Source organism: Rattus rattus, chromosome 8 (assembly GCF_011064425.1).
Source record: "Rattus rattus isolate New Zealand chromosome 8, Rrattus_CSIRO_v1, whole genome shotgun sequence".
NCBI lineage: Eukaryota > Metazoa > Chordata > Mammalia > Rodentia > Muridae > Rattus > Rattus rattus.
The window spans coordinates 28,114,808-28,258,986 of NC_046161.1; the positions used below are offsets into that span (position 1 = coordinate 28,114,808).

The 144,179-nt window shown below is 46.6% G+C and overlaps 1 protein-coding gene and 1 long non-coding RNA gene across 3 annotated transcripts; both read right to left on the reverse strand.

The window, feature by feature from the left end:
- Positions 1-2,130: 2,130 nt before the first annotated feature.
- Positions 2,131-120,856, reverse strand: Fli1 (Fli-1 proto-oncogene, ETS transcription factor). Of its 2 annotated transcripts, none has more exons than XM_032910840.1 (9): positions 120,575-120,856; positions 56,695-56,906; positions 45,563-45,717; positions 40,959-41,162; positions 32,312-32,377; positions 9,986-10,051; positions 8,119-8,178; positions 5,797-5,844; positions 2,131-4,184 (listed from the first exon to the last, which is right to left on the reverse strand). In XM_032910840.1, the coding sequence occupies exons 1-9, from the start codon at positions 120,590-120,592 to the stop codon at positions 3,655-3,657; spliced, it is 1,359 nt and encodes a 452-aa protein (XP_032766731.1). In that variant the 5' UTR covers positions 120,593-120,856; the 3' UTR covers positions 2,131-3,654. The 2 variants fall into 2 exon arrangements, with proteins under 2 accessions (XP_032766731.1, XP_032766732.1); XM_032910841.1 differs by lacking the exon at positions 120,575-120,856 and adding an exon at positions 90,895-90,968.
- Positions 100,702-101,860, reverse strand: LOC116907715. The gene is made up of 2 exons (XR_004388838.1): positions 100,827-101,860; positions 100,702-100,791 (listed from the first exon to the last, which is right to left on the reverse strand). It is a non-coding gene; the product is annotated as an uncharacterized LOC116907715 (long non-coding RNA).
- Positions 120,857-144,179: the final 23,323 nt, after the last annotated feature.

The following is a 144,179-nucleotide window of genomic DNA, read 5'->3' on the forward strand; positions in this document are numbered from 1 at the left end:
TGGTTGTTAGAATGCGTGATTAGGTACAATGCCAATAAAAGAGCCTATATGTGTTCAGGAAAGATGCAATTATTCATTTATTTATATGTATGTGTATGTGGGTGGGTGTGTCTGTGTGTGTTTGTGTGTGTCTGTGTGTGTGAGTCTGTGTAAGCATATGTTGTGTGTGTGTGTCTGTGTAAGCATATGTTGTGTGTGTGTGTAAGCATATGTTGTGTATGTGTGTGTCTGTGTGTGTATGTGTTTGTGTATGTCTGTGTAAGCATATGTTGTGTGTGTGTATCTGTGTAAGCTTATGTTGTGTGTGTGTGTAAGCATATGTTGTGTGTGTCTGTGTGTGTGTAAGCCTATGTTGTGTGTGTGTCTGTGTGTGTAAGCATATGTTGTGTGTGTGTAAGCATATGTTGTGTGTGTGTCTCTGTGTGTGTGTGTGTGTGTAAGCATATGTTGTGTGTGTGTATCTGTGTAAGCATATGTTGTGTGTGTGTGTGTAAGCATGTGTTGTGTGTGTGTCTGTGTGTGTGTGTAAGCATATGTTGTGTGTGTGTTTCTGTGTAGGCTTATGTTGTGTGTGTGTGTAAGCATATGTTGTGTGTGTGTGTGTAAGCATATGTTGTGTGTGTGTCTCTGTGTGTGTGTGTAAGCATATGTTGTGTGTGTGTCTGTGTGTGTGTGTGTAAGCATATGTTGTGTGTGTGTGTGTGTAAGCATATGTTGTGTATGTGTCTGCGTGTGTGTGTGTGTGTGTGTGTGTGTGTAAGCATATGTTGTGTGTGTGCAGGTATCTGAAGAGGCCAGAAGAGATCATCAGGTCCTCGGAAGATTAAATTATGGGCAGTTGTGAGTCACCCCAAGTAAATTCTGGGAATCCAACCTGGGTCGTCTGTAAAAGCAGCAATCGCACTTTACCTCAACAGCTCTCTCTTTACCCCACACTTTAAAACACTTTCTGAATACTTCCAGTCATGATTGGAGAAGTCTACATATTTATACCTGGATACATTTTGCCTCTGCAAGGTACAAATCAACATATACATACATGTATCAAGAATGTGTGCTTAATGTATTTTACAATGTAGGGCGCACGTTTTAAAAGTTGGAGATCAGTGTTCAGAACTCTTCTCATCTTCTTCGGGTAGACCTACCTAGTCCAGAAGTTAATCTGTGTGAAGCCCAAAGGCTGCAAACATCTCTAAGGGGTTTCTAGAGTTCTACGAGAGTCCCTGCAACAACACTGGTTGTTTCTAGTTTTAGTCATCTTTCTTGTAAAAAAAAAAAATGAGGAACAAGATCCTTAACTCTGAAGCCATCAGAAGCAAGCTTCTCTATTGGGCTGAAAAATCCAGCCAGAGAGTCTACATAAAGCCATAGTGTGGGGCTGAAAGGAAGCTAGACTCTTGCTCTCCGCTGCAGCAGCAGGTGACCTTCTCAGGGAGAAGAGTCAGGTCTACCCAGCCAGGCCCTGGAGAGGGCTGCTGCTGCAGTTTGCTGGATACAGTTTACCTATGGTGTGCCTCTCACTTACAAAGAGACATCTTTATGGCTTAGAGAAGCTTCAAAACATCCTGGTTAACAACCGTGTGAAACTCACTAATATTGTGCCTTGCACTGTGCCGCAGCATGTGCATTTGGGAGAAATAAGGGGGGAATTAAGAGAAATAAGGAAGGAATTCTTTGTATAAGAAGTGAGCAAGAGATTTTTCCCCCTCAGGGCCAGTGAGATGCCTCAGTGGATATGTGTATGGTATTATAAGCCTGATGACTGAGTTTGATCCCTGGGACCTATAAAAAAGTCAGACATGAAAGAATTCACCTGTAATCCCATTGGTGAGAGGGGAGATGGAGTTAGGAAAGCTGTTGGGAAGCTTGTGGGTCAGCAGGCCTGAAGTCCATAGGGTGGGAGAAATATCGAGAGATTCTGCCTCAAAAACTAAGGTGGAAGGAGAGAACTAATCTATAAATTTGCCTTCTGACCTTTAAATGTGTGCCGTGGCATATGTTCTTACACACACACACACACACACACACACACACACACACACACACACACACACATCCCAGTAATAACGCAACGACAACTTCCCTCTGGAAAAGCCTTTGATCTGGCAGTAAGAAAACAATGTCATCAAGTTCTGAAAGAAGAAGAAAAGGAAGAAGGCACAATTTATTCAGGTCAAATTATTTTACAACTCAGTCTGCATCGGACAGTTGTCAGCTTAACCCTTAATATCGTTTAAAAAGTCACGATTACCTGCAAAATTATATATATTCTCACGTCTAAAAATATATTGCTATATAGAGCAGGAGAGCTCCTCGCGCGCACGAGGAGACGTCTGTCTGTCCTTATCAGGTTATTGCAGCTCTGTTATTTACAAACATTTCTGACGCATTGTAGATCTAAAGGGATCTTTTCTCTCGTTTGGGCATGCGCGTTAAAATAACTGTATCACGGCTTTTCTTCCTAAGAACTTGGTGACTTTTCACTCCGTTTTCTTTTCATCAATAGTCACATTATGCTTATTTAAAAAAAAAGAGAGAGAGAGACCAGCTATAAAAACGTACAAATTGCCCAAATGTACAGATTGACAAAAGATGTACAAATTATACTTTAAAAAAATAACAATGATTGATTTGATAGTAAAACTGCATTTGTGACCGAGGTCAACTCGTTTATTCACTCTTTAACTTTTTAATTATTTATCTTTTTAATACTGTGAGATATAGGAAAAATAACTCTGCATAATTTATACAGTTAAGTTGCCTTCTGATTGGTTGACCTTGGTCTGGTGGTCTGACAAGCGCACAGCGCTTGCGAATCTGTCTGAGTTTAGAAATCCCCCTGACTTTTCAAAGTCCTGGGACTCACTGTCGCTAAAACACAAAAACAAAAACAAAAAGTTACTTAGTCCACTGTCCTTCAGGAGTGTCTGTGTTTGTGTTAAACTTTCTTGGTTCATATTCTGACTATTTCTGGAGAGAACAGTCAGCCAAGCGCATATGGCCCATTGGGAGGAATTTTGTAATAGTCATGTCTTCTTAAATATACACATACACACACATCTTTTAAATTCCAGTTGGGCAGGGACTTCACCAGCCTCCCAGCCGGTGTTCCAGTTGCCATCCGCTGAATTAAGTCCTCCTAAGAAAAGATTATAAACATCCTACCTTGATTTTTACTAAAGCCTCAAACCAGACCAACCCTGGTCAAGTCCATGCATGATTCATTATCCTAAAAGGATGAGACCCGTGTGCTGATAAGAAACTGCTTTGGTCATAAAAGAAGAATACAGAAAATGCATACTCCATTCTCGGAATCATGGTATAACCGGTTCCAGTAACCTAAATATTTAACTCATTCAATGATAGGAGGTTGAGAATCCAAATTGGTGGACTGGCCCATGGAAGGATCTTTTTTTTTTTTCTTTCTTTCTTTTTCTTTCTTTTTTCTTTTGTAGGTAGAGGAAGCAAAAGTTCTTTTTTTTTAAAAAAACATACACATAATCATTTTTAGAAGAACAAGTACAAAGGTTCTATCCAAAGGAAAGAACATCCAGTTTTCTTATCTCTTCAAAGCTACAGCATCTTTTAGAGTCCAGAATATCCAGTAGAAGTGAGGGCTGGAACTTCAGCCAGAAGGCCAACTGGTGTTAAGTTCTAGTAGTAGCTGCCTAAGTGTGAAGGCACGTGGGTGTTAGGATGGCGGGGTACACTGGGGTTCGGGTAGATCCCTGCAGTGGGGGAGGTCCAGTATTGTGACGCTGCTCCAAAGAAGCTGGAGGAGGTGACAGGCATGGAGGATGGGTGGGGCTGGACAAAGTTCACCTTTTGTTGATGGGCATGGTAGGAAGGCATGTAGGAGATGTCAGAAGGATACTTGTACATTGATGTCTCTGTTGGATGTGGCTGCAGGGCTTGGGCAATGCCATGGAAGTCAAACTTGTAGGCATACCTTTTGCCATGCACTTTGGTCATAATGTTTTTATCATAGTAGTATCGGAGGGCCCGGCTCAGCTTATCGTAATTCATGTTGGGCTTGCTCTTCCGCTCTCCCCAGCGCCTGGCCACCTCATCAGGGTCCGTCATTTTGAATTCCCCGTTGGTCCCCTCCCAAGTAATGCAGCTGGCATTGGCGCTGTCAGACAGTAGTTCCAGGAGAAACTGCCACAGTTGGATCTGCCCACTTCCTGCAGTCAGGGAGGAAACAGGAGGAAGTAGTCTCAGTCCTGATTCTTAAACATGACAATTATTGTCCTTTCTCCCGAAACAAAACAAAGCAACAACAACAACAACAAAAAGCCCAAAACAACAAAGCCTTTACTGGCTGGGCATGGTGGCGCACACCTTCAATTCTAGAACTTGGGGAAGCACAGACAAATGGATCTCTCTGAGTTGGAGGCTAGCCTTGGTCTAGGAGTCCAAGACAGTCAGGGTTCTGTTACACAGAGTAAACTTGTCTGGAAATAAAACACCGAAAACAAAACAAAGCCCAAACAAAAACAACAAACAAACAAACAAACAAACAAACAAAAAGAAACTATTTTCTCTTATGCCAGAATCTCATGGAGACAACCCTTCTTTACGCTTTCCTTTAGAAAACAGAAATGGGCATATAATGTTGTACATGTTTACAGGGCATAGGGTGATATTTTGACACGTGCACTTAGTGACTGACGATCACAGAGGGATAAGTCACACGCCCATCACTTCAAATGCTTGCTCATCAAAGGCTGGTTCGCTCATCTAGCTAGTTTGAAAGGTACACTACATGCTGCTCATCCTACTGCTGCCACCGAGATGAGCATATTAAGTGAGGTTAGATCTTAAGATTGACTGTCCCCAAGGCTGGTTGGTAATGTATGTTGGCTTTGTCCCAACAAGATGTCATGATCTTAGGGAAGCCAATTCTCCACACCCTTTTAAGATTTTTGACCCTCCTCGTCTACATAGACTTTTCTACCTAGACCTGAGTCACTATCTAATCTCTGCTTAGTACTGAAATCCCTCAAGCTATTAAACATTGGCCTTAAAGAGTGCCAAGCACCCCAGAACCTCTTGGGGGTGGCTGTGGGGAGTGGCAGAGAGGACCTCACGGAGTTCGGGTTCACTGTTCTCTGGCAGTTTCCTAGGGCATGGCTCTCAGTATTCAGTCAACCCAGAAGACTGTGGGCAGAGGTGAGGGTAACAGGAGGGATGCTGGACAGCTCGTCTGAGCTAGAGCGGTCTGGCTAAAGAGGAGGCCCAGTCAGCTTGTGTACCCTGAAGTTCTCCAGGTACCGCAGGTATGTGGGCCTGGCTTTCGTTGCCTTGAGCTCCCAATCTCCACAGTTTGGGTTTAGAAGAGCACATCTGAGAGTTATTTTTTAACAGCGAATCCTTAACGCCTTGTCAAGTTCGCTTTGTGTGCAAGTCTTTAGGGACATACTTTTTTTTTTTTCAAAGACTGTATAACTACAGCACTCACATCAAAACCACACTACTTGGGGACATTTGTCCATGAGCCCTAGATGAGGAACAAGTGAGAATATCTTCCCTCACAGGGAACTTCTATCTGAGTCATTTGCCACGAACATGAACGTCTCTATGCAGAGATGTTTGTTCTCCAGAAACATCTTCTAGCAGTGGACACTGCTACTCATTAATAGGCCCTGCCTCTTGTGTGTGCACAATTGAGTATTTGACTAAGGAAACACATGCAGCCTCCAGACAGGTATCTGTCCTTAGGAGTAAAGTTTCTGTCCTCTAACAGACATAGCGAACGTTCTGGAAAGAAAGGCTTGCGAGTTAAAGTTAACTCACCAGGGTTTGCTAGGCGGCTGCTGGTGGGCCCCAGGATCTGATAAGGATCTAAAAGAAGAAGAAGAAAAAAAAGAAGCTTGCTTCATTCCTCATCAAAAAACTTGACAGCAGCATCAAGATGAAGGAAACCTCAACGGTTCCTACTTTTATCTCAGGGCCGTAGGAAAGCTTGATCCAAGACCTTGATCACAGTTACAGCCCAATCAACATGGGAGAGCGACAGAATCATTTCTTCACATTTGGTTCCTAAACTTTTAGATTATGCTGTCACTGCCCACCCCCCCCCCAACCGAATCACCCACATGTTTGAAAAGCATCTGGCTAAATTCAACCAGGCAGTGAAGGAGGCTTATTAAACTGTCTTAAAGAAGGTTCCGCAGTGATTACTAGACATTAATAGCTCTTTCTAATGCTGAAGACATTACACATGTCTGAGTTTTCTGATGGACTATAAAAAACCACCAGGTAGCCTGGGTTCTCATCCCAGCTATGCCATGAACTAAATCATGGTTTGGACAACCTCTGGGTATTTGTTTTCTCAGCCCCGAAGAGTGTGTTGGGCTGCTGGCCCTTTTACCAAAACTCTCTGTGATTCTAGGCTTGAAAATGTCAACACTAACCAGGATTTATATTTCAGCTATGAAATCACTACTTTCTAAAAGCACTGCCTCTTTTTCAATTATAATAGTAATTATTATCAAATTAAAAAGAATTAATTTGAACAGTTCTTGAAGCCTTCTGGTCTCTCTCTCTCTCTCTCTCTCTCTCTCTCTCTCTCTCTCTCTCTTTTTACTAAATTTTAATATTTATTTTAATGAAACTGAAATTGTTGGGGCAGGTATTAAATTTTGTTGTTGTTGTTGGAACTCCTTTAAAATTTGCTCGACCCAACTCAGTTCTCACTTGAATTTCACCCTTTCATGCAATTTCTCTTTCTATATTTTTGAGTGGAAATGGAGAACCATGTTCGCCCACCCCAAAGCAAATAGCTTGTTCAGATCTTAATTCAGGGTCTTAATTAAGACAGTGGAGCTGAGTAGAATGGCTGTCTTCAGCTCTGTGTAGGGTCCTTCTGCGGGACCTTTCCCCAGAAGACAAGTGGCCAGAGGGGTAGCTGAACAGAGGACTCTGACTCAGAAAAGCATTATGTCAAGGTAGGTTGTCAACTTCCTGTTTGTTGGAAGCATGCAAGCAGGAGCAGAGGTGGAACCGGGAGTTGGGGGCAGGGCCTGGCTGGAGTTGGGCAGGGACAAGGGCAGCCCATCATAGGAGGTCATGCCACGGAGGGTATTATAGTCTGCAGTCCCTAAGTCATTTCTTTATTAAGGCTCTACAGGTCCATAGCTTCAAAAGAAGAGCACTTGTCTTAACTTAGTATTCGCTAGACAAGGGCATTCCTGTGTGGTTTAGGAGTGTAAAATGCCTGGAGAAGAAGTGGGGACTCTGCTTGTCTTTCAGCAAATCCTTTCACCCATCTGAGTCTCTGCTTTCTTCTCCTATGAAATAAGGTATTGCACTGTTTCAGTTGTAAGTGCCTTTTAATGGATCCCCCCCACCCCCTGGTTCCAGGACTTGCTGCTTATTTCTCAGATAATCTCTCTGAAAGAAGAGACGATGTGTGAACTAGAGTTGCCTCTTGGTGTGTTTGTTCTAAGGTCTGTCAAGGATGTTAAATTTGTGGCTTCTCACTATTCAAAGACGCTACATGGACTGACCCTGGGCTCCAACCTCACAGGTAGCAATGAATATCCTAGTAAGAGCACCAATGGAAGGGGAAGCCCTTGGTCCTGCCAAGACTGAACCCCCAGTGAACGTGATTGTTGGGGGGGAGGGCGGTAATGGGGGGAGGATGGGGAGGGGAAGCCCATATAGAAGGGGAGGGGAAGGGATTAGGGGGATGTTGGCCCGGAAACTGGGAAGGGGAGTAACAATTGAAATGTAAATAAGAAATACTCAAGTTAATAAAGATGGGGAAAAAAATTGTGTCTTCTCAAGTCCTTTACATAAAATAGGGTATTTATAGATAATCTATGCCTATCAATCCATATTCCTTAAATCATCCCTAGATTACCAACAAGATACAGATGCTATGCCAATAGCTGTACTGTATTGTCGAAGGAACAGTGAGGACGAGAAACCAAGTCTGTCCACATTCAGTGCAGATGGAGATTCTCTCCTGAGCATTACTGGTCTGTGGTTGGTTAAATTCCCAGGCATAAAAGCCACAGATATGGACGGCCAACTGTACAGTTCCGGTCTACCACTGACTAACTCCACAGCTGTATAGCACACAAGGGAGAGGCTACAGACTGAGTCACATACCTGGCTGGGGCCGTTGCTCAGTGTTCTTGCCCATGCTCTGTGCTCCTCCAAGGGGAGGACCTGTGGAGAAATAAAGGAAAGGTGGTAATCAGGTTTTCTTCAGTGACAGGAAAATGTCCCTGTCACATAACTCCCTGGAAGGAGAGTATGTGTACGCACTTTCACGGACTCATGGACACTTTTTATTCATGAATACTTGTCATACCGATATGTTGGCACTGATCTCCAGGCAGGAGAGTTAGCAGTGAAGTTACATTTTAACAGAAGGGACAACACTGAATAATGTCTGCTGATATGGGGTTGTACCATTCCTTTGAAATGAAGGACCTTGAGCTTCGAGATGGCTCCATGGCTAAGACTGTTTGCTGTATGAGGACATGGGCTGAGATCCTAAGCACCCATGTGTAAAAGCTTGATGTGGCTGTGCACATTTGTGACATGACATGTCCTGGGACTGGGGAGGTATTGGCACAGACAAGAAGATTGCTGAGGCTTGCTGGACAGCAAGGCTAGCTGACAAACGGTGAACTCCAGGGTTTAGTAAGAGACTTTGTCTCTAAGGGACCAGATGGAGAGTGATAAAGCAGGATACCCAATGTTTTACTTTGGTCTCTGTGTATATGCCTGGGTACATGTCTATACTGTATCCCCACACAAATAGATAAGGGAAGAAATAGGATCTTTACAAAGGTCTCTCCTAAGGAAGTGACATTTGAGCAAAGACCACCTGTTGTATGTCACTGTGTTTTGTGAGAGCCCCCTTCAAGGTTTCTCAAATTTGCCTCTCTGGCTTCTTCAATTTTGAATGCATGCTGCTTTTTGTGTGATCTGTGGCTGGGTGTGACGAACACTCACGCTTCTGTCTTCAAACTGACCCCTTGTATTGTTCAGCACTCAATGCCTTCTTACAACTAAAGCTCTGGGGTCTGTCTTCATAGTGTCATTCACCATCCCTTTCTTATCTTTGGTCCACCATCCATCCTAAACTCCAGAAACCTGGGTTCCTCACAACCAGACGTACCACCCCGACTACTTCTCCAGGCTTGCCTGTCTTCCCCTGCTCCCTAGACCAAAACATGGCCTGTTTGTGTAGCGCTAACTCAAATGGTAGCACAGATACTCCGTCACACAGCCCGGATGAAGAGAGTCATGTGTATCTGTGATTTCTGTCTCTTGCCTAAATAGCTGGTCCTTGCCTGGCTCATCTTTGTGAGACTCACAGAGCTATGTGCTGCGTGCGGAGTGAACAAATAGGAACACAACCTCATTATTAACATAATCTCCCTTACTCCCCCTCCTTTCCCTGCAGTTTACTTCTTGGAGACAGAAAGGTGGACATGCTGGTTGAAGAGTGCCTCGCTCTCCTTCATTGCCCCTTAATTAAAGATGGGTGGATTTCAACAAGTCGTCAACTGATCAACTGATCATTGTAAGGCAAATTAATGTCTGTGACGCATAACAATTCATGGGTTATCTTTCGTGTCAGTCTCTCTAACTGGGGCTAGGGAAACTGGCATGACTAAGCCTTGTCACATGGAGAATATATGACCTAGAAATTCATCGTCCTGGCTGAAATAACCAAATCTACATCGGTCACTTTTCTTTTATAAATCAACTTGTCCCAAGAAACCTTCAGACTTTATGACTTCTAAAACCAAGTGCACATAATATAGCAAAATAAATAAATAAATACAAATAAACCTCAAAAGTCTGAGCAGCCCCTGCAAATTCACATTGATATCTAGTCAGACACCATGAAGAACAATGCTTGCTCTTAGTGTGTGTCTTAGGACCCTGCACCCACTTCCCAACTTCCGGCTCTCAGGAAACATTTTATTCCCCCAAAAGTCTTTTCCTATTTGCTTACTTTTGTTGATGCCGGAGTTCATATTGTTGCTCCATCCCCCTCTCCTGACAGAGTCATAAGAAGGGTCTACGAGAAAGAACAAAGGACACATCAGCTTTGTCTGTTCTGCAGGAAGGTTATATGACACTGCTCTCTTGGTGATCAGAGGAAGTTAAATTTATTTCAGCAGTAACTTGCTAAGCACCACTAAATTCCTGAAGCATAGTCTTCCCTGAGGAACCTTAACTCTAATGTCTTATTTGTCTAATCTGGGAGCTGGAGCAGTAGGAAGAATCCTGAACTTGAAGTTGGAGGGCTGACTCAAACTCTATCCCTGTGGTTATTTGTTGTGAGATGTGGGATGACTCACAGACCTTCCCTGATCCTTGTGGAAGTGAAATTATATGTGAATTATCTACCTTCTGGGAGTTATGCTAATGGTCAAGTGAGAACACTTGTGAGCTACCTTATAAGATTTTCTAAAAATTTAAATTACCATAATTCAAGGGAAAAAAAAAACCTCTTCAACAATGCAAGGATGTTGGGCAGGGCTGAAGCTCTAAGGGGTAGTATCTGGATGAAGGTCCATCTCAAAGTCCAGGCCCATGACATTCCTGCAAAGCCAACTCCAGCCTCGCATACCTCATGACCCTGGTGCTATGGAATGACATTTATAAGTTTGACCACACTGTGGGCTGACCAAGGCTCTCAGACATTTCTGTAGGCAGGAAAGGGGTGGTGTCTGATAACTACACACAGAGAGGAAAGGCTAGAAATGTGTTGAGGACCAGGCCTGATCAGGGAATGAATCGACAGAGAGCTTTCAGCTAGGAGAGGCCGGCACTATGTGGACCCTGAATTTTTTTTTCCTTTGGTTCTTTTTTTCGGAGCTGGGGACCGAACCCAGGGCCTTGCGCTTCCTAGGCAAGCGCTCTACTACTGAGCTAAATCCCCAACCCTGGACCCTGAACTTTGACTCAGCTTTTCTGTTCCACAACCATGTTCAGAAACTACTTAAGTAACTGCCTGGAAACACTCATTTCCTTTCTCATTGTGAGAAACCCATTGAGACATGGCACAGGCCTACCAGAAGAGCTAAGGATACAGAATTATGACTTTCAAAGTCTTTCCCTGAACAACAAAGGAACCATAAAAACCATCTGAACAAATGGAACATAAACCTCATCAAACAACTGTCTGAGAGAGTAAAACACAAACCGTCCCCTTTGGCCCGCCGTGAACCTCTCAAACAAATTAGAATAAGGAAGGGCTGGGAAGATGGGTGGATGGATGGACGGATGGACAGATGGACAGATGGATGGATGGATGGATGGATGGACGGATGCTTCTGATTGCCTGGCTTTACTATCACTGGCTAAGACAAACCAAAAGACAGGAAGTGCCCTTGTGGAAAAATCCACGTGCACATGCACATTCCTCATGGGTCTGGAAAAGTTAGTTCAGTTTTTAAAATTATAGTGTTCAGCAATTGGCACAAAAAGCAAAACAGAGCATGGGGGAGGGGGAGGGGTCAGGCTGGAGAGGGAGGCAGGGAACAGGACAAGGAGACATAACTCAACTCCTCTAAGTTGCATGTTTTTATTTTTGACCTATTATTTTCTTTATTCATGAAAACAGATTTTTCTTGTTAAAAAATAAATGAATGAATGGTAAGTCAACTAACTTGGTGCTGAGCTTGGAATGAGGTAGGTAGCTTTATGAACACGTTCTGAGAGGGCCTGTGGTGTTCCACGGGGTACAGTCAGCTTTAGAATAAGACTCAAGCAACGGAGAGCAAGCTAAGTTTTGGAACATGATGTTCAGTCCGTCTCCTGTCAATTATTTGAAATCAACATTCTGAACAGTGTTGTGTGCATGTCCTGGAGAAGTCAGTTATATAAAACAAAGTCCCTGAATTTAGACATTGTGAAGTCTGTAAGATCACCAGGTATTGTGACCATGTGCGAAAGACATGGTTGAGGTGTCAGTGACGATTGGAGATGAAGGAGGGGAAGGTAAGTAGCTTTGGGTACCTTAGTGGGTGGTGCTGTGGTCATGGCTGATATATGGGGATGTAGAGGGAGAGAAGAAAAGGACAAGAAAGGAAGGGCTGAGTGGCCATTCAGGACCTTGTGAGAACTAAGCTAGCATCTTAAGGGCCTTCATTATTCAAACAATAGGGCCAAGGGAGGTTCCCAATGTAGTGACTCCAGGAAAACAGAGAGCAAAGACTCAGGCAGTCCAGGTGCTGTGTGGAAAGCACAGGGACCTAAGGAGCGGAGGTCATTTTGTAAGGACAGAACAGAAGGGGATAAACTGGAAAGTAATAAATGTTAAGTGTCTTAGGATTATTACTGCTGCTGTGAAACACCAGGATCAAAACAACTTGGGGGAAGAAAGGGTTTGTTTCTGCTTCTACTTCTAGGTAACAGGTCCATCACTGAAGGAAGTCAGGACAGGAACTAGAACAGGAAACCTGGAGGCAGGAGCTGATGCAAAGACAATGAAGGAGTGCTGCTTACTGGCTGGCTTGCCATGGCTTGCACAGCCTGCTTTCCCGTAGAACAACAGGACCATCAATCTAGGGATGGCACCACCTACAATGGGAGTGACCCATCCTCCATGGATCACTAGTTAAGATAAAGCCTTACAGCTTTCTCAACTGAGGTTTCCTCTTTTCAGATGACTCTAGCTTATGTCAAGTTGGCATAAAACTAGCCAGGAGAGTAAGTCAAAAGGACGGGAAGCCACTAAGCTCCAGGAGTTGGTGTGCACCATCTGAAGTCTAGAGCACTTGTAAAATCTGCCTTAAAGTTTTCAAGCTACACTCGCCTCAGAAAGCTCTTATCCTTGGTGAAATCTGGTCCATAACTCCTCAGGACAACCAACTTTATAGCTCACTCAGGGCGTGGCTATGGTTACTGTCAACTTCTTGTCTCCTTTTCTTCTATTATTTTGTTCTAGCTCTCAGGGAAGAGCAGGTTTATGACAGTTTCAGAATGTAGGAATTAGTTCCCTAGGCAGTCACCGGATTCTTTGGTAACTCTAGGCGAGCAATCATGTTTTGAAGTTCAAGCTTGGGGTAGAGCCTGTCAGCCCTTCTTTTCTAACATTTTACTTTCAGTCTAAGATTCAGTAGAGCTCAGGGATCAGGGCTGCTGACTTCGCAGGGAGATGCTCCCACAAGCCTATTTTGTGGTGAAGCCTGGGGATTCCAACTCTACCATTCCATCCTAACACAGGTGGAGACAGACGTGATATAGACAGAGAAGCTGCTCCGCAAACCAGCCTTGCAGCACTGTCATTCTGAAGTTCCCTGGGCAATAAATGGCCATGCCATCAGCCGGCATCTTCAGCCGATGTGTGGTCCTGTTAGTGTAATCAGACATGAAGAACACAGACTCCTCTCCCATCAGCCCCTCTATCTGTGCAGAAGTCCTTTCCCTGGCCCCTCAATCTGCAAAGCAGTGCCAGGCCCCATTTACAATACAAGTTAGTGAATGCACCGCAAAGGAGCTGTGGTGCAGGGGACGTCTCCTTCCTGCGAGGCTGAAATTAAAAACCGGTGTTTTGAGGTTGAGGCAGGAAGATGAGAAAGCCCAAGTTCAAGAGCATCTAGCTGCCTTGGATGCTCAAAGCACTGGAGACCTTTGGAGCTGAAGTGAAACGGTCAAGTCAACACTTAGCACAAGGACCAGTGTGACTCAGGTTTTAGGAGGAAAATTATCATCAGGGTTGAGAACCCTGTGCTGTTGTCTCTCATCCGAAAAACACCTGGAGCAGAACCGTGTTGGCCAGTTTGTTTGTATTCCACACATGGATGCCAGGTCCTCAAGCAGGGAGCTGTTATGGTTTGGAGCCTGTGGTAACAACACTGAGAACAGTGCCCCGCACATGGTAAACATGCAGTAAGTACATGTGAACGAATGAATGGGATCAGTCGTGTCTCCTTCTTGTTAAATGCACGCAGTCCCTGTTGCTGTCCGCTAGCAGAAAAGAATCCAAGACTCTCTTCTTGAACTGGGACTGTAGCTAGTTATGATGATAGGGATGACAGACTATGTCAACACTGACTGGCAGCAAGCCACCTATTGTCCCTTCAGGGAGGTCAGGAGCTGGATACCACTCATTTATGTGCCTGGATCAACAGGGGACAGCACATAGGATGGTGGTCCCATAATACTGTGTCATTTTTGGGTGGTCATCAGCATCTTAGTTTGTGAAAGTACATTCTGATATTTATATGGGGGCAAATATAAGCAGAATGGCATTTATCAGAACTGGTTCCATTGGCCATAAGGCAACGTGATCACTAAAATGAGGGACTCTGTTTTCTCCTATTAAATGCCCCCCCCAAATGAAAGCCTGACAATGAGGTTGGCTCTAGTACCAGACACACTGACAGACATATCTGTAAGCAACACGGAAACGCGGGAGAAAAGGGAGCAAGCCTGCTGCACAAATTCCTACAGCCACTCTTGGCTCCAGAACCAGAAGCTGCCTGGCTACGGTCAATGCCAACTACTGCAGAGTTCTCCCGAGGGCTGTGGTGGCTCCAAGCAGCCAAGTGCACACATACAGACGCCCCCACATGTGGTACATGGAGTCCGCATCCTGACAGCTACATCTGGCTTCAGAGAAGAAAAGTTTGAGGTGGCCAAAGACTTGGTGTCGAAAATGTCACGGTCAAGGCCAGCCCCCGAGGTGATGCTCTTAGACCTTCTCTGTGGTGGCAGATGGCTTTATCAGCAGAAAATTATGCCCTAATTCTGACAAACTCTCTTTCTGCTTCAGGGAAGGCTGACACCCCCTGGCTTTAAGGGGTAGTAAGATGACAAATCCTATTGTGATTCCTTTGCTGAGCAGCCACTAGTGGGCTTTGCCCACGGTTTCTGGTTTCAGGCAGTCCTGAGGTCAGTTTTCGCCAAAGCAAAGAGACCTGGGCCTCATGCCGGGGATTCTGGGCTTTGCCAGCCATTGTGGATAATTCTGCTTCCCATCTACGGCGCCCTGAACAGTTTCTCCATTATGCAATGCTCAGTGTGGCTGAATGCGACACTAAATGGTCTCTTAGATTCCAAGACAGCCTCCTAGGGTAGAGTAATATGAGCTCTTCGCCCTGTTGGAAGGGGAAGGCTGGCTGTGACCATGGCATAGTCACACCAGTGTTAAACTGCTCCTGGAAATATGGCCTTCGTCTCTGGAAATACCTTGTTTTCTACTGATGCCTCCAGTCGACTGTCCAAGACCCAGGTGCATCAGCCTAGACACAGCTCTCTCCTGTCATGACCTCATCGGCAGCCATCAGCAACACACAGAAGCCTCTCTTTCAGACCCTCACTACACCGGGCCCTGCTCTCGATTCTTGGTGGAAAAAGATGCACTTTCTTGAAACTTCTCATGGAATTTCTGGTTTTCGCTGTGCAGGCCAGCAGCGTCTGTGCCGTTTATGCTGGCAAAACCTGGGCCTGCTTGCCAATCTCAGTGAAACCAATAAGTAAGGCATCGTCTTGGTTTGGGGACAGTTAGATGTCCCAGGGCCTGTGCCTATATGATCCTCTCAGTGAATTCTCTATCTGAGGTCTCGTGTGCCTAGTGGGTTCTATCTCTGTAAAGGTATGGACTTTTCTGAGTACCAACCTGACTGGGATTCTCTGATTTGGACTCTCCTTTGGGCTGAGCACCTCCTGCAAAAGCTGACTATGCTTTCTAAGGCCCCAGTTCATAACTCTGGAACAGCCCCTCCTCTCTGTTACACTCCTGTTCACATCAGTCCTGACCTGCTCTTATGTGACCTACTTACTGGCCTGGGTCCTACTTTAAATCCAGGGCGAAAGCAACTTACCTGGAAAATGAGCAGTCTAAATAGAGTTTAGGACTCTGTCCTGGGAGGTGCCCCCCCTTTTTTCTTTGCTAGGGCCTAATTGGGATTTCAGTGGCTGTACAAGACCCTGGGATCTAATCCCAGCTCTGTTCCTATTCATCTGAGTCCCTTGCTCAGGTTACTTTATCTTTTTGAACTTCAACTCTGCTTCTCTACAAAGCAGGATAATAAATTGTATAGACCTGCTGTGGGGATCAACTGTACTTTCCATAAATGGGAACTTCGTACATGGCCTGTAGATGTCTGTCCCACCTTGCCCCTACCTCTACAATAAAAGGAGGCCGTAAAGCTCATTCAGGAAGGCCTTGGGAAGGAAGAGAAGCCCAAGGGTCCCAAGGGATCACCTCTAACCTGGTGCCCTGGAACGGTTATCCCAAGATGTGAATTTATCCCAAAGAAAGCAGTGGACCATCCTGAACCCTGGTTTTAAACATGATCTCAGAAGATGGAGATGGGCAGTGGCTGGGACCTTTTGCTTCTCCCATGACTGTGGACTACTCAGGTTCCTGTTTAGTCGGTCCTGAGGCTCAGGATGAATCCCCCACCTCATTTGATCCATTCACTGAAGCTCGTCCAACCTCCTCTCCAGTGGTATTTTTGTTCCACAGAGCTACAGAGGATCCTGGCATCCCTCAAGACTGCGGGAAGAGGAAGTTGAAAAGGGAATCCTTTGCTCTAGCTTGGAACTCCAAGAAGCAAGAGAAAACATCCTGGCTCAAGTTTCCTTTTCTCAAGGATCTTGTCCTGGAATTCAAACAGCACCTCAGCCTCAGGACCAGCCCCAACTGCACGGAGCACAATGGAGGTAGTGTTTAAGACGTTCTCCGTGCAGGGGGAAAAAAGAAGATTCATGAGGAAAATGCTGGAAAGAAGCAGGCAGCTCCAAAATACAAAAAGTCTGACAAAGTAAGAGGCACGGATTCTGGGCACAGTCTTGCCACCTTCCTGCAAGGCATCCTGCCCAGCCTGGGTTCTTCTTTCACTCCGTCTGCCTTGTGGGCTCTCTCTGTCCAAATGGCACAGATGTCTAAATAGACTGTTTATTTTGATAAGGCCTCAAAGTGGGGCTTTGAGTCGTATGTGGAAGAGGAATTCAGATTGACTAGCTGACTTGGGTATTTGCCGAAATTCCCCTCCACACGGGGCTATAGTAGGCACGACTCAGTCACATACTTCTTTGGTCAGATGGATGTCAGGTTTAAGAGGATTCTGTCTAAGAGAAAAATGGAAAACAACCACTCATTTAGGCAATGAAGAGTTGTTTATGATTGCCCTCTGGCCCTGCACACAGAATCCACGCTGCCTACATGATGTCTTCCTTTTCCATGGGCAATTGGATCCTGCATCACACTTCAACCTTTGCACACTTCCTTCCAAGTCCTTCGGATCATGAGTCACCACTTGTTTCGTGTTTACTGTCCTTGTCTGCTCAACCATCCAGTGTCAAGTATGGTACCTCCCTAGCTAGATGAGTCTCTCTGTAGCAGAGGCACCGGGCCTTAGTCATATCTGACCCTTCCCCAAACTGGTTCTTGGGCCAGCCCAGTACCAGCTTATTGGGCTTAGTGGACATATCCTACCACACATTATTGATTCAACAAAGTTTTATTGAATGCCTGCCCTGTTGCCAGACCCAGGTATGTGCCTAGAATACATCTCTGGCAATGCAAACACCCTTCTTCTGTGGAGCTTAATTCAAAACAAATAGTAAACTGTGCAGTAGCTTAGAAGGGGCTGCTGAATGTGATGGAGCATAGCAAGCCTGGAGAGGGAGCAGGCAGGGCTGGGTAGGAAGGCCTCACTGAAAACGTAGAGTTTGAGCAATGATTTGAACTGTCCAATAAGATTAAAATGGAGCTCTTGTGAGCTCTTCATAATTCCCCTCTGAAAAGTACTTGGATTGTCCTATCCTGATAGTGACGTCTGTCGGGACAACCAGTTCCATTTTGTTAGCTCACATTTGGTGGGAGTGGGTTGATGTTGGAGGATAGTGACATTTAAAAGCGCTACAACATCTCCTTGACTGTTTGCTGATTTCCACTTAGTCGGGCTGATTTTCCCATCCGTGACTTAAGACGACTATTCTAATGAAGAAACATCAAATACCAACAGTTTCTGAGACTGGCCCTTTGACAGAGAGCTAAAAAGCTCAAGTGGGTTCCACAGAAGGACACGTCTTTGGAGTCATCACAGGAGAAGTGGACAGGTGAGGTCAAACTAAAGGAGTCTACACTGTTTAGATCCGGTTGGCAGGTAAGCGGGTAGCGGAATCTTATAGACAAGTATTCGAGAAAAATGGCCCTAGTTTTGGTACCAGAATCCATTCCCACTCCATCACAGAGTGGATGGCAGGCTCTGTGTCAGCCTTCAAGGGATCCCAGACATGATCTAAACCAGACATGCAAATGAGCACGAGACTCAAGGTTCAAAGCTGGAAGACAGCATCTGCGGCCACGTAAGAATTTTATTAGAAATTGGAACTATGACTCAGACTATCAAAACCGACTTTCTTTAACCTGATCATAGGCTATGGTGCAGTATGGGTGAGTAACTGTGCAAACCAAAGCTCTCAGGCTCAAAGATTTTTCAAAATTATATCCTGAGCAGCTCTTGTCTCTTTGGAATAACTGAGTCTTACCAAGTACCGGACTGTTTTGGGGTGTCATTTAAAGCTTTAAAGGTATTTGGTATCATTGTTTCCAAACAGTAAAGCCATTCATTGCAAAGGAAAGGATTCAGGATCTCCTTCATTCCAACTCTGCCTCCAGCTTCCCAACTCATCAGTTATGTACTGTGTGAACCTTGGTGAGCGACTTCCCCTCTCTGATCTCCATTTAGGTAAAGGGGAACAATTGACTGTTTGTAAACTTCAGACTGTGTAAGAGCAAAGAGTATATTTAATCCTCACAAGGGTCTTTGGAGAATAGATAAGATCTTGTATGTACAAACGTTTCACACACTCCGAAGTCTCCTACAGAATTGTACTTAATCTTTTCCAGTCAGGATTGAAGTGTGCATGAGTGTGTGAGTGTGTGTGTGTGTGTGTGTGTGTGTGTGTGTGTGTATGTGTGCATGTATGTGTGTGTGTGTGTGTTTGCTTGTGCACTCATCTTGGTATGTACATGTGGAATCCAGAGGTGGGATCTCAGTATCTTCCTCCTATTGCTCTCTACATTATTATTAGTATTCACGGAACCTGAAACCCACTGTTTTGGCCAGTGACTGGCTAGCCACTGAACCCCTAGGTTCAAGCGGTCTCTATTCCCAGGCTGGAATTATGCCCAGTTCTCTAAATTCGTTACTGTATGGGTACTGCAGACCTGAATTGAACCTCACCTTTGTGCAGCATTTTTATCCAATGAGCCGTTTCCTAAAATTCCTCTTTTATTCATAAGAGATAAGAAACCAATTTTTTCTTGTGCTAACTAAGCTAATTTCTTCTGGATCTTTCTTTAGTGGAGCAAGGCGGAGTAAATATTTAACTCCATATTTTCCCCCCAGGGAATCCATCAACTGTCAAGGTTATTTACTGAAAATCTTCGGGGTGGGGGAAAAGGATACTGGACAAAACTCACAATTAAAGATGACAAGGTAATCTGCAATTAGGTCCAGAAATAGCTCCTGGGTGCAGGGCTTAGGGAGAAGACACCGTTTGTAGGAGTGAGGTAAACACATGCTGAGCAGGTATGATTGATTTGGGATTTGACATATAAGTAATTATCCTACGTAATGTTATTATTCTCTCCTTGGCTTCTGCCTGACATGAATTCCGATGTACCAAAGAGACAGAAGTAGCTTCTCAGCCTTCACTTGCGAGACCCGCTGATTCCTGAAAGAGGGGTGAGCCCTCACACCCCTATTCCAGCCTCAAGTTTTGTTCCTTAAAAAAAAAAAACTTCCATGAGGATCCTTTGGGAGAAATGAGTTCTTTGTGACCTTAAATAGAGGCTTCTTCAGAGAGAGGAGGTTGTTGTATCTATAAAATATTTACATATTAAAATAATAAATGGTGCTGCTTACTGCACATCCTTTTAACTAGAAGATGCACTTCTGCCAAGTTCTCCAAGAAAAGTTTCTATGTCTGTGTTTCTATTTGCTTCCTCTTCAAATAGAGCTTCCATGTCTCCTATCTCTCTCCTTTCCTTCAAATAGAGAAAAAGACAGATCTATACCTTTCTTTATGAGGATGATAGGTTGGTAGGTAGATAGGTACATAGACAGACAGACAGACAGACAGATAGATAGATAGACAGACAGATATTAGATAGATAAAAGCTCAGGGGAAAATAAGCTTTTTCATAAGCATAGCCTTTCCTTTGCATGGGAGGGTAAATGGTTTCAGAGCCTCTATCATGCACCATGACCCACAATGCTCAAATTCTAATGGTGCAGTGCTAAATAGAAGCCATGGTCCTCCTCTCAAAAAGGACCAGGCATTGCTGGATCAATTACGCTATGTCACACCTTGGGTATCGCTTCCATGCATACATACTGCTGTGTTAAGTAAGGCGCACTAACTCATTGCACTGTTGGAGGAGCATCTAAGATCACTTGAAATACCTAATAAAATGTAAATGGTTGCTATCCTGTGTTATTTAGAAAATGACAGGGAGCTCGCTTGTCCGATAGGATGCACTTTTCTCCATCAACGGTTGGTTGAAAATGCTGATGTGGAAGCCCTAGATGGGAAAGGCCAGTTAATGCCCCCCAAAAAACCCTCCTGTCCCAGAGTATCTAAATCAGTACTTAGGGTAAAACACATGTCTCTGGACTACTCTGTGTTGAGGTAGCCACCAGCGGGAATCAACAGCACTTGTAGACAACCCCCTTTTTGTCTCGTTAACTTGAAACCCTTCTCCTTCAAGCAGCCAACAGGACCACTTTCAGTTTCCGTCACAAATCAGAGTACACGGCGAGGGCGTTTAAGGACCAAGGTGAATCTCATTCTGAGTTTTAGCTTCACTGTGTGGAGCGAGACAAATCTGTAAGGCAAAGAGCAGCTTGGTGGAGGTGGCAGGACTGATACAGGAGCAGCAAGGCTAGAGATGAATAAGGAAGGCCAAGCCTACTTAGCAAGTGTGAATTGCCACCAAGAAATTTGTGATATGGTCAGAGCTTCAGCCACAGAACACCACAGTCAGGGGCCCCTGCCTACTGGTGTGGAAGGAGGAGGAGGAAGATGAGTCAGGTCGGGAAGGTCCCCAGGATGTCGTTACCCACAAGTACACAGCCTTGTACCTTTGGCCCTCTACCTTCACATGCTTTCAGGAATCCTGTTCCTTTATGAAAATGCACCAGGGCACATGCCTTCTCCATTAGCATCATTGGCATCGCAGGACACATACATGGGTACCTACTGCTGCCTTCATTTCTCCTGGAAGCCTCTAAGAACAGCAGCTCTGATATGCATAAAAGCAAAGACAGGCACAAGAAAGGCATGTCCATCTAAATGAGAACCTCCGAGTATCCAGGAATGGTCTGAGAGGAGTGGTGTCTCCTGGCCCAGAGACCTGAGGCAAGCTCTGTGGTGACAGAAAGGATGCTGGTGTAAACCAAGACGCTAAGGTTGTCATTAAGTGTGGGACCAAAGTATGGGCTCTTAAGGTGAAGGTGGAGCCATACTGTAGAAGCAATGGAAGCTGTCAATTCTAAGGACCCACCAGTCAGTGCTCCAAACCGGGCAAACTCCTTTATGGAGGGAGCTTAGATGAGGTAGCATCCTGGAAGGCCATGTTGATGCTCATCTCATCGAAGGGGAACATGACAACCTGATTTCTCACACCAGTGTCGGACTCTCACTCTTGTTTTTCAGATTAAGTTGATTGCAACACTTGGTAATGGTTTTCCTCAGTATAATATGTCTTTTACTGAAGCCCATTGTTTTTCATTTCTCTTGAGTGTTCAATTAAGCTCCAAAGGCATGTATCATTGTGTAAACTATAAAAAATATCTACAGAAAAATTGGTGAAACAAACTAATATGCCTCTGGAAATACAGGTAAAATTGAGAATTTTTGGACCATTGTAGGAATCAATGCAGTTATGTTTTTTTTTTTAACAGTTAGACAACACCAGCTTCCTGAAAGAAATGGGTCTTTTGGCATGCTGTGATGGTTAATAATGCCACTTGACAAGATGAAGGAGACAAACTTCTGGCCATGCCGGTGAAGAACTACCCTGATTAGATTACTTGAGATGGAAGTGGGCAACACCATTCCCTAGGCTTGGATCCTGTACTGGATTAAAAAGAGAAAGCCAGTGGAACAGAGCAGTCACTATTCTCTGTTTCCTAACTGGGGATGCAACATGACCAATTGCCTTAAACTTCTACCTCCAGGACTTCCCACCATAAGGAATCTTAAAATGTGAGCTTAGAGAAAAATCTTTCTTCCCCATGTTGCTTTTGTCAAGGCATTTCCCACCCTCAGCACCAGTAGTAATTAAGACATAGTTGGACAGAAATACAAAAGGAGATTTCAGAGTCTGTCTTCTACACTGGCTGGGAAGAAGACTGTGAGAACAGATTCTGCCCTGCTTCAAACCAGTGTGGTGATTTGGGCTTCTCATTATACAATGGGAATAATGATAGTACTAAACTAATAAGGTTTTGTGGCACAGAAAAATTCTTGCATGTCTAGGTATTTAATAAATATGTTATACAGGAAAAAAGATGGAAACAGGAAAGTTGAAGTGAAGAAGAAGAAGAAGAAGAAGAAGGAGGAGGAGGAGGAGGAGGAGGAGGAGGGAGAGGAGGAGGAAAAGGAGGAGGGAGGAGGAGGAGGAGAAGGAGGGGAGGAAGAGGAGGGGAGGAAGAGGAGGAGAAGAAGGAGGAGGAAAAAAAAGAAAGGAGGAGGAGGAAGAGGAAGGAGGAGAAGAGGAGGAGGAGAAGGAAGAGGAGGAGGAGGAGGAGGAGGAGGAGAACAACAACAACAACAACAGCAACAACCTTTTTTCCCCCAGAAGATCGCTTTTTCCTTGGTTCCCCTCTTCATGGCCACAGACTGAGAGGCCATGATTGAAGGGGAGTTTGGTTGATAAAATAGCATGTAGCACTTGGGCTACCAAGTCCTCAAGGATAGACTACCAGTCCCTAAGCATAGACATCTACACGTCGAGTCATTTTTCTTTGTTATTTTGGGATGAGACCCTTTACAGCTTCAGGGTGGATCACATCAAGTGGAACTGAGGGTGAGAGGAGAGGAGAGGAGAGAGTATACCCTGCAAATCCCACCAGAGGAAAAAGTCAGTTTCCTACTAGAAACGTCTTGGAGGGCTGGCTTACAATGACCTTTGGGGAGTGGGTTAAGGGCTACTTTTCATCTGCCCATCCAATGGTTTCTATCTCCAGTATGCTTTAGTCATTTGAGAGAGAAAAATGTCCTCTGGAATCTGTTCAATACTAAACGATACTAAATTGGAGAAACAGTGGGTACAAATAAAACACCACATAAAAGGGGCAGAGGAGACTAGAACCAGGTGAAGCCATGGGACAGAGATCTCTGAAGGGATGGTGGATCCCTGGGTATGGGCAGGGTAAGTATGGGGAGGCAGTCCAAACCTTGACATACTACATAGAGTTCCATTCACACTGGACGGCAGACCCAAGTGAGCAAATGTGTCCTAGTAGCAGAGCCGCGACAGCTCTGCCATGCACAGTTGTCCAGAAGATGCTGGGATAGAAACCTACATGGACTCTACAGCGTTGCATCAGATTTCAAGTATGAACACACCGGAAGGGGGGTGATTGCTGCATAGTCCCTCACAAGGCAATGTCAAATATCCAAAGGACCCAGCATGGTCTTGTTTCCAGGCCTGCGAAGTTCCTTTGAACCCTGAGGAGTCACCTCTCACAATGCCACTCTGTTCCTTGCAACCTACAGCTCAAGGTTGATGTGAGTCTGGATTCGAGAGGGATAGTGAGCTCGTGCTTATGCTGAGGACAGTGGTCAGTGAAGCAAGTGTGTGTGTGTGTGTGTGTGTGTGTGTGTGTGTGAGAGAGAGAGAGAGTGTGTATGAGTATGCATGAGTGTGTTTGTGTGTAAGTGTGTGTGTGTGAGTATGTATGAGTGTGTGTATGTGTAAGTGTGTGTGTGAGTATGTATGAGTGTGTGTATGTGTAAGTGTGTGTGTGAGTGTGTGTATGTGTGTGTGCATGTGTGTGTGTGTGTTTTCAAAGAAATCCTAATAAGAATACTGTGTACATACAGAACTCCAGGACAAAAGACCTCCTCCCCGTCTCCTCTCCCCCAACCCCCCAGAATGCACCTACTTCTCACCAGGTCGGGGAATAAGACTTCAAATCTTTTGCTCATTAGCCTGGAACAAATTTACACTTGTCTTAGTGAACATGCTAACTGTTTCCAGTAATTTTGAGAGACCGTGTGCTCGCTCGTCATTGTATGGCCACACGTGTGCAATAACAGAGCATGTAGCACACCCGTGGCAGGGAATAACAGTTCTTTTACTTAGAGAAAGGAAGGATAATGGTTACTTAGAAAGTGTCCCAGACAAGCTGTCAAATTGAATTCAGAAAGTTGGAGTCTGACTCCAGGGCCGGGCTGGCTGGCTGAACTCCCCTGAGATTGGGGTTTCCTGCCTGCCAGGGTTTAGAGACAACGATTCTTTGTTTCTAGTCTCTCAATCTCTCTCTCTCTCTCTCTCTCTCTCTCTCTCTCTCTCTGTCTCTTTTTCAAAAATAAGTACATAAAAACGAAAATTTTAAAAATCTAACACATCCTTGAAAGAGGGTCAGATAGGAAATAGATAACACATTAACTCTGGAATTAAAAACAAAAACTTTAGAAACAAAAACAAACTGGAGAGAGAGAAAGCCACTGCTTATCTATAATCACAAATCTTGCCTCTGGACCACAGAAATCGCTGAGAAACACACAACTGCACACTCTCATCCACACACCAGCACACACACAAAAGGAAACAAACAGACACAGACATAGGCAGACATACACAGAAAGACAGACAGATGCAGTCAGACAGACACACACAGAGCTCATTTCTATTCTGGTTTCTATACTCACCTAATCTTCCCCCCACCATAAACTCACAATGTGAATGTTGGGCCTCCCAAAAGCACATCACCCTCAGGCGCTCTACACGGATGAGGAGCGAAGACTTTCCACTCCACAGGCTGCTCTCCCATTCATACAAAATGTATCCATGTCTTTACCGTGACAGAAAAATTCCAAGCTATGTAAAAGAGCAAAGGCCAATGAAGCCCTCCCCGGGGCTCATTACTCTGCTGAACAATTAAAAGCCACGGCCAATCTCATTTCAACTCCACCCCCCAGAACCCTCGGCCTTAGTGTTCTGAGGCAGACTCCTGGCTCCTGCTTCTGGCACGGTATCTGAGCTTCTGATCTCACCATGAAGCACCTAAGCACATTGTCTCCACGGCTGAAGGCCTATGGGTAGGCTCCCTCCCTCGCACGTCACCCATTGTAACTGTGCTCACTTGTACATGGATTCATGTTTTTCAAAATACAACCCAGAACACGCATGGCCCCGTGTGATGGTACCTATACACACCCCCCTTCATTTCTACCCCACATCTAGCTTGTCCGGAGGACCCTCCCCATTTCACCATAACCTCTCAGATGGTATCATTCAGAACGCCGATGGAGAGGGTGTGTGCAGGGGGCTGCAGGAAGGCTTTCTGAGACGATGCTGTTCATCTGTGGGTGTGATTGGCACCCACTGGCTATCCCACTTTCAGGACTCACTTCTTTGGCTGGGCCCACACATTTTATGGCCTCTGAAAAAAATTTTTTTTTGTATAAAAGGTATCCAGTAGATATTTCCAGCCTTTGCTCTTCTTAACTTTCAGTCCCTTCCTTCCCCTTGAGATCATGACTAATGACTTTGCATTTATGAATGTGATTTCACGGCATTTCTTGACATTTCCCTGCACGGGTCTCTCCCTAGGAAGTCTTTGAGCAGCTTGGCTTCTCAGCGATAGTGGAGCATCCTGCACAGGGCTGCACTATCCCATCCGTTAGAGCACAACATCTTCACATTCTTAGCCTCTGGCAACCCTCAAACCTATTGGAATATTTCCCCAACAATAATGTTAATTACTATTATAATTTTGGTCATAAATCATAATAATGTACTCTTGTGAATATAATTTATCAAGCATTTTTGGCGGGTCAGACATCGTGCTGATTTACTAGGGCACAGCAATTATCCTCATTTTATACATGACGAAATGGAGTTCTGTGGCTTAATTGGAAATGTCTCCCACAGGCTTGAGTTTTGGATGCTCGCTGCCCAGTGGGTGGTACAATTTCATAGAACCTTCAGGAGACAGAGACGGCTCGGAGGAGGTGGATCACTAGGGTAGGCTCGTGACGAAGGCTATAGCTTAACCCTTGAATCTTGGTTCACCACCATGGGCTTGCCCACTACCAAATGTTCTCATCTCTGTCACTTCCTCCCTCTAGCACACTTTCTCCACCACGATGCGCCGAAGTCTCTCTGAAACCGCAGAGTATCTATCTTTCCCTGTCGACTTGTTTCTGTCAGGTATTGTGACAGCCACACAAATAATATACCGAGATAGGAAAAGCAAACCCTTGCCCCAAATCACACTGTCGCTTATAGGATGGAAGTTGAAAACATTTATTAGTGAATTTTTAATATATCGAGATTAAAATGTGGGAAGCACCCCAGCTTCCCCCAGGGGAGCCAAGCAAACCTATGCTGGGTAGAGTCTTACTCTGTCCCCAAATACAGGTAGCATCTAAGGAACACTGGGAGCTCCTGGCCTCATTTTCCTTCGCTGAAGAATGGGGACAAGAAGGTAGCAGACTTGCGATCTCATAGCGATGGCGGGCGGATAATGGATAATGGATGTAAAAATGTTTGGTCAGTAATAGATGCTACAAAAGAAGGGTTGCTATTCATGCTTGGCCCCTGTCCTTGGAATCCTTCAGAGGAGAGGCTCTCTTGAGCGCCATCCATAAATGCCAGTTGGGCACTCAGCAGATGTGACACTGTGGTGATTTAGTCCCTCTCTTTTCAATCCTTGGCGAGTAAGGAGACAGACTTTTATCCATCAGTCAAGGTAACTGTAGTGATGGATGGAGCTTCTGCAGGCCATCCGCCCTTGGCAGCTGGGGCAGTGGTTTTCAGTTTTCACATTCGGCCTCAAGCCTCAAAGGCTCTATAGGTGAGGGCTAGAAGCTCAGAGCTCCACCAGGCCTTGGCAGCTATGAGGGCCAGAAGTTAGTAAACAAGGCGCTCAATATCCTCGGCCTTTTGGAGAGCTAGAGGTATTTAGACAGATGCAGGATGAGGGCTAAGGGAGCGAGGCCCCAGGCGTGTGAGGTGCTCTGAAGATAGCTGTTTACTCTTGCCTGATGTGGGGCCAATGGGCACGTTGCAGAGGGCCCTGTGGCAGGAGCTGACCAGAAAACCCAACAGAAGCTGGGACCTTGGATCCACAACCCAGGATCTGCGATTGCACTCTGGATTGCAGGGTGTAGGACAGGGTAGAAGAGAGTAGGGTTAACCTGGGATCTAGAATGCTAGAGTGGAAAAGCCACTTAGCCTCTCGGGCTGGGCTTCAGGGCTCTCCCATAAACACCAGTTAGCCACAGCTGATCTTTGCTTAGAGAGCCAAATGAAGGCATGAAAGCAGGCGTTTCTAAAATGTGAGATGCTAAACTCATGCCTAGTTGTTAGTAACAGTAATAATGACATCATCGACAATGAGAGTCCTTCCACCCACCGATGCTTGCAATCAATATATCCACAGGTCTTTGTCTGGATGACCTGGGGGCAGGCAAGATCAGAAGGGGCCAGAAAGATCTGGAGCAGCCCTGAGATATGTTGGTTACTTTCCTTCAGAAGTATGAAGCAGTTCTTGTCAAAGTAGAACTTAAGAAAAAAAGTTCCTAAGACCCTATAGGTACCCAGTAGAGATTTAGAATCAAACCATACTGTTTTGGGTTTTAGCATCAATATTCGTTGTTATTTATGCATTTAAAATTCTTTAATAATGTTTACCATTTTAACTACTTTCACGTGTATAACTTAGTGGCATTCTGCACACTTGAACACAGTGCAATTGGCACCAGCTTCTGTCTTCTGCATTCTCTCTACCTCCCATCAACACAAAGTACTTCTCTCTGCCTGCAGCCTCTGGCAGCCTGCGCCCACTTCTATCCAGTGAGCTCCAGGGCTCCAGGTTGCTCTCTCTCCAGAGAGAGGAGTCATAGAGGACTTGTCCTTGGACGTCATTGTTTTACAAAGTGTACAAGGGTCTCTCTGTGCAGTTAAGGCCAACGGCTATGGCCCTGTAGAGGCTGTGTATGAATTTGTTTCTGGAAAGGGAACAGAGCTATAACTGGAGGCAGTGGTGAAAAACTACAGTGACAGAGAAAAATGTTGCGAAAATTCAAAGTTCTGCACCAAATGACACGTAGGGAAAGATAGCTAGAGGGAAAAGACTGTGTGTTTGAGGAGGAACCTTGGCAGTAAGGGCCATTAAATCATACGTATTTTAAAATATTTCAAATGTAGAGTGCCCGTAAATACTTTGAGAACTCAGAGTGAAGTTACTAAGCACATAGGCAACGTGGAACAACGAAGTCAAAGACACCCGCGTATCCATCACTTCACAAACGTAATAACTGAAGCTGGGTGTACTAAGCATGAAAATCCAGATCTGGACCCTTGGCAGCCATTAAAAGCCATATGCCGGCTACAGTGTGGCTCTCTAATCCCAAAGCTGAGAAGGTAGAGGTAGGAGGAATTCTGGAGCTCACTGGACAGTCAGCATAGCTGAATGGATGAGTTTCAGGCTCAGGGGAGAGCAACCTAGGGGAACATCTGACGTCACCGTATAGTCTCCACATGCATGTGCACAGATATGTGTGCACATCCACCAGCACACATGCACACACCCTCAACTATGTGCACACATATATAATCATTGTGTTGGTAATATTCAAACTCTTCCCACGAGCTGTATAGAAATATTGAATCAACTGCTGTCAATCACAGTATTCCTACTCTGCCTTAGAAGTTGTTCCAACTGCACCTGGTCCCCACCAACCCCTCATTCTCAGCAACCTTTCCACTCATACCCTTCCCAGACTCTGGGAATCTCTCTGATGACAGTGGCTGTAGTGAAAGGGGAACTTTCCTTACTATACTCTGAGGGGCTACAAACCATTCAGGGGTCACTTTCATGTTGTCCCACCTCTCTGTACAGAATGGAAAACATAACAGCCGATTCACATAATGGTGCAAAGCTCCAAAGCGAAGTATGTACCCATGTCCGATGCACTCCAAAATCCTATTATTGACAGCTAGGCTACTATGGGAGTGGTTGACAGTAACTGCTGTCTTGGTTAAGTACATTAAATTGGACAACTAACGGGCTGGAGAGACGGCTCAGTGGTTAAGAGCACTGACTGCTCTTCCCAAGGTCCTGAGTTCTATTCCCAGGAACCACATGGTGGCTCACAACCATCTGTAATGGGGTCTGATGCCCTCTTCTGGTGTGTCTGAAGACAGCTACAGTGTGCTCACATACATTTAAAAAAGTTTTGTTTTTTTTTTTAAATTGACAACTAAAGGTAGAAAATATTCAACGGTTCCAACTGGGTTCAGCTGAGACTCGCCACACATTTAAAGATCTGTAGAAATTGAGTTTTGAAATGCCATCTTATGCTCTACATACAAATAACCCTTAGATAGCTTCAGTCAGTTTTCAAGGAGGTAGGCAGGCTACAAAGGACGGTCATGCCATTCTGAACTCAAACAGCACTCTAGTTGATAAGTACCACGAAGATACACATTAGTAGACTTCAACTCCTCAGCTTCTTCCATTTGCGCCTGATGCCAGCCAGCACCTGCCCTTTGCAGAGCAGGGAGCAAAAGCACCCGTGGGCACACACCCAGCTCTGATTTGAGTACTGTGTTTGCCTCTTATTCAAACAGAGACATAGTCAAGGTGGCATTGATGTCGTCTATTTCTTTTTCCATTTAATATTAAAAGAAAATAAAGATAGCTATTAGGGAAGAAGAGAGGCAGAGAGGTGGGAAGAGGGTGAAAAGGGGGAGGAGTCTGTTAGCTTTGTGTTGCTAATGTACTTTTATTTTGTGGCAGGCTGGCTCCTTCAGCCAGACTACCTCAAAACGGGGAAGGCGGTCGCTTAAGTGGAGAGCTTTACTGGGAACAAAAGATGCACCTGCAAAAAAACCGGCTTAATCGTCTCTAGAGGCCAGGGCCGAGGCTGGGAGATAAATGCTCATCGCCACCTGATTGGGGGCAGCCGGTGCGTTTGCCTGGATGCTACAGTCAATTCATTTCAGAAGAGGGTTGCTACCCAGTAGGAGCTGGAGCAGCCTGAATGAGGCGGCAGCGAGACAAATGCACTCTCAACACAAAAGGGCCAGCGGAGGAGGGGCTCAGCCTGGCAGGTAGAGCAGAGGGCCAGGGCTGAGCTGGGCTCCTCAGCTGGAAGGAGTGGGTTAGCGACACATTTCAATGTCCGCAGGCCAGTTTCTCAACCTAAACCAGTATTTAAACCATAGCCCGTTAGTTCTGTCTCTCCAGAGTCTCTTTGGTTTATTCGGATGATACCAGCATGCTGTATGCTAAATCCTAATTCAGTAGTTCAAAACTTGCCTTTCCTTCCTGTTCTTCGTGTCCATCCTTCCTTCTTTCCTTTCTCTCCCTTCCTTCCTCACCCCTTTCTCCCTCTGTTTGGGGGCTCCTTTATCAGCCATCTCCTCAGAAGTGGATTGCTTTAACGTCAGTACTTGACCCTCCCTGGAAGAACCCTGCACCTGTCATGAGTCAGAGGACAGGGACCGGGCCCTGGCAAAGCCAGGGCCTGGACCTCAGTGCATTCATCATGAAAATATTCTCTGCTACAGACATGCCTAACACGATGGGACTGGAGATCATCAGACTGTAGAATGAGGATGCAGAGCTTCAATTCTCACACACACACAGTCATGCATCTGATTTGGGGAGATCAGAGGCCAAAGCAAGACTAGGTTGGGTGATTGTGTGTATGTATGTGTATATGTGTGTATGCAAATGTGTGTATGTGTATGTGTGCGTGTGTATATGAGTGTGTGTATGTGTGTATTTGTGTGTATGTGTGTGCTTGTGTGTGCATGTATGTATGTGTATGTGTTTGCTTATGTATGTGTGTGTGTATGTTTGTATATGTGAGTGTGTGTATGTGTGTATCTGTGTGTATATGTATGTGCTTGTATGTGTATGTATGTATGTGTATATGTGTGAGTGTGTATGCGAGTGTGTGCATGTGTGTATGTGTGTATATTTGTGTGTGCTTGTGTGTGTATATGTATGTATGTGTATGTGAGTGTGTGTATGTTGAATATATGTGTGTAGGTGTGTATGTATGTGTGTATGTATGTGTATGTGTGTATGTGTGTGTATGTGTGTATGCGAGTGTGTCTATGCGTGTATTTGTATGTGTATGCGTGTGCTTGTGTGTGTATGTGTGTATGTATGCATGTGTATGTGAGTGTATATGTGTATGTATGTGTGTATATGTGAGTGTGTATATGAGGGTGTGTTTGTGTGTGTGTTTGCATATGTATTGTGTGTTTGTGCGTGTATGTATGTGTATGTGTGTGTGCATGAGTGTGTGTATGTGTGTGTGTGTTTGCATATGTACCTGTGTGTTTACGTGTGTATGTATGTGTGTGTGTGTATGTGTGTGTGTTTGCATATGTACCTGTGTGTTTACGTGTGTATGTATATATGTGTGTGTATGTGTGTATATGCGAGTGTGTGTGCTGTTGGATCACACCCAGGGCCTTATACATACTGAGCAAGCACTCCACCAGCAAGCTTGAGCTTCAGCCCCTGCCAATGAAGATGCTGAGAAGTGTCGCTGCGGTGCTCACTAAAACCATTTTTTGAGACAATTTTCTTTCTTGCTGATCAAAACCAAATGATTTCAAATGAATTGTTTGACTAAACCAACCCAAACTAGACCAGGCCAACCTATCCTAGACCAAATCCTCAGACCACCACTTTAAACATGAATTGACAATGCTAATTTTTTCAGAAGACAATCCCCCAAACACAACTTTATGAGGTAGGCACACATTTTGTTATCCTCACGGGGAGAGCCCCCAAGTGTCAGCTTGGAAAGTTAGCCGATTCATTGTTCTCTAAGGGCAGTCCCCTTTCTTTGGGTGGGGGTGACTTTAATTTATATCCTTGTGATGCTTTTATGAGATGTTTCAAAGCCTCCCTTGTAGTTTTGAGACTAGTGGCAGAAAAAAGAAAAACATGTTTTTAGAAAAAAAATTGTTTTCATCTTGGGTGCTAGAAAAATAGTTTCCTCAGTAAGGAATTGGTGTGCAGATATGGCACCTCCCGCCTGCCTGAGGTGTGTGGACCTGTGAAAGTGGAGGGAACCTGGGCACATGAGGGGACAGACTCACCTTCCTTGACATTCAGTCGTGAGGACTGGTCTGTGTGGGAGGGTGTATTATAGGCCAGCAGTGAACCTGAAATGAGAGTAAAAACATAGAAACATCAGGCTTCTTCCGTCTAGATCTAGAATGTTCTCCAAAGGCCCGTGAGTTAAATCCAGGGTTCCCAGTACGTTAGAGTTAAGAAGTAGGGGGAACTTTAGAAATGGGGCCAGAGCAGGAGGCTGCTGATCCTAGAGTGGGCCATGGATTGTGGAAATGTCTCAGTATCAGGCTCCAGAGAAGCTACTTGGAGTGGACGACTGTTTTTCTGTTGCGATTGCATGTAAAACACATGTTCCTTTCTTTCCCCAAACTAGATTTGTCCTTTTGTTTAGACGGATCCCGAGAGTTTGTTTTGTAAATTGGAGGCATTTTTAGGATTCTTCTCATGATTCTCCTGGGGACATTTTTAAAAGCCTTCAAAAACTAGGGTTGGGATCTGCTCTTACAAAGGACACCATGAGCGTAACACATGTGTCTGAGGCTATGAAGCCTTTCTAAGCACAACTCTTCTCCCTGGGGCATGTGGCCAAGGGAACTGACTGAAGGCCAGGCTGGGAATGGCTTGTCAGTCATGCCTTTGTGTAGCCTCCAGTCAAGGAGGGGCTGGGAAGTAGAGTGGTGCCCCTCTTAGTAACGGACGCTCTGGTTGAGTATCCAGAGAAAACATGGGTCTTAGCAGGGCAGTCAAAGACACCTCCTGGGACATAAGGCTTTTGGCTTAGGTACCTATCTTTTCTAGCTCCCAGTAGTTACTAGATGACCAGGAGGTGACGAGTACCATTTAGGGACTGCTATATGCCAAAGTGCAGAGTATGTAGATTACATTTTCTAAGGGACACAGCCACCCAAACGCAACACGACAAATTCACTTTATTCTAAGCTATCAGACTTCAAAGTAACAAGTTCATTTGGGTATAGCTCCTGTGTTTACATGTACCTCCTCTACACTGGGCCAAAAGTAACCTCTATAGAACGTGGCTTCAATAAAACCAAGCTCGGACGGTGCGCTGCACAGACCCTGGCTTGTTTGAAATGTTCGGCAGAGGCTAGCACTTATCACGACTGCTTTCAGTTACACAGAATGGAAACCCTTTACACAGAGCTTGCGGGCACTGGCCTTGCTGGCTTGGAATTTCAGCTAGGAACGGGTCCTGCTGCAATGAGAAATAATCCTCCGTGACTGGACAGAGCCTCAGAAATGGAATCAAACGTTCCAAGAGAATACCCCAAACCTCTCAGGGGTAAGAGCAAGAATGTCTGTGCCTCAGTCCCAGGCATTTTCTCCCTCGGGCAGAACCTTGCTGCTAGAGCAAATAAAGAAAAATAATGGTCTCCAAGCAGCAAACCACTCCAGCCATTAATACAAAGTTAGACAGAGACGGAGCTCAGATAAACCACATTTATTAAATTTCCCCCCATGGTCAGAGTTCCTCTCTGGGCACACGTGAAGCCACAGGAAACTCCCAGAATGCCAAGAGAAAGGGTCGCTTGACCTCCCCAAAGCCTGCATGAAATACATATTTCATGGTAACCTAGGGGAGAGATTTTTGCCCCAAGACTGTCTTAGTTCAAGTTTCACAGGGGAGGGGCAACCTACATGGGCGTGGGGCTTGTTTCTCCCCAGAGGGACAAGTTTTCTTTTCAGTGCTTTTTATTTTACCAGGTCCTCAGGCTACTGAGGGTGCTCCTTGTGTAGTTTTTTTTTTTTTTAAACTTAAGCTAACTTGTCCTGTTATAGGGAAGTCCTTCCTGGAGTCTGATCTCCCCCTGGAGGTTTTGAGTTTCTTCTTCATGTTCTGAGGATCTGACCTAAGCAGTTCTATTGCTGCTGAGTCCTGAGGAGTTTCCTGACAGCGAGAGCCATAATTAGTGGCTAGATAGGGCAGCACTCTTGAACCATATTTGTGCTTATACACCACACACACACACACACACACACACACACACACACACACATACACACTACTATGTGTGCTCCTATACACACAGGAGTAGGTGCCCTTGCTCAGGACCTGTCTACCTTGTTTTTTTGTTTTTTGTTTTTCTGTTTTGGTTTTTTTTTTTTTTTTTTTGGTACAGAGTCTCTCTCTGGGACCTGAGTCAGCTGATAGGTGAGACTGGCTGGCCAGCAAGCTATACTTCTGCCATGCTAGGACAACTGAGACAAGTGTAAGCTACCACAACTGGATTTTTCACATGGGTTCTGGGGATCAAATTCAGGTCTTGTGCTAGTGAGCTTTCTTGACTAAGCCATCTCCCCATACTCCTAGACACTATCTCTCTTCCTTAGTCCTTGGAGGAGCCACCCAAAGTCATGCATATGCTATCCTCTTCCCACAGCTGAGATCAATCGACCTTTAAAGTCAAGGCTTACAATCACACAGCCAGGGGCCAGAACCAAGAGACAAGATCAAACTGACTGACTGCTTTATAAGGCCTGTCCTCAGTTCAGAAGCAGAAGCATCCTTTAGGTTAAATCAATACAGGCAAGATGGGTAAGAATGTGTGTATGTTTGCCAGCAATCCAGAGACTAAGGCAAGTTCCAACAGCCTGAGATTCATAGCGAGGTTGTCTCAGAAGTTATAAACAAACAAACAAATAGTAGGAGGGTATTAAAGGCAGAAGGGAAGAAGGAAGGAAGGAAGGGAGAGAGGGAGGGAGGGAGGGAGGGGCAGGGGAGGAGGAACAGAAATGGTGGTGGAAGGCAAGGGCAGGTGTCACGGGCACTAGCTGTACATTGTGATTTTTATAACTCCCTGTGTGTTATACCCTCATTTAAAGTGTTGTCTACTCAATTATGAGTGTGTGTGTGACGGGATACATTCGTGCGCACATATATGTGTCTGTTGATTTAAGACACATTTTTGCTCTAAAATGTAACTGCTGGCAGTGACCTGGTCTTCCAAGATAAGATCGTGAGGATAAGATTACTTTGTTTTCTCTTTTCTTTTACTCTTTTCTTTCTTTTTTTCTCCTTCTTTTCCTCCTCCTCTCCTTTTTTCTTTATTGAGAGAAATTCTCAGGTATCCCAGGCTAGCTTAACAGTCATTGCACAGCCCAGAATAATCATAAACGCCTGATACTCATGCTTCCCCCTCCCAAGTGCTAGCGATCACAGCACACAGCAGTTTCTAGGGCGTCCAGGGTCAAATCCAGAGTGTCCTGCCTACTAGGCAAGAGCTCTACCAGCTGAGTTACATCCTCAGCCCAGCAAGGTCCTTTTCCGTTTTGAGTCCGTCCTAAGCTCTGTTTCTGGATCTGAAAGGAGTTAGAAAGGGGAAGGTAGGGTGGGGCCTTGCAGATGGGAAGCCCCAAGCTTTCTTCAGCTCTGCAGTCTCTAACTTGCTTTTCAGATGGGACACCTGGAGCAGTGTAGACAAGTGCCAGAGCCTTTGTCTCCAGCTCCCTTCACGTTACCATAGAACCCAGCAGCATCTACTCCAACCCAGCCCCAGCCAGCCGGTCAACTCCTAGCTCATTTTCTCTGTGCTACAGACAGCCCTAGCCCTGAATGCACACTGGGGAGGGAAGTAAGGCTCTATGCACTAAACAACAGGCCAGCTAAACTACTGAGTCTGAGGCCACTGGGCACTTTATCTTAGTGGAACCCTGCGCTCCTTTCCTGGCCAGACCCAGATGGAAAGTTTAACACTTCCTCAGCTCCATGACTGGGCCATCACCTTTGCCCGGCCCTCTGAGGTTGCAGGTGGGAATACCACAGAATGCAAAATGTGTTTTCCATTAAGTTTAAATTAAAAATGGGAATGAAGATGGATATCTTTTCTGTGGTGTCCCTGTCATTGGATGTATTTCATCCTCTGGGGCTGCCACTGTCTGAAAGCGGGGGTCCTTAGTATGTTTCCCAGGACAGGCCCAGGTGGACATTCCACCCACTTCCTTTGAAAACGAGGAGGAATAACAACAAAACCTCCTTCTTCTGCTTCAGACCATTGAGCCCAGGAGCTTTGGGGCTCCCAGACAACCCCAAACTCCCCCCAGTGGCCCTGTGGCTGAACTGTCAGTTGGAGACAGACAGTCCTGCCTCATTGGTCTTGGCCTGAGAAGGGACTGATCCCACTTGCCACATTCTCAGCTGCCAACAGTGTCCCTGTCCAGTGGGTGTGTCTGGAAGATCCTGGCAGAGCGGCCAATCACACCAGAGTTTGGGGAAGAGAGGAGGTCAGGGCGAGTGAGAGGTTGGGTTTGGTTTGATTGGCTTCATTCCTAGAGGTTGCAGAGGAGTTTTGGAAAGCCTGCATCTGATGGCCCAATGTGAATGGGGAGCTTTGTGGGGACATTGGTTTGGCCCTCAAGTTGGAGGCCGGAGATGAGATTAGCCCTGGAGATGAGAAGGGAGACAAAGGGGGTGTGGTCTGCCTGTGTCAGCATCTTAATTCAGGCACATTCAAGCATCCAGCATGACAGTTGGCAGGTCCTCTGCAGCAGTGATCTTAGCTCAGACAGAAAGCTTCAGTGGCCCACGTATCAGAGGTGAGGACAGGTGCCTCGTACATGCCAGGTACTCTTGGATGGACTCCTGAAGCTGGCCAGCCTCAGTTGCTTTGGTCATGAAACAGGGATCATAGAGTTTTGTCCCTGGTGTCCACAAGGGGGTGTTCTGTCTGTAGGAAGTGACACCTGGGCATCTGCCTGAGCCTTGTTCCCTCAGACATTTCAGCTGGACTCCAATAACTGGAGTCAGTCTCCTCTGTCTTCCTCCTAATGCTACACAGGTATCCCATCGGAAACAGCTGAAAGGCCCAGATGTGAAGAGCTAGTGCCTCTAGGCAAGACTCATCAATCAGGACATTGTTATTCCTCCCTTATCATTGACCAACCATTCCTCTTTAACTTATGATTAAGCATTGAAAACTTAAAGTATAGCTTTCTTCTCAGACAACAAGAATAGTCAACTGTCTCTTGTGAAAGTAAATTTGATGCCAGAATTGATTCCTACAAGGAATCTTTTTTTTTAAAAATAACAACTCAGAAACAAGAGATTAGAGATGCACCATAAATTTTTTTCATTGTGTGTGTGTGTGTGTGTGTGTGTGTGTGTGTGTGTGTGTGTAGGTACTTGTGTGCTTTAGAGTATATGTGGAAGTCAGAGGCCATCTCATGGGAGCTGGTTTTGTCCTTCCATCATATGGGTCCCAAGGATTGAACTATGACTGTCAGGCTTAGCAGGAAGTATCTTCTCCCACTGAGCTATCTTGCTGGCCCAGTTTTGACTTCCAATAATCCATGCTTTGGCTGTAGTCCCCAGTCTTCCTGTACTGACCACCCTTTACTCTACTCTGGGTTCTACATCTGTGTTGAGAGTCTCCGCTCTTTTCCCTCTACCTCTTGTCCAAAGGGGAAACATTTGGCCCCGGCTGCTCCCCAATAAAAGCCCAATACGATGACGCTGAGAATTTGCACTTGTTCCTCTAGCCCCAACCCAAGACCTGGTCTCTCTCTTAAACATGCAACAGCCTATGCAATTCAGTCTGAAAAAAAAATCACAGAAGGCTTGAATGCATGGCAGTCAGCAGGAAAAAGTTCTCAGCCACCACAGAGCTGACAATGTCTGACATGTGGCCACCTATAGGGTTTATACAGTCAATAACCCAATAACCAGGGTCCTAGAGGCCAGAATCCCAAAGGAGAAACCATAATTAAAAAAAAAAACAAATCGGAAAAATTTTCATGAAGACTATTTTTAAATCCAGGTGCCTCAGAAGGTTATTACAATCTCTGTTACATTTAAAGAAAATTTTAATTTAACACAGACATTGTAGTTTTTGTTCTGGCCCACGGACATAGCCTTCCACTCAACTTTGTGTCATGAGCACATCTTATGTGTAAGGGAAGTGCTGATGCTGAGGTCCTATTCTCCAATTGGTTCTTGATCTGTCAGTAAAGAAAGCCAGGGGCCAATTCCTGGACAGAAGTACAGGCAGGACTTCCAGGTCCCTGGAGGAAAAGGGAGATGCAAAGGAGAGGGGGAGTTTCTGCCATGCGTTGGATGGAGAAGACTCTAGCAGCCATGTGAGATCTCAGGAGGAACTGGGGCTTATGGCCACTACTACAGCCTGGTGGCCAGCGGTGTTTGGCAGGGGCTAGAGGGACTAGCCACTGAAGTTTAGAGCAGGTGGGAGGTATCGAGCTAAGAGTAAAGACAATGGCACGTTTTCTAGGTGGGAGATAGCAGCACCCAGCAATTGTGACAAGAAGGCAAGTAGAAATTGAACAACTTTCTCTCTCTCTCTCTCTCTCTCTCTCTCTCTCTCTCTCTCTCTCTCTCTCTCTGTGTGTGTGTGTGTGTGTGTGTAAGTGTGTGTATGATTTATCTGCAGTTTCAAGGGAAGCTGGGTGGGGCTAGTAGCCCAGTCACTTCCCAGAACAAAGGCAGGTAGAGCAAAGCTACACATAACACTTATGCTTTACCACAGTAACCATTTTGGTGGCAGGAAAGCACTCCTTATGTAGAACTCCAACTGTCACCACCACTCTCTAGATGTGGAAATGCATCCTGCTCTTTCAAAGGCTTTCTGAACATACACTTGCTCTACCTCTACTCAACGCTGGAAATTCCTTCATACAATCCCCCTTCTGGAAACTTCATGTTGTATGACGTTTTCCACAGTGTTTACATGTATTCTTAGAGGGGAGACTCCATGGTTTTTCTTGATATCCTCCAAACACCAAACTCTGCTTGCTAATCCCTCTATAGCAGCTCACACCTTCACCGAGTGCCTGTTATTTGCCCTTGTCCACTAGCAGGCCTGCCAAGGCCTGATGGGAAACACTGACGAGTTAACAGTATTCCTAGAACCTCTGAGCAGCAGATATATGCCTTATGTCAGTGCTTGTGGGTCAGATTCTTTGGTGATAGAAGGAAGAAATGGAGACTGGGGCTGTTTATGGGTTGGTCAGAAATCCAGGCCTGGACGTCACATGGTCTGAATGGGCTTCCTTTTTTATGAAGTCTAAATGTCCATGAATATGTTCCTCACAAAGCATTTACCATGAAAAACCAATATGATTGGATATTTTGTGTAGAGCTCACTGGGGCTTCTGACATTTCTTTTTCCTTGGGTTCACTCAACCTCCTGCATAGACATTGCTGGAGGAGCTTTGAAGTCAGGCTTGGCTGTGCTATGCTCCTGGCCTCTGCTTCCCACACTCATACTCTAGACCTACTGCCTCTCCTGCCCTGTGTAGGTCATGGCAGAACTCGGTTCAAAGATCCTTTTGTTCTTTCCTTCCACAAGCACTGAAAGGCTGAGAAATACAGATCATTATTCAACGCTAAGCATCTGAAAGTCAGGGAAGACTAGGTAGAAAGCGGCCCCCTCTTAGAGTGTTATTTCTTAGACTGACCTCATGGTGCAGCAACTCAGACATGAGGTCATTGCAATGGAGCTAATGTATCCTCTCCCAGCATGACCAACTGCCTTAGAGAGGTGGCAAGATAGCCAGCCCAGAGGTACCCGTGCAAACTGCCAAATTCATTTGTTTTTAACTTTTAATTTTCTAGCCAATGCGAGTAGAGTGTTACCTTGCTCTCTACGGAATTCCGTTACACTGAGACCATGTATTTTACTGATAGCAACTGAATGTGCAATGGAGATCCTCTATGAGGTGAACCAGCTCAGAGCCTATGAACCCACAAAAGGGAGCCCCACAGTGTTGTCCCAGGTCTCAGAATTCAAAGGGACCTTAAAACCATCAAATCTTCTCAAACTTAACTCTTAGGATACCTCTGGCAAGCTAGGCCATTCATAGAGGACAGTGCATCCTGTTCTGCCCTGCCCACCCTTGACACGGCTAGCTATAGGAATACCCTCATGCACAACGAGCCCACGCCTGCCTTTCTGTGGCTTCATTTCATCTTTGCAGACCTTTCAGTGCTTGGGGATAGCACCCGACATGGATTTCTGATGGAGATTTAAGGCCGAGCCACTAGCAGGCCAACAGGTATTCCCTTCCATAGCTATCAAAACTCACATGGGGCTGGGGGGTGGTGTTTGGTACTAGGGAGCCTCCCATTGGGTAGCTCTTTCTTCCTAAGCTTTTCCTCCCTGGAGTTCTGTCTGAGAAAGCTTTCCGTGCCTTTTAACAAACCCATGCCATCCGCTACTCTCCTTATTCCGAGGCAGTGGGGAAAAGCAGCCCTGTAGGGCAGGGTTGAGCATCAGAATGAATCCAGCATAGGAGGAGCAATATGTCAGCTGCCACAGTCTTAGATCCCATATCTATGTTCAGAGCTTCCTGTAAGAACTTTACAATTTTCCTTTGGAATCCTCCAATGAGAGCTTCTAGCAATTTTGGGTAGCGGAAGCTTCTGGAAAAGAGATCGTCCCAGAGTCTACTTAGTATCTGGTATCATCCTCCCCAGATCTCTGTGAGTTTTCCGTTTTTGATTTGCTTCCTTTGACACCCCTGGATCTGGGCTTTCTGTTGCAGGTTTTGTAGGAACCCATGTGACCTCAACATGGTTCCCGTCCTAAGGAAACTGTTCCTTGGTTTAGGTCTCCTGTGACTGGTATTAGGGTATGGCTCTTGGGGGCCTGGCAGGACCTGCCCCCAAGCCCTGGGTGGGGTGGGGGGGATAATGGTACTTACTTTCCCTGAGGTAACTGAGGTGCGACAACAGCACTTCTGTGTTGTAGAGGGAGGTGGCTCGGAGGAAGTCCTCCTTGCTCATTTTACACAGTTCCTTGCCATCCATGTTCTGGAAGAAGGAAGTGTCAATCTCCATCAAGCCATATTCCTTTATGGCCCACTCTAGCCACTGTCGAACGTGCTCCTGTGTCCACAGTGTGGGGTCTGAGGGGAGAGATGAGAACTGTTAGCATGTGCGCCTGCCCGGCAGTCTAGGCTCCCCTTCACCCTCCTTCTCTATCTCTTCCCATGTCTGCCCTCCCCTCACAGCCCCCTCTTTCTTTTTCCTTTTTCTTGTTTGCTATCTCCCCTTTCTTCCTTTTCCTCCCTTTCCCTCTTCTTTTTCTCTCTTTCTCCCCATTCATGGTATCTTTAAATCCCCATCTTTCCCTCATATCTTTCTCTTCCCCTCCCCTCTCTTTTCTCCCTACCTTCTCTTTCTTCCCTTCCAGATGGTCCCCTCAGAACACTCCATCTGGTCCCATGGCTTCTGGCACTGCCTGAACAACTTAGAGCTGAGAAAGGTTCTAGCTGCCTCAACCCATACCCTGACGGGACGGTATTTAAGGTTTTTGGAGGGCAGTTGAAAGCTTGGCCCAAGAAACGGTGGCACCAAAATGAAAACAATCCCACAGCCCCAGCGACCAATGTCTCTGGGAAGGGGAGCCACTTGTATCTTAAGACGAGCAATGAATGCAGGAGGGCATACTTATCCCCTAGATGCTGCAGGAGGGAAATGTACACAAACATGCTTTTCCTGTGATCTGGGCAGCTGGAAAACCCAATGGCGTTAGTGTTTGACATAAACCCAATCTGTGTTTCCGCCTTTCGAGGGTGGGGGGACAGCTGTGTTAAGATTTCTACCAGACCACCCCTAAACATTTTTAGAATTTTTAAATACTTAAAAATGAGAAATGGCCCTAGAGACAGAAACCTCTTTAACTGTGAATGAGCAGAAACAGCGCAGGACTGAGGGACTGAGGCCTCTGTTCCAGACTCGCCTTCCCCCCAGCCCCCTCTTTCTCATCGTTTCCTGAAGCATCTTCTCAACCTTCTCAGTCTGAGGCGGGAGATCTTATAAATGACACTTGTATGTTAAGACTAGCAATGTATGCAAGAGGGCACACTTATCCCTTGGATGCTACGGGAGGGAGCATAGGCATTCTGATCCTAGGACTTAGGAAGCTGAGGCAAGAGGATTGTGCATTTGAGGCCAGGCTGTGCTACAGAGTACAGAGTGACAGAGTGGGGGTCTCTCTCTCTCTCTCTCTCTCTCTCTCTCTCCCTCCCTCCCACCCTCCCTCTTTCTCCCCCATCTGTCTGTCTGTCTGTCTGTCTGTCTGTCTCTGACACACACACACACACACACACACACACACACACACACACACACACACACACACCCATCAGCATGAACACGTAGGTGTCAGAGCAATACGTAAGCAATGGTTTGTGCTGGCAGTTCAGTGAGCCTTGGGTTGACGGGTCTGGGGTGAATTTGGAGAGTCCAGGAAGACTTCCTGGAGAAGAGCTGGTATTTTATTGCAGGGCAGCTGGTCGCTCCTGCTTCTGCTTTTCTGCTTGGTCTGCTTCATTTATCATGCTTATTTAGCAGGAAAACTTGTGCTCCTTTTAAACCAACTCACATTCCTCTCATTCTAGAGGCTGCTAAAGCTCTAGGCTAAGGGGAGTCAGTTCTAAATGGCCAGAAATGGAGGCGGGGAGGAAGCTAGGTGCTGTGATCTCTAGGGGTTATAAAAGAACCCCTTGAGAGATTGTAAAAAAGCTGTCATATGTCCAGCTTCTGCATGTCATACCAAGTTTCCATACCTACCTAGTGATAGCTTATCTGTGAGACCCTACTATAAGCCAGCTCTATGTCTGTCCCATTTTTGGGGTCTTGTTATACCCATTTTATAGATGGATAGGGAATCATGGATGTTTTGCTTTAGTATCTACTGCTAGGGTTCCTACAGAAGCCTTCAACAATGTCACATAGTTGGGGAAGCAGGTCTCCTCAGATCCCCTTAGCTTTGTCTTTGTCCTGCCTTAACTCATTTGGAGCTGCAAAGCCTTGATCTAGGACCCAGAATTCCTCCACCCCAGCCCTCTTGCTCACCTGTGGATTTGTGTCTGTCAGATAAACTCCTGGTTTTGTTTTCAACCCTCTACTTTTCAGAAACCAGCAAGCAAGGGTTTAAGATAAAGGGAAATCTCAGAATTCTAAAGGAGATGTCCCAGAGGGTCTTGGGTGATGTATTATTTCGTCCATAGCCTTGCCTAGTTCCTTACTTGTAGGAACTTACTTGAATCCAAGGCTGTACATTCAATTTTATGCCCTATATTTTATTTATTTTATTATTTCCGCACTTTGCTTAGGGCTCTGTCACGATGTTAATTCTCTCCCTCTCCAGTAAAACGAATTATAAATCTTCCACTGTGGATCATGCTAAACTCTTCCAAATGTATTTCCTGGACGATTTAGCCCTTGTTCCTTCCCATCTCAATGTGGAAATGGTGATTAACTAGAGCCCTCATTTATACTTGTCTTAAAATCCCATCATAAATTCAATCGGTTGTTCCACTAGTGTTTTATTGCCTTGATTTGTGGACTTGCCCAAATGAGACTTTCCTTTGCGTCCAGGAGGCTGACCCGGAGGAAGCCAAAGTGTCTAAGGGTAATGCATACAAATCTAGCGAGGGGGAGAATAACCAAGCAGACCTGCAGCTCGTGAGTTCATTATGCCAAATGCTTCGAAAACAGCATAATAAGAACTTAATACCATTTTCAGTTTTTACTGCTATGGTTAAGTCAGTTCACCAAAGACCAACCTTTTGCCAATCCCCTTGAAAACAATTTAACACCGTCTGAAGCATAGAGAGCCAACCAAGCAGTCTGGCTGCCTCTTCCTTCTTTCCGTATGCCCTTCCTTATGACAACAAAAGCAAGATGGTGACAATAGCCTGGGTCTGAAGTCATCTCCAATCCTCTAATGGTTCATCCCTCAAGAATTCCTTCTCAGGCTAGAACAGATGATTTTGATAGCAAAGGCCTAGCCTGGCCTTAGGGGATGGAGAGAGTTTCTCACCATGTTTGCTTCAATAGAATTGTACATGGTCTCAAAGCAGAGAAGACCCACCTGAGCTAACCATCACCTCCTGAGGGTGGTGACAAACCAGTCAGATGATGCGACAGAAGAGAAAGCTATTGGCATACTTGGCCCCTGTGAAACCTGGCTGCATAAAGATCTTCTGGCCAGGAGTGTGGGTACACACCTGTAGTTAGTTCCAGAACTCAGGAGGCAGAGGCAGGAGGATTGCCACAAGGTCCTGCCTGGCTTACACAGTGAACTCTAGGACAGCATGTGCTACACAGTGAATTCCTGTCTCAAACAGCCCAAACAAGCAAACACACAAACAAGACAGGTGAAGCCCTCCTTGCAATCAGCACCCTTCTGCTTGAAGAAGATACAGCCTGGGAAGCTTTTAGTCCAGTGAACCACAGAACAAGACCCATAAGCCCTTCTTCTTCTGCCTTTATTTCTGGTACCTTCTACACCCTCTCCCAAGTGCAATTTATGCCAGAGCTCAGAAATGTGGCTGTCACACTAGGAGAGCAGATGCAACTTCCCCTGGGAACAAACACCAAGGACAAGACAGATCTGCCCAACACGAAATTGTCCTTCAGACGAACAAGACAAATTCCTGCAAACTCCCTCAGAGACATCTAATCGTTCTAAGACACAACTACATTTACACATGTGCAAATGGAAGAAGGATCCAGCCTCTCCGGTGAAGTTATGTCGGTTAAGATTAGTTTTAGCCTCTGCCCAGCAACTCACTTTGTCCAAACTCTGGACATTCTGCCCCGTCCACCTGGCACCCACTCTAAAGTGGCAGTTTTCAAATTCCCTCCATGCTCAGGCATCTGAGCGTACTGGGGTTGGCCTAGGCAGCGGCATCCAGCCAATCGGCTAGCAGATTTAACAATAGGTTTTTCCCCCCTGTAACCAACAGCACCAATACCTAGGGGGAAAGAGGCTATTTCTACACAATGACATAACTTGTGGCACACATGTGGAGGCGTTCCATTTGTTAAATATAGTTATTTCTATTTTAAACCCGAAAGAGCTGGTTGTAATTTGGGGAAGGTGGAACCTAGCAGAGGCCAGGAAGTAGATGCCCGAGGGAAGGGTGGACATCGCATCGGGAACTGCGCTCCTTAGGAGAAGGAGTGGTGAAATGCGGCAGCCTTGCCTCTGCTCAAGATTCATCCCGGGGGGTACCAGGTTGCTCACTGAAAAGCTGCCTTCTGCTATGTTTGACAATGGGGCTTCTGAAACCTGCATGCCAGGCTTCAGGTGACAATTGAAATTCTGCCTTGGATGGTAGCTTTGGAGTCAGGGAAGATGTGCAACTTTCCCAGGTTTGCATCCCCCACCCCACCCTCAACTGAAAGCTAGGGTGCTGGGTTTTCATGGTCCAAGAGACAGGCCCAACCTTCCACTACAGCCCCCGAGTAATGGAAATGTGGACACTGGCCAGGCAGCTGGCTCCCAAGGTACCTGCAGGCACAATGACTCTCCGCTCGTTGGTGGTCATGTTGGGAGGAGGGGGGCCATTCTTCTCATCCATGTAGCTATTGTAGTTCATGGGGTTCGCTTCGCCTCCGCCCACGAGCTTGTTGCATTTGCTGACACTGCAGTCCACCGGAGACTCCCTGGAGCGAGAGGAAGCAGAGGTCAAAAGAAGTCATCATCACAAGGACCTGTTACTCCAGCCTCAGCAGGATCGGCCAGTCACTTAGAAAGATAATGACGACAAGGGTGATGAACTCTCAGTACCATCTTCCATGCAGAGCCCAGCCCAAGCCTGTCTTAAACACCGTGTGCCTCCTGGGTGTGCGTGTTTCAGTAGCTTGCAGCCCTCCTAGCCTGTCTGCAGTATCCAGTTTCAACCTGATTGCCAGTGACCAACGCTTCCCCACCGTCACTAGTCCTTGTCTTAAGCAGGCCTTCCCTACAGGCCTATAGCAGTTGATGTCTCCCTTGGTTACAGGACTGAGTGTGAGATGCTCCATGTTGCCCTGTCTCTGGCCGTTTCTTGAGATGGTGCAAATACTTGCTGGCCCAGCTATTTCTATCATACGTGTGGCATTCTGATACTTTTTCACATGCTGTTCGCTCTATCTGGGTTTCCCCATAACCCTTCCAGGTGTTCGGAGCAAGGGTTATTACATCCCTTTTATGGTTACCGAAAAGGAAAGACATTCTGACTGGCGGAATCACGTAGCCAGTAAAGATGGAGGCAGGGCCCAGGTCCCCAGTGACAAACTCCTCAATTAAAGACCACATACAGAGGGGCTGGGTGCTGCCAGGAAGAAGAGTAGCACCTGGAAGGCATGGTGACCCGTTATGACTCTTGTAGCATTTTACGACTCCGAGTAGAGAGTTGACACGGGAAGCTTGTGCAAAAGGAAGAACGCACGTCACCTGTCTCAGACCAGAACAACCCAGCACAGTTAGCAGCCGATATTCACAGCATCTGGCCCTGAGCAAAGGTCCGCTGATGCAGCCGAGTACACACAGAATATCCCACAGTGACCTTCAGCGTAGCTTCGCAGAGCTCTCAGCATGCCATCCCAATTTGCTCAGCTTTTACTCAGTCCTCCCAAGAAGCAGAACCACAGCAAGAATCCTAAAGGTGCAGTGGGCGCTGGGGTATGGTACTGCCAGGCAGCAAGCATCATCCTGGTGGCCTGGGAAATGGCCAGTTCCCCCGAGAGTGCCACGTCAGGCCTTCAGTCCAAGGGGATGAGACGAGGATTGGCTCACAGTCTGCCAGCTCTACACGCTAACCTACGTTCCCCACCCGGCGACTGCCCTCGCTCAGTCTGCTCTGTATCGGTTCTACAGGGGGCCCGAACAGATTGAGAGCCCTTAAGGACCAGGCCCTGCCTGCTAGGGAGTCACCCATCCCCACAGCAAGGAGAGCAGTCACCAGCCCAGGAGGAGGGAGAAGAGTCCGGGACTCCTGAGAGTCAGGCAGAGCGGGGAGGCCTGAGCACATTCAATAAAGAAAATTAAATGAATTTGTTTCTTAATCTGAAAGGAAAAAAATATTGCAGATCACTTATCATGGCTGGGAGATAAATGCTCCACTGAGATATTAGAAGTCAGACGGTAATTTTTTCCTGATGTCTTACCGAGGAGAACATGGGCTGAAAATGAAAATAAGATGTATAACTTACACATGTTAGAATTTAAGGTTTTACTATTTGCCTACTGTTTTTCCAGGCAAAGAACCAAGACCCAGCCGTCAGAGTCTCAGATTGTTGAAGGTTTAATGTCCCCATGGCAGTCTGAGGGGAGGCAGTAGCACATCGGGGCTTTTCACCAGCGCTCAGCCCTTTGGCTTCTGCTGTTGAAGGACTTGGCTTGAGATGAAGCAGCCCCAGTCAGACCCTGGTGCCTGTGTCTAAGCTGGGCTGGCCGAGGCATACTGCTGTCCCCCAGGAAAACTATGTATGTGCATACACACACACACACACACACACACACACACACACTCATACACACACAGACACAGACAGACACACTCATACACAGATATTTCACCACACACAGCACCCATGAATAATGAAAACATTTAGACTCTAACTTTAGTACATATGCACACACACACACACACACACACACACACACACACACACACCACTGTGCCCTACACATTTTACCACATACATCATATACACAGTGCTAACAAGTACACGTATGTGCATGTACTCTGCCACATAAACACATGTTCACACATAAGCATGTGTGCATGTGCACACAAACACACTACGTCCCACAGCACATGCACACACGCTTATATGCACATCAATGGTCTATTGTATGCCTATGCACACCATACAAATACATACACATGTGTTCCATATATACATCCATACAGCTATACATATAACACGCACATACATAGCCATAACATAAAACACACACACACACATGCACACACATATATATATGTATATATACTGTATCACCTAACATGTATATGATACATGCACGCACACATCCATAGACTATCACACACATACGGTTAGAGAAATGCACACTCTCCATCACAGATACGTACCTATATGATAGTGTGTGTACCAGCCCCCCATACACACACACACACACTCTCTCTCACACACACACTGGTTGTCTTCCCCAGATTCTTGTCAGATGAAAAACCATCCAAATACCAGAGAAGCTTGGAGAATTAAGTTGGCCTGAAACCAAGATACTGGAATTTTCATTGGCTGGTGGGGGTGGGGAAGGTGGACAGCACACACACACTTTCCGTGCAGGGTGCCCAGAGCCAGCCAGCCAGCCAGGATCAGTGGTGGCAGAAGAGGAGGTCCCTACTTCAAAGTCTCCCATTTATGAATTCTGGAGGGAAGGGTTTTTAAATGTTTTTTTTTTCATAGGCACCGGGCCTTGGAATTTCTGCATTTAAAATCGGCCTCTTTCCAGGCAGAGATGAGAACCTCAGAAGTGCCCAAACTAGTGGACCTTCCTGGTTGGGAACTGTGTGCAGTGACCATGGGTGGCAAGGTCGCTTCCTCTCCCCAGAGTAAAAACTAAATACAAAAGAAAAGATGAGGCATAAAATCAAACCTGCCTGGTGCGGATCAGTGCCAACAAGGGTGTCCCACATGTGGCCAGGAAGCAGGTGCAGAGGAGCCGGGGTCCCCTGGGCTGGTTACCTGCCTGGCTGCATCCCCCTCCACTGGCCTTCTTTGGAATAAGGCCCCTTTCTTCATCCCAGCCGTTTCCATCAAGGTCTGCAAAGGGGCTTCCTTAGAATAAAGGCCTGACACCCATCCAAGACCTCTGCCCCTGCAGAGCTCGCCCTCCTCCTCTAGTCCAGGGTGAGAGCAGAGGAAGCCAGACCTCACTGGCTTGCACACTTGCCTGCCAGACTGCCTCCATCTTTCTCCTCAGCCGGCTAGCACAGCCATGGGCTTGGTGGCCACCGCCTGTCCAGGTGAAGCCCAGCAGAAAGGCTGCTCTTTAATGAGGCAGCTGGCGCCTGTGAAGAGGGCTTGAGGAGAACAAGAGGGAGGGGGAGGCAGGAGCCCTGGCGGAGGGTGGGGGGAGAGGTTTGGCCATTCATTTTGCCCATACGGCTGCTGCTAATTTGTATTGAGACCTGCACTTACAGCAAGCAAGGGGTGGGGGCCCGCAGACAGCTGACTGTACTGGGGCAGGTGACAGGAGGGCTTGAGGCTGCCTGCCACAATAGAACAGGAGGAAGTGATGGCTTGAGAGTGTAACTCAGAGCGTCTCCACCTCAGGCCTGGGGAAGGCTACAGGCTGCAGGCTGCCAGCAGTACAACACAACCATCCTAGACGTCAGCATCTATTCCTGCGTGTTTATTGAGCATTGCTTGAAACAGACTGCCAGGGGTCCATAGAAGTGCCTTTAGACCTCTAAGCCATATAAAGCAAGTTGTGAAACCCTAAGAAGGGGGGACAGGACCTCAGGATCGCAAGACTTTCTCCCAAAGTTACCTTCCCGTTGCTTTCACTGTGCCTGGAGAGATCACAGGTCTGCTGAGAGTCCAGGACCACCCAACGCCCACAAAACCTGCAACGGCTCCCTGAGCACCACGGTTATAGAGCCTATCTGTGTGTCTTTCATGTAGCATGCACATTGCACACCTGAGGAATCTGGGCTGCCTTTAGGGTTTCTTCGAGATCCATGTGTGGAGGTGGTGTGTTGCTTTGGATATGGTAATTTCAAGAAAGGAAACAGAATAAAACCACACACAAAACCCTCACCACCTTGGCTTTCAACACAGGTTGTGTGTATCTTACTCCCCGTACAAGGTTTACAGAAATTTAGTAAGGTACCACAGAGTAAAGGAGCCTCATCTTCCTGAGAGTAGAACAGGGTTCTCTGGGTGTTTGATGCCTCCTGAAAATGCTGGCCAGTCCAGCATGTCTCAGGGAAGTGATGCGGAGTTCAGATCCTGGATGCCAGGTATTAAAACTAGCTCTTCTGTTTTCTCCCTCACAAACTGATAGTGTTTCCTTCGTGCACTGTTTTCTCCAATTCCCATGGTCGAGACAGGATGCAGCTGAGAGTTATTTGCAAACCACAGCTTGGATCAAGTTTCTGAAGTTTATATCCAGCACAGAACCTATGGGCTGTGCTGTTTGGAGGGTAACCCAGAGAACCAGATTCAACCACAACAGGAGGGGGAGGGAGGCCGAGTAAACCTCCTACAACCCAGACAACCCAGACGAACTCTCTTGCCTCAGATCTCAGCCCCTCTGAATGACCCTTTGACCCTGGTCCAGAGGGCTTGCTGCTAGGATAAAAGGGAAGAGGGTGCTGCAGCTTCAGAGACACGGAGTACTTCCTTCCTGCCAAAGACACGAACATCTCTGGAGCTTCCAATGAGCGTGAAGAAGAAACCCAGAAACCCATGCTTCTCAAAGAACATGGTGGGAACCAATGCCCTGTGAATCACTGGGCAGCCTGAAATGCTCTGCTACAGCGTGGTCCAATCCAAGTAGATTATGCGCCACATATTTGAGACACATGGGTCATTTTCACCTTACTGGTAGGTGTATTTTTAAAATTAAAAAAAAAAAAAGGGAAAGGCTGGAGAGATGACCCAGCAGTTAAAAACACTAGTTCTTGCAGAGGACCATACTATGGCCCTCGACCATGCATAACTTCAGTTCTAGGGATCTTTCTGGTGCCCTTTTCTGACCTCTACAGGTGCCAGGCATGTACATGGTGCACATACACATTTGCAAACAAAACCCCGGGGCACATAAAATAAATAAATAAATGACTGAATCTAAGGTGAAATAAACTTGATTAAATTAATTGATATAACACATCAACAAATTATTGATTATTATGCTGCATAATTTTGATAAGAAATGAATATATTAAATATATTAAATCTTATGCGTGATATAATATGGCGACTGCTTTAATATATTAATACAGCCACAAGATTATTGTTTCAGCAGAATCAACAGTCACCAAGCTGTTTTACATTTTATCCTATTAAGACTTTTAAATCCAATGTGTATGTTATTTATAGCACATCTCACTTACAGACTTCCCACATCTCCTGTGCTGAACAACACAGGCATAGTTAGTGGCCGTTGCATCAGAGTGTAGGGTGACACAGGCCTGGCCCATAATTCAAGAACTCCCAAGTTGTCTGCCCTGCTCTGTTTTCTTGTTTGAATATTTGTGGCATTTACACATCCTCCTCTATGTGTTAAAACTTATTTTGTGTGTCTGTGCTCGAGCATACATACATGTGCGGATACATACATGCCATGTCATGGGTTTGGAAATCCGATTCTTTCATTCTATCATGTTAGGCTCTGGGGGGTAGAATCATGTCATCAGGCATGGTGTCAGGCTGAACCATCTCATTGGCCCTTCTTTATGTTTTGTGTTATGATAACTGGACTTTCTGAAAATAATCAAATCATATGCAAGTCTTGGTGCCCACCAGAAATAGAAGTTATGACCCCTACTGATGAAGGTGGCACACATTTTGGTCACAGGATACAGAGAAATAGAGTTGAGATTGAGTTGGGAGTTGTATCCCTGCTGGCTGGCATTTGTGGTGCCAGAAGGTTCTATGCAGGATCTTCCTCTGGGGAAGAAATGATATCGTGGTCTCTCTCTGCTGTAGGTCATGCTTGCTGTACAATACTAACTTGTGAGGCATTATATATCCACTGGTGCAATGGTGGCTTGACTCTATGGTGGGTAACCAGCTGCTCTGTGATTGGAAGCCTACTGCATGAGAGGAGATAATGCATCTGGGTGCGATAAACCTGGTCAAGAGCTTGTGGCTGGTGGGATCTTGAACCCAATGAGATTATAATGCTTCTGTTTCCCTAAATGGACATGCTGTTAAATCTCCAAAATATGTACATCCATAGACCAGTATCACTTCCAGTCTAGAACATAAAGGCTTCTTACAGAGAGTGACAGACAGTGCCGGGACTCAGACCTCATTAAATGCTGAGGATAAGTGACTGCTAAGCTCCCAGCCCTAACTGGGAAATCTATATTACACACACCCCAAGCCTACAGAACCTTGCAGAAGAAAAGATGAAGTAATGTAAGAGCTAGGAGTGGGGAGGAGTGTCATAAAACGCTGACAGGCAGCTATAATGTGGCTATTCCAACCACAGAGACGAGGAAGCAATGGACACTGGCGGAAGACTGGACCCTTTGAAATTCCTTCACCGATAGAGGAGGTGCTCATGGGGCACTGCCCCGTTGGAAAGAGGTCGTAACTGTTAGTTGCTGCAGAAGGGAGTGCTGTTTCCTTCCTGGAGGAAGAGCTGGAAAAGGAAGGGACTCTGAATGGAAGCCACAGAGGGTAATGGGTGAATAGAATCACAATACGTTGTGTATACATATGAAGCTATAAAGACTTTAAAAACATGCAACTAACCAAGTCCTGCTAATGGTGTTAGTCAGAAAATAGGAGAGGTGCATTGTTCAGGATGAGTAATTTAAATGGACTGACATCTATGTATTCATTTCATTTTCTCTCTCTCTCTCTCTCTCTCTCTCTCTCTCTCTCTCTCTCTCTCTCTCTCTCTCTCTCTTTGTCCCTGTTTCTTTATGTTTGTTTCTATGCCTGTTTCTCTGTCTTTGTCCCTATTTTCTGTCTGTCTCTCTAAATCTCTGTCTGTCTCTGTCTGTCTATCTCTCTGTCTGTCTCTCCATATATATACATATATATACATATACATATATATATTAGTGTGCATAAACATATGCATGCATTTCTCTGGGGAGCAAAGGACAGCCTTGGGTGTTGTTCCTCAGAAGCCATTTACCTTTTTGTGACAAACGGTCTTCAGCTTAGCTAGCAGGCTGTCCAGTGAGCCTGGGAGATCCAGCTCAGCAGCTGAGGAGATCCAGTACACCTCCTCAGCAGCTGGGATCACAGGGCATGCCGCCATGATTTCCCATAGTTAAGTAATCAGTTAAGGTCAGGCACGGCTTTATCCCGAATAAAGGTGTCTTTCTGAAAGTCCTTGAGTCCTGGCTCTTTATTGTGAGGGTATCGATTAGGTGCCGTCCATGGCTATGCCTGTCTGGTGGGCTCCAGACTCCACTAGATCTTTCCTTCAGCACAGAAGGTGAAACTCTACACCCAAAGCCAGGCAATGTACACAGGCTTCTTCCAGCTTGTGTCTGTCTGACTAACACTAGGTATGACCTGGAAAATGGGTCCGGAGGCTTTTATTTTTTGAAGGATTTTCTCAGCTTTGAAATCATATCCTGGAGGGTCCAGGAGCACCCAGGTGACAGGGATGGGGACGGCGAGCTCAGTGATACAGACATGCTTCAAAAGCATAGGGCGAACTCAGCAGAGCTCGGAAGGCTTGCCTAAGCATGGTGACAGCAGGGAATCCTGCATGTGGACATCTGCTCCTCAGATTCTCGATCTGAAGTATCTTTTGGGTACTAGCAGGAGGCCACAGGTGGAAAGTTCCATACCTGATTCACAAGAGAGTCCAGAGTCCAAACGCAAATGCACCAAACTACAGTTTTACTGTTGGGCAGTGAGCACACATGCATACGAAACAGTGAATATCATACGCAGATACCTGTTACACTATGTGCAAATAAACATCCCCAAATCTGAAAGCACCTGAGACACGTGTCAAAGGTTTTAGGTAAGGGAGACTCAACTCATACCTACGGGGCACGACCTTGAAGAAACAGCATGACCTTGGCCTGCTCTTCTGTACCCCATTTAGCTTTTTCCTTCACAAACACATGAGCTCTGCTCAGTGAACAAAAGCCCTGCCCAGGTTCTAGTGAGGGAAGAGGCAACTTTAATAATCCACCAAGGAAAGAGAGTGACAGGGTACTGTTTTAGATCAGGGGCGTGTTGGGGGTTTTGAAGAGGTGGTGTAAGGGCAAAACCCCAAGAGAGTCATATGAATAAATGGAGAAGAAATGTTCTAGAAAGAAGGAACCTGGGGAAGATAAGCTGAGACAGTGGTGTGCTAGGGTTTCCAGGAACAGTCAGTGTCTTGTGTGGTGGCGTAGAGGAAGGCAGGAGCCAGGGAGTATCTGGGACACGTGGTGGGACTTAGCTAAGACTTTAGATTCTGACTAAGAGGCTAAAGTTTTTTAGGAAGATGGTTACTACTGTGAAAGGATGGGTGGCTTTCACTATTGCCTGTTGAGAGATTAGGTGTCAGGCAAGGAAGGGATAAAGTGGAGCTCAGGGTGTCTCTGAGCATCTGGGAGAGACACCATGGCCTTGGCCGGCAGTAATAGCTAGATAGTAATAGCTGTATCTTGTTGGTACAGGATACAACGGGACTATAAACTCTCCAATATTAGGACCTAGAATTTTCAATAGGGAGCAGGAGAGCCTTGTGGCACAGGCAGCTTGGGAGTCATTTCTGAACTGGCCTCATCCCTGGAGGGTGCTGACAGAATGAGATCATGGGGCAGAACCATGACGCACAGGCGGAGAGGGAGGGGCAGCAAGATGCTGAAGGAACCGGAAAGCCTGGGCTAGCACCAGCTTGGCTTCTCTTGGGTTCCTTTCTATATGGTAACAGGGTGAGAATCTTGGCCTCCTGGGAGATCAGTAGGGAGCAGTGCTATAAGACTGGATAGACTATCCCCTGAGACTGGACTTGCTGGAATCATGGCATAGCGTGATTCAGCATGGAGGTCTCAAGCCTAAGGTCCTCTGAGCTTCCCTAACCCTAGGCTCTTGGAGGGGTGGCCAAGGTCTCACTTCCTGGTTTTAGTTAATGGGATAGAAGTGTGGCAGCAGGGCTGAGGGTTCTGGAAGGCAGTTAGCTCTGAGACAGCTGCAAGGAGGAACTCCCTTGCAGCAGCCCCAGCAGCCCCCTCCCTCCTTCCTCCTGCCTCTCTCTGGACTAGTTTCCTCCATGACTCACTTTCACAGTTAAGCCTCCCGGAGAGGATGCATAAGCCTCAATTCCAGCCCCAAATCCTATGGGCTTTGGCTTCCTAAACCCAGTAGACATTTTCATCTAGAGATGAGTCCACTTTTTCATCAAGACCGTCCACTTGCTCAGAGAGGACACTAAAGGACATCTCTCCTCAGGACACACCCCTTCCCACCTGCCTGTGGCCGCTAACTGCATTTACTTTTCAAAGGTCTGGACCCAGCAGCCCCCGGTCCCCACCTCTCGATATTTATTAAGTCCACGCTCCTGTAACTACCCTCTGATATGTTCTTTATGCATGTTTTCTGAGTTTCTGTCATTTTACTGTAACCCTAGTCCAGAACTTCGATTTCTTATCTGGGCTATTTTAGTAACTTCTTATCTTTCTGACACTCCTGTCACCAATCCCTGCAGGACAATGATTGTCACCTCATCAGCTTTGACTCATGGGTCTGATGATACTTAGTGTCCTGGCAGTCCTGAGGGCCAGCCTCTGCTGGTGGAATAAGCTGGATTCTTAGCCTATCATCCAAGGTCTTGTCTGGCATTTACTCACTTGCTTTTACTTTCATGCCCTTTTGCTTCAGGCTGAGTGGATTACCTGGGGATCCACTGGGAATTATCAGGTAATGAACTAGGCTACAGCTTTCCCTTTTGTGACTCTGTGTATTGGTCACTAATACCGTTGAGCACTTGGGAGCCACAGACAGTGTCCTGGGTCTTTTCTTTACGACAGCATACTTGATAAGCATGTTAAAAAGTAGGTGTTCTGGTTCTGGCTTAGACAAGACAAAGCTGGTACTCAGATTTAGAAAATTTAGCCAAAATATAGAGGTAGTCCCTGAAGTTTGAGCTTCCTAACCATGGGATTGTTCACCTTGCTTCAGTGTGTTCCTTATCCCTGAATTCTCCTTCCCAGTTCCCAGTTCCCTGGCCTTTCCTAATCACACACACACACAAATGCACAGACACACACACACACACAGATACACACACATACACACACATACACACACACATACACACACAGACACACACACAGACACACACATACAGACATACACACAGACACACACACAGACACACACACAGACACACACACAGACACACACACAGACACACAGACACACACACAAACACACACACAGACACACACACACACAGACACACAGACACACAGACACACACACACACACACACACACACACACACACACACACACACACACACACACTCTTCCCATGTGTGAGGCTGGCTTCCTGGCATACTGTCTGTCTTTCTCACCACTTTTCCACTTTTTACTGGAAGAATTGTTGGGTCATCTTTGCTCTGGTTAGTGCCACCCAGAGACGTTAAACATTCTCAACAGCACAGGGAGAGCATCTTGTTGCTCTGCTGTTTTTCTTGAGGGTCTGGACCTGGGCCAAATCTTGATGCCAAGCACACTGAGTACTGGGGTTTTGAGGCCTGATCCTAACTTGGCTTCTATGGGCTACATCTGGACCCTGAGAACCAGGTGAGCTTTCTGATCCCACTCCACTCAGTTCTGTAGACCTTGATTACCTCAATGACTAGGAACTGACACACACTCTCGGGTCAGCCCCAGAGTCCCGTCTGCTACTTTGACAGGGTGGTCCAGGGAGGAATTACACTCAGGCTCCTCTGGCCTCCTAAGGATTGGTCAACTCTGGCAGGCTCACCTGGATCCATTCATGTGATCATATTCCCGCTTGACATTGACCCTCACTGGCTGGTTGATCCACTCCTGCTGTGGTGGCAGGGGGTTGATTTTGTGGGGCTGCCCGTAGTCAGGACTCCCCGAAGCAGTCATATCTGCCTTGGGGAGATGGGCGGCCGCTCCGTATGCTGAATCAAAAAGGGACTGGTCGTCACTCACCACTGACAGAGCCTCCTGCAAAAAAAGGGGAGAAGAGACAGGGAGTTCAATATCAATTGTCAACCATGCCTGCGACACCCCTGCTCCAAGATATCACAATGGCACAGGGCGGCCTCTGATGAAGCCGCAATTGTCCAAGGTAATAGATTCACAGTGTCAGGGCAGGCTTACCCCTGCGTGGGCAGAAAGGAGTCTGAGCATTGGAATGGAGGAGCAATAGAAAGGGGTGTACTCGTTGAGTGTGCAAGCTAGAAGCCCCACAAAGGAGAACAGAGACGGGGTGGCTGAACACAGTGGTGGAACGGGTGGTACCAGTGTTGTTTCTAGCTTCCAGACATAGACAGCGGCACAGTTTACTAACTGTGTGGCCTAGTCAGGTTGCTAGGAGAGATGCAAAATGAGAATTTATTTCACGAGTGAGGCCATGGAGAGCCATCAGAGAGTTAGGGAATCAGGGAGCCCAGAACTTCGGTTGGGTCGATTTCAGTGTCCCCAATCAGTAAGGATGAATAGTTTTTTGGTTTTTGTTTTTTGTTTTTTTTTTTTTTTTTTGGCTGATTTTCCAGGTGAATTAAATGAGCAACTGTGGTCCAAGCATTTGGTAAGAGTGAACAGTGTGATGTGGCCCATACATATACAGCCACCCAGTTAGACAAGATGGATGAAGCAAAGAAGTGCAGGCCGACAGGAGCCGGATGTAGATCTCTCCTGAGAGACACAGCCAGAATACAGCAAATACAGAGGCGAATGCCAGCAGCAAACCACTGAACTGAGGATAGGACCCCCATTGAAGGAATCAGAGAAAGGACTGGAAGAGCTTGAAGGGGCTCGACACCCCATATGAACAACAATGTCAAGCAACCAGAGCTTCCAGGGACTAAGCCACTACCTAAAGACTATACATGGACTGACCCTGGACTCTGACCTCATAGGTAGCAATGAATATCCTCGTAAGAGCACCAGTGGAAGGGGAAGCCCTGGGTCCTGCTAAGACTGGACCCCCAGTGAACGTGATTGTTGGGGGGAGGGTGGCAATGGGGAGGGATGGGGAGGGGAACACCCATAAAGAAGGTGAGGGGGAGGGGTTAGGGGGGTGTTTGCCTGTAAACCGGGAAAGGGAATAACATTTGAAATGTAAATAAGAAATACTCAAGTTAATAAAGAAAAAAAGAGTGAACAGTGGTGTGCTAAGGATTGGCTAGCAGGTAAGAGTGTGCCCTGCAGATCTTAACGTTGATGCTTCAGTCAAATAATTCAGGAGGAACTTCAGATATACAGATCGGGCAGTTCGTGAAGGTCTCTGTAAGAGACCATGGCTTTCCCATTTATGCTGTTTCATCTTCTGACTCAGGAGGCTTTTGGTAACAGATTAAGGAATGTAGCTTTACTCTTCCCAGAGACTGAATGCTGGTAAAAGCATGAAAATCATATCCTCCCACTATTACAAAGCACATTTAAGCCACCGGGATCTAAGGCTGGAGTACAACATTCACCAGAGCCAAGCCGTGCACAAAAGAAGGCTAATCATGTTTGAGAAGAAATGTTAGCATCTATAATTGCCTCCTCATCTGCATATTCCATTCCATGTAATCTGATTGCGAAGGGAAGATGGAATAATCTATGGGAAACGGCTATGGCAACACTAAGCACAGAACCGCAGAAAGACTAGCAATGAGGTCTATTCGTGTTCAAACAAGGGTTCTGTTGGGTTCTTGTTTCATGCTGGATTCTGCTTCCTCTCAAATCTGTCTATCCAATCCCTAACCACCTGTAACTTAGACTGTGATTCCACTTGGAAACAAGGCCTTTAAGGTTAGGATTAATTTGACATACGAAGGTGAAGGTGGGCTGTAAACTCAGCTGACTCGTTATAACAAGAGATTGGGACACACGGTGACCCCAAGAATGGCTGTAGGCCGAGGACTGACCATGTAAGGCATGTAGGGAGAACGATTGTCTGCAGGCCAGAGCGAGAAGCCTCAGAGGAAGTCAGCTCTGCTGGCCCTCTGACCTTGGATTTCCAGTTTCCAGAACTGTGAGCAAATAAATTTATGTTGTTTAAGCCACTCAGCCTGTGGTGTGTTGCTATGGCAACCCTGCCTTTACTTAAGAACAGCATGATAGATGATGAGACCCTTTTAAATCCTGAGGTTTGCCTACTCTCCCTACATAATTCATATCTCTGCCTGGAATGCCTTCTCTAAAACAAATACCCTCGCTGTGTCTGGATGTCCTTCATTCAGAACTAAAGGCTGCTTGGGACCCTTCTGGTTTCACCTGCTGCCCCTGGGTAATGTCAGGGGAAGGCTGTGGCTCTGGGGCCATTTGTAGTTTGGTTCTTAGATCCATTCTTCATTTTCATTAAGGTTCTGCTCTGGCTTCATGTCCCAAACAACTTTAAACTTTTACATGGACACCTAGTGTATAGCTCCAATTTGAAAAAAAGTGAAGTTATGGCCTTCAGAGGGATGAGCATGAATCTTTGACATTACCTGGGTGTCACCCAAGAGTCAACAGTCTCCCTTTGACAAAAAAAAAAAAAATGCAGAACAAGCCCCAGATCTGTTGTAGAAAGAGATGACATCTAAGCAGATTTGTGCTGCAGAGAAAAGACTGCCTCTGGTCAGTCATCAGTCAGTCTTGAGAGTGCCAGCAAAATCATACAATGGCAGAGTTGAGGAGATCTGGGAGGCAGAGGTGGACATGGGGATGCTGTGGTGAAAGAAAGGTCCCTGTCATCACTGTCACCCAAACAGGGAGGTCAAACGCAGCCTCAGGCAGGAAGCTGAGCCCAAAGAGGACACACAGTTGGTGCAGCCAGGACCGTGCAGCAAAGAGGTTGCACCAGGGAACAAACGAGAGAACAAGGGCTTGTCAAGGAAGTGAGCTGTGCACCGAGAAGAAATACAGCAACAGATCATGGGGCAGGGTGCCAGAACAGAAAGGGGATGGGGACCAGTTGGACCTCATTTTAGGATAAACACCTCATTTAAAACATAGAGCCAATCAAAAGTGACGTAGTCAAGTGGCGGCATCACAGGAAGAGAGTGTCCCATTCAGTTTCAAATGCCCTACACTTCTGGTCCTTGACCAGGCCAGGTACATGTGCACAGATAAATCTCTCCTCCCATTGCTCTTACCCTCCCCCAGTCTCCTGTGCCTAATCTCAGGACAGATCCCATCCCTCCAAAGGCTGTGAATGCACCTTGTATCCAGCTATTCTTCCCCTGAGAATTTGCTGTGTTTCTACCATGGAAAACCTACGCTCAGTTAATTGGTTTTCAATTACCCAGCCTTGCCCTGTCTGTCAAACCATTTGCGACTCGGCTCTACAACCTTGGTACAGTTCTACCCACCTTCACTGGGGCCCTTTTTCACTCAATGCAAACCTTGCTGAAAAATGTCCTGAGTTTCTGGATCTTTTAACACACACACACACACACACACACACACACACACACACACACACACACACGCACAGATCCCATACATGCATCCTTCATGGGCATACACACAGTTGGGGGACTTATTGTATTTACAATTATCGATAGCAACGAGCTTTCTCCCCTTAACAGTGTGGAGAGCAGACTGTGCAGATGAGTGAGGCTGTTAAGAGAGACCGAAGGAAAAGCTTTGTTTCCTGCTCGGCTTTTGGGCTCAATCTGAAAAATCAACCTAGTTAGGATAAGTTGCCAACAGCAATACAGTAAAACATTTGGGGGGCTGAGGTGCCAAAGAAGCTGATTTAGTTCCCATGTGAAAAATTACAGTCGGGGAGCATGTTCTTGCCACACCTGCAGGGAAATAAGACCCCTTTGTCATTCCAGCCTGAGACCACGCCCTCGGTGCCCTGCCACTCCCACAGTGAGAGTGAGGAACCTTGCTAAACTGCTTCAGAGATAACAAGCGTCACTGATGGAGACTGGAGAGTGAGCGGGAGAGTGCAGAGGAGGGAATGGGTGCTGGGCAGGGGTGGCAGACCTTTGTGTCACTGCTGGGGACTGACAGAAGTCACCATGGATAATGAGATGTGGGAGCGAGGACCAAGGTGGAGCTATGGCAGACAGGTGAAGGCAGTGTGCCAGGGGCATTTCCACCCCTGCTTGCAGCTGTCCTTCAGGAGCAGTTTCGCTACTATGAGGTCTCTAGAAAGCTCTATACTTGAACTTTATTAATGTTTAAACTCAAAACTGTTATGTGCACGTCAAACTCTTTATAGGAGTAAGCGTCATGCTGGTGTCAAAGCACTTTCAGTGGCAAGATGTTGATAAGTCTTTGGCATGGCTGACCAAATATAAAAGGAACATCAATGGGGGTGGGGGGATTCGCCTTCACTGCTGTGCTTGGTTTCTAATAAGTTTGCATCTCGCGTGAACTTGGGACAGTGATGATTTCACTCTGAAAACACAGATTATTCTTGAAAAGACCTGTTCAATCCATGCTGCTAAAATCTAATCTACTTATCTCTGTGGGATGCTCAGCTCTAAGATGTCTTAGCACCTCAATAGTGATCGCTAGAAGGAAGCCCAGAACAGGGTCAAGAGTTGGTTCCTTAGAAGCAACTTTGCATTCCATAGTCAGGATGTGCATGTCCCTCACCTCCGAGCTGTCTACCTAGAAGGCACATGGTCCCTGCCCCAAGTTGTTAACTATTCCAGCACACTGGTACCCTGTGGTGTCCCCTTTCCCTAGAGTTCTTTCAGAGGAACTGCTTGAAGCAGCAGGCTGAGCTCTGAGCCAAACCAGTGGGCTGCTAGAGTCTAAGGAGATACTCCCCACAGTCTTCTGTTGGAGCTAGGAGATATTTACCATCAATGACTGATACACATGCTCTGATAAAGACTACCGTCCTTACCTAGTACAGATAAGGTTAGGTTCCCATATCACTTCAAATAAACTGGGTCTTAAGTTATAGAAATAAATAGAAACAAAGCACTTACTAATGTGAAATTATGGCTACGTGAAGCATCTAATTCAGCCATCCAAGCAATATTTGGAGAGATGTTTTCTCCTCTTATTTATTTTTAGGTAAGAAAATGGTTATTCAGAGAAGTGAAGTAACTTGTTCATGCACACAGAAACTGAAGATGATGTGGGGTTTCCATCCGGGCCTTCTGCTTGGGCACAGAACCACTGCCACTCACTGGTTCCTTTCTGAGAATGTTTGTTTTCCCAGTTAGACAATTGGCCCTTTGAAAGTGACTTTTGAGGGCTTTGTCAAGCACAATCTTTGGAGCCAGGGACGCTCTAAGTGCCAACCCAAACTTAGTCTGTTGTTCCTTTAGTTCCCAATGCAATGGCCTTATACTGTAGGAGCCCCGTTTTCTCCTCTGTAGCTTGGGGGTGTCACCAAGCTCTAACATGGTGCATTGTAAATGAAAATAAAATGGCGTAATCTGAGTAAACCACCTAATTGTCTATTCAGTGTTCTTGAGACATAGTAAATAATTACATCTTTAGATTTATAGTCAGTACCAAGAGATGGCCTGAGAATGTTTGGGGTGGAGATGATGAGGAAGGGATGAACCAGATGAAGCTTGAACAATGCTTCGTCCCAGTGCCTTTTTTCCCAAAAGCTCAAGGAGAAAGGCCAATTCACTTGGCTACTCTCCTCCTCTTCCTCCTTCTCCTCTTCCTCCTCCTTACCATCGTCACCATCATTATTGTCATATCTGGGATAGCTTCTCTTTGCCACCCTTAGAGCCCAGAGCCCAGGATGTGGTCTTGGGATGGTAGGGCTTGCAGTAGCCACAGGGCTTACAATAGCAGCACCCGGGAGTCTTGGCTCAGACACACTACTATCTTCCTTGGTCCTACAGACTGCAGATGGGCATTTTGCAAGTTCCAAGCCTCCGTAAGCATGGGAGATAATTCTCCTTAAAGGCCTATCTATAATCTAGTCATCAACCCTTTTCTCTCTCTCCTATTGGTCCTGTTTTGTTTTGTTTTTTTTTTTTTTTCTGGAAATCCTAATTCGGTTGGGCAACTAGCTCCAGAGAACTAGTCTGAATTCCTCCCCTAAGAATGAGGAATAAGTCAGGCTTTAGAGACTCTGTTGCCTACTGTAGGGAAAGAAATCCCTATATATCCTCAATGTCTCTTCTATTTCACTTTAACTACAATCCTTCAGTACTGGACATGATATCCCCACATGGAGAAGCATGTTCTGACATTTTCAAGTGGATCAAACCGTTTCCTTTCTAGGAGTCCTGCATCACAACAGTCCCCCCACCCACTCCCCACACTGCTGCAGTCATCCTGTATTCCCTAGTGACGTCATACCAGACTGCCAGTATGAACCATCATGGCCCATGGGTTCATGGGCTTATTCATTTTCCGATTATTACATTTAAACCCTTAGGTGACATGACATCATCCCATTCAACTCTCACCTCCTTTGCCTGATACCTAGTAGGTAATAAGTGAATGAATGAGTCTGGGGTGGGGGTGGGGGGGTTGTACTTATGAATGAGAACTCACTTGACTATTACTTATCAACATTCACCTAACTCTGTATGTTTTAAATTGTTCCAAGTCTGTGTAAGAATTAGGATGGGAGTGCCATGAGAGCAGGCAGTTTTTGTCTTGTTACCAGGGTGGCCTCAGAGTCCTGTCCAGGGCCCAGCATGTTAGACACTCACTGAACGTTTGTCGGGTGCATGGATTAGGCAGCCAAGTTTTGAGGAAAGCTTAACAGACCTGTTTTGGGAAGTAGGAGGCTAAATCCAAATCTTAGGTAACTCTTTGACCAGGCAGGGCCATTTTCCAGGACTATCCACAATCCTTATGCTATCATTTGTATTCCTTGTAGAGAAACTTTGCATGAGGAAATCGTGTGGTTACTGAGGATGACTTGTAGCCCTCCTCTTACCTGAAGACTCTCTTGAGCAAAGGACATGATCATCTTAAAGGCTACTATTGTATCCCCTCCCCGCTTTCCCAATGGTGGATGTTGTTTCTTTGACAACACCTTCCCTTCTGAATAGCTCTCCCCGTCTCCCCCTCTCCCCCTCTCCCTCTCTCTCCCTCTCCCTCTCTGTCTCTCCCCCTCTCCCTCTCTTCCCCTTTCCCTCTCTCCCACTCTCCGTCTCTCCTTCCTACCTCTCCATCTGGCTGGCTTGGGGCCTTCCATTTTCATGCCCTACCGCTCCCAATGCTGACCAGATTCTTTGTCTTGGCTCTATCTGAAGCAGGGTAGAAAAAAAGCACCATCCTATAAATCCCTGCATGAGATGCTTGCAGGGACGCTCACCACGCCTATACATGCTCAGGAGCCACTGACAATAAAGACTGGCATTCTCAAAAAAAAAAAAAAAAAAAAAAAAAAAAAAAAAAAAAAAGCTGATATAAAATAAAAGGCCATTTTCCAAGGTGAAAGGTCCAGCAGTTGATGAAAATGGTTAGATTCTGAAACAAGAAGGTGCTGGTCTTCTAAGCAGAGTTTGTTTAACTATTCTGCATCTCCAATCTTCCTTTCAAGTGATAGATGCTGCTCCCTGTAGGCCTGGTCTTCTTTACCTCTGTAGCTTGAGTTCAGGCCTCTCGGTGGCAGAGACAAGGCTCCTTCCGTGGCTCCACAACCAAGGGAGGAGGCACCCATGACCAAAGTCACGGAAACCGTAGTGGTAGTGGCTGCTGGCATATACTCCACGTAGACAGCACAGACTCAGCAGATGACAGAAGAAGCCATACAGGGATCTGACTCACTAACAAAAGTTCACTTATTTTGGAATTTCTTACACATGAGTGTGTGTGTGTGTGTGTGTGTGTGTGTGTGTGTGTGTGCGCACGCGTGTGCATGCTTGTTCACACCTATATACATAAACCCATTTATCCCCTTTAAGCTCATGAATACATCTTCTAGCTTGTTAAGTTAGCAGTTGCTCTCCATGTTAGTTAAAGAATAATAAAGCCTTGTCATAGGATGTAGGGAGAGACACCAAGTCTGTCCTTAAGCAGCTTAGCTAAAACAGACATGGAAAAACCTCCAGAGAGGCAAAGACAATATCCAGGGTGCCTGGGATATTCCAAGGAAACTCTCCTCACTCATCCGTCTATGAGCAGGGAAATTGAAACAAGATTCACCGTCCCCTTGACAGAAGAGGAGTCCCAGATTTCTTTCCCAAGCTCAGCTTATGAAGCTGAGTTTTCATTTCTAACTGAGAGAAGACATGGGGCAAAGGGGCAGTAATCTCCCAAGGACCCCTCCCTCTTTTTATGTTTGTCCTGCCTGGACCTTGAAAGGACAATTTCAGTGGTGGATTGACATTGCTGGAGGTGATGGGGAAAGGAATGTCAAGTTCCCTGTTGCTACCCGAGTTCAGTGGGTCCACAGAGCTGCTCCCAGACCACTGCTCTGCAAAGCTAATCTCTGGCATATCCGCTAAGGGGGTCACCATGGGGAATGCAGGAGCTTTGGCATTTTATTGCATTCTTTGCATAATGACATGAACTTCCTTCCCTTGTCAACCTGAGGGCACACAAAATGCTGACAACTCTCCCTGGAGCCAAACTTGCTGCCTTCTTTGCTTTGGGAACGTTTCTGCATAGGGAGAAACATCAGCCTAGAATGGACATCTCCAGGGCACAATGAACTTCCAAGAGGAACTCTCCGTGCCATAGGGCAAGCCTTCTGCCTCCCTTTCCTTGTTAGTTACTACTAGGCCTGTGCCTGCTCATTATTTTTGACCCTGGAGGCCCAAGTGGGAGGGAATGAGAAGATAACTTAATGGAAAGTGGGTTAAAGAAGAACATGGGAAACACCATTCAGTCACCAGTTACTAAACCTTAGCTGTATTTCCCCTAAATGGCTATCTCAGTGTGTATAGTCTCGTCTCCTCCATTAAGAGCCAGAGTCTATTTCTCTTCCCTTCTCTTAACAACTTTTCTCATCTCTGTTACCAAAGTACCTGACAGTGAGCAAATTAACGAGGGAAAGGCTCATGTCGATTTGTAGTTTAAGGCGATCCCATTCATCATGCTGGGGAAGACACGGCAGCAGTAAACACGAGGTGGCCAATCACACTGCTTTCATGCTCAGGATGAGAAGAAAGACAAAGGCTAAAGTCCACGTTGCTTTCTCCAGTGGGATCCCAGCCCATGAGATGGTGCCACTCGTGTTCAAGTTAGAGCTTCCTTCATCAGTTAAAACCTTTCTTGAAACATCTCCATAGACACGCACACCCAGAGACATATTCCCACGGAGACTACAAATCATCCAAATGACAATGCAGCAGGTTAACCATTACACCCTTGAAGCCAGACGGAATTTCATGGCTGCTTCAACAAACTCGGTGTCGTAGAAGTGCTCAGAGGCTAGATGATAAAAGTACCAAGGCTTCCACCCACTTCATATTAGTCCTTGAGAGTCAGCATCATGTTATGAGGAAGTCCAAAGGAGTTAATAAATCCTTGTCATAAGGACCACATGCCCACACAGAGAAGACCTGAAGCCGTCAGCCACCAGCCACCAGCCAGAACTGACCTGACATCCAGATTATAGCAGCAAACCATTAAATAGAATGAATGGAGCTTGTAGTTGGTTCAAGCCTAAGCTACAGGTGTGAGCCACCACATATGGCTATTTAACTTTTGTAGTTTAAAGTGTGAACCAGGTAGTGGTGTCGCACACCTTTAATCCCAACACTTGGGAACCAGAGGCTGAAGGATCTCTGTGAGTTTGGATGTGTGTGTGTGTGTGTGTGTGTGTGTGTGTGTGTGTGTGTGTGTGTGTGTATGTGTAGCCATAGAAATTGGGAATGTTCTATAGCTAATCGGTGGCTAGAGAATCCATACTCAGAGGATATAGATGGTGGCTGAATACCCGTGTACTGTGGTTTTTGACATGGCAGGAGTCAGCATCATGATGAACCAGATGGAGAAACTGAGGCACCGAGAATAATCATTTTAGGTTCATACAGTGAAACAAAATCAATGTGTGGATAAACTTCTCTGAGGACTATATTGTAGAATTACTCTCTGACAAAGGACGACATAATGGACATCAGGTGGACACCAGCTGTGGTTGTAGCTCAGGAGCACAGCCCTCACTAAAGTTAGTAAAACCCTATGTTCATCTCTAGTGCCACAAAGCCAAGCACCAAACAGACAGGGACTACTGTTTGTTTGTTTGCTTGCTTGCTTGGTCTTGGTTGGTCTTTCAAGATAGGGTCTCTCTGTGTATCTCTCCTGGGACTTGTAGACCAGTCTGGCCTTAAACTCACAGAGATCCTTCAGCCTCTGGTTCCCAAGTGTTGGGACCCATCTTAGGTTACGTAGCAAGATCTGTGTCAAGAAGTAAAACTAGACTATCTATTATTTGATGTTTCCCAGAAAATTTTGTAGTCATGGCCCTTTAAAATGTAAGTTGGATCCTCATGGTACTGAGACAGAAACCAAGCCTTAAGGAGACACAAGATTTGTCTGGGGTTCTGAAGTTCCAGGATGTCTACTCCAGTGGCCTGACTGCAGGGTTCATACTCTGTAGCCATTTTCAGTTTGTCCTCTCTAATCCCAGGCTGCACACACACATCCAGACCCTTCTCAGAGCCTTGGGAAGCCTTAGTCACTTCTTGGTCACCAACCCCCTTTTGAGACCCCCCCCCCTCTCTGCTAAGCTTTGAATGTGTCCCATGTACTTCTGCCTTCATGAATGGGTCACAGTCACTCTTATAGAAGTGGATTAGTCACAGGAGCACCTAGTTCAGGCCCTCTTCTTCCCAAGTGTTTCTCTGGCTCACCCTCTCTCTTCTCCTCAACTCTTATTCTTTCTTCTGTTTCTCTCTTCTGCCACCTAGGACGTGACATTAGTATAAGGCACTCTCTTATTCTTTGGCATTACATCTTCCAGTCGGCAGAACCCACGAGGCCAGTCTTTTTATTAGCATAGCCAGCCTGTGGCATTGGGCTAGAGCAGCACAAAACATCCAAAGACACCATCCCTGTCTCAAATTGCCTCTTAACTGGGGAGGGGACTTCTGCAGAGGATAGTCCAGGGAGGAATGCTCCACCAAGACTGCAGTGTTGGTGGGATTCCTTGCGGATGAAAGGATTTCTTTGGGATTAATAAATTAGGAGGATGAGCCTAAGTGAGGTCAGAGGTCAGGATGTCTGAGCCCTCTCAGGGCATGCTGCACACCAGGATACAGAGCCCAGGCCTGGTCTAACTGTGTCTCCCATCATCTGCTTCTCCATTTCTCTCGGGGTTTGTGTGTGCCCTTGCCTGTTGACTTTGAGTTTTCACCATCACTTTTTGACTGTAACCACATTTAAAGGGCATTGCTAAAGATCAAAGTTAAACTCTCCTCCCACAGAGCATGATCATACTGCTGAAGAGGAAAAAAAAAGCCCTGAATGGGGAAACTCACAGGATGGGGACTACAAGACCTATCTCTGTCCCAAGAAGAGAATGTTTTAGAATGTTTTAAGCTACGGTTTTACATTCTGTCTCTCTCTGTCTCTCTGTCTCTCTTTCTCTCTGTCTCTCTGTTTCTCTCTCTCTCTCATTCTCTCTTCTACATATGTATGTGGAGGTTGATGCTAGGTATCTTGATCACTCTCATTTTTTTAATTGAAAAAAATTCGTGCAATATGTTTTGGTCATCTTATTTATGCACCCCTCCCTTTTGGACCTGGCACTCACCAGTTTGGCAAGACTGTCTGGCTAGTGAGTTCCAGGAATCCTCCTGCCTCTGTGTCTCTAGAATTAGGGCTAGACACAGGCCTCCTCTTCTGGTTTTTATGTGGGCGTTGGGGAACTGAACTTGGGTCCTCATGCTTGCACAGCAATTCAGGAATTGACTAAGCTGTCTCCTTAGTCTCTGCTTTCTATTTCATCTCAATAAATCTGACCAAGCAGAAATCTGCCTCTTTGAGAAGGCACTGGAGACCCTGGGATTGACAAAGCTCTGTTGAACTTAAATCAGTGGTTGTCAGCCTTCCTAATGCTGCAGGCCTTTAATATAGTTCATGCTGTTGGTTATCTCCAACCATAAAATCACTTTTGTTGTTACTTCATTACTGTAATTCTGCTACTGTTCTGAGTTATAATGTAAATATCTGTGTTTTCCAATGATCTTAGATGACCTCAAAAAGAGTCATGCCCACAGGTTGAGAACCACTGACTTATGCCCCCACATCTGACCATCAGGCGACAAGCTCTTCAGATAACAAAAATGGAGGTGACCTAAGGTAGACTGGGCAGGGTGAAGGTAGGCTGTTGACTGACTGTGGTTAAGAACTTGGAACCATTCTTCCCTGTTCTGCCAGGCCTGATACCAGGCAGGATTTGAAACCCTGAGTGCTGCAGGAGGTGATAATAAAAGAGAGTTCTCAGTTAAGAGAGCAGAATCAGGTACCACAGGCAAGTCTGGCTCAGGTGAGTTGTACTTGGGAGGCTGCTGACACCCAGCAGAAGAAATGATTGCTGTCTGTTTTGTTGTAGGGCTTTGTTCTGCCTGTTTTCTCCAGGTGGCAGTACCAGTCATATGAAATACTGGAGAACTGGTTGTTCGTCCCCTCCAAAAGCCCAATCAAGACCTGAAGAGGTGACTGAAAACCCTGAGGACAAGAGGAAAGAAAGGAGGCCACGTAAACCTGCAAGCCTGTTCCCTCCTCAGGAGCCGAAGCTTATCCATCAGGGGAGTGATGTGCTTGCTGTCAGTTTGCTTAAGCATTGAGGAGAGGGGAATAGGATAGGTAGCTGGAGTCCTGGGGTATTGCTCTGACTCCTGGGGCCACGAGAACTCTCTTTTTTCTCTCATATACTGATTCTGATCCAGTCAAGAGAAAAACAATGTTTGCCTTCCAGATCCATTCCTCCCTCTATTGCTTGAACACTTTAACACTTCTCAGGATCTAATAGGTATATAATATGTTATTCTGATGAATAAAAACCCCAGAGCATAATGGGAAAGGCAGTCTCTCTCTCTCTCTCTCTCTCTCTCTCTCTCTCTCTCTCTCTCTCTCTCTCTGTCTCTCTCTCTCTGTCTCTCTCTCTCTCTTTCTCTCTCTCCCCTCTCCGCCAACACCTCTACCATCAACTGACATCGTCTTTCTGCACTGCAAGCAGTTTTCAGGAAGCTTTGACCTTTGCTCTCCATCCCAGCCACATCCTTTGGCTATTTCTAATGCAAAGCCACGGAGAGCTCTTGTCAAACAACCATTCAAGGTCTTTTTCTTAGAAACTATAACCTGATCCCACAATTTTCTCATGTGACAGTTACCATGGCAACGAGACTCCTCAGACTCACCGGAAGTCAGGGAGGAAACACACACACAAGGGGGCCCTCTGCTTCCACTCCTTCACAAACCCTTGTCGAACCACCTAGAACAGTAATCCTCAACTTGTGGGGTCACGACCCCCACAGCAGCCACATATCGGATATTTACATTACCATTCATAACAGTAGAAAAATTAGTCATGAGGTAGCAGTGAATAATTTTATAGTTGAAAGTTACCACAACATGAGGAACTATATTAAAGGGTCACAGTATTAGGAAGTTGAGAACCACTGCCAGAGAAGAAGGCAGAGCCAGCCCCAGGAAGCAAATCCTCCTGCTCATAGCAACTGGTACCAAGGGCTGGCCAATAGGCTCAGCTGGTGCTCTTCTGGGAGACCGCCATTTCAATCGGATGGGCTGAGCAGGCAATACCACCAGAGACTCCATGTTACTTCCTTTCCTCTTGGCTGTGTGGGACAGAGATCCCTGAATCCACTTCCCGGGTCTTCCCCGCGCTCTCTGCTCTCTCCTTTGTATGATTCATGGCTGGGAGGCAGGCTTGGTGACCTCATGCCCATCAAGTGGGGAGGCGGCTCAGCCTTGAATCCTGAGGGTGCAATATTTCTAGCTAGCACATCTGGATGAACCATTCTATCCAAGGTGTTTAGTTTTGCCGTGGCCCCGGGGCATATGGTTACCATATTGTTACAGCGACATGTGGCAAACGCTTTGCCGATGGGAGGAACAGAAGGAGGCAGTGCCTGAGGAGGGCCGTTTTCTGGACGGGCTCGGCAGCTTGAGGCTCTGCCTTCTGTGCTGCTCGCCTTGGCCCTTCTCATCAACATCCTTTGTGCCTTCTCCCCGCTGTCTTTGCTTCTGCTCCCGTTCTACCTCTCTTGCTTCTGCATTCCAACATCCGGCTCGACAGTTTCTCTTCTCATATATCAGGTCTCCCACCCCCTTTGCTTTCACTTGTGGATGTGTGACACGTTTTTGCTCTTCAAGTATCTGTAATTACCAAACAGGGTTAATTATACGGCTTTCCTTCCTCGAGCTGGACCCAGGTTTCCCCCTCATCTAGTTGCCTTCCCCATTCCCTCTGTGCCCACCCACGCTCTACCCAGTCACAAACTGGGTGTCTCCTCTTGGAAGCTTCCCTGCGCTTCATGCCACCATAGTAACCTCTCCTGTGGCCTGAGGTCTTGCCACATGCTTTCCCTCCACCAACAGCTTGGTCCTTCATCCCTCAGTGTCACACGGCTTTTTTGTTTTGATCTCCACCTTTGGTTTTAATTGTAGTTTTACATATACTTCCATTGTGCCTCACTTTCATGTTTTCTATAGACATTATTGCCACTACGTATTACCACTTACGGCCTTACTCCCTCATCCAACATATACAAAACGACAGAAGTTGCTCCTTGGGCTGCCTTGAGTAACTGTGCATAAAGAGCTCTCTCCATGCCGACTGCTAGAGAAGCACTCAACTGTCATCTCAAATGCTGCCTGTAGGGCCAGAATGTCAGAATCTGAATTCTGCACCTAGTGGATGCAAATTGTATGACCTTATGCAAGTTCTTTAATCTCTCTGTGCCTCAGTTTCCTTTTTGATAATTTTTTTAGTATGTTACCTAACAGTAAGATCTAATAATGGCATCCTAACCCTTGTCTGTCACACTGTAGGTATTCCATAACCATAATCTTGCTGTGATTTATAAGCCCGGCTATAGTTAAAACACCTCATCCGTATGGGTTCATTTCTTGACCTACAACATCAAAGGACCAACTTGGATGATTTGTGAACTCGCGCCCCTGGTTTTGAACCTGAAGTCTGTTGATGCAGAGATCCTACAGTCCCGTTTGCCTGGAACATTCTGCTCTCCTCTGGCTAGTCCTGAAAGTGCCCAGTAGCGCCACCTCTTTTGACTCCCAGAGTTATGTCGATGGAGATGATACATCACGTAGCCATCAAGTCTCCTTGCAAACATGGCTATTTCTGTGAATGTTTGCTCTGTAGGCACACCAGCAGCCGTCCTTGCTCTGTACTCCAGGGGGAAGGTAAGGGGAACTGAGGACAGCCTGGTGTGCCCAGGAGAAGCCAAGTGTCCTCTCCTCATGAGGAGGCTCAGACATCATCTCCGGTCCACAGCTGGTCTCTCAGCTGGCAGCCACCCTCAAAGCTGTCACCCACTGAGTTGGCCTTTCTCCTTGTTTTACTCAAGTTGCCAAACCCACTCAGTCTGGCTCCAGGACCTCCTGTCTCTTAGCATCCATCTATAGGAAAAGCAGATATTTTGTGAACAGGTCCTGCCATGCCTTGCCAATGCAAACACAGAAGTGGGAATTGTCTGGAGAGACCATTTTTTGTCAGCCTCAATAAAGCTGTTTGAGCAGATACCACAGTCGAAACCCACTGATGGCTCCTAGGGACTAAATACTGGTCTAGTTACTTACAAAAAAGCACTTAGTTTTGTGCTCTTGGAAGCTTCTGGAGATAGCAGCCTTGCCAGCAGAGGCAGTAACTGTCTGTCTCAAGGACTCATGTCACGCTAGCAGTACGGTTCAACCCTTCTCACTCCAAAGTTTTATGGGGACCAGGAAACTAATCTGCAAGGTGGAGATGAGGCTACAGTGTCTTAGTTTCTTAGCTATAGCTTCTTAGCTCTTTTTCCCACTCTCAACTCCATTACTTTGGGCCTTGGTGTCGAAGGCTGTCATAGTCTCACGTTACGAATTCTACTTGGTTTTCTGCATGCTTGAGATCGCCCATGCTCAGGATGTGCTTGCTGATTTTCTCAGAGAAGGCCAGTCAACGGTAACAACTTCTTCAACCTTGTCTGTCTTGGAGAGGTGAGGGCAAAGACCCATGGGAGAACACTATAGGCTCTCCTTGTTCTGGCTAATTCTGAGCCACAAATGGTTGGGTAAACTTTGGTTTCCTAAGTCTGGTTTTGCTGAGATTATATTTGTTGTCTTCCCCGGAATCCGTACCATGGTTTAGATGCTATCACGGCTTCTCCAGCCATTCAAGCAAACACTGCATCTCAAAGAACAGCCAAGTAGCTAACTCCTGGCCTCTGAAGAAGGTGTCAAGGTGTGAATTAAAGAGACCACCAAAGAGGGGGATTTCAGAGGACAAGAGAGCAGTGAGCTGAGCAGGAATGTGAACACTTCACCGACCAAGGGACTTCCCTAGTCACAAATAGCTAACAAGGGCCCTGGTGACTATGCCCTCTCACAGTCTACAATACACATGGTGGGAAGCCTTGGATCGCTATGGCTGGACTATTTCTCTCCAGCATGTATAGACTGACAATGTACGATCCTGGATGTAAGTGTTGGGGGAGTAAATACGAGGAGATGGGTTCAAGAACAAAGCACCCATGACTGCACCAGTGACTGAAAAGAGAGAGAGAAAGAGAGAGAGAGAGAGAGAGAGAGAGAGAGAGAGAGAGAGAGAGAGAGAGATGCACCTTAGCTCCCTTGCTCTCCCCATGTCATGCCCTCCTCCATGTTATGATGCAGCAAGGTAGAGCTCTCCAGATGTCAGTGAAAGGCTCTTAGATGTGCCAACCCCCAGTAGTAGTAGTAGTGGTAGTAGTAGTAGTAGTAGTAGTAAAACAACAACAAAACCCCAAATGTTTCTTCTTCATGAATTACTTCCTCTGTGGCACTTTGTAAAAGCAACAGAAATTGGACTGAGCCAGATCTGAGGCTTGCTACCACCGATGGCTCATCTCTAAGGTGCTGTCCCTGTTAAACGAAGTGCTGTGGCTCTAGGCTGAAGTGGTTTAGAAGGTAAGACCCCACAGTGATTTGGCACTGGAATTTGATGGGCTGGCGACTCAAGCATTATGGCTGGCGCTTTAGCGTTCTCAGTAAATATGGTTTAAATCAGAGATTGTGGCTTGGCACTGTAGGTAGCTTAGCACAGGACTGGTGCTTCTTCAAGGAGACATGATGAGGAGAGCAGTGGCTTTGACTTGTGTAGCTCAGGGACTGGCAGGCCATGTCTGGTAGCACTTCCCTTTCTCCTGTTGAGTTAACTAACAACGCTTGCTAGAAAACAGGATCTGTGCTGGTGCACATCTTCTCCCTCTTCTGTCTTCACCTGCCTTTCCTCTGGTAACCCCATCTACCTCCCTCCTGGGATGCAGCCCAACCATCACTTGGGCAACCAGGTTACCACCTCAACAAGTGGCCTCAACCAGCAGGATGCTCCAGGCTCCTCTGACCCTCTGGAAGGAAGACTAGGTAAAAGTAACCTCCACCAACAGTGATTTAACAGGGAAACAATCAATCTAAACATCTTCTCCTGGAAGCCACAGGGATGACTGGACCAGAGTCCCGTGATCATATGAGAGGAGGGGGCTTCCCCTTCCCTGTAGTGGTAGATTAGCCCATGTTCAATACTTTGAGTTTAAGTGAATATTTAAATATGTGCTTTGATGTGTGTGGACAAAACTGTGGGTTAAGCGAGAGAAGAGCATAGAAGCTGTGAGAGAAACATGACCAGAATGTTCTAAGTCATGAGGTTGAACCTATTTTAAACTCTTTGATGGTCCAGCAGGGTTCAAGAAGTTCTCTGCTCTAATTTGTGAAATTCCATGGGACTTCCACAATCACCAAATAAATTCGAAGCCCAAAGGAAGACTCAGATAGCTAGCTGGGGGCCTGTCTCTGAGTGCCACTGTTTGCTTTGGCGGGAGAGTTACTCCCAGACCCTCTTGTGACGCTCATGAGCTTTACAGAGCGCCCCCTGCAGTGTAGCCAGACAGCATGACCACTCTCTGTGTACTCTCTCACATGTGTGCATTCCCAAACAGAAGGACCCAACTCGGAATGTTCTACTTTTCACTAGGGCGAAATCCTCACACGTTCTGTGGAAAACACACTTTCAGTTTCCAGGGCTAGGAGTAGTTGGTGCAACTCTCTCTCAGGATGTTAGCAGCAGTAAGGAGGCACAGCTGCCAGTCAGCCCCGTGATCAGAAGGTGATCAGTAGGGAACTGACGGACCCTCTGCACGGGGACTGTGCGTGCTGCTCAGCTGCAAGGCCCCACAGTTCAGAGGCATTGAAAAGCACTGCAGACTTCCAATAGGTTTACAGGGACGCAATTCCATTTCAAGTCAGAGCACATCTGTGTGCCGCGATCTCAAAAGCCGGCTTTTCTTCCCGCCCCCACAGACGGGTCCCAGGTTTCTTGGCTGGTTGGTCCCTGCGTATATGGGATGCAGACACGAAGTCAAAGTTGGAGACAAGGAGTCATCTGCTCCTTTCTAATACCAGGGCCAGAGAGTCAAGACTCACGTTCCCTAGCAGGTAGGGGTGAGAGGCCCAGCCAGAGGGGCTGGCTGTGGCTCAACCAAGCCATTCCTTCAGCAAGAGGAAAATCCTGTCAAAACGGCTTAACGATCTTCTAATATTCCCATGCAATTAAGGCCACATCTGTCTCCCAGGCCCCTGCACTCCTTTGCGAGCGAACAGACAGGAACCAAACAGTCTGTCTTGTCGATCTGGAAGGTAACAAAGAGCTCCATTCATAACTGGAGGCACTTTCTCCATTTTTTTTTTCAAAGTAAAATAGAGTTTTCACTTTGAGAGTAACCTGTGTGGCAAGAAAGCGAAGGATTTCCCCCCCCTAATAAATCAAATTCAACGGCCTAATAAAATGCTGGCTCCCCTTCCCCCATCCTCTCCTTCCCCCTCCCATCTCCCGTCCCACTCTGCCAGAAAGCAGTGGACTAAAGAGGGGTGGGCGAGCCAAGGAGAGAGGGGAAGGCGAGCAGAAGAGAACTTCAGATTGAGTCGTAGGAGCTTGTAAAGGCAGGTAGGCGTGTGTGTAGTGTGGGTATGTAGGAAGCAAGGGTGGGTAGGCAGTCTGTCTATCCCCTTCCCTGCCTCACCTACTTTCTCAGCCTCTCTGTGCTTGCCTCCTCCACCCACCTCCACACATAAAGTCAAGCTTCTACATCTTCCTTTTCCCTGGATGGGAGCAAATGACTCTAGTTGGGAAGAAGCGGGCTACACCTGTAGCTGAAACCCAGCAGGAGCTGGTGCATCTCTCAGAGCAAGGCTACGAGCTGTCTCCTGCCTTTGAAGCCTTCAGAGAGTGAGTTTGCAGGAGATAAAGGCTGATAAGTGTTGAGTTGGTGCTTATCCGCAGCAAACACGATCTTTTGAGGTTCTCTGTACGCTTGCAGGCAGGGGAGACTCTAATCAGAAAACCGAAGGGAAAATGTGAATCATTGCTGTTGTTCTGTTTTCTCGTTTTCTTGTTTTGGATATGGACGTCAGTGGGTGAAATCTTTTCAGTCCTGACTTTAGAAATTGAGAGAGCCCAACACTGACAAAAATTAGATAGCCGGCGTTTTATTGCTGTTGTCCAAAGTGCTTTAGCAGTCTTGGTGTTATCTGGCTCTCATGATAATTCTAATGCAGGCAGGACAGACGGTGCCTAACTCAGCACCCGATTTAGCATGTATAGCATCCCTACCGCCATATAACTTGAAGTGGCATGCCAGGAGTACAAACCAGATCTCTGTAGCCATCAAGAGGGGTTCTGTTCATTTTATCCCACGCAGGGGCTTGGCAATTAGATAATTAGAAGTGAGAATGGCCTTGAACCTCAGTGAGCCACCTGGAAGCACTTTGGAGGCCTCGGCACCAGTGGATGGAGTCAGATGGAGGGTTTTCTGTGTTTTTCATCCTTGAGCAATGAACTTTGGCTGCCCCAGATTTCAGTGCTCCGTGCTCTGTCTTGGGGTAGAGTACTGGCAGGAAGCAGATGCTATAGATGAGTGTACTTGGGAAGAGCCCTGGGCGAGGGGTCTGGCGCTCTGGTTTCTGAGCAGCTATGGGTTCTCGAACAAGCATCATTTCTCGGGATTTCACACGTTTCTGCAACAACAGCTATGTCACCTGAGCGGAAGGATGGACCGAAAAGGAGACAGCGAAGAGAATGCCTGGTCCACTGTGAACAAGTTTCTAAGTGAATCCTCTGAAAGTTATGCTACACTAGCAGCAAGCTTCAGGTAAAGGGTGCCACAATGGAAGGTGAAGAAGCATAATGGTAGACATTGGCTATTCTCACTCATCCCTCCCTGCTCCGGTGTTCAATGTGCTGCTGTGAGAAAGAAGCTAACCCAAGAAACCTCTGACAGTCCCATATATATCTATAAAGACGGTAGGTGCTTACACACATGTCCATAAAAATTATATATATACATATATATACATAAAGATGATAAGATGATAGGTGACTTGCAGGCAAGCTTTGATTGAACAGAACTATCCTGATGACTGCGTCCTCAATTGTTTATAAAATAAGCTTCCGGAGTCTAGTGTATTTGCATACAACTAGATTGCCAACTTTACAAGCATCATGGCAAAAGGGCCCAAGGCTGACCCGAAAGAAAGTTTCTGGAGGCAAGAAAGTGACTTACATTTCAAGGAGTTGTCTTGAGCTCCTCAGTGCCTTTGATAGAGAACCCGCAGTAGCTCCATTAAGCCTAGAAGTCACAGTGAGTCCACAAGGCTCTCCCTCCACCTCTCTGAATCTTTTATGTGTTAACCGTTTTCTTAAGCATTAATTTTATGGGTGAAGAGATGGCTCAGTCAGTAATGCACAGAAATCTGAGTTCAAACCCACAGAAGCCATTAGGAGCTAGACAATGGAGCAGAGACGGATGAGTTCCCAGAGGTTAATGGCCAATCATTGAGTCCAGCATTCAGAGAGGGACACTCTCTCAAAAAAGGTGGAGAGCAATCAAGTGACTGGGACATTGAATGGGACATTGGCCTTCAACCTTCCCATGCACACACATGTGTGAGATGTATCCCCCATATGCTATACACATATGTGAACACAAAGCAAAAAAATTTTTAAAGATAGAAAACAGGAATGCTCTCAGATATGTTCATGGTTTGGAGGAAGATTAGATTCTTGCTAATGGCTTATTTAGGTCCCTTTATTTCTTCCCAGTGGTGCTTGGAACGTCATGCATACTATACCACTGAGCTACATCCCCCAGCCCTTTGTGCTTGCTTTAGTTAAGGTCTTTTTTGTTTGATGGTTTGTTTTCTTGAGACTGGGTCTCCCTATGTTGCCCAGGGTGACCCAACTCACAGGACCATCCTCCTCCTAGTCAAGACCCCCAATTTGCTGAGACTACAGGTATGTGGTACCATATCTGGCTCGATGAACTTCTAAACTTTTGACGGAAGAGAAAAACATCATTCAGCAAAAACTTTGTGCTCTGGCCTGGGAGAGGCCATCTACGGAGAGAGAGGGTGGGCAGAGCAATTGCTTTTGTAAAACCATACTTTGTGCTTCATACTTTATCTGCAGCCACTGGAAGTGACTGTGATAATGTTTTCAAGGGAGCCGAAGCATGTGGTCATTTCAGAGATGAGAACATAGAATCAAGATGGAACCCAGGCCTCCTCTCTCAACCGCTCAAGCTCCCCCGACTTTCAATATGGTCTCCTGTAGAACAGGCTAGCCTCAGGCTCACAACACAGTCAGGAATGATCTTGAATCTTGGATCTTCCTGCTTTCTGCCTCTACCTCCTGAGTGTTGGGAGTCTAGGCATGAAACACCACAACTGCTTTCACGCAGCGCTGGGGATGGAATACAAGACTTCATTCAAGCTAGACAAGAAACCTACAATGTGCACACCACTCCAGGTCCTCTGTCTCTCTCTATTCTGTGTTAGCTGCCTTTCATCAGACTCTCACTCAGGCCACATAGCATTATCCCTGAGTAGCTTGGTGAATTCAATCAACTGTGCCTGGAAAGGGCTTTCAGAAGATCATGTCCACGTAAAAATTAAAGATAAGTGAAAATACATCTCTTGAGTTTCAGAGGGTAGCCAGACCCCTCTACATAAACCAATATTCTTGGAGAATGTCTGGCCAGGGAGACAGCCTTGTCCTGGGCTTGGTAGGTATGCTTCCTTTGGGGCATGAATTGGGGAGAGTAGAGGAATTGAGGGGGGGTCCTCTTGTTTATGATTCCCCCACCTGCATACACACTGATACAAATAACAGTGCATTTTCAACGCTCCTAAAACCTGTGCTATAAATATTCAACTCATGCAAATATTCTTGGAACAGAAAGTATACACACAGCACAGGTGATCCAGCACCCAACTACTACTCTTCTCCTCTAACACCTGAGAATCAGTTTCCCACTGATCCCAAAACCAACATTAACAAACAAACAAAACGCACACCAAAACCACAATCAACGTGACAAACCGTAATAAACACCAACAAAATGCAGACTACTTGTCTTGCGAAGCCAGTAAGCAACATGGCGTCCTGTGGTGTAGCCGTGTCTGTTTTGAGATGTTTTAGCGATTGTGGACATTTCTATCTATACTTGGAATGCGTCCGGCATGTCTGCACTGAGCCCGAGTCCAAAAGACACTCCAAGTTCCTGTACTCTCAACCAAAGTTGCTCAAGCGACATACTGACTTGGGATATCGAGTCACCAGGTGAAACTTCAGTTATGACAAGCTAACATCAGCGCACCTTTCCGCTCATGACCTCTAGGCGCTCCAAAGCGCGACCGTGCTCCTACCCGCGCTCAGAAATACAGCTCACAAGTACACATTTCCCTTCCAGGGGAAAGTTCCCTAAGGTTTCAGAGTAGGGATTGCTGCCTCTTCTAATTTGTAACGAGTTCTGATAGCTGTGCCTATTTTCAGTGTGTACAACTTGTCAGAAAGGAAAACAAAGTATATTGTGCTTACAACGTGGGGGCAGGGAACCGGGGACCCAGGGAGTGGCTGTGTGTTCAGCTCTAGTAGCTTGCATTTCCTGTTTACCGGGGCTAGGTGAAAAGTTTAAACCGACTCAATGCTGCCCTGGACAGTCAGCCTCAGTGATGGTGCTCAGGGAACCAATGCCCAGGTCTTGCCTCTGGATCCCATGGGGAGGTTTTCCCGACAGGAAAACACAGGACCCAGAACTCCAGATCCCTTCAAAACTAGATGGAGTGGAGAATCTTCAGAAGTCATATGGAAAACTCCTTTCTAAATGCCCACCCCTAGTCATTTGGGCACCAGGGGTTCTGGTCACCAAGCATATTCAAGTTGCCTTGTGTGTTTCCCTTCTTGCCAAGATGCTCAGCAACTCAGTCACTTGTGGTGTGATTTCTCTATCACTGAACTGAACCACTGATGCACTCAACTACACAGTTACAACATTCTGAGGTTGAGGCTCAGCTTCCTAAAGAGTTAGGGTGGATGCTAGCCCGGGGAAGTACATTGCTTTCTCAGATGTCTCCCATCTTAAAAATGAGGTGTTCACCTTGACTCTGTCAAGCCACCATTACCTGTGTGTCACTGAAGAGGAAGTTAGCTACCCGGGGAGGAAACAGAATGAGTGTGGCCTGTGTGACTCCTGCTTGTGGTCTCTGCTTCTCTCTCTCTCTCTTTCCTCTGTTTAATGGTAATGACAGAAGATGCCTTCTTCTCTAAATGCGCTTCTTTCTACCCTGCTCCAAGAGCAAGAATTAAGTGAAATTTGAGGGCCACTCCAAACCCCAAGACTGAACAGGACTCTCTCCCTGCACCTATGATATAATATATACAATCACTCTAGTAAGTTGGAGATAAGGGTAGGTTCATTCCTCACCCCTACTTTGCTAGTGAGGAACCTATGGTTCTGACAGTTCATTCAAGGTCAAGAGCTGGTAGTGGAACAGGCAAAAACTATCACTCTGGACTCTAGATATCAGGCCTTTTCCAAGGCAGCCAGTGCATTCTTGGTCTACGAGCACAGTGGTCACAAATACGTTAACTTGTCCACACAGACGCTACTTCGCTTTCCTTTTGATCTTGCCCACTTGGTTAGGGTAGGCAGCTTTAAGGTAAGATCTTTATCTTCCAGCTCTCGGCTGTTTGAACTTGCAACAGGCTCATTAGGTGTCCAGAGACTTCTGCCCATTGATGGCATGCACTGGACATGAGCCTGCTGGCTCTGACATTTTCAAACTGCACACTTCCCTTCCAGCGACAGCGTGCCAAGGCAATGGGCCTCACTGCCATCTTCTCAAAAACCGGGAAATGAAACTGGCCACTCAGAGCAAGTGACCGCGAGCCAGGGCATTGGTGCAAACCAAGCAAAACACGCTGGCTGTCGGCAGCCTAGGTCACAAGGAGGAGCGCATCCCATTTGCAGCTCTTTGAAGAAATGATCCACCCCTGCTCCTCATCTTGGCTCTGTCAAACCTTCCTGTACTTAGGCAAGTTTTACTGTGCACGATAGATATTCAAGCTAAGTCATGCCGTTCGCTCTAACCGTGGTCCTTGTGTCTGCGTAAACCCCAGCAACACTAATCACTTGGGCTACGTTTTCTGCCTATGTGGTGGAGCTCTTTACCACGCAGCAGAACACAGTTCTTCTCACATTTCCCTTGTTTTTTTCCCCCCCTTTCCACAGCACCCATCCCTGACCCTGAGTCTTTGAACCAGTCAAATTGCAGGCAATGATTTCACGCGTTTCCTCCATACGCGGCTGCAGAAGTGTTTTTGGTGTGCTTCAGAAAGTTTCTTGCATCTCAGGGAGCAGAGCCCAGTCACCATCATGTGCTCTGTCACCATTCTCAGTGTGCTGATGGCAGGGCAGATAGGAGAAGCATGTGGGAGCTGACTAGTCTCTGGGAAAGGCCACTTCGCTTTTAGCCTTTTTAAAATTCTGATGATAGACCATGATGAGAAAGAGAGAGAACGCATCAAATGCATCAAGATTTTTTTTTCTTCCTGGGCAATGTTTTTTTGCCTTGAAAGAAAACGAGGCAGCTAAAGAGATTTGGTTAGCCTAGTAAGAGCACCAGTGGAAGGGGAAGCCCTGGGTCCTGCTAAGACTGAACCCCCAGTGAACGTGATTGTTGGGGGAGGGCGGTAATGGGGGGAGGATGGGGAGGGGAACATCCATATAGAAGGGGAGGGAGAGGGGTTAGGGGGATGTTTGCCCGGAAACCAGGAAAGGGAATAACACTCGAAATGTAAATAAGAAATACCCAAGTTAATAAAGAAAAATCGGGGGAAAAAAAGAGATTTGGTTAATGTTAATTACACACATATAAATATGGGCATCAGACAGAAGGTCTACTGGATATTGAATTTACCACCATGATGTTCTGGTCAGCTGTGTCCAAAAGTTATCTTTGTAGTTTAACTTGGGACACCCAATAAATTCAGATATGAATCACTTTGCGAATTATTATTATTTCTTCATCTAATCTGGATCAAAAATCTGGTCATGCTCACTCATGGTAAGAAAATTCAGAGGAACTAGGGAAGTCCCAAATCAACAAGCAACAATAAAGCCACTCAAATAAATGATAGAACCATGCAGAGCTACTGAGACGCTGTGTGGAACCCACTGTCCCAGCAGCATCCCCATGCCTGTCCCCTAGGTTGTCTGCATCTAAGTCACCTAAGGTATCCATTTCAAATACAAAATTCTGGAACATTCCAGAGTGACTGATAGACACTTGGGTCCAGGAAAAGAAGAATAAATGTTCTTTTTGCTCCCAAATGACTTGTACAGATGGGAATTTCAGAGCTCCAGTGGTACGTAGTAGGTACTCAGTGGAAAAACGCACAATCAAACTGATTAAGAAAATGCTGGAGACTGTGTGGCCACCCATCCTCGCTTTGAACAACAAGAGCACACGCATAAGCAGAGGCCTGAGCTACAGGGACCTCTTCTTCAACTTTCTCACAGAATCCCATTTTCATAAAGCGCCTTCAAAGGCCCTCAGTCACATTGGGAAGCCAAACCACAGTTTCTCAGAACCCTCGTGACAAGTCATTGAGGGATTCTACCTTCCCGGGTCTTATTTTTAAGTCGCCTTTCCTGTCATAAATCTCTATTAGAAATAGGAAGCGTGATCTGTTAAACGGGCATCACAAGCCCAAGAGATCACTGGATTTTCCTTTCTGCTAGCTAACCGATTCTTAGAATCACAATTTGCTTTGGTTATGTGTTGGAAGCAATGAAGCATAAGCCTTCCTTCATCTTAAGCATCTGGGTGTGAACATCTTGTCTTCAGGGGGATTTTCTAAAACCTCTGACCTAAATTACACTCAGCCTGCTGCTCCTCCTTGGAGTGCACAATATATGTATTGCATTTAGAAATGTATGTGATGTGTGTCTCTCTCCAACTAGATTCAACTCTATGAAGGCAGATCCTACCCTGGAGTCATGCCTAGCTAGCCAACAGCCAGCACTCCATAGCCATTTCTCCTGCCCTCCATAGCCATTTCTCCTCTAAGTGAATTACAGGATGTCTGTCCTCAGATGCTGTCCACATTTTTTTTTGAGACAGGACCTCTCACCTTGTGGGTCCCAGGCATCTGTCTGTCTCTGCCTCACTGATGCTGGTATCACACTTACATGCCACTGTAGCTGACTTCTTTGTGGTGGCTCTGGATATGGAGTCCCCGTGTTTGCAAGGCAAGCAAGCACTTTACTGAACAAAAAAGGTGCGAGCATGATTCGGACAATGAGTCTATTTGGGCATGAGGGTTTCCTGGAAAGCTTATTCAGAATGCTTGGTTCTGGTTGTGCACATAGCTCATGGGTACAGTGCTTGCCTAGGATACTCAAGGCCCTGGATTCTACCCTCAGTACTGAAAAAAAAAAACAAAAACAAACAAACCCCTGCATTGTTCTACTCAAGATCTCAGTTCTCCCAAGTGAGAGGAAGGAAGGTCAGGAATATTGTGTTTGTGTCTGGCTGAGAAGGAGGAGACACAAGGGCCCGGAGATGTTTCTCTTCACCCATCTCCTGGCTTGCTACAGGTTTCTGGATAAGCCTCTGTGTTAATGTCTCTATATCACTGTTCAGTAAGTGCAAGTCCCACCTGCCAGCTACTCTTCTCTACTCCAAAATTACGCTGTGAGATGTCTACTGAAACATTCTGAAATCCTAAGATGAGAGGAGGTACTGAAGTAAGAAACACAGTTGCTATTTCCAGCAGGGTGGGTTTCTAGCTGTGAACTTCAACGTGACCGAGCCCATTTTTCACACAACTTCACGGCGTGACTTTTCTCTTGAGGCTGCCCCTTTAATACAAAATAAAGAAGACTGCTCACTGTGCTAGCTACACCTTCCAACTTGACCTTTGCTTTGCGGTGGAAACTTTACACACACCGACTGGTAAGGCATGCATGCTGGCCCCCTACCAGTATCTCTCTGCAGCCAGACAATTTGCACACAGGGAGTGGAGGGTACACGTGTGACCCTCACAACTCCCAGGATTCCCTCCCCTCCAGGGAAGCACAAGCATTAGTCTGGCTCCAGTTGGGAGCAGTACAGGAAGCAGAGGGCACGGGCTAATGTGCATGTCACCATGTGGCTTATGGTCACAGTCTAACCCTACCTTCGAGCCTGCACGAGCTGCAAGAGCAACAGGAAATGGCCAGGGGTATATATAGCCACATTGTGTTTATCCAAAGGTGCTGTTTTGCACAGATTATGATGAACTTCTTACATTGGAAAGGACACAGCATCCTCCTTTCCCCCAAGGGCCTCTTTTCCCCAAGCAGCACGTGTAAAAGGAATCCCTCCCCTTGAGAAGGAAGAGGGACATTGGACCTCCTTGGCTTCTTCATTTTCATGCGACAAGACTTGTCAACTTTCTTCTCTAAAGGATTTCTGGATACCTTCATCAGAGGTTCACACGGGGGGTGGGTGGGAATGACAATAGGAAAAATTCAGAACGAGCTTCTGCACACCACACACCTGGAAAAACCATCCGTTCTCCAAAAAAGCATTAATTAAATTTTTGCTTCTCCCTGACGCGTTATCCTGGCAAATAATTCATGCAGCTCTTCACGGTGTATCTGCCATGTGTCCCTTTGTTTGGCTGCTTCGAGATCCTACCATAGGCAGTGGCTGCAGAAAAGCCATGGAAGGAGACTTCAGTGACCCAGAACCCTACACTTCCTTCTTTTCCTCAGGCACCATCAGAAGGAAAGGAAAACCTGCATCCTCTGAGTCTGACCCACGCTGAGTACAGAGCCCTTTTTGGCTGCTGTGTGAACCAGCGAGTCAATCAGGACCCTAGAACCTGGTGCAGGTCCTCTATATTGGCGCATGGCTTCAGCGTCTCTAGTTTGCCCGCACTCAGCCCCTCTCTCTACTTAGTAAGCTCAGAACCAAGTCCCAGGAACGGTGGAGCTGAGGAGGTATTGACTCACGGAGGTAGACATCCAAGATTCCGTCTGGACATGCATACCGGTCACCTGGACAACTTAAGAATGCTTTTTGAGACCTGATTTTTTTCCAAGGACTGTGGGAAATCGAGGATCAAAGGCGATGCTACAAGTAGGGACCCTTAGATGGCACAGTTTCATGCAGCAAGTGCTCAGCGCATGCTCATTGCAACAGAGTTAGGGATGGAGGAATCCCGCGGAGAATGGGTCTCCATTTTAACTCGTCTACACCCTAAATTTTCTCATGGCTGACTCCTTCACAGGGATAAGCTGTGTGTTCCCATAAGGACTATTTCGCAGTTTGGTGCTGCCTTGGCGAAATTGTGTGCAGAGCACTTTCTGATACAGCGCCACATAATAAATGGGGCTTCTAAAAGAGCAGAGAGGCTCTTCCTACTCTGAAAAGGCATAGGACGCATGTTGGAAAAATAAGGGAGCTCTTAGCACAAACATCGGGGAGGACAAGGTTGAAACTTTTCCCATCTTCTGTGTTCTGCCTGTCGAAGCCAAGCTCTTCCCGAGGGGCCGTTTTGGAGAGCTGAGGTGAGAGCCTCTACTTTAAGGGACAGTGTGGGGCAGTGGTGGGAAGCAGATGGCTCAGCGGATTAAAGTGTTTGCCTCCTGAGCATGGGGACCTGCATTTAGAACCCTAGCGCCCACATAAAAGCCAGAAGTGGTGGTGACCACCTGCGTGGGGCTGGGTAGCAGACAAGCTCCGGTTCCGTGTGAGACCTTGGCTCACAAGGCGGATCGTGATAAAGGTAAGATCCCCGAAGCTAACCTCTGAAGCACACACACACTTACAAGTGAGTGCATCTGCACAGGTGTGTATCCACCACACACGTACACAGACACACACAAAGGAAACAAACACAACGGTACTAGATAAAGACCTCTATCCAGTGTGCTTTGTACTTGGTACAAGAAAGCCAAAAGGAGTAAAAAGGGACCCAGGTTTCTCTGAGCCCTGTGTGCAGTTTGGAACCTCTAGATGGCCCTGCATCATCCATGGCAAGCCCGTATAGCCCAATGGCTTCCACCCCCGGTCTTTCTCTCCCCCTCCCCACTCCTGTACTGAGCCCCAAAGGCATTGTTCAGCCTCACTTCTGAAAGCTGAGCACACAGTGGCAGGGCCCAAGGCCTGCGGCTGTGTGTGCCTGAGATTAAGATTTTATCTGCTCTCTGACAATGTGCAGAGGAAATCCTGTTCCTAAACTCAAGGCTGTGAGAGGAGAACGGCCAGCAGCTCTTCCCTCCCACCTGGGAGAGAGATCAGGACACCTGACCTGCCAGGAACATGGACTCATTGTGTATACATAGAATAAGCTCCTTTCCGGTCCCAGTTAATCAACCCCTCTCCTACCTTTTTTTTTTTTTTCTTCTTCTTTGAACTTTGGAGCATAACAAAGTTTCTTGGCAGAGCTGGGTTGGGGTCCTAATGTGCTAGCAGATAAGGTCCCTGTGGAGGAAATTCGAACTACTGTCTAGTAAGATTTAGGAGAGCGCTTTCCCACTCTCCAGGAGCCAGGAGGCTCACAAGCGGCCAGGTCTGACTCCATGGACCTAATGCGGCTCTGAAGCACTGGGAGAAGACCCGTGTGCTAAAGGGTGTATTCTCTCTGGTGGTCAGAGATGAGCTTATGGGAAGCTATAGGCTCCTCTCATTCCCTTCATCTCTAGAGCTTGGTGGCTATGGGTAAGCTCCAGTGACAATTAGGGGACAGATAGAAGGTAGTTTGTTTGGCTTGTCATATTCCTGGCATAATCCGGGCAATGCAGGCTTGCTTGGTAGTTGCTACAAGAGAGCACTGAGGACACGCTGTTTCCCATACTTGAAGGGAGATATCCCAACACAGAACTGCCTGGGTGTTACTCTGCTTTTCCTATCGCTTCTTTTACTGCACAGCTGGAGCGGGTCTGGATCCTCTGCTAAACTGCCCGTATGCCCAGGGCTCTGAGCGAGAAGACAAGGAAGGTGTAGAACTTGATGGGGGTGGGGGGTGGGGGGGCAGGTGCTTATTCCCACAGAAGCCACGGCAGTTAAAGATGTGAGCAAAATGTCAGTGTCAACTCTCAGAAAGCTGCCCAGCAGCCGCAGGGGTGGGGCTGGGGGTGGGGAGGAGGATGGGGAGAGAGAGGAAAGAGAGAGGAGAGAGAACACCATCTCTAGACCTGCTTGAGAGCTTGCCCTCTTCATCTGTACAGCAAGGGGAACACACAGAGGACTGCTAAGACCTCTGACTCTAGCATCCCCCCGCCCCTTCTGAAACTGGAGTTGAATTGATGAAGCCATGCTCTCCCTACTGCTAGAGTAGAAAAGGGAAGCTGGGAGTGTGGAACCTCGGCCACCGATGCCCAGGTGTGGGTGTGGCAGTGTCACAGCCACCTCATTTGCAGGGCCAAGAGGAAGAGGAGCGACCGTACTTATGTGGAGGAAGTGTGTTGGTAAGCCCTAAGACTCCATAGTATGCACTTGGGCCTGCCCTGATTCATCTTCAAGCTGAGCTCTGCAGAGGGCTCATGGGAGTCCCACTCTTTTGTTTTGTCTTGTTTTGTTTCGGCGCATGAGGAAAATAAACTTGCTCACCAGTCTGGAACTGCAGCGAGAGGAAGTGGCTCCTCAGAGGGAAGCTTTACTTCTGCCCAGCACAGGACAGAGGAGAAAGTAGGAATGCCTCCTCTCCCTTCCCCTTCAACTCCTGGGGACAGGGACAAAGGCAAGAAAGTCTGACATAGGGAGCAGGAGCCCAACCTGCGGTGAGATGAGCTTCAGCCAGATTCAGGGATGGGGGCAAGGATTCAGGGGTATGTATGAGCTGAGAGAGCATCTTCTCTCAGCTCCACACCCAGAGTCGTCTTACTGATAGCCTGGGATCAGCCTCAGAGGGAGCATTTGCACCGTGGAAATAGGTGAACACTACACAAATCCAGACTGTAGGTCATTCCCAGGTATCAGCACCCGTGTGGCTGGAAACTCCCGCTTCTCCTTAATTCCATTCATTGTTGAGCCATTCTGCAGCAGACTACCCTCTGAGGCTGATACTTAGCTCTACAGGCAAGCATCAATTAGATCCAGCCTCAGAGCTGCGTGCAGATCTGGGCTGACTTCATCACGGGAACACATTGAGATGGAGACCAATCTGCTGACCTCAGTATCTGATCAGCCCCAAGCTACCCTTTTCCTTCTGAGAGCTCGAAGTCATTTCCCCCAGCTCTCATCCTAGCCTGTGGGCTCTAAACCTGTTGTCCCAGCCACCCTCACATCCAGGAGCCCTTCTTTACCAGGTAAGGAACCAAATGGTTTGTGTCAGTTAGCTCCTTGAATTTCATCCTCACCAGAGCCTTATGAAATAATTTCCTCATTTTACAGTTCAGGGAGGTGAGGCCTGTGAGGTTGACCAGATTATAAGTGGCTCAGCTCAGAGGTGAACTCAGACTTGACTCAATACAGGGTGTGCTCGCTCCAAAGTGGGTGTTGCCCAGACCACACTCCTGATGTCAATTATCAAACACGACTCTTCCTTGAAAATTTACCCCCAGCCCATTGATCTGAGCTCTGAACATGACTGTTGAGTGGGACACAGCTTCCAGGGCCACTGTGTAGCCACAGTGCCCTTCCCAAAGACAGGCCACCTCCCCCACAGTATACAGTTCCTCTTCCCTCTGCCCCAGCCGTGGCCCCGCCCCTGCTTCAACCTCTACTCAAAACTTACTTCCTCCCTTGAAGCTTACTCTCATTAACCCCACCCAGTGTTGATCAATTCACCCACTTTGCTTTTTATTTTAATACATAAAACTTAACTTCACTCCTGAATGCTTTTGTTTTCTTTTTTATCGTTGGGGTGCACTGGGATCTTATTCCTTAATCTGTACCTCCTGCTAAAGTCCTGTCAAATCTGTATCCAAGTCACCCTCACTAGGGCTATGTCTGTCTGTAGGCTTCCTATTCAGAGTGGAGAAACTCTTGACCTGGTCAGGGGACTCAAATATCTGTTTTGTTCTTGCCAAAGATGCTCCTCTCAAGAACTATACACCAAGGGAGAAATGGTTCAAGCCAAGACCTATCCAGCTTATGATATCTATATCAGAAGTAACCTTTAAGGGCTGCCTTGGTCCAGCTTGGGGACACATAGGACCTGTTCTTTCTAAGAGGGTTTTTCCCCGTTGCATTCCCCTCCCTGAACGCTCGGAATGATTTGTGGGTAGAAAGAGATGATGGGGTGGCAATTTGAAGTGGGGTTTCAGAAAGCATTTTTCTGTCTTACTGTGTTTGTTTTAGGAGGGTAAATATGTAGGTGAGTACAGTGGGCAGCCGTGGTGAGATGGGGAAGGAGAGGTCTGACCCACGAGTGGGATGGCAAGCATCTCTACCAGGCATGGCTTGGAAGCCCCAGGTGATTTAGGCGGGAAGGCTGGACCTCTCTGGTCTTCTGGATGAAGACAGCAGCAATGTGGTAGTTACAGCTGGTCTGCTTTGCATCTGAGAACCCGGTTGTTTCAGAGGGCTCAGGCTATGCCAGAGCCACTACCAAGAGGCTAATCTCCTGACCAGATGTCCTCCTCATCCTCCTCCTCCTCCTCTTTCTCCTCCTCCTCTTCCTCCTCTTCCTCCTCCTAACCTTGTCTTAAGTACCCTACTCACCCTTGCCTAGAACACGGAACAATTCCCCTTTCCCCTAAGACCCGACTTAGAGATCCCATGCTGCCCACTTCTATGTCCTGAACGTTAAGAGTCTCCCCATCCCCCCACATGGACTGCCACTTTTAGACTGGCACACGGTTTTCACAAGACAGGGTTGTGGTTTCAGTTTTTTTCCTTCATAAGTTTGCAGCTGCTAGTTTTGAAACCACCGGCCCTGAGGCAATTCAGTCAAAGAAAGAGAAGGAGGGAGGGGAAGAGAGAAAGAGCGAGCAGACCGAGGGGATGATAAGCTGTCTTTCTAAGCAGTGTTTATTCCATCCCGAGGCTCTCTGCATCCTGGTTCTCACCACACTTGACGACCCTGCTCTACCTCTCTGCCAGGCCTCAGACGGCAAAAGACTTCAGACACATTTAAGGTCTGTGGGCCAGAGTGACTTAGGTGAAATAAAATTCACTTGTCCATGTGGCTGCCTAAAGGTAACAGGCGACATGTGAAAAGTCAGGCCGTATATTTCTGATCTGAAGTGGGTGTCCCATAGCTTCCAGGTCCTATTGAATGTGTGTCGGGGTGGGGGTTGGGGGAGGACATAATCCACATGAGCATTCATGGAGCAGGAGAGGGGAAGGGGGTGGGTACCCCAGAAGACCCTGACTGATATTGTGCATGACATATCAATCCCATTGGAGCCTGTCTAATGAGTCATTTGCATATTCAACCATGAGTAGTTAGCCGAACACACACTGGAGGTAAGAATAGAAACCAGCAACAAACTGAATCCAGAAAAACAAACAAACGAAAAACAATCCGCATTCAGGTCCCCCCTGCCCCTCCTACGTTGCCTACATTTGTGGCCATTCGTTTTTATATGAGAACACCTAGAGCTGGAGACTAGCGTCATACCCCAGGCATGGCATCCAGGATTTCCAGCAGACCTCTGTGAGTCTATGAAGGCTGTCACTGGGGTGCCTCAGCTTTCCGACCGACCGAGGACCTGTAGTTGTCTGTGCGGGGTAGTAGCATTTTTGCCATCGCTAAGAGGAAGAATTCTGTTGATGTTTCCAGAGAAAGGAAAGGAGAACAGAAAAGGTGGGGCCTCCAATCAGACCCTGAGAGGGTGAGGCCAAACCATCTCCACTTCCTTGGTGCGTCTCCTAGAATCACCCCCTCCCCCCCATTCCAATCTCCTGTGGCTTTTACAGATAAGAGTTTCCCCTCCCCCTTTCTCACTCCCCATCTCTCCCAAGTTCACTGGAGGCCTCTGCGGGCTTGAGATAGGTTTTTCTTTGCATGAGCCAAACTACTACTTAACCCAGTGAGTGCTCTTATGCAGGAGACACCTTTAAGTGATCACTTAAACTGAGGCCAGTGTGATGCTGGTTATCCTCTTATCAAAACAAGGACCAATTCCCCCTCATACTTCAGAGATGCAAACTCTCTAAAACCTATGTCAAGGACTCTTTGGGGTCAAAGGTCTCTGGGGTCAGGCTGTAACGTACTGCCCCACCTCCCCACCCAGTGGCATTCTGTACTTAAGCCACTCTCACTGATACGGCGTGTTCTTCTCACGTTCCTGCTTCCCCTCTTTGGGGCGACTGTCCCACAAACCCTAGGTCATTTACCACACCAGTCCCATGGTGCCTCTTCCTGAGACCACCCCCACCCCTGACCTTCCTTAGATAGGCATCCATTCCTAAGATGGCCTCTTGGGACGTCTCACATTACTGTTATGAATGCACTTGCTGCTTTGAGCATGATGACCGCCCATTTTCTATAAGCACTGACTCCATCAAAAGGCCAGGAGGAAAGTCTCATGCTCGACTGGCATCACTGGTGACGCCCACGTGGTTGAAATGGCGAGTGTTCAACTGATACTTGAACGATGAAAGTATTGAATAGTGCACGGGTTCTGTTACCTATTCTGAAATCTCAAGAATGAATTCTGGAGCATCTCTATCTTTGCTCATTAAATCCCCGTTCTTGGGCAGCCATGTTGGCAAAGGCCTTGGTTCATGACCTGCAGACGTGGCGGCCATCCCCTCCTCCGAGAGCCTATGGGAAGTTTCTTTTTCTTCTGAATCATTTTCAATGATCCTGATTATGCTTCCTGAGCCTCACTTACTGTGTTCTTCTCTACTGTCTCACTGTTGTATTAGATGTACAGATAGTGGGTGGTCTGGATTAAATGTTTGTATTCCCCTCCAAATTCATGCTAACTCCTAACCCTCAGAGTTATGGTGTTAGGAGGGGGGAACTTTGAGAGGGTTGTTTGATGGACAGAAGACAGGCATTAACAGAATGACTGCCAAAAAGAGATCTCGGGAAGCATGCAGGAAAACACAGGGGGAACCAGTAGTCTTTAACCAGGGGGAGGGTGGGGGTCACCAGAACCTGGCGTTGCTGCCACCCCAAATGTAGATTCCCAGACTCTATAACTACGAGAAATGGTGCCTGCTGTTTATAAAGCCACCCAGTCTATGACACTTTGCTGTAGCAACCTGAACTAAGACATGCATAGTTCTGATTCTTTAGAGAGCTCCCCTCTCCCTGGTCACCAGAGATTGGTGTGAAAGTAGACTACAAAGTCAGTCATGTTGTGAGACATTCCTACAGCATGGCCTGCCTGTGTGAGGGCATTCATCCCTCATGCTCCAGCTGTGGGCTTCTCTGAGAGACCTGTCACCTCAGCTGACACGTAGCTCTTGTGATAGCAATACACCATCCAAGATCACAGTCCTTTTAAAGAAATATTTGAAAGATTTGTTTACTTAGCTTTGTGGGTGTGAGTAGTTCACTTGCATGTATACATGCATGTCACGTGTGTGCTCGGTGGCTCTGGAGGTCAGAAGAGGGTGTTAGATTCCCTGGAACTGGAGTTGCAGGTGGATACAAGCCACCAGGAAGGTGCTATGAACTGAAATGAGGTCCTCCGGAAGAGCAACAAGCGCAATTAACAGCTAAGATGTTTCCTTGACTCCTACGATTCTTGTTATGAAGTAAACCTCTGATAATTTACACATTTTCTGACCACAGAGTTACACTTCCCTGTGGAAGCCATGCAAATCTTTTGTCTCAAAACCTGCTTAAAAAAAAAAATAATAGCCATCTTCTTTGAGGGAGGCAGAGCTGCATTCCCTGGAATCTACCCAGACGTCTCTCCTCGGATTTTGCTGGTGCTGTGTCTGTAGAAAGCTTGCCCTGGGATAGAGGAATCTTTGGTATGAGGTCACCACACTGTCCTGCTTCCCACCTGAGCATCTTCCTCCTGTCCCCAGCCCCTTTCTGGTTCCGATGTCTCAGAGGAGTGCTTGTTGGTCCAGGTCAGAATCTTTCTCTACCCATTCTTCTCTCTTTCATACCATGTCAACATTTCCTACAGAGCCTTGCTAAGCAAAGATCAAATATTTCATGTTTTGTCAGATATCATTGTCTTGTCAGGGGTAATTTGAGTTCCCTGGATGGTCAAAGGAAGGAAGTCCCGTGAGGTTTTGGGCAGATAGGAGTTGGTGATAGACTCTGGGCAATGGGTCTTTCAGGGGACCTTGTTCTACTTGGCTTACCTGAAGTGAAAGCAGAAGGATTAGGAAACACTAACTCCGGACCTCCTCAGTGGGGCTTTGGTCACTTTGGGGGCCGTTCCTAAGGCAGGAAAGCAAAGACAATGGGCCCTTCGATTGGTAATAACTGGCTCAAACCAACGGGTTTAAAGTTTAGAAAGTCACTCGGATGGGAGCAGGAGAGAAGCCTCACCAGTTAAGAGCATGCGTATATCTTCCAGAGGAACCGAGTTCGATTCCAGCACCCACATCAAGTGGCTTTCAACTGTTTGTAACTCCAGCTTCAGAGGATCTGTCACCCTCTTCTGGCTTCTGCAGGCACTTACACACACATGACACATGTGCACATGCACACACTCACATATGCATGTGTGTGTGTGTGGAGAGAGAGAGAGAGAGAGAGAGAGAGAAGGAGAAAGAAGAGAGAGGGAGAGAGAAAGAAGAGAGAGAGAGAGAGAGAGAGAGAGAGAGAAGGAGAAAGAAGAGAGAGGAGAGAAGAGAGAAAGAAGAGAGAGAGAGAGAGAGAGAAGAGAGAGAGAGAGAGAGAGAGAGAGAGAGAGAGAGAGAGAGGAGAGAATATTCTTTGAAAGGAAAGTAGCCTAAATGCCCTTCTTCTTGAACCCAAGCTTCCAAAGAGCCAGAAGGAGCCAGCAAGTTTCAGATAAATTTCCATCAACGTGTTTTGTTAATGCAGTTGAGCATCTAACCCCATTTTCTTAGAAACAGGAAATCCCAGTGTGCTGAGAGTAAACGGATCCCAGCCCCAAAGGCTTTGAGTTCCTTTAGGAACTCCCTGACCACAGAGTCTAGAGGGGCGAGGGCTGGGGCCAGGCGTGCTCTGCCGCCCATAACTGCTCCTGTTCTACAGAGCTGCTCTCACTATAGCTGGGCAGCTGAACGACCGACCTGAACCTTCAAGGAGGCTGGTAGTAATCTGAGACATCACGCAAAGGGCGTCAGGCTTCTTTGATAACTCGGCAGGCATTTCCTCTATGATCCCTGCTGCAGAGTCTTCCATTTCTGAGATGCTTTTCTTTTTATTCTTTTTTGTCTCCCGTCAGAGCAGAAACTGTAAACCGTGTGTCTACCTTACCCTCCATGCCATCCTCAAACCCTAGTACCGCAAAGACTAGGAAGCCTTACTTATGAATCAGCCGAATGGATGGATACCTAATGAAGAGCCCACGGTAGAGAGGACAGCGTGAACGGAAGCTTTCATGGCCAAGTGACGCTGGCCTCCTTGCAGGGTAGCAAGCAACACTGTCAGTCTTAAGGCGCTCACAGTGAATTCCACACACAGCACAGGTTTCCCAGGAATCCAGATTCTGCAGGGGCCACGGGAGTTCCAGCCTCTCTCCAGTCATAGCCTGCTGGTTAGATGAGGTTGGAAGAGATTTCAGGGTCCCCTTCCCTGGTGGAGGGGGAAGGGGAAGGGAACGTGAGGGGGCTTCTGCTACACAGAGGCCTTGCTGGCTGCCTCACCAGACAAAGAGCCCTCAGAAAGCTACCTTCCAAGACCTGCCACACACAGAGAAGGCGGAGAGGCCTGGCCTCTTTCTGACAGGGAGCCTGCTGACCGTGTTCCTGGGAGGGGGCAGGAGAGTGGCAGACAGCTGCCCTGAGATGAGAGCTTTGCAGGGGTCACTGTGCAGGGAGTGTGAACCTGACAAGGACAAGGGAAGATCAAGTCTTCTGTCGTTAGGAGTTGCATGTGTTAATCAAACAGCCTGTGCCGAGAGGCCTCGTGGTAGCAGGCAATGCAGAGATGCTGTCTGTGTCGCTATGCTATCAGATCTGGTCCAGCAGGCTGGCCAGCAATCTCCTCTCAGCCCGGCTTCCATCTGTGCTGCATTAAAAAGCATAAGGAGGCCAGCGAAGGCCCCGTCTGCCTCTCCCAGGGTTTCTGGTTTTATGACTCAATGGGGACTTAGTGACTTCTACAACATCACCTTTTCTGCAGTTCACGTGACTGGTTTTTAAAGCCTACACCGAATATTAATACCAAAAACATCTAGCTCAGTCGCAAAATGCCATCCCAAGTCCAGAAGCCAGAGTAGCTAAGACAACACATACCACTCAAAAGCCCACAAGGATGGAATGCTTGCCTAGTGTGCAAAAAGCCCAGGTTCCCCAGGTACTACAAAAGAAAAACACATAAACCTCAGTGCTTTTACTCGCTTAATAGTTTAAGTGCACAGCTATCAGACATGGGATATTATTCAGTGATACCGGGGGGGGGGAAATCTGTAATTTAGTAATAAGAAAAAAAGAGACTTCAAAGTAATCGGTTCTGAATATATTAAAATTAGACATGTACGCTCACGTATTTGCAATGAGGAGATTGTGGGGAAATACATCAAATATTATTAGCTTGCTCACTGGGTTCTAAGAACATGGGTTTTTTTGTGGTTTTATTTTTTTCCATATTTCTATTATTGCACTTTCATTTATTTTAGAAATTATATACAAAGTTTTATAGAATCAATGAGATCGTAGTTTGCAAGTGAATGTTTCTAAAAGTTCTTAAAAATTAAAAAAAAAACAATCCCACAATTCATAAGCTTGTTTTATGTGCTTTTAAGTATGCCAAGGCAGCCAAGGCACTCTGGGCCAGGCATATCCAGAGTGAGTGTTCTCAGCAGCCTGGGTCAGCATCTAGCCTGCCTCTGACTCTGCTCCTCCTCCGTGCTCCTCCCAGCCTCAGCTCACTTCAGTTGGTGACTGTTGGGCACTCCGCTCCGGCACCTGGCTTCCCAACTCTCCTGTCTGCCTGGTGTTATTCCCCAGGAACAAGGGACAGTGCTAGAAATGACATGTGGTTCCCCTTTCAAAGACTCACTTGTAGCAAGACACTACCCCTATCTCCCCAACCCTTGAGCTCTCAGCGCAGAAGGAAGCCACACCATTGGTTAGATTTCCGCAACTTCTAAATGCTACAGTATCAGACACTGGCAACTAGAGATTCCTAAGGGAACATATTCAAGCTATAAATAAGATAAGAAATATTTAATATATGTCTACGTATTTACTATATATAGACCTGTGTGTGCATATTTAAATACACACACACACACACACACACACACACACACACACAAGAAAACAAAGTACACACAATACCTGGGGCTGCATAAAGCCAGGAGCCACTATATTTCCCCCACTTGACTGATGGAGAACCAAGGTTCTGAGCTATTAAGTCACATGCTAGAAATGACAGGATTAGCATCTCAACATTCCCCAAAGGTCTCCAAGCCCAGCCTATTTTGAAGCAAAATGCTATTCTCCATCCCGCCTGCAAAGCAGGCAGGCTGCTGTGGTAGTAGTGAATTCTAAAACTCCATAATTACTGGGTACAACATGGTCTCCAGAATACCCATGACAAAATTTGTGGAAATGTTCACAACAGCGCTCTACTTCCAGGTTCTGAGATCAGAAACGGAAGTTTCAAAATACCGAAAGTTCGTTTATGTCGAACACACTGGTTAAGCTAAAAGCAGGAAGTTCAAGAAAGCCTGATCTCAGGAGGTTTTTCAGCCCAATTTGGATCCACATCTGTGCTTCTGGATTTTCCACTGAGTCGACCGACAGGCCTTCAGCTGCTCTGTTCTCCATGAGTCTCCACTGTTAGGGTGCTGGGTACCCGGATAAATAAAGAAGTAAGAGACATCTACCCTGCTAGTGGCCAGTTGTAAGGTAGTGAGTCTCACTGGCAACTGAGAAGAACAATTGAAATATGGAAGTTTCTTTTCAGAAGGGCAAAACAAAACAAACAAAAGCGTTAACAATAGGTTGTCAGAAGAATAACCTCTGTTCTTGCCTCCAGGTGCAGGAAATGAGTGGGAATCTTGAGGGGGGCACGCCCCCCCACCATCGCCCCACCCCCACCCCCTGCACAGACCTGGTCCTCCCACTGGGCACATTCTGGCCACAGAATGAAAGGGAAGGACATGGTATTTTAGCGGGCTGGGGGTGCCAGCTTTTGTGGGCACCTCGGAACAGTCTAGAGAGTAATTTCTGCAACTACATGTCCACAGCTTGAGGAACTGTGGAAATTGAAGGATTTGCTTGGGCTACACAATCCTCTGGCCCAAGCAAGGTAGGAGCTAGAATAGCAATGCAAATCCATCCCATCAGGTGGTCCAGTCACAGGTCCTCAACATCCAGGGTCATCCACAGACATGAAAGAATTTTCAAAGTACATGTTAGCTGTCGTAGATTTATGTATTTCTGAGCGGCCGGTCCTATGTTTAACTGAATCTTTGTCCTTTGAAAATAGAGTTTTCTGGGATCCCTGCTCTGAGAGAACATGCAGGATGGTCCCAAGACTCCCCTGTACACTGCTCTGGAATCCCAGGCCCCCATTTAGACATCTCCATAAGGAACATCTGGAGGGCTTTTGGACAACAAGCAGGTGCAGCTGGGCTCCTCTCGAGCTAGACATCATCTTTTTTTGAAGCTCAATTTCTAACCAGCCACACCCAGTTGAAACCACTCAGGAGAGGCATCAGACCTTACACTCGGGCAGCCTCTTGTCAGCTTGAAGAGATGAAGCCCCACGTAGGTTACTTCTGCCTCTCTTTGTTAACCCGTTTAGAAGGAGGGCAAAAGGGGATGAAACTTGCCACATGTGGCAGCCGAATGGCCTCGAGTCAACCATTTAACCTTTCCAACCCTCAGTTTCATCATCAGAAAGCAAACATTTTAACAAGCCTCTCACAGGCAGGCAACAGAAGCGAAAGGGATCTTCCTCAGCTGCCCAGCACAGCCCATTGCTGGCTGTCCTCAGACTCACTCTTCCCTTGAGGGTAAACCCTAGTGGTTCTAATCTAAGTGTCTGAGACGTTTCAACGTACCTGAGCTACAAGAGAACTTCCAGAATTAGGAAAAGTGAGTTCTTGAACTGTGAGGTATACACTTTCTGTAGGGGTGGGGCTAGTTTTTATTTAGCAAATTCGAAATAAAAATAGGGAGGGGGGCACTGTTAATTTGTTTTCTTATCAGAAAATTCTTCTGGACCCTTCTGTTAGCCATGCCCAGGTCTGGGGACCCGCCCCTTAGCCGTATCACAGGTGTTCATTCCTGACCCGGTCCTTGTGTTTGGGGTACACTTGGAGAAGGGGTGAAGAGGGTAATCTCTTGGGTGGCTTGGAGTTGAAGTGGGAGGAAACAGGGCCTTTCATGTGGTGGAACTGGGCCTTCTTTGAGGAGCTGTTTGTTTCCCGGAAGCCAAACTCTGGGCAAAGGCAGAAGCCCTACCACTGCTTCCTCCCACCTTGGAAAATTACACAGTGCACCTCTTTGCTTGGCGAATGGTGCCTCGCTACCCCACTGGAGCTGTCTGTCCTACCCCTTCAGAATGAAAAACAACAGTGTGCCCGAGCCCACAGTGAACCCATGCCCACAGAGAGCACTCACCCTGTCCTCTTTCTCCTCCCTGCCCTGGAAAAAGCACAGGCGATGGTAAACAAGTCATTAGATTCAAGATCCTGCCCAATTTAGACGCTTTGTCTCCGTTTTCTCCAGAGTAAACCCATGGTCACACCCACCCCAAACCCAGCTAAGACCAGAAGGAATGCAAGGCCCTGTGGCCACGCTAACCGCAGCTGACCCAGAGATGCCCAGGGCTGGACGTTCTCCTGGGCTGGGCTAGCAGGGCTGGGAGGACAGAGTTTGCCATCCTGGCCAGATGGTGGGTTCAACCCCCCCACCCTACAGTTTTTAGTCTTGGAATTGCCTCCCCGAACTCTCAGGACTGAAAACTCCACAACCTTTGAAGTCTGGCAAGAAAGCCCAAGACCAGCTTCTCCCTTACTCCTGTGCTTCTGCACAGGCGGGCTTCTAGAAACAGAGGTTGGAGAAAATGAAAGTCAATGCCAAATCCTAACCAGACAGAAGAATAACTGCTGCTCCCTGCGGTCCCCCCACCCCCAGCTCTGGCATGACGGGCTGGGGAGGTGGGCCCCTCTCCCGCTGTTGAAGATCTGTTTATTTTGCACTCCATAAAGGGAAACCAGGCCCTTTCTGACATTTTGGCTTAGAGGGGGGCGGGGCAAGAAAAGGTCCTGAATTTAAAGTTAAAACCAGATCAACTCCTCTAAATCTCCTGGCGCTTTCGCCATGGCTCCTAAAAAGCCCGCGTTTTCTATTCTATCAAGTAGGAGCCTCAACTTCTAAAAGGCAGACTCTCAAGCCTTCTGTACACCATCAACTACAGTGACCTCTTTCTACCTCCCAACCATGCAAATGCTCCCCAGATGGCACTCCCAGCAGCCTGGTGGTCCTTTCCTGTCCCAATCTACCCCCAACCAACCTTGCCTTTTCTCTCATCCACGGCTTATTCCCCAACCCTGCTGTCCCGTGTGGACAGTGGATTCTTTTAAACAATAAAGCAGAGAATTTCCTTTGTCCTGGAAGTGTGCCACTTGCCATCCGCGTTATCCTTATCAGCAGACCACAGTGCAGCGAGGGGAGGTCCCAGCGTGCTCAGGGCACATGGGATATCAGCGCAAAAAAATGTTTTCTTCACTTTTCCCTCCTGCCCTGGATTCAAAGCATGACCTTTACGGGTGGAATTCAATCAGGTCATCTCTCAGATTCCCTAGTGGGGATCTGAAGGAAGCGGCCCCAGCCAAGCCCATTGTTTCCGCAGCAAGGAGGTAGAGATGCTATTTTTCTCACTAGATCACACAGCAGAGTGAGGTGGGACTGGCAGAGGGGAGGTGAGAAGACCCCAATGATCGCGTAAAATACCGTTGATAAGACATAGCCAGCGCCCTCGCACACTCACAGAGCTTCCATAGCAGCTTTTCAGCAAACGGCACGACTCGGTTCCAGTCCTTCCTAGGTGGACAGGTATGAATATAGCACACCCGTCTCCCCGGTTTAAACACCACGAGAGCAATGCTATCAGGAAAGGGGGTGACGGGATGTGGAAACGGCAGAAGGCCGTGGGGATTGCAAAAGTAAACTCCCGTGAATGTTAACACTCATGTATTCCAAGGCAGGAAAAATGAATGGTGTGTGTTTCATCACGGAGCAACTCCAAGCTCTTGTTCTGAGAAGTTCAAACTGTTTCACACATGTCGTGAGCCAAGGCTTTGGGGCCAGACAGAGCCTAACTCACTCTTGGGTCCATTTCTTGAGTTTTTTTTTATTTTTAAACCTCAGCTCCTCTCACTGGGAAAGTGGGCATCATAAAGGAATCTAGGCAGATGAGAAGACAGTGCTATAAGGCTCCTGTGTGCTCAGCATACCAACATCAGCATCACCCAAAACAACATCAGCACCATACCAACATCAGCACCACCCAAAACAACATCAGCACCATCCACCAACATCAGCACCATACCAACATCAGCACCATACCAACATCAGCACCATACCAACATCAGCACCATACCAACATCAGCACCATACCAACATCAGCACCATACCAACATCAGCACCATACCAACATCAGCACCATCCACACAACATCAGCACCATACCAACATCAGCACCATCCACACAACATCAGCACCATACCAACATCAGCGCCATCACCAGCAGCATTGCCAAGTCTTTCTGCCAATGTCATTTAAAGTAATACCGAGGTAAAGGGCACAGAAATTCCAGAAAGAAAAAGCCAACGTCAGTCCTGTGCCTGTGCCTCTTTAGAGTCTTAGATCAGAGAGTTTCCTCTGAGATTCTAGCAGACACAGAGATAGCTCGCTACGTGCTTGCTAAGAAGGCTTTTTTTTTTTTTTTTTTGATCTTGCAAAATGCTTTTTCTGCCATCTTCATTACGACATCACTTTGAGGTAAAAATATCATTGGTAGAATCTTCCTGATCTGCAGTTGAGGAAACCTAAGGCAAGGGAGACCCAGGCCCCATCAGAACGTGGTTCATATCAAAGCCTGCGAGTGAAGTTCTAGGCCTCTGGCTGTCCAGGAAAGGCCTGACTTTTTCCAGTGGGAGGTTATAGCAAGCTGAAACAAGGCTGGCATCTTCCAAGGCAGAAAGACGTCAGCTCTCAGGAATCGTCCTACCCTTGAAGTATCTAGATGTACTTCCTGCATGTCAGAAGGGTCTGAACTGACGGTCTAAGCATTAACTCTATGTTCTCAGTCAATGCCAGTCGGGTAATGCCTCCAAAGACAATTGTCTTTCCATTCCATTCCTTACTACATTTTACTGGCCTTTATCGAATAAGAAAGTGGCAGGGAGGATGACTTTGCAGCCACACAGATCGTGCCTGGAAGGGCCCTGGTTACAATGACTAAGCTTCTGACACCTAATTTAGCAAGGCCCCCCGGAGTGACTTACCATAGAGTGAAGGAGACATTTCAGCCATCCAGTCACTAGCAGAGACTTATCAAGAGTCTGTTCTCTTTCATGCATTCTCTCACTTATCACTCTGGGTTCAGCCTGAATGTTACTTCCTTAGGGAAGCCTTTGACCTCTGAGACTAGGTTAGGTCCCCGTGGCAGACTCTCAGAGGCACTCCACAGTTCCCTTTTCACACAGAACTCTTTGGACTGAATACCTGCTTGCTCAGCTTCAGCCCAACTTCTGCCAAAGCAGGAGTCACAGTTATCTTTTTTGACTCCTCTACCTTGGTCCCCGATGCATGGAGACTGTTCAGTCCACCCATGAAGATGTGTCACATGCGGGCCGCACAGAGAAAAACTGGCAAAGTCTCAGCCCTCAGAGCTCAGAGCAAGCCTTGCAAAATCCAACCAACCAACAAACAAAAGACAAAACACTGGGATCCGGAAAGCTAGGCGGCCCCTTCACCTCATGCAGCAAGCTATCCGAAAAGAACAGAGGGAAGTTATTTCAAGGCGGGAGAAGTTGTAAAGATTCACAGCTACAGAACCATCATACTACAATTAACCAGGATGAGACCGTTGGACACTGGGCACTCACTGTGGCCTGTGGGCAGAGGTGCGTTTTCTTTTTCCTGGAGGCTTGTTGTTGTATGAATCAGAACCACAATAGTCCACCACCCTAAAAAACCTGTTAGGTAGAGTTTAGACTTCAGGTGAACTTGACCTCATTTTCTTGGAAGAGGCTATCCATCTTAATTTCAGATAACCCACCTCACAAGTCCATGTTAGAGACTCAGTGGTGGACACAGACTTGACCTCCACCATGATGTGTACCCAAAGATGTGCAGCAGAAAACCCACTGTATGTCTCATCGTGAGAGTGAATTTACTAATAAGGTCAGATGTTCTCAGAAGAAGGATTTAATGCTTATTCCAATGACGATCCCATAGCGATGGTAGGTACGGCATGTCAAATGTTGTTATCCGAAGGACGGGGCATGAAGGCAATAGACAAGTTGCTCTATGTTTTGATATTCTAATATACGTCTTCGGAACTGAGGTATCACAAAACAATACAAGTTAAGAAAACATGCTCGGGAGGGAAACTGGCTTTCCTGGACCCTCCAGCTAGTTACTTGCCAAATTCAGTTGCTTTGTTCACATTTATAGCTGAGGAGAAATCGTCTTTCAAAGAGTTGCAGAGATCTGGGAACTAGAGAAACAAACCATCTGTTAAGAGTATGGAGCCCTACGCAATAGGAAATCATATTTTCATGGTGGCAGAGAGCAGAAAGCATTAGAGCCGAAAACAATCTTCAGAAGAATCTGGGTCGGTGCCAGTATTTTCCAAAGAGGAAACCAAAGTCACCATGTTGTAGAAGGGCTACTCTTTGGTCAACTTTATTTTCCTAACAAGAGGGTATGTATATCAAAGGCCCATATTGTTCTTCGACAAATCTAGTACTCATTCAATCATGATCTGTAAATATCCTTTTGTAAAAATTTTATTGCCTCCATTAGTATAGAAGGGGAAAAACAAGTATTCTATTCTTTCTGTGTGGTCAGCACAGATTTGGTTGTTGAACCTGGACCTTGATGTGCTAATCTAACGCTCCAACCCCAGGCCAGCATGGCAACCTGGAAACACTGAACATTTTACCTTACTTTGGAATTCTCCATAGAGTAATGGAGGTAGTTGGGCATGGTGGTTCATGACTGTAATAGGAGATGGTGGTAAAAGAGCAAGGTCTTCAAGGATAGCATCTTCACAGCTACTTCTGTCTCAAAAAATATTCCTCCTTTGCATTGGGAACATCTCACATCTCAGCAGCTTGGCTGTGGCCATCATATTGGACAGTGAAGACAGGACATTATCTTTTTTAGCACAAGGTTCACTTGGACAACTATGATAAAGATAATTGTCTTAATCTTCCATAGCCTTGACCTCTGACATAGAGACAAGAAGGCTTAGAAGAATTCATAAAGTTCCTTAAGTCTCTTCTTTTTTTGAAAATGTATAGCTCATGCCTTTGATCCGAGAGCTCAGGAGGTAGGTAGATCTCTGAGTTTGAGGTCAGCCTGGTCTATATGGCAAGTTCCAGGCCATCCAGGGCTACACAGTGAAACTTCATCTCAATCCACCTCACTCCCATAAAGGATGAACGCACCAGCCATATCTCTAGGAAAAATTCTTAACCAAGAATAACTTAAAAGAGATGTGTTTGACCTTTCTGTAGCCCCAAAAATAGTATTGCCCCCTGTTTCCAGTTAACTACCAAATACACACACTCCCCCACCATGAATGTGTGTTTTGAATGCATATGTCCCCATCTGATGGTGATATCTACAGAAGATATGAAAACTTTAGGAGGTAGACCATAGGACAAGGATGTAGCTCACTAGGGACAGGTCTTCAAAAGCTAACATCCTATTTCTGGCTATGTTCTTGGTTTTCTAGTCCACTGTGAAGTAAGGAGGCATCACCACACATTTCCAGTCTCAAGAACGCTCTGAATTCTTTGCCCTTACAAGTCCGTTTTGTCAAGTATTGGACCACTACCACACAGCACTAACAAATAACACTCTCTTTGCCTAAATAGAACCCAGGAATATAGAGCTACCTGGAAAAAACCCAGAAAGCAATATGTATTAGTTATTTGAGTATTTCTAAATGTCTGCACACAACAGGGGCCATGGTAAAGATTTAAGTTATTGTGTTTGCCCAGAAAGTGTCCATAAGCAAGCCTTCCAAAAACAGTTGATGTCAACAAATGGATGAATTCTGAAAGGCTGCCCTCTGCTTCCATTTTGTAAAGTAGCTTTTACAAGTTGAAGTGTGTGTGTGGGTGGGGGGGGTGTTGTTCACTAATATCTTTACATTTGCTCTCAGGCTTTGGGAGAAATGCAGAATGCTCACCTAGATTTGGAGAACAGCTTCATTTTGTTTTCTTAGAGAAAGATACAGCAGGCCTGATCTTTCTAGAGTAGTAGTCTCTAACAATTACAGGACATGGTGTCTGGACAACTCAAGATCTAGCTCCATGAATTTTGAAATCTCATTTCAGTTGGTCAGGAATAAAACCAAAGCATGTAGTCCAATCTACCTAGAAAAGGGACTCAAGGAGGTTTTACATCTCCATCCTAAATACACACAGCACTTCAACCGGAAACAGCTCGCTCCATTTTCTGTGTCTTCATTCCATTGATCCAGTCCAGGTAGGATGGGGCAAACGTCCTCCCTCCTCACGTCACTTCTATCGCATCGGCATATTTAGTGGCTTAGTGCAACCCCAGGGCAGAGATACAACCTTCTTAAAGTACCAAGAAGGCAGTGAGAGTAAAGAAAGCTCTCTCTGGGCTCATTCGATGAGGGCCACTATTTTCTTGACATTAACCCTACCAGACAGCCATCTTCAAGGTGGACTGTTCCTTGTGCTGGGTGCTTCCTTCACTCCCTATGCTTAGTGATAGAATCAGAGTTGAAGATGGACTATGATAGCCCTGCATGGGACCAAGGGAGTCAACTTTGCTGCAGACATTCATCTCTCCAGAAGAGAAAGGCAAAATCCGGAACAGATGGGCTGTCATATTACATTCCCTGTAAATTGACCAACATATTGCCCAAGACATGAAAAAAGATAAAAAAAAAAATAGGGTTGGGGAGGCCATGAAGAGACAGCAGAAGTGATGCCCCTGGTGATTGAGGTGAAGCACCCAGAAATCTGGCCAGCTAAATGGTAATTTCAAAGCTATTCAGAAGGGAATGCTGTGGAAAGGTCACAGGGTTTATAGCAAGGATACACTGGCTCTATAAAGGCAGACATAAACCTGAAAACAATGGGTCTAAGTGGTGCAGGTTGGATGGAACATTCTCTGATGGTCTTCACTCTTTTGTTTGTTTGACATAAGGCTCTTTATCAACAGCGCAAGCCTGGAATTCCTGAGTCCACAGTCACATCCTGCCATCTCTTTATGCTTTTTACGTAAAATCCCATTGATTGGGTTGGGAGTTTCACAAGCAAAACAATAGCCGGATACAAGGGAAGGAAGAGAGGAGTATGGGACATTTGATCTGTGGGGTGCATTGCTACAAATGAAGTCTGGGCCGGCAAAAAGATACAAATAAGTGGCTAATTGGCCAATGGAACCAACTTCAACCATTTTTGGAAATCTTAGTGCCAGGGGGAAAAAGCACTTTGTTATCCGTTACATTTAAACACTGGCCAGGAGGAGAAGAAATTAAAATAGTAATAATTTACATGGCCCATTACTATCTATCTATCTATCTATCTATCTATCTATCTATCTATCTATCTAATATATAGACCTTGCTATGTAGCTCATCTGGTCTGGAACCAAGTTCTCCTGCTTCAGTTTCCCCAGTATACTACAATACCCAATACCCAATTACAAAGCACTTTTCTGTATGGAAATATGCTTCTTTAGTGTCTGGTACTTAATAAGGCAAATTATTATTATTATTATTATTATTATTATTATTATTATCACTCTTAGTTTGCAGTTAGAAAAGAACAGTTAGTATCCATTTTATGATTACACAACTCAAAATGAATGGGAACGAATTAGATATGTTTGAAACTTACAAATCTCTCTCTCTCTCTCTCTCTCTGTGTGTGTGTGTGTGTGTGTGTGTGTGTGTGTGTGTTTCTGTGTGTGTAGATGAGTTCAGGACCCTGTTTTAGACAAGGTGTCCTCTTGTTTGCTCCTGTGTATGACAGGCTAACTGGCCCACAAGCTTCCAGGGACATTCGTATCTCAGTCTTCCCCTTCACTATAGGAGTGTGGAAGTTACTGAGGTGCCCCTGCATTCAGCTGGAATCTGAGGCACTGAGTTCAGGCCCTCCCACTTGGATGGCAAGCACTTTGTCTCCCAGCCTCCAACTTCAAACTTTCACAGAGTCATTTTGCCACCACCATGGTGTCTGGTAAAACTCTACCAACTTCACAAAGAATTTTCGTCACCTTTCTTAGGCAAGAAGCACTCCACATTGCACTGTGTGCACATGAAATTACATTTTCACACTTTAACTGACAGAATATTAGTCGTGAGTTCCTCACAGGAAAGAGAGATGGGCAGGTTCTCTCTTTGAAGAGTTCAACTGGGGTTCTGAATCTGAAATGCTGCCTGGATTATCCCCCAAATCCGTGATCCAGCAGTTATTCCAACTGTAGTTATTAATTAATGCTTTTGTTCAAGAAGCCCAAGCATCTCAATACTCTAGACTGTTACCAAATCGACGGGGTAAGAAGTGTATACTGCTAGTCTCAATTCTTTTGTGTGAATAGAAAAGATGAAGTTAAGAAAGACTGAAGAGGATGTCCAATGCCACCCAGCTGGCCTAAGCAAGACCAGGCACAGAACTTGGATGACCCAACCTGGGGTTCACTTTAGTTCTTTAGAGGGAAAGCGCATGGACTATGGGAACTTCTGAGAGCTAATGAGCTGGTATGGAGGTATATCTAGACAGGATTGCCATCAAAGCTTCTAACGGCCAACAAGAAGGCAGAGACTAAGGCTTATGGTGATAATAGACCTCTAACTTCCTCTGACCAAAAGGAATTAAAAACACTGTTAATATCTTAAAACATCCAGTCTACCTGTTCCCTCTCAGTCGAGGCTGTCTACCCAAATGAGTATCTGTGGGCTCTAGCTGAATGGAGCAGGAGACACTCATGTGTCTTACAATGTCCCCTTCTGCCTTCCAGAAAACATGAGCCCTGAGCCCCCACCAGATCTTATTGTTGGGAATCCACCTCTTCCCCTATTTTTCCAGTTCATCTTTGAGATGTTTTCTCTCTCCACAGTCCATAAATGCTCTTGTATTGTGCACAGAAGAAGAAAAAAAAACTCCACTGTTTTCAATTATTTTGTTAACAATTAAGCATGCAAATGTGGGAGCAACATTTAATAAACTTCTATGGACATTTAGGAGGAAAGAAAGAATGAACCAACAAAAATCAGAATCATCAAAGGACTCTTACAAAACCAGTATTTTGAGCCTTTAATTGAAAATGAATCAGAAACAGGCGTGTGAAATTTCCCATGAAATACACATAGGATTTTAAAATTTTTTAGAGGGTGCTCTGGGAAGAGAAGACTCTGGGTCAAACCCAGTCCACACTGATGGGAAGAAAAAGATTAATTGTAGTGAACTCAAGCAGGGCCTTACTGTCCATGATGGCAGATCTATAAGACATTTGGGGGGCAAGAGCAGGGAGACAAAGAGGGATGCCCTGGTGAGTCCCTTACTACCACAAAGAACGGGTACAAAAATCTATACAGATCTGTGAGTCTCCAGAAGGAACAGCTTAGCAACCCAGAGCAGCGAACCCAAACCACAGGAGCCATCCCCAGAGCACTCTGGGAAAATGGTCTGCATGCTAGTTTCCTGAAGCAGAAGGGCCAACTGCTCATTATCTTCTGGAAAGTGAAGGAAGTGCAGGTGTCTCAGAGGCCTTGGGCCCTGTAGAGTTGTCCTGTGTTGTACTAAAGATCCTACTTGAGTGACACTTTATTATGGAATCTGTGGACTCTAGTACAGGGGGAGAAATGGTTGTGTCTGAGCAGTTACTTCTTTATAGTGTGTCAGGGATGAAGGAAATTTTGTGAGGAAATGCTGGGGTCTTTTTCCAGAACACCTGAGAGTAACAAGCCTGGGTGCAGACTTGGTGGCAGACTACAGTGTCAGAAAACTAAGACTACCTATTGATTACTCTATCACTTCCACTTGGCCTCACCAATGCTGGTTACCCGAGAAAGCCAGATGCACACCCTCACCCACACTCCTCATTCCAGGTAGCGTTTTGTTCTTTGAAGACTACCTCTTTTGACCACTTCATCCAGAGACGTTGACATTAGAGAACTGGACTAAAAGAAGTCGCTATCACTTAACCACCATGAATTGCTCTTTTAGTGATGACCCCACCAAAGAGTAGATTCCAGTGTTATTATTTTCCTATTCCATATCAGTGATGATTACAAACAAAAAGTAATAGAATTGCTTAGCTGCTCGAGTGGCACCTACAGAACATGTCTCTTCGGTTCCTTAGGTGGACAATGACAAAGAAAGAGATAGGGTGAAGGCTCAAAGTCCTTGTGAGTTGATTAAGCCTTGTGCCTTCGCTCTGGGAAACATATTTATTAAGGGATGTGTCCTTTTGGGCACGTGGATTCTTAATCAGTGCTGGTGGTATCCTTGCCCACTTCTCTCCTAAGGCACTGGATCTTGAAACCTAATCTGTCTCTTCTGTCCGATGCCTTCTTACTTTGTAAGAATTTGGAAGAAGGGCATATTAAGTTGACTCTGTGTGCTGATTGCTTTGAGAGGCATACTAAACAATCACACAAACAGTTGCCTTAATTTTCCATTTTTTTAAAAATGAAACCAAACTACAAGGAGGATCTCCTCCAGTGGGACACTGAGCCCTCAGAATCTAACATGGGTCTCCTCAAATGCTAACAGAATATTCCGGGGCGTGGGGGCAATGCCAGGGTGAGCATTTAGCCTTATGCATGGAGAATGAAAACTTTAAAATAGTGGATCCGACAGTGCTAAATTATGTTTGCTCCCAAAGATCCTTAGAGCTATGGTTTTCTTTGTTCTACCAAAGGAAAAGGGAAATATATCAGGAAGCTGGGCCAGTCCACAGGAAGTCTCACTTGGGCTGATAAAAGGAACTGATGTGCAGTGGCTTGGGATGCAGTTATAAGTCAATCTGCCTTGAAATTACAAGAAATGCTGTTCAAGAGAAACGGGGGCCTGGAGTCAGCCTTGCTCAATCGTTTCCTTCACCTGTGGTAGAGCACTCCTTTCTTAGCATTTCTCAGAACTACCCAAATCCTTTCTCTTATTTCAAGTCTATGTGTAGTTTTGTGAGTATATGAGCGAAAAAGGAAAAGAGGAGCAGGAGTTAAAGGAAGAGTGGACAAAGGCAAAAATGAGAGAGGTCGAAGAGGACAGATTGTCAAGTCAAAGTCTCCTCTTAGTCTCTTTTGGGTTACAGAACATATTGTGAATCACCTCTGTAGTTCATTATGGTAAAACATTGCCTGTCGATTTCACAGTCTACCTCTTGCCCACCTGTCAGTACACTTGCCTGCAAAGCTGGGGGCTGACTTTTTCCTGGATACACAGACTTCGTGCATAATTGGTAATGGAGTATGAACAATTTAATGAATGTGTCCAGCCCATGCTGCACTCAGGAGTCATGGCAACTAGAGACAGCAAAATCTATGTATTTCTCACAAGCTGGGTTAGAACTGAGTCTTGTGGTGTAGGCAGGAGGACTGCAAATTCTATGCCTGCCCAGGCAAGAGATCGAGTTTGGGTCTAACCGGAACACCTTCGCAAGACTCTGGCTAAAAACATATAGTAAATAAAAAAAAAAAAAAAACAACCTTCTTTTTAATATTGCTCAGTGGGAAAGCATGTGCCTAGAGTATGTGCAAAGCCCAGGTTCCAATACCAGGAGGCTAAAAAAGAGAGGAAGAATTAGACTTTGAGTCTCAACCTACATGGAGACATGTGGGTCAATTTGGAAATTTTTCTTAGTGACCAGGTTCCATAAATATTGAAGGCCATAGGATTGGGCCTGGATAATTGCTTCTCCCCCTTTCTTGAATAAATTACTCAATTGCTTCAAAATGGAACCAAGACATATATCATAGGATTGATATAAAGACCAAGGTAAATGTATCGTAAGGGCCAGACATCAGTGCCTAAAATCAGATTATAACTAGGTTTTTAAGTTTTTTCTTATAACTCTGATCATCCAAGTTTGTATACCCCTTAGATGGATGGTGAATAATGTACCCAGTCTTAGGTAAGAACTAGATGAAAAGAAGCCTTAGTTGGACCACTGGGTCCACACACATGGCCCATGATACTATTTCACACCAAATTGGGGCCTTCTGGGGCAGACCATGTTTACCCATAGCACTGCCCCACTTCCTGTTTTAAGAAGCAGAAAGAAATAAAAAGCCTTCCAGAAAACTCATTAAGAGGCTCAACATTCTTTTTAGACATCAAATAAGTCCTCAAAATATTGTTTTCTTAAGAGTTAAGTGTAAATGAATAAAAACCAGACAAATTCAATTTCCCTTCAATTAAATAGGATTTTTTAAAAGTCCAGGGTAAAGGCTCTTGGAGCCAAATGTGTTTTGGTTTTTAAATGCAACTTGACTTTTAGAAAAGAGTCTAAGACCCCGGTACACAGTTAGACCCTATTCTTAGATGGTGTCAACACACAGGGATCAACACCACTACACCATGAGTTGCCAGTGGAGAGAATTGAGCTTCCCAAAACTCACAAATCACCTCCTAAGAGCTCAGCTGATGGCTGGTCTTAAGAGTTACCCAGTAGCACAAGATCGTAGAGCAGCCACACTAGATAGAAAGAATGTCAAAGAGTTCAGTCACCCACACTCCAAAATCAGACACAGGAGTACACAACCTCGCCAGAATGAGTTTAGGATTAGAAGAGAATATAGTCATTGTAATTCAGTTTACACATGGGACGATTAAAGAGAGAAACGTCGTGTAAGCAGCAGAAGTCTGGTGACTTGCTGAGGATCCGATGGCTGAGATACAGCCTGAGTTAGAAATATGGCATGTGACTCCTGGGCCAGACAATCTCTCAAAATGGAATTTCAAGTCTCTGGGATCCACGCAATTTGATTGCAACGGTTTCAGTAAATCTCTAACAGGCGGTTTTAATTTTTGCTTCTTTTAAATTTTGAAAATAATGCGTGCTAATGATAAGATGTTCCCTGAATTTATGATATGAAAGGTAGATGTCTACTTTTCCTATTCAGAGGCACCTAGTTTTAACCACTTAATGCATATACATTTAGAAATTATTTACACATAAATAATCATACATAAACTTGCTTAAATATCTTCCATAAATGGACTATGCAGTTTGGAATTTTTTTATGTGGTAATATCCCATTGAGAAATTTCTAAATTAGTGTCTATAGGAATTATTTTATTGCATTAAACATTAGCGTGGCATCCTCTTATATATATTTTTTCTTTAACTATTTATCTAGCATCTTACTGATGATTAAATAAAACCATTTTTCATCTTTGCCATTATAACGATGCTACAATAAGCATCTTGCCCATGCCCTTAGTATCTGAATACAGATAAGGACAAGGCAGTCACCCTTTCTAACACAGCACATTAATCTTTGCTGTCCTCATAGGTCATGACGGTAAGAATTCTACTCTTTTCATCTGAATATCTTTATGTCTGCATAGGCTTGAGATTCTTCTTCCAGAATCTTTGTCCATTTCTCAATGAGTGATCTTTTTCTTATGACCTGTGAGTGTCATTACACTGATAGTCTGAGAACAGTCCCCAAGCTTTCTCAATTATCTTTTCAGTGCGCTTGTTCCTTTTTGTGGTGCGGGCAGTCTAACAACACCTTGGCCATGCTGCTCTGTCACTGAGCTGCAAGGCAGTCCCATCTTTTACTTCACTTGTTCTGTCTGTCTCCATGTTGATATACACATGGAAGACCTGGAGGAAGAGAGAAGGAGGAGGAATTTCCTTGCTTCAAGCTCTGGACTTTCGAAACTGTCTATATAAAGGACTATTATCACCGAAGATGGAGGAGATATGGAGCTCTACACTGTTGTCACCTTGGGGAACTACGCCTAATGTACCCATAACATTAGGCTATGAATAAATAGTGCCCCCAAATGAATATTGCCTTCTTTGGAATCATGGTTCATCAGAGCTCAAAATAAGGAAGTAGAGAAACTTCTACTCTCTAGAAATCTGAAAGGAAGGAAGGAAGGAAGGAAGGAAGAAAGAAAGAAAGAAAGAAAGAAAGAAAGAAAGAAAGAAAGAAAGAAAGAAAGAAAGAAAGAAAGAGAGAAAGGAAGAAAGAGTGGAGACATCTTGTTCTCATTCACAGATAGATGTGGACAACCTCTGGAACACTGTGCCTATTCAATTTGGGTAAGTGGATACACGATTGAGTATGAATTAAAGGATAAATGTCTAAATACAAAATGACTCCATAGACACATAAATTTCAATATGCTTAGAGGAGATTCCCAACAGAGTCAACCTAAAGACGGTTTAAAAGCTGAATAATCTATGACATCAAGCTATGTTTTCATCCTTTGGCTGCATGGATGGTAGTATATGATTATTTGCTTTCAGACTAGATGCCTTTCTACACACAAGCAGTGAGCGCTTGCCTGTTCAGAATGAACAAATTCTGCTTCTGGACTGTTAGATTCCGGTCGGTAAGTGAAAGCCACACATGTCTAGAAAAGCAAGGTTAAAGCTCCCTTGGCACCTGTAATTCAGGCTTCTTGCATGTATGTGTGCACTGAAATGTGACATGAGTCTTTCATGACCTCGGATGTTAAGCTCTGGCTCAGTAAATGGGCCTGCTCTTGGGAAATCATTCCACAGGACTCAAGTCTGTGTCTTCCTTGAGAGTTTGAAAATGTTTGAACCCTGAGATTTTGATCATAAAGTAAACGGCAGTGTGTTGTTCCCTAAAGATAGGAAATGCCTTAAAGGCTTCAGGTGTGAGTGACCTTGAAGTTGCTGTAAAGTTGGTCTGAACTACTGAAGGTGACCTACCCCTTCTGTCTCTGGTCTTACTGGGATGAGGCACAAAAGCATCCGTGTCTCTGTTTGACCAGATGAAATGTGAGTGTTACTAATCCAGACAACTGGCCTGACTTACACATGAGAGAATGTCACACTTCTCTGAATTTCCATAGAAGTTTGGTTTGAGTCTCAGGGAAACAACCTTCCCTTCTGCCTGGTCTCTGTTACCATCTGCTGACTCATTCTTAAAACGAGCTGACATTGTCACCTAGGATAGACCTCCCAATTACAAACATACCTCATGGTGAGATTCCCCAGAACACTGGGCAAAGAGTCATATTTGAAGGCGCAAATGGAACAATCAGTGTTTCAAAACATTTTTCATAGTTTGGGGGATCGGATCCAGTCTTGTGCAGGCGAGGCACATGCTTGACCACTGAACCAAATTCACAGCCCTTGGCTCTTTGAAATCCGTTTTTGGCATGTGGCACAGCCTGACTTTGAAATCGCTAAGTGTCTCAGACTGTCCCTGGGCTTGGGATATTCCTGTCTCTGTACTCTAAGTTCTGGGAATGCAGGCATGTGCCTCACTCCACATTTTTATAACAGCAGAAGACATGGAATTTTCCCTCCCTTGCTTGGTGCCTATTTAGTTAGCAATGTCCTGTGGACCTTTCTGTTTTCCCAAACTCATCTCTACTGTCTAGTCCGCAAGGCACACTGGAAGCTTCCGGGAGAGTTTCTAATAAGCCACTGTCATCTCTATTGACTAAGTGGCAAGACGACAGTGGGAAGAACACAGTCACTAATGGGTTTGTATGGCTATGTAGGCTACCATACATTTAAACATTGATTATTTCTGATTATATATTTTATAAGACCCAATTTTCTATCACAATATTTAAGGAATTCTATAATCTAGTTCTATCTAATCTTCCCACCTCCTCCCCAGTGCATTTCCTTTCCAAAGCCCTCAACCATATTACCATACGTAAGTCCATCCATACCACAAGGCCAACTTCCAGATTCATTATGACAGGAAGTAGTACAGAAGGTGTATGCAGAAGAAGCAGGCATCCTGCAATCAGAAAGACTAGGCTTGAAAAAACCAACTCTGCCACCTATTAGCTATAATCCTGGGCAAGCAGCCTCAGCAATATGGACTTCCATATCTTCTAGGTGAAGTGGAGCTATGGTAATATAAACTCTCATAGGTCTGCAGCAAGGATGAATGTGAGGGAACACGGACTAAGAAACTACCCATGCAACTTTTCACTAGATCTTTCTTGGTGCCATTCAGATGGTTCTTTCCTGGCACAGGGCTGTCATGACACTTGATAAACCCCATTGGAACACCCAGCTCATCATCTAGTTGAGAATCCAAGTCAGGTTACCAGGTCTGGTTCTGAATAGCAGTCAGACACTTGTATTAATGTGGTTGGTCAATGTACAGTCTCCACTTCGTACAGAAGACTGTTATTCTAGTGACTGCCTCATTTTAAGGATGCTAGGCTGAGGAATAGCAGCATGGAGAAGGGATAGTGATTCCTTCTGTTACCTCTGGAGAAACAATCTGAAGTGTATTACTAAGTGACATGGCAGATATGAAAGCAGCAGAAAATGAAACAGGGTGTCGCCTTCTGCAGAGAAAAACACCTGCAGAACCTTGAGATGACCAAAAAATTGTAGTATAGACCAGCACGGGACAGATTCCTGTAGTCCCAGCTCCCTGGAGGCTCAGAAGTTTGTGATCATCCTTGAGTACATAGTGAGTTTGAGGCAAGCCACCGAGACACAGACTTTTTTCCCAAACAAGCGAAAGGATGCTGGGGAGATGGCTCAGTGGGTAAAGAGCTTGCCACACAAGACTGAGGGCCTGAGTTTGAATGGCCAGAGTTACATGAAGCCAGACAGAAGTAACAGAGGTCTCTACTCCCAGGGCTTCTGCTGTGAGATAGGAGGTCTAGATAGGAGATTCATCGGAAGATCCTGAGCCAGCTAGAGCCCTGCACATAGCAACTGACAGCAAAGAGGCACTATCACAAACAAGATGGAAGGTGAGTCCCAACGCTCCAGGTCATCCTGTTAACACACACACACACACACACACACACACACACACACACACACACACACACACACACACACACACACACACACACACACACACACACACACACACCCTAAAAGATAGACAGGCTTTTAAACTGAGTCTTCAAAAATTCATGTTATTCACATCAAAAGTATTCCATGCCAACATTATACAGCCAATAGTCTAGATGAAATAGAACAGAGCATTTCCCATTCTAAGCCAATAGAGATGGTTTAATCTGAAAGACTATATATCAAGCTTTAGGTTGACTGAGACTTTAGTTTGGGGATATTTTGTGAGGTTTAAGGTAGAATAAAGGGAAGTTTATTAATGGCAGACACATTTTTGCCAAGATTGTTGTCTTTCTTTATTTATTCTTTTATGCTGAGAATTAGACGAATGCTACGTTTCTAGGGGTGGGGGTGGGGAGGGTTTGATTTCAGCCAAACAATTTTTTTTAAAACCAATGCCAACTTACTGCTCAACCTCAAACTAAGGAGGACATTGAAATTTAAAATCTTATTTAACGCGGGTTATTACCAAAGACTTTCTTGCTTCACTGTTCAGAAAATAGATCTAGCAGGTCTGGCCTAATACAGCTGAGAGCGTTTTATTTAAAGAGGCAAAACCTCATTTTTTTACACCTGCCCACCATCAGTAATGGGGCCTACTGACTATTTAAGTAATGGTGTATTTTAGATAGATATTTTTGGGGATAATGGAAACTTCGTTCATGATGCATAGAGTCAAAGCAGATTTATTTTGGAAAAGAGTTGAGTTTTCCAAACCTATCTGAAAATTTTGATATTCTCTCTCTCTCTCTCTCTCTCTCTCTCTCTCTCTCTCTCTCTCTCTCTCTCTGTGTGTGTGTGTGTGTGTGTGTGCGCGCACAGATATAAATCAAGATAGTGGGAATATATTTGTCACTAAATTGCAGAAGCGTCAGTAGTTTAAGGTGCCAGATATTTCACGACTTCTCTTTTAAAGCTCTCTTTCTGCAGTATTCCATAATTTTACATGATGTGATATAGAACATCCTCATGTTAGAGTAGTAAGAATACTACTTACTACTCTATGTTCCTCTATCTCCTAGGACCCCTGAATTCTCACTTTTTTTTTCTTCTGTGATCATGAACTTGGTATCCAGCACGCTGGACCTTGGCTTACCCATAGATAAAGCAGCAGCAGGGTAAATAGTCTGTACAGCTTTAAAACTGCACACCTATGAATTTGAATAGCATGAGAAGAACACTTTTAAGTGGTGACAGTTCAGTTGGAAGTCGCTTCAGAGAGCAATCATATGGTCATGGGGACAGACAAAATGACCATCTAGTTTGCACAGTGTCCTTGTGAATTTAGGTGACATGCCCTCCTGGGGGCCACGGGGGACAGAAACCAAGGCTGCCCCTTTTCTTCTCTCTTGACTGCTTTTTCTCAGAGCTCCTTCCCAATTCCTCTGCTCTGAGAATGGCAGTCCACTCTCCATCTGACAGATGGCTCTTCTCTGAGCCACAGAAGGCAGCTTCCCTCTCTCCTCTACCACCCTGTAGTGCTTATTTAGAAGTGTTATCTCTACTCAGGTCCCTGTGCACCTTATTGGTAGTGCCCTTCCTACCCGGTACAGCACCACCATGTGTGAGCGCTAATCACATTTGTCTCTGTGCGCATCCATCACTAGGTGACTTTCAACTGCTGGTTATCCTACACACACAAAGCAGAGCCTTCGAACACAGGATGTATGCCACAAATGCATCTCAAAGTCACGAGATACGCAAAGCGTTAAACTCAGACCTATGTTCTATTACTGTGAGAAACAAATCTCTAAAAGGACTAAGGCAAAATGAAGCTCAATGAATGTGCATCCACTTCAAGCACCACACCTTATCTCACCTTCACTTCGACTTGTCCAAAGAAGCTAGTGCTTTAGACCTACTTTACAGATGGGAAAACTGAGACCCATGAGCTAAGAGCCTTGCCATGACCCACACAGTAAGTAAGTAAGTAGTGCAAAGGGGGCTAGGTTTTCTCCCAGACCTTCCTCGCTTTCCGTATTTCCCAGATTCACACATATGTCTGACTCTTCTCTGGTTGATTCTCCGGTCTTTCACGGCGCATTCTACATTCGTCGTTCTGCAGATGGCATCAATCTGATCAAAGGAAACCTGCCTAGAACTAAGATGCAGTTTGAAACCAGGTCATTTCTTCTAGCAGCAAGCAGTGTCACGTGCTTTTCAACACTGATAATATCAATGTGGGGAGCAGGGGTGGGTGGTGTAGGGTGTCGTTTAATATCGCAGGTTAGCTTGTCTACAGCTAAAGAACAAGCAAGCCGAGCTCACCCAACAGACATGCTGGGGAAAGTAGAGAACACAATTTGGAAGGGCAGCACGGTTGGAAATTTACGACCCCAAAAGCTTCCACGAATGCTAAACAAAACAGGGGGCTAACTGTGCAGAAACCCAGGCTTCCCTGGCATCCGGAACCACGTACATCCTGGGCACCGAGACCAGCAGGTGTTGCCAAATTTTGTGATTGAGGAAGATGCACTCAGGTGCATACGATGGCATCAGAGAGTTACTGGATGCTAATTGTCCCAGGCTGTTCAAACAGGCAAGCTAAATACTCTTAAGTCCGTGTCTACAGGTTACATTTGGTTTATAGCATCCTCTGACCTTCGTCCGTGTGGGGCGGGATAGGGATTTAGTATGCAAGCAACTGGAAACACCCGTGTAAAGTAGTCCTGTGGGATCTTTATGAAGATTATGAAGGCCAAAGACGTTTTACAGCCGTAAATTCATACAGTAAGATCAGAAGTTGATTGACCTTTCTTCCAATTCAGTCTTCCAGTATCTACACCAAGCATGGAATTGAACCATCATGTAAGTGGAGTCTAGGATCCTCCAAATCAGAAGGTCGCATATAAACAGGAACCTGTGGCTTCTACATAACTAAAAGGCTAAAGGATACACTAAAGTCACAATCTTCCAGAACCTTGGTGTTCAGAAGAGAGCTTGAAAAGTGATTCTGGAGATGGCCTTGGTATTAAGTCTCCCAGGTGAGAAACAAGGTATTCCTCAGGAGGCTTTGGGGGGGGGGTTCGTGGGCTCCCATTAGTCATCCTAAAAGAGCCCTCACTCCCATCTTGGTATGAAGCAGCAACCTCCTTGTCTGAGGTTGCTCTCAATGCCTGTCATGCCCATCCCAGTGCTCACAGTGTGGGGTTAACACATCCTGGGTACGCAGACCACAGCTTCCTCCAGAGCTCAGGGCCTGTGCTCAGAGGTCTGAAGGCCGTACAGATACTGCTTCCCTCCTTCTCAGAGTGCCCACAGTGAGCCTCTGGAGCTACACTACCACCCTTCTGGATCAGAGGAGAGAGTTGGGGGGTGTGTGAGTAGAAAGTGCTCTGAATGGGGGGTGTGTGAAGATTTTAGAAGGGTCATCTGGTTACTGAACCTGGGGAGGTAGGCACTTGCAAGAACGCACCAACAGGAAGCCGAGAAACAGGGCTCAGTGACCTCCACTGTCAGGTCTCTAGAGGACACCTCTTGGGAACCCACTCAAGTCAAGTTTGATAAACCTGTGGCTATTTGATTGAGTTAAAAACCCCATTACGATCAGTTATCTCATCTCTGTCTTCAAGTTTCTTCAGTTGGTCCCTTTTACCTAAGTCAGCATGTTTCAGAGAGCGAGGGAGAGAGAGAGAGAGAGAGAGAGAGAGAGAGAGAGAGAGAGAGGGAGAGAGAGAGAGAGAGAGAGAGAGAGAGAGAGAGAGTGAGTCTTAGAAAATAAAAACACTCTGACCCCACCCAGAAGATAAAATCTGTTGAATTCTCTAAAGCCAACACCTTAACCTCCTCTCAGTCAAGCCATGAGTAGGAAGTGGATTCCTCTGGGTTCTGGAGAATGGCGGCCCTGCCAGTCCCCACCTCACCAGCCTGATAGTTTTTCCAGAGCAATTCCTGCTTGATGTGTAGCCCTGAAGCTAACGTCTGGTCTCATTCATTCTCCTAACTCCTCTTAGGCTAGTCACGTTAGGGGGTGTCCCTCTTCTCTGCTCCTGGCCCTACTTCCCTCTTTCAGAGGGAGCACTCTGCCTTTCTGAAGCGTGACAGGGAACCCAGACTCACGGGTCTCCTGGGCTGCACTTTGCAACCTAGACCCAAGCTGGGCCGGCGCGGATGGGGGTTGGGGGTGGAATCGGCAAGCCCCAGGCCGTGGCCTCTGAACCAGCCACCGCAGGCGGACGGCTGTGAAGGAGTTTAATTCTTACTGAGAGGACAGCTCCTGGATCCCTGGCTCTGAAGCTGGCGCAAGCACAGTGTGCAGGATCTGAGGCACAGAGGAGCCCGGAGAACCAGGAGATTCCTAGCCCGAGGAACAGCGAGGCGGGCCCGTTAGCTCCGGGCAGCCGGCGTCCGCAAATCGCCGGGCAGCAGCAATGAGAGGGGGGAAGAGAAACCGATCGGGCTGACATGTAAACAGGGGCTTCCATCTGGACCCGCCGGCTCAGACGGACCCTCAGACACCCTCCCTTGCACCCCTCCCCTCCCGCAACTAATCCTCCAACTCGCCCGGGGGATCCGGAGACCCCAGCCGGCGGCGAACGCTCCTCCTGCTGCGCTGATCTCGGCCTCTGGCGTGAGGAAGCTGGCCGCCAGACGAGTGCCTGGCGCCGGGGCCAGGTCGTCTGGGTGCCGGGTGGGAACCGACGCGGCGATCTCCCGCCCTAGACTCTGGTCCGCGCCCGGGGTCCCCAGGTTTCAGCTGCCGGGTCTCTCAGCCCCTCAGGCGGCGCAGTGGGAGCCCGCGGGACTCCACTGTGGCGCAAGGAGTGAGGGGTAGATCGCCCTGGGCGGGAAGGCTGGTCGGCCTCCTCGGAATGGGGGACTCGCCACCCGGAGGAGACGGCGCGAAGCCGGGGCGCGGAAGGAAGGGAGAGCGGCCACGTCTTCCGGGACCCCGGCGCCCAGCCCTCCCGCCTCCCCGGTCGGCCCTCGCCCCGCGCCCACTGTCCCGCTGCTTACCTTAATAGTCCCGTCCATTTGGCCAATTCTGCAGCCGAGCCCCCCAATATTCCACACATTGACCCGGTTACAGCCTGACCCCGTAGCCCCTTCAGATTAGCCCGGCGCGGCCTCTTTGGCGCCCTGGGCCCTCTCTGAGTGCCCCCTGTGAGCACCCTGCCCTCGCTCCCCTGTGCACGTTTGTTGTTGTAGCGGATCGAAAAAGAGACAGTTAACCGGATGAAACTTTTTTTCAGCTAATTTTGGGAAGTGACTTCACTTTGCGATCGGGGAGGAAGTCCTATCTCTCTCTCTCTCTCTCTCTCTCTCTCTCTCTCTCTCTCTCTCGTCTCGCCCTCTCCTCTCTCTGCTCTCTCTTGTCTTCCCTCCCCCACACCCCCCTCTTCCTCTCCTCGCCCTGCTTTTCGCATCACTCGCTATATAAATATACGCGAGATGCCCAGATACATTCATGCACTGCGCACACAGGATACTTGCTCCTGGGAGATAAGAGCTGGCCAGGAACAATGACGGGGTCCACGCCCAGTATCCGCTCCCTGATTCCTGAAGTCTGCAACTCCCCCATCACCTTCCCCCCCAAATCCAAAGCCAAACGCCTCTGGCCTCTTTCCTTCCCCTTGGGCCTTTGGCCGAAGGTGGCCCTCTTGACTCATTCACTTTCCGTTTCTTCCCACAGATACATTCATTAATGCTTTTTCCAGCCGGAGTCAAACTTTTTTGGGGAAGGGAGGAAGAAGGCGGGAGAGTTTGCTAGGACAGGGGATAACCTGGCGATGTCAACTGCCAGAGGAGGTTCAGACGCAGATGAAGGCAAAGCTACCATTTTTAAAAAGGAAGAAGGGAGGGAAGGAGGGAAGGAGGAAAGGAAGGAAGGAAGGAAGGAAGGAAGGAAGGAGAGAAAGAAAAGGGAAGGAAAGGAAAGGAAAGGAAAGGAAACGAAAGGAAAGGAAACGAAAGGAAAGGAAAAAAAAAAGAAAACCCGAAGGACTCTTCGCATCCAAGCGCTAGTCTCCGAAGCGGCTCAGTGCGAATTCTGAGTCCAGAGGACCTGACCTGTCAAGGGTGTGACTCACTACCTCAAGCATTGTTAGCAGAGAGGTGCCCATGCTTAGGCGCGCCTCGACTCCGGGCTCCTGCCGGCTAAGGAGGTAGACCAGCCGCAACCTAGGTCACTTATCCAAGCCTTCTTGGATTAAATACACCTTTCTGGACCCGACGGCCCAAGCCCTTCAATACCATCGCAGCCCCCAAGGAACTGACGAGGGGCGAGCTTGCCTTCCACACTACGCAACAGGACCCGGGAGCGCGTCAAGATGCGGCTCAGCAGAGACCCAACCTTGGATGAGAGCGGACGGTCTATGGGTCCAAGCTAGGGACTGTCACCCCCATCCAGCGGCGTGGCCCGCTTTACAGGCTCGGCTCCCTCTGCTATCCCCCCCCGCCCCCCCCCGCCTCCCATGCTGGACCCGGGAGCACTCTAGTTAGGGCTTCTCTGGGGTACCGGGCGCTCACGGCCTGACTCCCATCTCCCAGACTTCGAAAACAGGTTACCTTTTCCACGCTCTTCAGACCACGCTGTGGACTTTCTCACTTTTATTTAAGAGTCCTCCCGGGAAAAGAGGGGAAAACTCCAGAGCAGATCCGAATAAATTGGAAAGAAAAAAAAAATCAAAAGGGTGTCCACGGCGGCAAAAAAAGGTGACTTATTAATTCTTTATTTCTTCAGGAGCAATTGCGCTCGCTCGCCTCCCTCCCGCCCCCTCCCCCCATCCAAATTAGTCTCATCAATTCAGCTCCAATTTGGGGTTCGAATACAGACACGGGTCTGAACGTGACCAGACCTGGAGTGGCGGTGCAGCCTGCCAGCAATTGAGACTCGGTTTACTGTGGGGGGTGGGGGCCGGGCCGGGCCCACTCCCCCTCCTCCTGTCTGCTTCTCAATCCAGGGGTCTGCTCCGGGGCTCCCCTGGGACCGCCACATCTGGTTACCGCTAGCGGGGTCAGTCCCCCCCTTTGCCTGGGGCCACCAGTTCTGGAGTTCAATTAAAAGAAATCAGGCTTAACCCTTTCCTGCCTGCGGCCGGGCTGCCCGCCCTCTTGCTCTTCCCTTCAGCGCTTCCACATGCCTTCCAGAGAGGAAAGAGGTTAAAGGGAAAGGAAGAATGAATTACATCCTTTCAAACCCCAAATTGTTTCCTTTTCAGCCCGGACTCTACAGACATTCAAACGACACTAGCTTTCAGGAGGGTGCACCCAAGCTATACTGTGTCTCTTTCTGCCCGAAAGGAGTGTTTACTTCAACATGCAGAGGGTCTGTCTCCTTCCAGGCACTGGACAGTTACAGAGGGCACAAATAGCCAATCCACATTTAATCACTTACATCCCCCCCCCCAAAATAACCGCCAAGTAGCAGACAATCACCAGGTTTTCCTTTTCAACTTCTGCTGATCTGGCAAATGACAGTCATCTTCATTGCTGAGTACCATTCTCTGGAATAATTTACTGGAATAACCCCTGACTTCACTGAGTACAACTCCTTCTCTTGAACCCCCATCTCAGCTAGGGAGTTTCATTTTGTTGTTGTTGTTGTTGTTGTTTTTGTCACTGCCTGCAAAATGGACACTGAAGCAATTTCACAATTTTGGGACGGGGGGGGGCGGCGCTACCATAGGCACCCCCTGGGCATGGCAGGCGTAGGTGTCACTGCAGTCTATTGGCATTTTACCACCAACCCCTCTATCAGTACCTGCTCCGCTCACTGGGTTCTCCACACAGAAGGAGGCACCGCCCTCCCCCCCCCCCCCAGCTTTGAACAGATCTGGGGTAGAACGTCAGATCCCTTCCATCCCCCGTTGTTGCTCCGGTGGGCGAGTTTGCCCACTTATGTAACTCTGGGTATGGTGCTCCACTCGATCCTCCTGGTTCTCTTTTAAATCCCGAAGGGGGGAAAAGCCCTAACCAAACACAACAGTAAACAAGTCTGCCCTGTTTAATGTGGTTACCACCAGACATCTGGAAAGATGGTTTGATCCTGGCAGCTCACGTTGTTTTCATGAGCAGCCAAAGAGAATATTTTGAATGTTTGCATTGAGACAAATTGATAGAGAGCCTGCGGTGAGGCCTGCTGCAAAAGAAAACTGTTTTGCCTGGGAGAGGGCAGGTCCCTCCCCTTCTCTTGCTTCTCACTCTCCTTCCCTTTCCTACCCCCCACCCCTTTCTGGCTCTCTCAAGCTCTTCTCTTCCCTGTCTACCAGTCCAGCTAAGGAATGGCAGCCCCTGCCCACACAGTGGTGCACGCCCTCTTTCCTGGCGCTCTAAGGACTGTGGGCTTCACTCTTTCCCAGACTGGGCAGGGCTGGGGGCTAGGAGTTGGTACCAGTACCTTCACTGCTGTTCCACCAGCCCATTCTTAATTTTCAAGTCAGGGGAAGCTCCTAGCCAAAAAAGCCAGGCTAAAAAAAAATTATTTTTGAAGGCACAAACTGGAAAAAAATTATTCCAACAACAAAGCATCTTGGAGCTCATTTCTAAGTTGTGTGGAAGACACACACACGTAGGTGAACAGTTAGGAAGCACAGGAATTTGGAGAGTTTTCATTAACGCACTGATGAGAGGGCTTGCTTTATATACACTTGACAATTTCAAAGATGCGGAAGTCCTGCTTCCCCAGGGAGGGAAACGGCCGACAAAACGTGTCTTGGCTCGCTCAATGTCAGCCCTTTTGACCGGGTCAAGACTTTCCAGACGCAAGCTTCCCGGGCTTCTTTGGTCCTAGACTGGGACGGGAGTGGGAGGACAAGACACTCGGAGCCCGATCCCTGGGGTGCCTCCGGACCGATGACATCTGGGTCATTTGAAGTTCCTAAAGATGCCAGGTCTGGCAAAGCGTCTCTGGCGGAGCCTTCCCGCTGCATTCTCTTCTCCCACCGATTCAGAGGGTATCTAGCTGGCAAAGCAGGAGGGGAAGAGGTGGAGGAGGGGCATGGGGGAAGGGGTTGGCAGGCGAACGCCAAAACTCCAGACTGCACAACTGCAGCTTCAAGTGTCTGGCCTCTCGCTCGAGGCCATAATTAATTTGAGATTTATTTTTATTGGAGAACTCGAGTCTCGTCTGACCTTAGCCAAACAAGGCAGCTTGAGCCGCCCCTGGATGCGCTTGAATGCTGGGGAATATTTCTGCAGGAAGGCTCTGCAGGAGCGCCTGCTTTGAATTTGTTTCTCAGACTTCATCCACTCACAGATTGAAGGAAGATTTAGAGCCTCTGTTCGCCCTGCCCGCTCCCCACGCTAGTTCTTGCCTTAGTACCGACCCTGTTCAAAACGCTACGTGGGAGGCCGCAGCGCCTGCAGAGCCACGCGGGGGGCGGGGGAGGGCCAGGCCAGGAGGGTCTCGGAGACCCGAGCCCCAGACAATTGGAAGTCGAACCCCCAGACCACTCGGCGTCGTCGAGAAAACCCCAAGGGAGTCAGAGGCTGACCAGAGAGTGCAGGCTGACAGGAGGTGGAGACCAGCCGGGTGTCGCGACCCTCGTCCAGTGGCGGCGCCATAATGGGGACTATGGAGGTCGCGGGTGGGTTCAGTTTCTGGAATCTCAGCCAACCCGACCTCCCAGTAGCCTCCATACAATATCCTCTCCAAATACGGACCACTGTCCTTGAAGTACAGCTTCAGGACCTACATGCCTATTGGGCAATATCGCTGGGCAGGTTCTGGACCCAGCAGCCTCCCTTTGTCTGAGTCAAGGGAGAAGGAGGATGTCTTCCCCTGAAAAGCAGTGGGCAGAATCCTCAGGTTGGTAGATTGGAGAGAAGAAAGAGAACCCTGTCAGACGTGTGCAGGTGTGTGTGTGTGTGTGTGTGTGTGTGTGTGTGTGAGAGTGTGAGTGAGGAGGGAGAGAGAGAGGGAGGAGAGAGAGAGAGAGAGAGATATCTCAAAGGAAATGCTCCATTTGATGAAATAGGAATTTCACATTCTTCCAGTACGATGCTATTATTGGGCAGAGTTATAGCCCTGGGTCTTCTGGTCTTCTCTATCCACCTCTTAACTCTGATTCCATGTGTGAAAGTTTAGCCTGGACCCCTGGACTCTTACCCACTCTGAGATAGTGTTTCTCTCTGCACTATAACCACAGACTGGGATGTACCTCAAAGGATCTTAACCTTAGTAAGACTCCTTAGTGTCTGTGTCTTGAACTTGTCCCCTTTCAAACTCTGTCACATTTTAATCTCTCAGTGCAAAACAGACGGTCACTATTACTAGTTGTGTACAAACACAATTCTCAGAACTGAACCAGGCAAAGGGGAGGCACCTGCCAGTATGACCATAGCCAGGCATCTAGGACTGGCATCTTGAAGAGTCACTTAGGTTCCTCTGTCTTTTTTCTCTAAGTCTTTCAATCCCCACCCTGAAAAGTGCTCTCCTGTGGGACCAGGTCTGAGCCCCTAGTCTGTTGGAAGCAGCATCCAGAGACTGAGTGGAGAGGATCCCTTGTTCCTTGAGGCAAGGTTGAGCTCCTGGTTCCTGGGGCCAGGTCACCTGGGCTCCCTTGTTTGTCAACAACCCTGAGCTTGTGCAGACAGAGAACAACAAGGGCTTGGCCACTTGTGCCCCTCTGGCAAATGGTTGGTGAAGGAAGCCTGCAGAACAGACAGAAGATTGTCCTGCCACGCAGACCTTTCACCAACATCAACGAACTCCTTTGTGCAACAATACAAACTTTGCGGCCGCTGAAAAATCCATTTTCCCCTTGAAAAGAGCTCCTGCGGCAAGCGGCTCCTGTGGCAACCCACAGCTCTCACAGGGCCTCTTTGCCCACCCCAGGCTGGTTTGCTACTCCGTCCTGGACCAGCTTGCTTTCTTCATGACCCCTAACCCCGGGTCAGACCCTGGGTTGTTCCCTTGCCCTTCAGAGAGTTCTTATTCTTGAGATTCTGGGACCTAGTTTGTGAGCTGGAAAGAGGTTACAGCCCAGGATGAGGGCCATTTAGAAGAGCTGGAGGAGCCCCTTGGCTTGGCTTCTTGGCTGGGAGAGCTGGGGTAGGAGCCATACCTCCGTATGACTGGAGCCCAGGGCCCTGCGTGCTCCAGTCTGATCTCACGGTTTACTGTGGCACCTCTTGGGAGCCACCCGTCCATCTCCGCAAGAGCTAATTATTGACATGGTTTTACTCCAGTTTCTCCTCCACCCCTCCCATCCTTGTTTAGTCACTCCTCCCAGAGCAAACCTCCTGGTCTCTTCCTGAAGGGCTTGAGACAGCAGGCAGAAAGAGAGAAGGTGGTTTTCGCTGCCAACAAGTTTCTGAGGTGTTAGACAAATAATTAGTGCTCCTTAGACCCGAGAAACCTATACTGAAGAAGTTCTGGCAGATGTTCCCCTTTTTCCTAAAAGCAGGAGGATGCTGGGTCTGGGTGTGTGGACAGGGCACTTGGGGCAGGACTTCAGGATGAAGGAAGGAGCCCAGTTCTTTGCAACCTCCAGCGAATCTTTCCTTCTCCACAGGCTGTGCAGAGGGAGGTCCAGTTTCTACTCTGGGCAAGGCCATCCAGTGTACGCTCCCCACCCCACCCGCCAGGGAATTTTCACTAAACGTGTAACCCAGATGTCCCAGTCTGGGTTTGTTTACATTCTTGGGAACGGTTGTGGAAAGGAGAAAACAACCCCTTAGATGAGCTGTCAAATGGAGCAATCTGAGCTTTTGAGGGATGGGCCTCTTAGGTGGGTCTGAGGGTTGAGCAGGTCCATCCAGTAAAAGAAACAATTGTAACCCATGTGCTTGCACATTGCCACACACATGCCCGTGAGCACACACCCATGCACACTGCACACGTGGTATACACACCATCTCCCCAAAGTGCTGCCCTGAGGACAGAATAGCCAAGACTTCACTTTGTTTCCTGGATAAAAGAGGTCTGGAGTAAAGGTGTGGGGGGAGTTATGTGAAGATCATTGCCTGTTTAAAGACGCTGTCCGGTCTTACCCTGATGTAAGATGATGTGTCAGGGACTGTCTGGAGTACCTTGTGCTAAAGAGGAAGGATCCTCAAGGCTCCAGAAGCAATCTAAGTAGGAAAAAAAAATAAGTAACTAAAAAAAAATGTAGTAAAGGGAAGGACAAGATCCAAACAGAGAAGGCCATGGGACATGGAGGGCTCTTTGCCTCTGCCTATAGAACTCCTATAGGGCAGAGGAGTTTTTCCCTGGAGACATCCAGTGTACGGATGCATTAGGGAAGAAGACTCTGAGGTTCTGAGGTCTGTGGGGGGCCCTCTCAGAGGAACTAACATCTCCCTCTTTTGAAAGAAAGCAGGTCTGCAGCAGAGCACAGGATGAGGAGCGCAGGGCACTGATTTTCAGGTGCAGAGAAGGTCGTTTATTAGGTCAGAATACATGGGTTGGAGAAGCAAAGCCACCGAGGGTATCAGGTGCCTCTGCCCGTGAAGGTCTGTCCTTCTCCCTGCTTTCCTGCCTTCTCTGGAACCACCTTTACCAAGGCAACCCTGCAGCTTCTCCAGCAGCCAATGTGTTTCTGATAAAGTACTTTTCTCCTTACTAACAAATTCCAGCTTTTTTGACTCCTGAAGCCACAACACAAGCACTCACTACTTCGGGGACTAAGTACTTGTTCTCTGGCACACGCACTTGCACTTCCTTTACTGATTCAGCCCTCAAAGCTCTTTCCACACTCTCCTTGTTTTCGATGAAAACCAGTGCAGGGAGGGAGAAAAGAAATGAACAGGAGGACGAGATCCCTACGTTTTGTGATTGTAGCCAGGGCACCAGGGCAGTCAAAGGAGGGAGGGGGAGGTGGAGAGAGGAAGGGACCTTCAGAGGGGCAGGAGCCAGCAGATACCAGGGGACACTCATCATAAAGGACACCTTGCCAACTAAACCAAGAGCTCCAGGATGTCCTGGCTGTGGAGGTAACGGTATTCTATGACCCAGCTCTGGGGACTTAGACAATGAGGAATTAAACCTGGTGGCCTCTCGCAGTTAAAATTGCCTTCCTTTGCCCAAAACTCAGAGGCAGCCTCAGCTCAGGCACACCAGTAACCTCTGCCGGAGTCACCAGAATTTACATGGGGGTGGCCAGCTCTGCGCATCCCCCTACTTCTTCCTCCTCTGGCTTTCCCCTCTTGTAATTTGATTTCCGGTTTCTTATCAATATTTCAACTGCTGTCTGACGAATTGTTCTAAAAAAAAAAGAAATGGCCACCCATCTGTCCCCAGCTGCCTTTCCAGAAACCTCCCGATGATGTTACCGGAAATCTCTAGGAATACTTAGAAACCACACAGCATCACACAGAGACGCACAGCTAAGGAGCCCAGGCTGAACACTTCTGGGAAAGTTTGAATGGATCGCTATGTAAATAATGGCCCTCCAGACTTGGCCTTCCAGTAGTAGTCCACACTCCTTTCCATCCAGGTTCCTGTTTTCTTACTTGCCCCTTATCTGATCCCCTCAGGAATACATTCTCTGACTACCTTCTTTTTTAGAGCTGGGTTAAAATACAGTCACCACAAAGATACCTTTATGATGAGTTTTGATTTTTTTTTTTTATTCCTCAGGAGCACAGGCATTGAAAAGCACTCACTAACAAGTTGTTTTGGCCTCAACTTCTGTTTTCCTGGGATTTAAAATGTTACTCATGTCTTCTCCCTCCTACCCGTTGTGGATGGGGCTCAGGTTTCAGAGACCCTGGTCCGATCAGATGCCTTCCCCTTCCCCCAACAGGCCATTCCCCAAGGCTGCCTGGCAAAACTGTCCAGTCGCCTTTGTATAATGGGGCAGGCAGGTTTCATATCCTTACACTCCCCTTCAAGAGTTTTCAGGGGGCTCTGCTCACCTGGCCTGCCTGGAGAGCTCTTGGGGACCAGAGTAGCGAGTCTTAGATTTTTATTTAGGTGTCTGGGCGAAGGCAGAGGCAACAGAGAGCAGAGATGGAGGGAGAGCGATTTGTAAAAAAAATAGCAGCAGGCACACACACTTTTGTTTGCCCGGGAGTGCCAGTTCTTCTCTTCCTTCTGGAGTGCCGAGGTTTCCTGGATGCTTCGGTTCTGGAACCTTTACAAAGCCAGTTTAGTATCATTTCCCTGCACTCCCTGCTTCCCTACCGGCTCTGGAAATTTCTACCCAAAAGACATGGAACAGGATTCCATTTCAGGAGAAAGCATACTTTATCTGCCCAGATCTGCCCGCGTGGGGGGCTCTGCTCAAGACTGGAGGGCGTTATTCATTAGTTCCTTTTCAACAATATCCCGATTTTCTCTCCTGTCCCTCCCCCCAAAGCGCCACATATTGAAACATTTTGCTCCTTAATAAGAGCAGACCCAAGAGCTAGAAGGTGAAAGGCCAGGCTGGGACCGGTGACTGGAGCTGCCCGGGGATCCTTGCCCACAACCACGTTGCCCCTCCCTACGCATTCCTGACTATAGCTTAGGAAAACAAGACCTTGGAGGAAGGGAGGGGGCTAACGGTCCAGAGCCAAGGCCCCAGGAATTCTATTCTTAGAATTCTTGAGGAGATGTCGTCTTTCCCAAAGGGACAACATAATGTTTCAAACAATGGTCAATAAAAATTACTGTCTACATGTACATCCCGTGATTTTAAAGATAAACTTTCTTTAGGAAAGTTGGAAGTCCGAAGGGCTTCAGGTATTCTAGAGGAAGTGAGGGCCAAACAAATTATTTGGTGCCTCACTATACCTGGCCTGTCCCTCCTTCTATTTATTTAATCTAGGTTTTTCCGGGATTGATAGTAGGGACTGGACCTAGGGCTGGGTAAGTGCGCTGTAACAGAGCCTACTTTTCCCTTTTAAGTTTGAGACAGGTTCTCATTAAGTTGTCCAGGCTAGTCTTGAACTTGAGATCCTCCAGAGTAAGCCTCCAAGATCACAGGTTTGTGTTGCCAGGGCCTGCCTTTTTTTTTTAAGGGGGGCTATTAAGAGATCATTTACTTACTACTCAGTGGTCCTCAACCTTCCCAGTGGTCCTCAACCTTCCTAAAGCTGTGACCCTTTAATACAGTTCCTTATGATGTTCTGACTCCAACCGTATAATAATTTCGCTTTGCACAGTTATGAATGGTATTATAACTATCTGCTATGTAGGGAATCTGCTATGCACCCTTGTGGAAGGGTTGTTTACCTGTGTGTGTGGGGGATCTCAACTCACTGGTTGAGAACTGCTGCTCTAGGATCTTCCTTCTTTGTGTTTTCTGTATAGTCCCGAGACCGTACTCGTTTGCGGTAATATCTCTTGGTTGCTTTCCTCCTCATGCTCTCACGGGCATCCTGAAGACAGGCCCAGAGCTAATTTTGTTCAAAGATGAATAGCTGGTACCCACACAGATGCAAACAGGTGTAGAAAAAGGTAACGACTACCTTTAACTTTAATTATCTTTCTCTCTTTACCAACAACTGAAGAGAAGAAGGGAAATGACCCAGAGCATCACATTTGTGCTGACAGCAGAGCTTTACCTGAGAGGTTCTATCTCATTGTCTACTTTGCAGCGAGAGTGCCTGGTATCAATGGTCACTTGCTTCCTTTACACGCTGGTGGCTTAACCAGGGACCTGCAGCCGTCCCATATCTAAGCAGATGGAGTTGCTACCTGTTCTAGGCTCTGTAACAAAACCTTGATGTTTATGACTTAGTTCCTAATCTGCCTGTCATTCGCTTGAAGGGGTATTCGTTCCCAGGGATAGCAAGAATGAAAAAAAAACTGTGGTCTAAGAAAACATATGAGCAGATAATAAACGGAGTGCTTAATAGAGCTTCCTTCCTTCAGATAGATTTTAGGTGTGAGCATGTACCAGAATCCTGATGTGCGTGGTGTGTGTGTGTGTGTGTGTGTGTGTGTGTGTGTGTGTGTGTGTGTGTGTGTTCATGTACTCAAATTTGTAGTAGCTGCCAGAGGCCAGAGCAAGTGGTCAGGGCAGACAGGAAGGACTCATTAAAGCCAGCTGGTACCTCCAGTGCCTTCTAAAGAAGAATGCAGAGTTGTCATGGCCACTCTGGCTTCTACCAAGCTGTTTCCCTGGCCCGAAGACTTTCTACCCAGAGTCTAGAAATCAGTGCTGACATGGGGGTCAGGAGAGCAAGGAGTTGCTGAAGATTGGCAGTTAGGGAAAAGGAGAAGAAATCTGGGCGGGACACCTCGGACCATCCAGCATTCTGTGACTCTGAGCGGGGCAACTAGGACTTGGATTCCTTACTTGGCAAGTGATCCCAAGGCCCTTAGATGATCATGAGATGTGGTCCAATCTGAAGGCGTTGTATTCTCTGTGAGAGGGTTTAACCTGGAGGAGGCTATGCACGGATGATCAGCAAAATCAACATTCTGGGGTCTTAGGACATTTACATTCCAGTCTTGATTCTGCTCCTAATTCTGTCATTCTTGACTAAGTTGTGTCACTTCAGAATTTATATAGTGATCCCTGTGGATATCTAAAGGACTCCAGAACGTGAAGATCTTTAGTAGACAGGGCTGTTAAAGAGGTCACACAGTAAAAACTAAAGTCATGCAAGTGGCTCTAATCCAACGTGGTGAGTCTTTAAAAGAAGAGGAAATTAGGACTCAGGGAAGACCAAATCCAGAGAAAAGACTTTGGGAAAATGCAAATGAATGATGTCATTTTCTAGCCTAGGAGACAGACCAACCCTGACATACCCTTGCTCTTGGGCTTCCACTCTCCAGCAGGGTGAACAAATATAGTTCCGTTGTTTAACCAACCCACTCTAGTCTTTTTATGGTTGGATCTAGCAAAGATGGTTACATTTCTCATGATTTGATTCCTCCAAGCAAGTCAAAGGGACATGACAAAGTTGACCGTTTTTTATCTTTTTTGGGACTTACTGCCATGTCAGTACTGGTTTATTGTTTACTGACTTGATTTTTGTTTATTTGCTAGTTACCTATGCTCCATGTTTGGGCTTCTTTCTACCCAAAATAAAGTCGAAAGCCACATTAGTTTCTACCTCTTTCACAGGTTTTTGTCCTAACCTTTCTCTTTGAATGATGGGGAAAGAGGGAAGTCACTTCTTGTTCTATGAATGCAGAATTTCAGATTTCAAAAGGAAAATAGCAAGGAGGTAACACCCCTCACCCATATCTCATTTTCTGAGTCCTCTTACGGTCCTTGACAGACTGCAAGTGTAGAGTAAGTTTCAAGATATTTCAGGGCCAGAGAAGGGATGGGAAGTCTGAAGAGGGAGATAAGTCCAGGAAATAGAGACAATTACCAAAGCAAAGTCCAAGGAAAGAGTGGTTGGTTGGGGTTTTCTTTGCACCCTTGGACACGCATGTAGCCTGGCTGAACCTTTGATTCCCATCATTTATAGCCTGCCCCAGTCCCTCTCACCCTGGCTGATATATAGTCTCAGTGGACAAAAGGGTTTGGAGAGGGGTCGTAGTAGGTGTTCACTTAGGGAGCTGATGGGACAAAGGGTCCATATGTGGACAGGAGCAGCTGAGGCAGCAGACTCCCTTTCAGCCTATAGATCAAGCACGTGCAGAGTTTGCCAAGATGGACAGCAAGGAGTTAGAGTTATTGGGCACAGTGTATTGAGTGAAGGATGCAAAGATTTCATCTACTGCACCATCAGTCCACCTATTCTATCGACAAGTTTTTCTTCTGACGTTCATGCCTTTATAGATATCAATTATTAATAATTAATTGTGTTAAGTGATCCATGGTACCTGTTGTAGGTTAAACGTTCCCAGCTCTATATCCAACCTGTAGCATTTCTCAGGTTGGCGGGATATATTTTATATACATGCCTGTCTCTGTATACTTTTTTAATTATTCCAATATAATTCCAGAAAAACTTGCTTTTTCTGAATGAATGGAGCAATCGGTTCATTCATTTTCGTAGGTGTGTTTGGAGGGAGGGGCAGTCAGTGGAAAATTCCTGAGCAATATTGCTTTGTTATCACAGAGAAGGTAAAAGATTACAAAGTCTATGTTATCTTTGCTCCATCAATCTGGCCTTACTCAAGCCTGTAAACGAAGGAAGAGAACAGAATTAAAAGAAAGCACTAGGTTCAGGACCTTTTGTAGGGAAGGTTCACCATTACTAAGAGGTCATCAGCCACTTTAAAGGGTTCAAAGCTTAACGACACAGAGTGAGGGAAGTGGTCCACCCATTGTTGCTCTGATGTAGATGACTGCATTCATTGAAATTCAAACAGGTTTGGGACACATGCCACACAGAACTACACAGTACCCCCCACTGTAGCTGCACACAACAGAGAGCAGAGCTGTCCAAACGTAGATGCTGTATTATTTGTCCCTATCCTTCCTTCTTGAGCTCAAGGAGGGTGGGGTGGAGAAAAAGAGAAACCTGTATAGAAGCAACCCAATGCTTAACATGGAAGTCTCTTGGGTTGGTTGGAAAGGGAGTCTAATGGATGACAGTAAGATCTGTAAAATATCCCTGATACAAATATCTGAGGAGATTCTGTGGGGATCCACTAGGTAAGTTAGATCCCTTCAGCCAAATGCTTCTATCATCCAGAAAGAAAAGATACCACTCAAATAGTTTCCTGATCAAACAAACATTGGTCATCTTAATACTTTGGTGGTCTTCAACTTTAAGAGCCGTGGGTGTGGATGGGTGGGTGCGGTGAGGAGGGGGGAAATGGGACCCAGATAGAGCATTGTCTCTTTGTACTCCTTCATTGTGTGTCACAGCTGAACACAAAACAATGTGCCCCACTTAACACAATAAACACTGGGACGCACAGCCTTGAGAGCCCCTCTGAGGGAAGCTGGTTCCCCTAGATAAGAGATCAAGTGTGGAAGACAAGCTTTCATTTTCTTGGTGTATGTTTTTAAATCAGATTTTGTGAACTCTGAGCCTCTTAGATTTGGGGGTGAGGGAAAGGGGTGGGGGCATGTGCTTTTTTCTCCAAATCCTGCTTCTTTTAAAATGATCAGTCTTGGGTGTGACACATTTGTTGCAAAATGGTGTGGTGGGGACTTGGGAAAGAAAAAGAGGGGAGAGGGGGGTTAGATTTCACTGTCTCCAGCTTGCAAACTATTTCTCAAGGAGATGGCGTTTAACAGTTGGGCATACCTTACCAAAAATGTCCAGAAGGAAAGGGGACCCGTGGAATGGCTCTTGAAATAATTGGCTCTTCGATATGTAAGCCCCACCCCCATCTTTCATTCGCTCTCCCCAAACTCCTGCCTAAGAGTGGGATCCAGTCAGAACATGCGTGGACTTTAAAGACAGCAAGGTCAACATGGCTTCTATTAACTGAGCTGGCCACCTCCTCCAGCTGTCTTTTTCCTGAGAGGTCCACATCCTGTGCATTTTAACTAATGTTCTATCTAAGTGGCCCCAACAACAAGCCATCAGAACCGTGAACGAGTGAAAAGCTCACAGGGTAGTTCTAGCTGCAGTCATGGGGAACCTGACACCCCACTCTGGTTTTACATCTCTTGCCCCTAGCTGATTCTATTGTGCCGTCAGGGAGCGGGGCCAGGTGCCCTGGACTTGCTGTGGAAGGGATTCTCATGGTGAAAACCTGGCACTTGACTGGAGGATTTCCTCCGGTGGCCTGGCAAGGGTGGGTGACCGTCACAGTTTTCAGTTGGGCACTCTTTCCCATTTGGAACCAAACTTAAAAGTGGCTCATGTTTCTAGAAGAGACATGAGCCCTGGCGGTGGGGCCCAGAAGTCAGCCAGATGATAAGCTCTTGCAATCTTGAGTACTTATCTCCCCCTGTATCTGGCGTTCTTGCATTTATAAAGTAAATCGGGAAATCTCACCACAGCAGGCTTTCCTGTGGAGGCTGGCATTTCCTGCCCTCCCCAGTGGGGACAGGAATAGAGGGAACATGGGGCTGAAGCTCTGGCCTGCTCTTTTCAGCTCCCTTGTCATTGCTTAACTGCTGTGGGGAAAAGTGGAAGCCGCTGAGTCCCACAATGCACTGGGCTGGAGATACGGATGCAGACATATCCACACAGCATACTTACAGGCAAAATACGAAGAAACATCACAACTACTTGTTTTCACACACACATACACACACACACACACACACACACACACACACACACCTCACAAGCACATGTAGAGTATATGTGGATGTACATATGTGATACTTGGGGGAAATGATTAAAATTCATCAATGAAACTGATCTGCTGTTGAAAAACTGACATTAAATTGCTTAAAGTTAAATTGTATATGTTTTTAAAGATATATTTATTTATTATATATAAGTACACTGTAGATGTCTTCAGACACACCAGAAGAGGGCATCGGATCCCAATACAGATGGTTGTGAGCCATGTTGCTGGGAATTGAACTCAGGACCTCTGGAAGAGCAGTCAGTACTCTTAACCTCTGAGCCACCTCTCCAGCTCCAAATTATATTTTAATACACTGAGGAAACAATAAAAAAGAAAAACCATGATTAAACTTTTTTCCCCCTGAGATGAGGGTGTCATTATACAGTTCTGGCTGCCCTGGAACTCAGAGAGATCTACCTGTCCCAAGTGCTGGGATTAAAGATACGTGCCACTATGCCTGGTATGGTTAAATATTTAATTATTTACTAATAAACGTTGCTTTTGTATAGGGAAAAGAGCCCCCTCTACCTCTCTCATTGATCTTAGGGTAAGTTCGATCCTGATGTCCCAGGGTAAGTTCGATCCCGATGTCCCAGCCTTCGATATTGGAAGAGTCCACTGTGACAAAGGCAGACTTCACTTCTGTCAGAACAGGTGAGCGTGACCAAGTGACTTCATTCTGCTATCCTAATGCCTCACAGTGTAGCACGCCACTGGAAGTATCTGACAAAAGCTTGTGCCCAAGTTCCCGATGACTAGACTACCAAACACAAACTGTTTCTTGTTCTTGAAAAGGATCTAAACACATATTTCATTACTAGACACGGTGGACACTGATTGTCCCAAGGGAAACCCACACCTGGGCATCAGTAAGGAGTTCAGGGCTACTTATACGGAAGTGGAGCCCAGGAAGTGCTCACCCACCCTGTTTAATTTCTCTCTTCTGTTTCTTGGTTGCTACTGACTCCCAGGCCAGAGACGGCCGGTGCCGTTGTTTTCTGCGATGGGTGTTAGTGGAGGCTTCACTAACAATATGGATTCCCCGTTTTGTCACTGTTTCACGCTTCCAACTTTCAGTGTAAATTAATGAATAAATTAGGCATTTGGTGTCATCCTATGTTTCTCTTCCTTACACCCCAGGAAGAAGAGTCACAAAGAATGGACAGAGGTCTCATGCACCCAGCTCCCTTGTTTTGTGTTCCTCAGCCTTGGGTTCAGTGTTCAGGCCCAGCCTCCGTCTAAGGCTGCCACTAGACTGCAGACTCTCAGAGCTGGTCTCCCTTCTTCACTCCAAGGTTCGATCTAGAGCTCACCTTGCATTCAGTGGCTAGATGGTTTTAGTCACTGAGGTCTGTGAATTCCTTCAGTATTTCCCTTCATTTTCATGACTTTGATATTTTGGAGCATCGTGGGGGAGCATGCTGAGGTATAACACCCAGTAGGTGTTTGACTTTGTCTGAAGCGTGTTTGCAATTAAGCTGAAGCTCTGCGATTTGGAAGCGCACCCCTGAAGTGAAGCACGTTTTGTTGCATCAAGTCACAAGTGCAAGGACCGTCTGACCTAATCCCGTTTGTAACATTTGGCTTTGTGTGACTAGAACCACGGGTGGGGTAGTCACCTGACAAAGGAGAGTGGTTTATGTAGCTCATGGTTCTGGAAACTGCAGTCTGTGGTCAGGCAGTCCCCTCCTTTGGGTCTCAAGTAAGGGTGCTTAGCAGCAGCAGTGGGAAATCGTCGCAGGCTGAGCTGTTCACATCGCCAACCAGGAAGCAGAGAGGCAAGACTGAGGCAGCAGCGACTCCATGCAAGAGCATCCTCTGATGACCAGAGGACCTCGAATAACTTCCTGCATCCTAAAGGACCCCAGCATTTCCTAGCTGCGGCACCCCAGGGACCACAACTTTAACACATTAACTTCTGGGGAATGGTATCGGTATCTAAGCCATAGCAGCAACACTGACTGTTAACTGCGAATTTTGGTCAAAGTCCTCCTGGCCAAAAATTCTCTATTATAAACATTACTTTTTTTTTTTGACAGGAGATGGAAAGAAGATACTTAGCAATGCTTGGCGAATACTTTTGTGGGAGACAAATGCCTGTTTCTCCTGACTTTTTCTTTGGCTCATTGAGTTTAGCATTTGTCAAGTGGGTTTCGCATTGAGAAATAATTACTGGGGTGTTTTAAGGGTGACTTCACTTCTCTGCTCTACAATTGTTCCTTGGAAAACACTTGTGTACGGAAGAGTTGCTCTGCGCCAGGCATGATGGCAGACACTCTAAATCCCAGGACTCTGGAGGTAAAGGCAGGAGAATAACTATTTCAGGCCAGCTTGGGACCCTCCACCCAAACCAAAACCACAACGAAGTAAAACATGTTCTTCCTTTCTCCTTCATGTGTTTGATTACCAATTTGTTCCTATCTGCATGGATCTGTACGACATAGAAGATTCTTCTTCTTCTTCTTCTTCTTCTTCTTCTTCTTCTTCTTCTTCTTCTTCTTCTTCTTCTTCTTCCTCCTCCTTCTTCTTCTTCTCCTCCTCCTCCTCCTCCTCCTCCTCCTCCTCCTCCTCCTCCTCCTCTCCTCCTCTCTCCCTCTCCTCCCCTCCTCTTCCCCTCCTCCCTTCTCTTCCTCCTCTCCCTCCTCCTCCTCTCCTCTCCTCCCCTCCTCTCCCTCCTCCTCCTCTTCCTCCTCCTCTTCCTCCTCCTTCCTCCCTCCCTCCTCCTCCTCCTCCTCCTCCTCTTCCTCCTCCTCCTCTTCCTCCTCCTCTTCCTCCTCTTCCTCCTCCTCCTCCTCCTCCTCCTCCTCTCCTTCCTCCTCCTCTCCTTCCTCCTCCTCTTCCTCCTCCTCCTCTTCCTCCTCCTCCTCTTCCTCCTCTTCTTCTCCTCTTCCTCTTCTTCTTCTTCTTCTTCTTCTTCTTCTTATTATTATTATTATTATATTCTTACTCATTATAGTCACTATTTATGTTCTTCTTCATCTTGTCACTAGAGCTTGAGCTGAGCTGCTGGCATCAATATTTACCGTGACACAAATGGTTCAATACTGAGACTATGAACTATGATCCTGTTTTGTCTGGATTATTAAGAGATTAATCCTCTCCAAAGTGAGACCTGGCAGTCCTACAATGGCGCATGTGCATAAACATTAATTTGTGTCTGTGTTCTAACTGCATTTCTTCTCCTTCTTCCTTTTCTTTTTAGGCTGGGGTTCTTGTGGCCCAAGCTGGCCTCGAATTCCCTCTACCGACTGAACTATGCCCCCAGCTCTAAATTCTCCTCGAAGAATAAAGGTCTCCAGAAGTGTGGTTGTGCACAGTGTTCAAGATGGAACTGACCCACAGAGCTATGAAGGATGATGGTGAATGATTGCTATGTGATAGGATGATTGGTGTTAACATAGCATCCCGAGAAGTGCTATGCACTCCTGCAGGGCTCTAGCTTAGCTGCATATGTGACATTCCCAAGCCTCCATTCTCCTGTCACAAAGTGGGACTTAGTAAAAGCCACTGTATCTAAGGACTATAGTGAAGGTTTAATTATATCATACACAGAAGCTCATAGTACACTGGCTGATATTGTCCTTTTAGTATTAGCCATACTGATAAACATTTACCTTAAATGCCTCTATGGTACAATTCACTGAGTTAACGAGATGAGGCTACAGCTAACTGTAAAGCGCTGTGAGTTTTAGTCACGCTTGCCAAAGTGTGCATCACCGAAACAAACAAAAAAAAATTCGTAAAAAATTCTGTATTATTTACATCAAAATCAACCCCCACACAAGGGCTGAGCTCATAAATTTTCACTTACCAGAAAAACCGAATGTGTGGCTGATTGATTGCTGACTCACTGTCACAGAGTTAGGCCTCGTGATAAGGTAGTCGTGCCCTGGGGCTACAGATTAATGCAAGAAAGCTTTGGGTTCATGGGCCCAAACAGTCTCGAGAGGAGCATGAGTGGCATTTGCCACTCAGGATTCATCTTGTCTAGTGGATAACCGCGCTCTGTACTCATTTAAAAATGGAGGATGTTAGTATCGTGTTTGCATCTCCATGACTTTTCACATGATTACAGGGAAAACTGTCCCTTTTATCGGCTCCAAGTGTTCATCTTTTGGCTACAAAAGATCTCTGGAATGTTTGGAGCTGGAAAAAGGTGTCATCACCACCAGAAACGTAAGACTGTCTCCTGAGGGAATCCCTTCATGAGAGCTCATGGAGGAGGAAGCTGTGAGGAGAAAGGAAAGCTGTTTGCATTCAGAACTTTCTGAGTGTTCAGGAGTCATGACCTCACCCTGGTTCAGGCAAGAGTCTGAGTGTCTCTGGAGCACAGGGAGCCTGATTTTCAGGGAGCGCAGGTCATGTAACAACCCTTAAAGGGTTAGGGCAGCATAGACTGGCAGGGAGCACGCAGGCTCAGAGGCAGTTTGGAAGACACTGGGCCATGGGACTGGAGCCCATTTGCTCAGGTACAAACACAGCTGGAGACCTGGGGACCTGGAAGAGCTCAAAGCACCCTGGGCCCTTTCCATGGTGGGTGAGTTTGAGTCTGTCTTCTCCAACTCCATTTCCTGCCTTTAACTGCCGCAGCTTGATCGTTGAGACTTAGCCACCCGTAACTGCGGAGGGAAGCAGGGGGAGACGAATGGCACTCATCTCCTGTCTTGGTGCAGGGCAGAGGGGGAGATGACCCAGTCCTGACCAGTACCTATCTGTCACCACCACTACCCTCTGTCTAAAACCCCTTCAGTTAAGGTTTGGGAATGCTGTGAAGCTTGCAGCAAGCTCTTTGAGCTTGGGAAGGGAGGAGGACAAAGTAAGTGGTGTACAGCCAGAGGATGGTGTTTAAGCTCTAGGGGAGCGATCCAATGCTTCAGAGAGGATAGCCGTCAATGTCTTTGCCCTAAGGGCTGTGCTGGCTGGCTAATGGGCTGTCCTATCTGGTCATTCACATCTGCCTCTCAATTTACGAAGTCATTTTCCACCTCTCCAGCCTCAGTTTTTCCAGTCTTCTAAATGGGAATATGATCTTCTCTTGAAAGTGGGAAGAGATAGTTACGGATGGCAAAATCCTAAAGAGTACATACATCCCAGGTCCCTGTGCAGGAAGCCATGCCTTAAAACTTGATTTGAAAAAAAAAAACCCCAGTGGCTAAAAATACCCTGTTGACACAAGCCTGTCTGCACCCCCTGATCTTTCATTTTATGTATAACAATTTACGTTTTCCCATTTTCGTTGGCTAGGGTTCTGTGTTTTGAAGGTAAGGTGTGGGGAGTCCTTCCGAGGTTCAGTGGGAGACAGGGAATCGGATATAGTTTTTCTCTTTGGAAGGAACTTTCATCCAGATTTAGAAAAAAAGTTGTTTAGGCTCTGCTTGCTACTGTAACCTCTAGTCCTCTGCCAAATGGCAACACAACAAAGACAGCCTCCTTTTCAAGTTTCTGGTTAATAAAACAACACAAGGCAAGACAAATAAACAGAAACAGAAGGCTTGGGTTCGCATAACTTAGCGAGCACATGTGTAGAGCTAGGCCCAGCCTCTTGCTTGGATGGCCATTGGCCATCTTCCCTAAGTCTGGACTTCGAGGATCCAAGATCTGTATGTCCTCACAAGAATGCAAGGAGACCTTGGGAGCGTTGCATGAACCTGTACCCTCTGCCCTTTGTGGTTGTTGTTGCTGTTTGCCCTGTCCTCTGGCCCTGTGATCTGTGCTTGGTTGGTGTCTGAGTCTCTCTAGGCCACAGCTACAGACATACAGACATGGTGATTGAGGGAGAGTACCCTTGAATAGATGGGTGGTGCCATGCCATCGGAGAGACTATGTGTGGAAGAGATGAGACTTATTTTCATAACAAGACCAACCCTTCTTGGACTTCCCTCCTTTTCCTTTAGTGGTATCTCATCTTAAGGATCACCTGTGAATCAAGTGAGAATTTGGGGATTCTTGCCAGAATCTGGAGTGTGGAGGAGTAATGTGGTGCAGGGTCTGGAAGATTCATGAAGTTCTTAGAATTGCTGGGTCCTACACGGTTCTGTGGAGCCAAGGAGGGGAGTTGACTATGATGGGGAGATTGAACGGTTGCTTCTATTCCTTCTGTTCTATTCTTCCATGGGAAAAGAACTCATCTTTGGGCTCTCTCCTCCTCTCTGTCTGTCTGTCTGTCTGTCTCTGTCTCTGTCTCTGTCTCTGTCTCTCTGTCTCTCTCTCTCTCTCTCTCTCTCTCTCTCTCTCTCTCTCTCTCTCTCTCTCTCTCTCTCTCTCTCTCTCTCTCCTGTCATCTACCAGGAGTTGTGGGGAAAGTGGCTTTCGTCACAGGACTACATGCAAACTCCAATTGTTTCCAGCAGTCACTTCTGTCTGTGTAGAGCAGGGATTCCTCAGCTCTGCATCTCTGCTCTCAGGAGACATCTTCAGGCCGTTATGAGGTAGTAGCCGAGGATCAGCCGCTGCTAAACCCTGGAAACAGAGTAAATCCAACACTTGAAGAAGGGCTAGAGATTTATGATGTTTCAGAAGAGAAATTGTCATAAAAACAGGGCCAGCCAACTTCCTTGCAATGTGTTAAATGACAAGCCAAGCATGCAGAGGGACTTTCTGTTACATGGAGCAAATGAGATGACAAAAGACTGGGGGTGGGGTGGGCAGTGCCTGCTTTTATCAGGATTCACCTGTGTGGGGTTCCATCTTTCGGTTCTCATGCCTTTTGCTTCCCTTTGCCCTGAGGTGTGGCTTCTGTTATTTTTGATCAGTTGCCCCAGGACTACTCCTGGGGGGACTATGACTCCTGTTTCTCCCAGAATCCTCATCGGACCTCTCATGCTTAGTAAGTGTCCTGGCAGACCACCCGTAACTCAATAAGCCAAAGGCTTGATAACATCCTCAGTTGGAAGTAGGGTTTGAACCTCGTGCCTCATGTCTTAAACATCTAAGGGCTGGAAGGCTGTCCACTGACCGAGCTCCCTTCTGTCCTTCACTGCCTTCTGGTGTCCACCTCCTTCCTGTGTTATCCTCTTTCTAGGGATCGTTGAGCCAGCCTCAGCTCCAGGCATAAGTAAGATCTGGCAACCTAAACAGAGCAAGTGCCTTCTTCCTACCAACACTTGGCTCAGGAGTGGTTGTAATAATTGCTGGATTGTGGTTTGTACAAACAAGACAAGCTGTCAGCATCTTTCTAACTTTGCTGTGTGTATGAAATCGTATGGTTGTTCACATGCACTTGTAGAAGTGCACAGGTGTTTTCTGTGTGTCTGTGCACGAGGAGGCCAGTGCAAGGGGTCTTTCTCAATTGCTGTCTGGTGTTTTTTAATTAATTAATTAATTAATTAGTTTTTGAGATAGGGTTTCTTACTAAACCTGGAGCTCTCCAGTTCAGCTGGACTGACTGGCCAGTGAACTCCAGGGATCTGTCTGTTCCATCAGGAAGCACCAGGATCACAGAGGCACTCTACTATGCCTGGCTTTGTAATGGGTACTGGGAATATGAACTCAGTTCCTTATGCTTACACAGCAGGTACTTCAGTGCCTGAGCCATCTGTCTAGCTCCTTATCCTTGCTCTTTAGTTTAAAATGTGTGTAGTATGTATGTGTGTGGTTTTGTATGTGTGTGCATGCATGTATGCATGTGTATGTGCATGTGCGTGCATGTGCGCATATATGCATATGTGCATCTGCATGCATGTATGCATGTGTTTGCGTGTGCACGTTCCAGTGTATGTGTACATGGCTATCAGGTTTTGGCATTCGTACAGCTTCTGTGTAAGAAGCAGGGTCTCTAACCTGTGTACACCAAGACCTTTTGCCCCTCTGTTTTTATCCATCTATCAGATGTTAGCATCTGACAGTGGAGTCCAAGATTGCCCCTCTATTCTCATGTCCTCTTATGCAAAGGATATCCCATAACAGCTAAGACCTGAGCATCCCTAGACATCACTGGTCCTGAGGCTGAGAAACTGTGGTTCAGATGTGTCAGGGACCAGCACTAAGCTTTGCTTTGTAGTCCACTACTACTTGATCGGAGTAGGGTAGACAGTCTTAACCTGGAGAGCTATGGAATGTTCTGGAGTAATCATAAAATGAGGCACGAATTGGGGTTCAGCAAAGTCCTGAAGGATGGCCAGGTGTCTTTCTGTTGGAGAAGAAGCAGGCTTACAAGATGGGGAGCTCTTGCCGGAAAGAGCTGAGGTCAGTTGCCACACACACCTTGACTAGATTGGGTGGTCTCCAGCCTAGTGTGGTTAGTTGCAGGTACAATGTGGCTGGGAAGACTCTTCCTTCTCCTTCTTACCCTGCCTGGAGTACCTCTCTTGCAGAGGCCCTAACAGCCCCGGAGTCTTGCCCAGGACACCTTTATTCCTATGGATATTTTCTTGATTAATAGGGAAAGGCCTGTTGTCATACTTTGTCTTTCTGCCTCTTCTCAGCTTCTCTCTCTCTCTCTCTCTCTCTCTCTCTCTCTCTCTCTCACACACACACACACACACACACACACACACACACACACACACACACAGTGCCTCCTTATGC

Bases quoted from the DNA above. Each gene is read 5' to 3' on its own strand.
- Fli1 (XM_032910840.1), bottom strand. The intron at 41,163-45,562 runs GTACCTTGGGAG...CTCTCCCCTCAG, and splicing joins GAGAGTCATTGTGCCTGCAG to ACCCCACACTGTGGACACAG. The intron at 32,378-40,958 runs GTAAGTACCATT...CTCTCATTTCAG, and splicing joins CCTCAGTTACCTCAGGGAAA to GTTCACTGCTGGCCTATAAT.